The sequence below is a fragment of the Polyodon spathula genome, chromosome 1 (assembly GCF_017654505.1).
Source record: "Polyodon spathula isolate WHYD16114869_AA chromosome 1, ASM1765450v1, whole genome shotgun sequence".
Classification (NCBI taxonomy): domain Eukaryota; kingdom Metazoa; phylum Chordata; class Actinopteri; order Acipenseriformes; family Polyodontidae; genus Polyodon; species Polyodon spathula.
Window position 1 is genome coordinate 75,694,748 of NC_054534.1, and position 123,993 is coordinate 75,818,740.

General features: G+C 36.7%; 4 protein-coding genes and 1 pseudogene across 4 annotated transcripts; 4 read left to right on the plus strand and 1 right to left on the minus strand.

The window, feature by feature from the left end:
* The first annotated feature begins 14,151 nt into the window (after window positions 1-14,151).
* On the plus strand, window positions 14,152-28,006 carry LOC121322445 (dual adapter for phosphotyrosine and 3-phosphotyrosine and 3-phosphoinositide-like). Its single transcript, XM_041262433.1, has 9 exons — window positions 14,152-14,373; window positions 17,848-17,970; window positions 19,376-19,509; window positions 21,585-21,715; window positions 22,195-22,242; window positions 22,754-22,816; window positions 23,166-23,251; window positions 26,060-26,147; window positions 26,929-28,006. Exons 1-9 carry the CDS (start codon window positions 14,291-14,293, stop codon window positions 26,950-26,952), a joined length of 780 nt encoding a protein of 259 aa, XP_041118367.1. The 5' UTR covers window positions 14,152-14,290; the 3' UTR covers window positions 26,953-28,006.
* A 2,435-nt stretch (window positions 28,007-30,441) lies between these two features.
* Window positions 30,442-32,572, minus strand: LOC121324300 (annotated as a pseudogene).
* A 6,743-nt stretch (window positions 32,573-39,315) lies between these two features.
* LOC121322448 (H/ACA ribonucleoprotein complex subunit 1-like) lies at window positions 39,316-45,603 on the plus strand. The gene is made up of 7 exons (XM_041262448.1): window positions 39,316-39,412; window positions 40,740-40,946; window positions 41,252-41,406; window positions 43,031-43,090; window positions 43,386-43,530; window positions 44,073-44,168; window positions 44,491-45,603. The coding sequence occupies exons 2-7, from the start codon at window positions 40,760-40,762 to the stop codon at window positions 44,499-44,501; spliced, it is 654 nt and encodes a 217-aa protein (XP_041118382.1). The 5' UTR covers window positions 39,316-39,412; window positions 40,740-40,759; the 3' UTR covers window positions 44,502-45,603.
* An 8,227-nt stretch (window positions 45,604-53,830) lies between these two features.
* Window positions 53,831-63,271, plus strand: lrit3a (info leucine-rich repeat, immunoglobulin-like and transmembrane domains 3a). The gene is made up of 4 exons (XM_041262463.1): window positions 53,831-53,947; window positions 54,250-54,722; window positions 57,065-57,370; window positions 60,234-63,271. The coding sequence occupies exons 1-4, from the start codon at window positions 53,832-53,834 to the stop codon at window positions 61,265-61,267; spliced, it is 1,929 nt and encodes a 642-aa protein (XP_041118397.1). The 5' UTR covers window position 53,831; the 3' UTR covers window positions 61,268-63,271.
* An 878-nt stretch (window positions 63,272-64,149) lies between these two features.
* On the plus strand, window positions 64,150-114,562 carry LOC121322456 (pro-epidermal growth factor-like). The gene is made up of 25 exons (XM_041262476.1): window positions 64,150-64,386; window positions 73,750-73,881; window positions 76,736-76,935; window positions 77,247-77,428; window positions 81,231-81,458; window positions 81,937-82,130; window positions 83,035-83,154; window positions 84,092-84,214; window positions 89,222-89,344; window positions 89,578-89,703; window positions 90,972-91,108; window positions 93,085-93,233; window positions 95,112-95,216; window positions 96,816-97,039; window positions 97,158-97,325; window positions 97,909-98,058; window positions 98,432-98,599; window positions 99,556-99,672; window positions 100,443-100,568; window positions 103,185-103,307; window positions 103,492-103,654; window positions 105,864-106,028; window positions 109,124-109,226; window positions 111,757-111,859; window positions 112,318-114,562. Exons 1-25 carry the CDS (start codon window positions 64,266-64,268, stop codon window positions 112,518-112,520), a joined length of 3,753 nt encoding a protein of 1,250 aa, XP_041118410.1. The 5' UTR covers window positions 64,150-64,265; the 3' UTR covers window positions 112,521-114,562.
* The last annotated feature ends 9,431 nt before the right edge of the window (window positions 114,563-123,993 follow it).

Here is a 123,993-nt window from a genome sequence, read left to right on the forward strand (position 1 = left end):
TGTTCAAATCTTATTTATTAAAATGTGCAAGCAGCGCATTCATACCCCAGTGTTGTCTGTGTCTGTCTATCTTCAGGGTCTGTGACATCACACTATACAGCCAACCTGTCACAACATCCTAAGAACTTTTACACTTATAACTAACATCTGTTTCAAAGCTCTTTTCAAAATGTCAGAGCCAGAGCACTTTTTTATTTTTATAAATCGCCCTTCCTGTAGTGATTTAGAGAACAGATCTCAAAACCCAGTGCACTAGAGCAGCCATTTTGAAAATAGCTTTGAAATGGACGTCAAAAGTCAAAAGTGTAGGATGTTACTTACTCTTTTGAGACATGGTTTTTGTTTTGGCTGTCGCTCCTAAATTGTGTTTGTCACTTGTTTATATTGGTTGTCTTCATTTGAATGTGTTGTTTTTTTTGTATGTGTCACAAGATGAGTGGTGTATGTGGTGAAATCACAGACCATGAAGCAATGCTCAGGAAACAGGTACGGTCTGAAACTGCGAGGCGGTGCAGTATATTTAACAACGAAAAATAACACAAACAAAACACAGACTTTTAAACACAAAAAACAAACGGCACATGGGCCAAAGTAAAACAGAATAAAACACAAGTAATCTTTAAACAGAACAAGTGCCTTACAAAGTCTCATAGTTTGCAGCAATTGTTTGTGTTTCTCATACTCATGTTATTGTTTTACATTCATCCTCTTAGCTCTCTTCCCAGACAAAGGATCTCTCTTGACTTTTATAATTTGGGGCTGGAGCCCAATTAATCAATTATTAACAATTACAAAATTAAGGTTCCAGCCACATTCTCACATGTATTTTGGCATTTAACCCCCTCCCAGCCGATCCAAAACACACAAATGCAAAATCATATTAATAATAAAAGGAACAAACACATATATACATAAAAACTGTAATAGACCATAACAGCACAGAAATAATATATAAATTAATAAGGGGTGGGCACCCTGTCACAGTATGATAAACTACCTTCTTGAGCAGGATTCCCTTGAAAAGAGACTGGGATTTACCTGGTTAAATAAAGGTCAAATAAATAAATCAGACTTTGGTAATAGTTGTGGACCGTAACAGGCTCAGTTCCAGGTTTTTATAAAACTCCCCGCCCCCTGCCAAAACCACTCTGATAGATTTTGATAGATGAGCATAATCATTTGCAAGCGCACATTGGTGTGATTTTCCATGCTAGGCAAACCTCCCTCTAGAGTTGCTTAACAGGTTATTATATTTCTGCTTCTATTCCCTCTGCAGCACTGTCTGTATATAACACTTACGCTTCCCTTATTACCTGTAATATTTATGACTGATGAATATGGAATAAATAGTGCACATACAATGACAATGACACCCATAATCCACGTGATCTGTTATTTTGCAAATGTTCAGCAGGTTATGATGGATTTCATTTATTTATTTATTTTTTTCTGGTCACTTTTTAAAATCTCCTTCAGTAAATTGGATGTGAAACCAAATGAAGCAATTTACATTATTCAGCACTTCACTCGTAACCGTGCACACTCATAAGAACATTAGAACATAAGAAAGTTTACAAACGAGAGGAGGCCATTCGGCCCATCTTGCTCGTTTGGTTGTTAGTAGCTTTTTGATCCTAGAATCTCATCAAGCAGCTTCTTGAAGGATCCCAGGGTGTCAGCTTCAACAACATTACTGGGGAGTTGATTCCAGACCCTCACAATTCTCTGTGTAAAAAAGTGCTGCTGAATGCCCCTTTGTCTAATCTCCATTTGTGACCCCTGGTCCTTGTTTCTTTTTTCAGGCTGAAAAAGTCCCTTGGGTCGACACTGTCAATACCTTTTAGAATTTTGAATGCTTGAATTAGGTCGCCACGTAGTCTTCTTTGTTCAAGACTGAACAGATTCAATTCTTTTAGCCTGTCTGCATATGACATGCCTTTTAAGCCCGGAATAATTCTGGTCGCTCTTCTTTGCACTCTTTCTAGAGCAGCAATATCTTTTTTATAGCGAGGTGACCAGAACTGCACACAATATTTAAGGGATACTCAGTACACCAGTGCTTCAGCAGGGGGCGGTAGGGTGCGAGTTGCTCCTCCAATTAAAACCAGGGATCAGACTACTTCATCTGCCATTGCTAGTACTGCGGTTAATAGCAGATAGGAGTTTATAACATAGGCTTGCCTCCCCTGAGGAAGAAACTCTCCTGGCTCCGCCAATTAAAACCTGTGTGCAGATCACGTCATCTGCCATTGCTAGTCCTGTGGTTTATAGCAGATAGGAGGTTATAAAGGAGGCATGTCTTCTCTGAGGAGAAATACCTCTCTGGACTTCTCTCAGCGGCCAGAATTGCTGTTAATATAGGAATGTTGACTAGGGTTTGAGTTAAAATTATATATTTTTCTTAAATTTTAGATAATCATTTTATTTGGTTTCATTGAGCATTATTATATTATAATGCTACACAACAACAATGCTGCACATCATTTTGAGATGTCGAGGAGGCACTGCCTCCCTTGCCTTCTCTAACGAGCCTCCACTGATACATGTATGACACATTTACTTAATTTGTGAAAACAATCAGAATTCTACATTTTTGGTAAAAATATACATTTTCATACCCTATACTGGCTGTATTGATGAAATATTATATGATAAGAAAAATAAATAAATATTACAACTCGTGAGAAACAACTAAGGTTAATTTAAGGACGAGTATCTTTATGAGATTATTAAAAAGGTTAGAGTTGGAATGAACAGTTTTGATGAACGAGGGTTACAAACTATGGCTCTTCCTGAAAAAGAGGACAGGATGTCAAAAAAACCCTGGGGCATTATCTTTTTATCTAAAAAAAACAAAAAAAAAACATCATCAATAATATACAAATGACTTCAAAATAAGGACTTGAGTGTTTGTTCCAACATCCTGCCCTGATTTTCAGGAAGACAGGGGAAACAAAGTGACCAGTGAATCCTACAAGACTGACAGATGGTATGTAGTATCAGTGATGTACAGCAACAGACCTAAATCGGGCCTAGAAAGATTGTCTAGCTGCTACATTCCAGAAAGGCTGCCAGGCGCTCTTGGATTTTCTGCCTTCTCTCTCTTCTGCCCTTGGTTGTATTTTACTGCATCCTGTTTCAAATCTGTGTAGTGAACTGCAGCATTTCTTTGATTTTTAAGGTTTTTTTCTATTATTGAAGCTTGGCAAGGCAAGGCTTAAATTACACCCACAAACAGGATAAATTTAGTTTGCTATTTAAAATGTGGGCATGTCTGTGCACTTATGAAGAGATAAATTACTTTTGGTTGATGCATTAAAACAGTAGGTGTTAAATTATGGCAGCCATTAGTCAAACGTGACAGTGATTGTTTATGCAGTCCAGTCCAAAGCATGCACAATACTATGAGGTACACATAACTGTAAAACAGCTGCATTTGTTATCCCCTCCATAAGGGCTGGAGAGGCGTACACAATAAACTGATAGTTGAACAAATGTATTTTTAATCCCAGTCACAATTTTTGTCCTGGGACATTAATTAACTGGTACCAGATAATAGACAAAGAGAAGGAGACATGATACCTTTTATTGGACTAACTAAAAATGATTAACCACAAGCTTTCAAGACCTCAAAGGTCTCTTCTTTAGGTGAAAGTAGACTGAAGAAGAGACCTTTGAGGTCTTGAAAGCCTAGGATTAATTATTGTTTAGTTAGTCCAATAAAAGGTATCACATAGTTATCTTTGTTTGTCATTTCATTTTGAAATTATTACAATAATTAAATATCACTTGGAGCACGGTCAAGACGTATATTAAGAAGTGGAAGGTGTATGACATCACCAAAACCCTGCCTAGATCAGGCCGTCCCTCAAAACTAGATGACCGAGCAAGAAGGAGACTGATCAGAGAGGCTACCAAGAGGCCAATAGCAACTTCGCAAGAGCTACAGACTTTTGTGGCCAAGACTGGTCAAAATGTGCATGTGACAACAACATCTCAAGCACTCCACAAATCTGGCCTGTATTTTACTCAAGAAAGCCTACCTTGAATCCCGTTTCAAGTATGCAAAAAAAAAAAACCCTCAGGAGATTCTATAGCCATGTGGCGAAAAGTTCTGTGGTCTGACGAAACTAAAATGGAACTTTTGCTTTTCACTAAATGCAAAGCTTTATGTTTGACGCAAACCCAACACAGCACATCACCCAAAGAACACCATCCCTACTGTGAAGCATGGTGGTGGCAGCATCATGTTATGGGTTTGTTTCTCATTGGCAGGGACTGGGGCACTTGTCAGAATAGAAGGGAAAATGAATGGAGCAAAGTACAGAGAAGTCCTTGAGGAAAACCTGCTGCCCTCTGCAAGAAAGCTGAAACTGGGACAGAAGTTCATCTTTCAGCATGACAATGACCCAAAGCACACAGCCAAAGCTACAATGGAGTGGCTAAGGAACAAAAAAGAAAATGTCCTTGAGTGGCCCAGTCAGAGCCCCAACCTAAATCCAATAGAACGTTTGTGGCATTACTTGAAGATTGCTGTCCATCAGTGCTCCCCAAGGAACTTGACAGAGCTTGAACAGTTTTGTAGAAGAATGGTCAAATATTGCCAAATCTAGGTATGCTAAGTTGGTAGAGACCTATCCCAACAGACTCACAGCTGTATTTGCTGCCAAAGGTGCTTCCACCAAGTATTAACTCAGGGGGGTGGAAACTTATCCAATTATGATCTTTCAGTTTTGTATTTTTAATATATAGTCTTTTGTGTGTGTGTGTGTGTGTGTGTATCTATCTATCTATCTATCTATCTATCTATCTATCTATCTATCTATATATATATATATATATATATATATATATATATATATATATACACACAAAATGCAAATTAATAAATAGCTGATACATACTTTAACATAAAATAATACCCAATATAACTTTAATCTTTACATATTTTCAGTATTGCTGTTACTGCTCACTACAAAATGCTATTGGCCTTGTGAGATACTCACAACCCCGCATAACACAGTGACAGTGCGGGTAGCTTCACAGGCATCTGAAAACTGCAAACTTGGTGTGAATCTGAGCATGTGTCAGATTGTAAATTGACTGGAAAATGTGGGAGGAAAATCACTGAATCGGATTAATTCAAACAAAGCCTTCCAGGCCAGGGAGTTATACTGCCACTGAATAGGATGCACTACTGTACAACAGGATGCCATGGTAAATTACATTTACAGAAGCACCCATAAAATCACTGTTTTACAGTGTTTTACTTTTTGTCTGACGTGTGACATGCCAGGGCTGTTTGTGCCTTTAAAAAAGCAACAGAAGATATAGTGAGCTGTCACCAATACTTTGGGAAATGTGAAGCATCCCTGCTTCTTGCCTGCTGGCTCCAGAGTTTCTATTTCACATGTGTGAGGAATATTAACCCATGATCTCCACTGAAGTGTGCAGGAAGCACTAAGCAGTAAGAGATTCTGACAGGGAAAAAAAAAAAGAAAAAGTTCTGGTTTCTATAGGAAATAGTTTTTTTTTTTTAGTTTTTTTTTTTAGTAGACACCTTTATCCAAGGCAACTTACAAGTGTCACAGGGCAGTACAGGGTTACAATTCAAGCTTAATATATAATACAGTATAATTTACAGTAAGTTTTACAAGATGTCACTATACACATAGGAAAACTGAATACAAGGCTAATTGAACTACTTACCTCTGGAGTTGGCAATGTGTAAAAAATGTACTTTGTGGCAGGAATGAGTGTGGAGCTGTGTGTTGAAACAAAGCAAATTCCTCTGAACTTGGTACACTGTAATACTTTATTACACTAAAATGAAATAGGTCAGGTATATACCATACCAAGGTATATGTTTTTTTTTTCTTTGTTTTTTTTTTTTACCTATATGGATATATCTTTTTTTTAAGTTATTATTTTATTGTCCTGAGGAGTTCAAAGTATGGTTGACAGATCCACGGGTGCAAATGAAATGCAAAATCCAATATCTCTTAACTTACATTTTGAAAAGGAAAACCCTTGCAATGAGTGTTTCTTGGAAATTTCAAATATATTGGCACATGAGAAAAAAGAGAAAATATAACAGATAAATAAAATAAATAATACAAGTAATATTTCCATTCTTGATTTTGATCAGTCTCATTCATGTTGTCATTATTTTAAAATGAATCCAATTAGATATGTTGCCATTCTATATGCATTTATATATGTAATGTTTTCACAATAACACAACAATGTTAACAGTGATGTGCTGGTGTAGTTCTATAGTTGTACTGGTTTAGTTAGTTCCATACTGGCTTGGTTTTGACTGACACTGCTCTGCGTTGTTTTGTGGTTAATGATGGATACTAATTCAATGTTGTCTTTGATACAGTCTGAGCTTTCTTGGACAGGTCATCACTGTAAGTGAGAATTTGTTCACAACTATTCATTATTTATTTATGTATTTTTACCTGGTTAAATAAAGAAATTCACTCACTGGTCGATTTACTACTACAGTGCACACTGTACTGTACATAATAAACAGCTCCCCTTAGTGGCATAGTCACAGAAAAAATCCAACTTTTTATGGAGCTAATAACGTTAATCAGTATCTTGTAATGCATGTTTTACTTATCAGTACTAACTATTCTGCAGTAGAAGGGGGTCGCTGTAATGTGAAGTTTGAGAACCGCTGCTATAGTGTCTGGTTTAAAAAGCTCTCCTATTACAGGACATGTTTTTTTCAGGTGAGACTCGAGTTCATTAAGCCAGGGGTTCCCAAACTTTTTTTTACCTGAGGCCCACCTGTTCAGATGCATTAGGCACTGTGGCCCACTATTAGCACTCCCTGGGAAAATGGCAAATTAAAAACATTTTACATGTTTAAACCTGTAACATTATAAATAAACCTAATCTAAACTAGCCTTTATTCATTTGAATTAATATTGTGGAAGATGGAAATCACATAGAATATGCACTGAGTGAAAATTTTAAAAAATGAAACACTTATTACTAATTTTAGTAAATTAAATTAATTGCAAAAACTAAACATGTTTTTTTTTTTTTTAATCAAACCTTTAAATTATTAGGCACATTTGTAAAAGTTAACATTTTTGAAATGCAGTTATTTTTCTTGGTCATCAAACAAGAAAATGCGTATCGCTTATTCATAAATACCTGAACAGGAATCACTTTTGAGTAAAACCAGTACAACTTGCACATGAATATAACTATTAAATCCTAATTTCTGAACACTGTGTAACTACAACGTCCAGCCGTTACCTCTCTCACTGAACTCTCATGCACAAAAAAAGACGAACTCGCACAATACAGAAGGAAACGAGAGCCTTGCATAAGTTACTTTTTCGTCACTACTCTGTAACCAAATACAATTGCAAAATCACATTAAGTTGGCTTGCAACATACCCCCTTCCAAAATCAATCAATCAATAAATAAATCCATCTGCAGCGAAATTTGAATAAATCAAAAAAAGTTTTTTTTTTTTTTTTTAATTATAATTATTTTCCAATAAAACATATTATAGCGTTATTTTAAGACGACTATGAACGAGCCAGTAATCAATAAAATAACAGTATATCCAAACATTTTAATAAATCAATCACTGGCATATAACACGATTTATCAGTTTGATTAATAACTTGTAGTTAATATTGAAACATACATCAAGTACTCAATATTAAATGTTAATAGCTAATTAGTGACAAAAACGTATTCATCACATGCATCAATTGCATTTTTAAATGAATATCATTCAAATACAAAAGTTAGCATGAAAACGTTTCTACCATCACCTGATAAGTGAGCCCACTGTACAAATGCATTCAAACTCCTGTAGCTGCTTTTTTTGTTCTTTATACTTTTCAAAACATATTCTTTGGTAGCAGATTCGACATCACTGTTTACATCTGACAACAGTGACATGACCTTAACACGGCCCTATTGTCCGAGCTCTCGCGTTACATCCGGTCTACAGGTAGGCAATCTGTCCAAGAGTATATAGCTGCAGAATGAAGTTTGGGAACCCCTGTTTTAAGTAATGCATGTCTGCCTAAAACATTTTGAAAAGAACATTTGGAAATACAACTATTTGGAGAAACTTCAAGGGATTGACTCCACCCCCAGCCCCCAGTAAATCGAGCCCTGATAGTTGCTTCTTTTGCTGAAGGAAAACATGCTTTTTATCATTGTGTAGTGTTTCGTCTATTAAACTAATAGCTGTGATCAAATAAAATAGCTAACACATGTATGCAACAGATAACCTCAGTCTTAACTATAAATACTTCATTGTCTCTGTTCTTTTCTTAAACTTTCATAAAATATACTTCTTCTATAATACATTTAACACAGAAATAAAAATAAGGGGTCACCAAATTAAAGATATGTATCCTGCCTTTAAAGCAGCTTATTTCAATGTTTTTTTAAAGAAGAAAGGTACAGGTAAGTGTAATTGTAAGAAATTAAATTGGCACCAGGAGACCTGAAACTATTGTATTCCATTTCTAAAAACAACATCAAATGTATGCTTAAAGAAATAAAAGAAAATGTTATGAAACCTTGGTGTACTTCTTGACAGCAGTCTCTCCTTTGACGCCCACATCTCCTCCATGGTCAAATCTTCCTTTTACCATCTTCTAAACGTCTCCAAAGTCCGTCCCCACCTTTACATTGATACTTTGTCATGCATTTGTCTCCTCTCGACTTGACTACTACAACCCTCTGTATGGTGGTCTCCTGGCACGCACCATAAACTGACTGCAGCTAGTCCAGAATACCACTACTAGGTCACCCCCTATCTTTCCCAACTGCACTGGCTACCTGCAAAGTTCAGGATTATTTTCAAAACTCCTGCTCACCTACAATGCCCTTCATCACACAGGTCCCGAGTACCTCAACCTGTTGACCCGCTATGTCCCTACTCGCAGTAGGAGGTCCTCCGACTCTGGCCTGCTTGTTATCCCCAAGCATAAGTGCACCACACTTGGACAACGCTCATTTAATTTCATGGCTCCGACTCTTTAAAACTCTCTCCCAGCTTTGGTGCGTGATGCCGCCACCGTCGCTTGCTTTAAATCAACTCTCAAGACCCATCTGTCCTCTTTTGCTTTCCATGCTCTTTAAGCCTAATATCTGTAATTTGCTGTTGTACTGCTGCTCCTATTTCATTTATTATGCACTTTCCACTGTATTTAATGTATTATTATGCATTCTTTTACTATATGTCATGTATTATGCATTTCTCTGTATTTAAATTATTATCAATTTTCTTGTTGTTACTGCATCTTGTACAGTGCTTTGTGATGGTGGTCCACTATGAAAGGCGCTATATAAAATAAAGATTGATTGATGGATGATTTATTGTAAAATATGCAAATAAATGTGAAAATAAATAATTTTGCATTATTCATTAATATACGTTTCTTGGAGGGTACCTGTGGTGAACTGAACTAAAGTAAATATAGACTTATTTTAATAGAAAATATGTTTCCAAATACTTGTCATATTTTACATCCCCTCCTATTGTTGTAATGCTAATGGTCTATTTTGTTGCACAGTGTCCAACACAAGCTTCAGTGTACTGCGCTGTAATCATCCCACGGTGACATGTCAGTGTTGATATCTACAATAGTATGGACATCCTCATCATCACCCTTCGAGTCAGTCATCACCCCTCCTCGAGTCAATCCTCACCCCTCCTCGAGTCAATCCTCATCCCTCCTTGAGTCAATCCTCACCCCTCCTCGAGTCAATCCTGATCCCTCCTCGAGTCAATCCTCACCCCTCCTCGAGTCAATCCTCACCCTCCTTGAGTCAATCCTCACCCCTCCTCGAGTCAATCCTCACCCCTCCTCGAGTCAATCCTCACCCCTCCTCGAGTCAATCCTCACCCCTCCTCGAGTCAATCCTCACCCCTCCTCGAGTCAATCCTCACCCCTCCTCGAGTCAATCCTCACCCCTCCTCGAGTCAATCCTCACCCCTCCTCGAGTCAATCCTCACCCCTCCTCGAGTCAATCCTCACCCCTCCTCGAGTCAATCCTCACCCCTCCTCGAGTCAATCCTCACCCCTCCTTGAGTCAATCCTCACCCCTCCTCGAGTCAATCCTCACCCCTCCTCGAGTCAATCCTCACCCCTCCTCGAGTCAATCCTCACCCCTCCTCGAGTCAATCCTCACCCCTCCTCGAGTCAATCCTCACCCCTCCTCGAGTCAATCCTCACCCCTCCTCGAGTCAATCCTCACCCCTCCTCGAGTCAATCCTCATCCCTCCTTGAGTCAATCCTCACCCTCCTCGAGTCAATCCTCACCCCTCCTCGAGTCAATCCTCACCCCTCCTCGAGTCAATCCTCACCCCTCCTCGAGTCAATCCTCACCCCTCCTCGAGTCAATCCTCATCCCTCCTTGAGTCAATCCTCACCCCTCCTCGAGTCAATCCTCACCCCTCCTCGAGTCAATCCTCACCCCTCCTCGAGTCAATCCTCACCCCTCCTTGAGTCAATCCTCACCCCTCCTCGAGTCAATCCTCACCCCTCCTCGAGTCAATCCTCACCCCTCCTCGACTCAATCCTCACCCCTCATCAAGTCACTTGTCAGATATCAGTCCTCCTAGAGATATATTTTTCATTACGTATTGGTATAGAACCTCTGACAGACACATCTGTGACATTAGTCAGTGTTATATACATAACCAACCTGTTGGCTGTTCAATTCTTATAACTGCTGCGACTACATTTTCAACCGCCATTTTTAATGACCGGGTCCATTCTTGCTTTGTGGTCACGTTCACGGGTTCTTGGTCAAAGGCTGCTTAACCCGGTTTTATTGTGGTCAAAATGAGAAAATGCACTCCAGCTGTACACATTGGTTAACAAGTAGTCATTTGTCAAATGAACCCATCCACCATTCATTAATTACACTATGTAACACAATTTTTGTTCCTGGGTAGTAAGTGTTATTTCCTAATTGCTTATGCCTCAAAAGTATAGAAAATGGCTATTATTGCCAACAAACTTTGCTTTTGTGACCAGGACAGTGATATTTTGAAATGTACCTATTTCCAATGAGAAAACAATATTTTCGTTCACATAAAGTCACAAAAAAACAACATATGAATCCAAATTAACATGTATTTATACTAAAGTAATAGAAAAATGACTACAAAACATTTAGAAGTGAGTAGTTTTTCGAGATTTACGATTGTACTGTAAATCACTTTCATGAATCAGCCTCCAAATGTAGTCTCCCATCATGTTCTAGTTATACTGTCCTTGGTAGCAGCGTTCAAAGTCCAGTATATCCTGGTGGAAGCACTCGCCTTGCTCCTCTGAGTACGCTCCCATGTTCTCCTTGAATTTATCAAGATGAGCATCAAGGATATGGACTTTGAGGGACATCCTACAGCCCATTGTGCCGTAGTTCTTCACCAGAGTCTCAGCCAGCTCCACATAGTTTTGGGCCTTGTGATTGCCCAGGAAGCCCCGAACCACTGCGACAAAGCTGTTCCAAGCCGTTTTCTCCTTACTAGTGAGCTTCTTGGGGAATCTGTGGTCTGACGAAGACACCGGCTTTGACCTTTGCCTCAGACAGCTTAGGGAAGAAGTCTTGAAGGTACTTGAAGGTTGCCGACTCCTTATCTAGAGCTCTGACAAATTGTTTCATAAGGCCCAATTTGATGTGCAGTGGTGGCATCAGCACCTTCCGGGGGTCCACCAGTGGCTCCCACTTGACGTTGTTCCTCCCCACAGAGAACTCGGTCCGCTGTGGCCAGTCCCGCCTGTGGTAGTGTGCCTTGGTGTCTCTGCTGTCCCAAAGGCAAAGATAGCAGGGAAACTTGGTAAAACCGCCTTGGAGACCCATCAGGAATGCCACCATTGCAGCCTCTTGATGCCATCTCAGAAAAATGCAGATATGTATCCACTTAGGCAGCTGGAACTAAACTGAACTGGTGGGCTTAAGGCCTCTGTATTTATACTACTATTTATATTACTGGAAAGTTCTAGAAAGTTCTAGAAGTTACTCCAAGTTTACTCAGCACTGAATCTATCTGGAATGTTCTGGAAAATAAGTACATTTCAAAATATCACTGTCCTGGTCACAAAAGCAAAGTTTGTGGGGAATAATAGCCATTTTCTATACTTTTGAGGCATAAGCAATTAGAAAATAACACTTACTACCCAGGAACCAAAAAAAAATAATAATAATAATTGTTACACGGTGTTATTCAATGTAATTTCTTGTGACAAAATAAGAAACAGAGACATCTACTGGTCAGAATTTAATATTACAGGTAATAAAACTCATCATTTTTCAACTTTAATAGTGTTTCATATAATGACTGTGAACATGAAAAACCATGTTTGTTCCAGCACTGTAATAAATATATGTTACAAGGATAGAATCAGTGTTCCAGGACAGTATTTATAAATCAACCAATACTTTATTTATATAGCGCTTTCCATCAAAAAGTATATTCACGTGTCTAAAAATGAAAGAAAAACAGTTTAGAAAAGTTAATATAAAAAACAGAAGAAAATCAAAATATAATACATTTGTATAGAGATTTAAAGCTAATATCTGTGGTCAAATTGACCATTTATTTTTTTAGAGATTTTGTTGCTTCTAGTTGCTGCTGAGAACAAGAACCTCTTTCTTATCAGAGTCTTACTGTAAAAAAAAAAAAAAAAAGTGGAGCGTCTGCCTCTTCACATCAGTAAAGCACTCAGCTAAAGCTGATACAGCCAGGGATGCAGAGCTGTGTGTCATCGGCAGAGCAGTGAAAGTATTACGGTCTGTCTGTCACACACTGCGATGTGAATAGGATAACTGCTTTGATTTTGTACCAGTTTTCACCAAGCTTTTATTTTATTATGCAGTCATAGCCTCCTGTGTATGTGTTGGGTTGTATTTGAGTATAATCTTTCCCTTACCATCATCTTTCTACACAGTTATGAGGACCACTCTCTATATCCCTGCATTGGTTTTCATAATGGCTGCAGATACCTATTACATGCTTCTAGTTGATAATTTTGGATGTCTCCTTAGCAACAGAAATATTATGTACATCAAAGAACTTCTGTGATTACATTTAGTTGTTTTATATATTTATCTATTCTGTTCATTCAAATGTTTGAACTGTATAATTTTGGCAGGATTTTTTTTTTTAAATGTAAAAACAAACAAACAAACAAAACAACCCTCCAACAGTAGGCCTACTACTACCAGCGTTACTAGAGCTGACATTCTACAGAGGTCAAACTTAGGTTTCAAGCTATAACTGGCAGTATTAATATGACTGCTTGGTATTTACTATTCAACCTCCAAATTTATGCTGCACGGCAAACCAACAGAGAAAATTAAGTCTTTTGTACTTTACATGCATGAGCATCAGCACTGATGATGCAAAAAAAAAAAAAACAACCAACCGAGGACACGGCCTCGGTGTCCTCATTGCTAGTCACGTGAGGTAAATCCGAGGCGCGATTATTGCTGGTGGAAAACTTGACCCAATACCCCGCTTGTAACGATTGACATATAGTAGGAACGTGCAATTTTTGACAGGCTGTAAGGAGACTATTACTAATTTACCATGCATATTTGTTCTTTGCATTGCCCTCTTACTACTTCAATAAAAATTGTTGGGCTCTTAATACCGCAGTAAAGTTTATTATTATTATTATTATTATTATTATTATTATTATTATTATTATAATAATAATAATAATAATAATAATAATAATAATAATAATAATAATAATAATGCTTTCCGAAGAATATATTTTAAACTGCACATTAAGTCACAATTAGTAATAAAACAATGACCATTTTTTAAATGTAATTTGTAAACAGAATTAATACATAATTATTCAATTAAACGTTCACGGGTTTTTGGATTGCCACGTCTCAAATGCACGAACAACTATTATTTGCGATGTAATAGTAGGAGTTTGGGAAGGGTGTTTTAAAAATAAATAAATAACGTGGAAGGCAGAATGCAAAAAAAGATCATTAAGACCAAGCGTAAGAGGAGAAAAAAAAAGAAACAACTACATTTCCCATAATGCTTGGCAGCTACTTTTTTTTTTTTTTTTTTTAAATACTAGCACTTTCAGAGGCGTTATTTAAACCAACTTCCTCATTTTTAATCTTAGGATAGACAACGGCACAGTTAACGTCCCCAGTTACAACGAATTCTCGGGGAGTTAATGATCAAGCTTTAATTGGGCAGGTGCAACTCTTCTGGTGCAGGTGAAGGCACAGCCGAACTGTGCTGTGAGTAGAACGATGAACGAATCTGATACAGCAGGTTCTGTGCGCAGTGACACTTCAAGTCAAGACGATCCAGAGGATGAACTGGAATTACTGGGGTAGGGACTAACAATTTAAAAATCGATACCTTCCATACATATTTAGACTATTCAATAATAGAGACGTCTGTGTAGATTTCCATAGAACAATTTGGACATTTCTATAGATTTAAACAGAATAACACACCACTATTGATTTTTGAACAGAACATTGCTTATATAAAGAAATCTTTATTTTCTAAAAAAATAAAAGATTATATATATATATATATATATATATATATATATATATATATATATATATATATATATATATGTGTGTGTGTGTGTGTGTGTGTGTGTGTGTGTGTGTGTGTGTTTTTATTGACAGTAAAGTATAATATATGAAACAATGTTCAATATGCCTTCTGCACTACTGCTGATAATAGAAAAATCCATATCTATATATAATATATATATATATAATTTGTCTACTGCCCGTAACTTTATTGAATTAATTTTTTAAATGGTAACATTTCTTTACTCGTGCAGCTAGGAAGTGTTTTTTTTTTTTTTTTAATTTTCACGAAGCTGCGGTTGCAATATACTGAAGTACTACAGTACGAGAGGAAATGTTGCCAGTGTTGTAATGGCGCTGTGCCAGTTTCAGCGACTCGGCCAAGTTAATTCACGTTGTTTTAGTAAAATATTATCGAAGGATAACTCGCAGATGAAACGTTTAATTGGTTACAGCTGCAGATCAATTAAATACATCAGTGGTAGACCGCTCTGGGTAAATATTTCTGCTTTCTGTATTGGGGCCAGGACACAAGGAGGAACATAACTAGCTTCATGCTTTAGAACTAGTGAACAGACATGTTAACTTAAAAAAAGGAACAGACAATCAAAATCCCCTTTTCTGTGGTTGTTTCCTATGTTTGTCGTTTGTTAATGTAGCCAAATGACACCTGCGCATGGGGTTAAACTGCCGCGTAACGGAGGGGAACGGGGTTCCCTCTCTTCAGGCTTCCGTTCCTGGTCTTCTAATAATAGAAAACACAATTTACAGCTAAAATACAAGAAAAAAAACAGCCTGTTAACTCAATTTCTGTGGTAGTTTCTATTTTATGTATTATTTCTGCTGACCTGTTCTTTCCAGGAAAAACTAGCAGCCAGCAGTGGTTGTTCTGCCAGAGTGTATACAGTGCCTATAGAAAGTCATCACCCCCTTTCAAAATGTTCACCTTTTGTTGCCTTATAGCCTGGAATTAAAATGCATTAAAATAGTTTTTTTTTCATTCATCTACACATTCTACCCCACAACTTCCAAATGAAAAAAATATTCTAGAAATTTGTCAAGAGGATTATTAAGAAGTGGAAGGTGTATGGCACCAAGACCCTGCCTAGATCAGGCCGTCCCTCCAAACTGGATGACTGATCAGAGAGACTACCAAGAGGCCAATGGCAACTTTGCAAGAGATACAGGCTTTTATGGCCAAGACTGGTCAAAGTGTGCATGTGACAACAATATTCAGACACTCCACAAATCTGGCCTGTATGGTAGGGTGGCAAGAAGGAAGCCATTACTCAAGAAAGCCAACCTTGAATCCTGTTTGAAGTATGTAAAAAAACACTGTAGCCATATGGCAAAAAGTTTTGTGGTCTGACGAAACTAAAATGGAACTTTGTGGCCTAAGTACAAAGCGTTCTGTTTGGTGCAAATCCAACACAATGCATCACCCAAAGAACAGCATCCCTACTGTGAAGCATGGTGGTGGCAGCATCATGTTATGGGGATGTTTCTCATCGGCAGAGACTGGGGCACTTGACAGGATAGGGAAAATGAATGGAGCAAAGTACAGAGAAGTCCTTGAGGAAAACCTGCTCCCCTCTGCAAGAAAGCTGAAACTGGGACGGAAGTTCACCTTTCAGCATGGCAACGACCCAAAGCACACAGCCGAAGCTACACTGGAGTGGCTAAGGAACAAAAAGGCAAATGTCCTTGAGTGGCCCAGCCAGAGCCGAAATCCAAATCGAAAATTTGTGGCATGACTTGAAGATTGCTGTCCATCAACGCTCCCCAAGGAACTTAACAGTTTTGTAAAGAAGAATGGTCAAATTTAGGTGTGCAAAGTTGGTAGAGACCTATCCCAACAGATTCACAGCTGTAATTGCTGCTAAAGGTGTTTCCACAAAGTATTAACTCAGGGGGGTGGAGACTTATCCAATTATGATCTTTCAGTTTTGTATTTAATATATAATTTTTTTCCCCTCAACAGTGTGGAGTATGGTGTGTAGATAAGTGGAAAAAATTGCCATTTAAATGCATGAAACTCTGAGGCACTGACACAACAAAATGTGAAAAAAGTTCAAGGGGGTGTAGTCTTTCTATAGGCACTGTAAATGTAATTTCAACCACATAAAGTAGCTGGACAGATTAAGCCACACACACCCACAGTATAGAACTCTTGCCACTTGTTTTGTAAAACACATTTAGAGTAAGCCCACTATATGTAACATTGGGAGTCCCTGAAAGTTTAGTACAGCAGCACATACTATTAACATTGCTTGTTGCTGTAGTTCTATCAGGGTTAATTGTGTTGTCCAGTAGAGTTCCTGTGCACAAATGTTCTGTTTATAGCCAGTAAGAGCTTAAGCTCTATAAGACACAATATTTTACATGTTTTATTTAATGTAAACAAAACTATAGGAAACTTTGCACTGGAGCAAAAGCTTAGTTTTTAGAGTTTTGTTGTTTTGTTTTTTTTAAGGCCAAAGACACAAACTGTTCCTGGAAAGGGAACCTTCCTTGACTATAGCTGGATTGGAATGCATATAAGAAAGATTCCAAAGTGAGATCGAGTAAGAAAAATATTCATCAGAAAAAAACAAAACACCAACAATAATGAAATGTTATATATCACAACCCTTGTTGTAAAAGAGATCCCTTTGAAGAGAAAGGTGGTTGGTTTTATACTATCATAGTTATATTTACAATTAGGCAGAGTGGCAGGGGGAAATGGTGATGATAAAAAAGAAAATGTTTTGCAAGGGAAAATTACATTAAGGTGTAACAACCTCCCAACTCACCAATGCCCAGCTAACTATACTTTGTGCCTTCCCATGGTGTAAGTGATTTTACTATGCTCAAAGAAGTCAATGCAGTCTTATAGGTAATGTTTCTCACCAAAAATAGTTTACTATACAGAAAGCAGAAGTCTCCACAGCATTACAGTACACTGAACCCAAAGTACTGGAATGACCCTCAACGGCACTGAGAATCACAAAGGGACTGTACCAATGCAGTTTCTTTTTATACAGGCAGTAGAAAAAGCATTCATTAACGTATAGCCTATTACATACCGCTAACACCCCAGACTATCCCAATAATAGCTATTTAATTAACATACTAGTATCTACATAATGGCTCACCAGGACTAAAATGTGATTGGAAATTTATCAAGTATACATATGAATTTTACCTACACTTAGCTCAGGTTGAACTGATCTGTGATACTGGATAGATGTCCTTCATCTTTACCCTCTTATTCCCAGGTGGTTCCACCATGACCTCTCCCGACACGCCACGGAAGCCCTTCTCCTCTCCAATGGTAAGGACGGGAGCTACCTTCTCCGGAAGAGCCATGAAGGTCCCAGCTCCTATGCTCTTTCTGTCAGGTAAAGTACCCAGCGTCCTCTTTGTTTTATTAATGAACACATGCTCTTTCTGTGAGTAGCAGAAGTGATAATTTCCTTCACACAGTGATAGGAAGGACAGCTAAAGCTAATGGAAAGGTTGAATGTTTTTGCATTACCTAGTGAAAACATAACATTTTGATTAACCTTTTTTAAAAATTGAAAGACTGTTGTATTCCCTTTTAAATATTGTTGTAGGTTGTAGTAATGCTTTACTGTTGAATAACCAACTAAATTAGCCCAATTAATAACATGCCGCTCTTTCAACAGAATTGAAACCCATACTTAAAGGGTATATAAGAACCTTTTTATTTTATTGTGTTGCATGTTCCCATGTGTTGCTACAAATGTTTACATAAGGTGTGTGTGTATTGTTTTAAAATGTTTTTTTTTTTTTTTACATTTTGACCACTTTTTTTAATTGCATTCCCTGCCTCAAGGTGGCTTTACATGCACCTGCATGGACCTCTCAGAACTACATTTTCCATCATCCTCCTGGTCACATATGTGACATATGGATTTACCAGTGAACTGGAGGATGATGGGAAATATAGTTCTGAGAGGTACATGTGAAGCCATCTTGAGGCAGGGAATGGAATTTAAAAGTTTAAAAAAGTGGTCAAAATGTAAAAAATAAAATTAAAATTAAAACAATACACACACCTTATGTAAACAGTAGCAACACATGGGAACATGTAACACAAAAAAAGAAAAAGGTCCTTATGTACCTTTTAAAGAAACTGTGATATTTTGTGTTCTGCCTGATAAGGAAAATGCAAGTGCTAGTGACAATATGTGTCAGTGATATAAACGGCTGCCTTATAAAGCACTTTGAATACAAAATCCATTTTTAATCTGGTAACACAGATTAATAATATCCTTTAGATGGGAGGTGAACATACCTGTGAAAAATTGGGATATACTCAAGACACCCTAAAGCATGCTTGCCAACATTTGGAAACTGTTCAGCGGGACGCTTGTCCCCTGGGGGTGGGGGGGTCTTACACATCATACACATGGGACGGGTAATAGACAAAAAACAATCATTATCATATAATCGACGTATCCCCCTAACTCAACATGACACGACCATCATGACTGTAAAAATAGACATAACGAAGTGTTCTTATCTTTGTATAAGTTAGTGATCAACTGATGTGTCAGCCACACCAAGAGCACAGCGTGTGTTTTTCACTAACTCTACTGTGCAGAATATTTTTTTTTTTTCTGGGTAAATATCGCGACTTTCTTCCTATGCATCAGGACTAGGAAATGTAGACTGTCCCGACCATATAGGGACTGTTGGCATATATGCCCTAACGTGTAATTTATAGTCTTAGTGGGAGATGTTTACTTACATACCATGCTTTGTTTTTTTCTTTTACAGAGCAAAAGATTCTGTCAAACACTTTCAGGTCACACGGTCTGGCACCACTTACACCTTTGGGTTTAATGAGTTCCAATCGATTAAGGAGTTTGTCAGCCACTTTGCTAACCAGCCCCTTTTAGGGAGTGAAACTGGTGAGTACAACCCCCTCCCTGTGTGCCTCTATTAACAGGACTTGTATTTGTATGTAGACATATAGTGCAGAAAGTTACCTGATGAGTGCAGAAACACATGATGAGTTTAGATATATATATATATATATATATATATACTCATATATATATATATATTGTGTGTGTGTGTGTGTGGTTATATATATAATGGATGGATGGATGTATATATAATGTATGTATGTATATTCCAGTCATTTTTATGAGGTACTTTAACAACATGGACCTAAATAGATTCATGTTTTATATAAATGTATAACTATGTTTATGGGTTGATTTTTAACATTTTACATCATAAAATAGCAATGCTAGAATACAAATAAAGGAAATGAAAGGGAGACTGGAGCTGTATAGAAAGTAAGTAACAATCAAGAGATAGAGAGGGAGAAAAAAAGAAGTTGAAAATGGACATAAACAGAACAGAAGTGGAGAGCTGGCTGTGAAATCAGCAAGGGTGGCCAGTGTAGAATGTTTCAGTGGATCCAAAAAGTGTATTTTTGTACTTTCCGTAGCCTGAGATGTTGGATAAGATCCCTAATTCATTGAACATACAAGCCGTCTTATAACCAGGCTAAATGTGCTTGTAGACGCAGGCATGTCAATGTTTACTAGATGGGTGGGCTCAATGGGCAATTGTACATTTTGAGAGCAGCCAGGATCTGGGAACAGTAAGAGTCAGGGGCCTGCTTCAGTTTGTAACTGGTTTAGATCTTGGCTAGTCTGACCTTGATTAAGTGGATGCTGTGCAAAAGTATCAGTTTTATTGGGAAGAAAATTGTATAAAAATTCACTATATGTACAACAAACTCAACATTACAATGGCATTGTGGGTGGTTTCTTGTATTTCTTCATTTCTCATTTGTTTACTGATTTTGTAATGCCTGAGTGATATCAGTAAGTATTTCTTCATCCATTGTACATTGCATGTGAGATCTGCTTTTCATTGTCTAGTTTCTAATCATAGCAAAAGCAGGAAGTCATGCACTGATGTAATACAATTTGTCCAGTGAAATCTTGTGATTTACTGGTCTGCACAAAATTTGCCTCTGCTGTAAATTTGCTTCATGTAAAAAACAAAAACAAAACAGTTAATGTAATCAGCCACTGCTGAAAAGAATGCGTATTTATGGGTGATTATAAGTTACCCATGAATACCACTAAAAAATATTAATACCCAACAAAATAAAATGGAGAGGGATTACTGATATATTGGCAACCCGCAAAAAACCTTAAACAGTAATTTACCATAATTAGTTTTACTAAAATTGTGATACGTCACTTATTTAGGATGTTTTTGGGGCTGCAAATATCAATTTAGTTTCTTAGTACTGATCTTGTCCCTTACTGTGATTAGGCAAAAGGAACATCTGTTATTTTACTAAATGTCTTGAAAATAATTGAGACTTTTAGATTAAAAAAACACTTTTGTTTTTACAGTTTTGTATGTGCATATACCTGTTTACACACTAGTTTCTTATTTTTTTTATAGTTTTTCATTTTTTTAAATAGTGCTTAATATGTGGTAAGTTAGAACCATTTTATGTTTAATTGTTCATTTAAATGCAGCGTTTCAGCTGTGCAGATGTTTGATGTGATGTGCTTGAATAAAACTTTTGAGTTGTATACAATAGTTTGTCTTTCATTTTAATATTGATGTTGTTTAAAATGTACTGGTGGTTGCAGGTATGAGTATAACCGTGGTGGTTCTAGTGTTGAAGTAGTCCATAAATGTACAGTGTGTGTGTCTTGGGAGGGTGTCTATGTTTTGTACGGCCTTTATGCTGGAGATCACAATGATATTAAGTCAGAAAAACTGGGTCTTTACTGCTGAGATTCCTGCACTGGTTTACATGGGTTTTTACAGCTACTTTTTATCGTGAGAAAGCGGTTGACTCATCTCCTATAGTGGCACTGCCAAAAGGATGTCCTTTTGCTGTTTCTTGATGTATTCAAGTGACATCATCACAGTTGTGACTAGAGTCGATTTTCAAGTGCATGTAAACCAAGCCAGTGAGTGTGCCTCTCCTGTTCTGTTGCAGGAACTATTATTGTATTGAAATGTCCCTATCCCAGAGAAGTGGAGGAGCCATCTATTTATGAGTCTGTGCGCGTCCACACAGCCATGCAAAGTGGGCGCACAGAGAATGACCTAGTTGCCAATGCTGCCTCGGTAAGTTTCCCTTTTGCAGCTCTGTGGTAGGAGTAATTGTGAGCAGGCTTGTGGTCTGAATTTTTAAACTTCTTGTAAGGAAATGTTATCGGAAAGTGATTCATTTAAATGGTGGGTGTTGTAGAAGGTTATTAGTAGGCATTGAAGTACGAGACTGATGCCACAGTGTAATGTATCTCTCTTACGGGGTCATTGGGCCGCCGGTCCTTTGTTGACATCAAAGTGAGGTCAGATGTCTCGCCTTATAGAGTGTCTCCTTTCAGGCAAAAAGGCAAATCCTGGACTCGCATATCCTTTTATTCCCTTTAAGAAATGTTCTAAAGCTGAAGTATCCCGTGACATCACTTACTGAATAACACAGTGACAACTTTTGCACTTCTCGCCTATCTCTATATGACAACACAGCCATCCCTGGAAATGTTTTATATTTCTGGGTCACTTGCATCCTAAATTATCTTCTCTTTTTTGTGGGGAGCAAGCTGGGGACAAAGGAGGGCCATCTTATGAAGCAAGGAGCAATAATTAAGGTAAATGTGAAATCAAGGTGAAGGATTTCCAACAGGGGTGACATAGAGCTATGTTTCCTCCTATGTTGAGTAACATCAATGAATCAATAAATGAACGTTTTTTTTATGACTTTTGCTGGTTAATATAAGCAAGTCTTGTAATGGCAAATGTGTAATGACATGAATATTTACCTTCATAAGGTTCACTTTGTATTAAACCAACACATTTGAACCTATAAAGAACCTTTGTGATGACCAATGGCATGACCCTAATTTGTCATTGCACTAATTATACTTTGCTCATAACTTTAAACACTGAATCACTGTCAATGAATACTTACAACATAGAAGACAGCAAGATATCTTCAAGTTTCTCGATTTCTGTGAACATGATATTCTAATGCAAAAATATGTACCAATATTCATGGCAATAGGGAATAAGCATACCCCCAGTGTTCTTAAAATAATCCTTGATATGCTTTTAAAACTTTCCAGTACTTTGTTTTAATTATTATTTTTTATTTTGTTGCAGAACTGGAAAACTAGATGGTTTACGTTGAATAGAAATGAACTAAAATATTTCAAAGATAAAATGGTAGGTATTTTTTAATGCAATACTCTTACTCTCCACCAGATGCATAGTTTTTTTTTTTTTGGGGGTGGGTAGGGCAGATAAAAGGTTTTCCAGACTTGGTTCTGTGGGCTCTTTAGAGGTCACAGAGATACTTTAATGTTTAAACTGTTTCAAAAAGTCACCAGGATGTGATTAATGAAACAGAAAATGAAAGAAAATGAATTGTTTTTCCACAACCATACCTATTGCTTATTTAGACCAGTGAATTAAGTTATGCATTTGTTTTCTTAATTTGTAAAAGTTTAATAAGGTGTAGTTTAGATTAGCCTGTGATAAAGAAGAGTTTAATGTTTGTTTTCTTTCTTTGAAGTGTGTAGAGCCAATTCGTACTTTAGATTTAAAGGAATGTACAGGCGTGCAGTTTGATTACACCCAAGAAAAAGTCAATTGTTTTTGGTAAGTAGTCATTGTTTAAGCTTCATAAATATTAATATTTAAAAATATATGGCTTGGAGTCCATTATCAGACAATAATAGTAAGTCATGTATCACCGTGCAAAAGTGAGGGAAATAACATAACAAAGGCATTCACTTCTGACTTTATACATTTTGAAATATCATTTAAAATGGGAAATGACCTTAAAACAGTGGCAGATAATATTTTCATGAGTTTAAATTTCTTGGTTTGTACTGTAAAAAAACAAATTAATGTTGGAAACTATATTTTGAAAAGACGTATTTCATTATTATATTAGATGTATTATTTTGTATTTTAACATTGTTTTACTGATCAAGATAATATTGATGTAATGAGTATTTATTGATGATACGTTACACCACCTCATTTCCAACATGGACTGTACCAGTAATGCATATCACATATGATTCAGTACTGTCTGCAGCATTGTGACAGGGTACTGCCTGCCCCTGTGTGTACTTTATGCTTTGTGTTATTTTGTATTTGTAGTATTATTATTTAAAGGTACTGTCTTTGTTTGAACATTGTTTTGTTGTTAATTATTTTACAGCATGGGTACAGTTAAAATCCCTCATCCAGCTAAAACATGTGCATAATGTGATCATCTCCAAATGAATTAAAGAGTTATCAATTTGGAGGTAGTCAAGTATATATAGGCTTGCTACTTTTCGATATTAATCGGTAAAGTTTGTTATGTTGAATTCCCAAAAAAATACAAGCTCAGCTGAAATAAATGCATATACGATAAACATTGGTAAAAGATAACAAAAAATAATCAATTAGAAGTTATCTGTAGTTTGTGTAGTTTTTAAACTTGCTGTCTGTCCTGTATTCCTTCCGCTCTGAATGTCTGGGGGTCGCTGTCAGTCATCTCAGTGGTCTGTTAGTATCGTTTCACCCTGTTCTGACAGATCTTGTTGACTAAAGCAGTGTTAGAATGCTCTCATTTGCCAGCTACAATGCCTGTCTTTCAAAGTGCCTACTTTAAAATGAGTTAAGGTGTATGTAAGCTTTTGCTTTAGGTATATGGTGACAGTTACTGGTTTGATTTGGAAATGGGGCGCAAGAGAAAAACACTTAATGAATATTGTGCACGATACCCTCGCCAGCGGCTGAAGTCTCCACGGCAGGCAGAAGCGGGCTCGTCTGCCTTGCCTTCTAGTGACTCTGAGTCCCTCTGTGCTAAAGCATGAGAAGGGGTGCTCATAATGAATAACAAGTGCAAGTTACTTCTGCTCAACTATCTAATGTTTTGTTCTGTGCATATTATATTTACTTGTAAATTTATGATATAAAGGTCTGTGTAATACACTTTTATATGCTGAGTTCACTACGGTTTATCTGAGATTTTTTAAATGTATAGCACAGCTGTGAGCAAACGTTATTTCAATTAGAATTTTGGTAACCATGGTTTTGTTGCATGTTGAATATGCAACATGCATAATGAGATGTTTTTTTAATGGCATAAAAAGTCTTGTTTTTTTTTTTAAGCATAAATGTCGATTTCACCCATTCTGTGCTTGAATTGGGGAAAAAAAAAAAAAAAAAAAAACGGTAAATCCTTTCTAAAGTAAGTGTTGGTAGTAATCGTTGATTTGGCAAAAAAATAAGTAAATTGAATAGTAGGAAGCCTACATATATGAGTGGATCAGCCGGTCATCAAGGTTTGTGTGTTCAGTGTAGAGAACGGGAGAGAGAAGTGAGTGAAACAGAAACGAAAGATAAAGCAATTGCTGCTCGTGCTGGATTTGGACCAGCACGATACTTGTTTGTTCACTGTTTTGCTTTATTGTCTGTTTGTTTTGGTGATCAGCCTGAAAGTCCAGCATTTTCCATGCAATACAGCCAGATTTTCAATTTTGTGTACAGTTGCTATACTTAGGTATTTCAAGGTTAAAGCATAGGTCAAAATAAGGACCACCTATGCTTCCATTCTGACCTCTAAATCCCTGGAATTTTTAATAAAGGCATTACCGTCGGTTTTGCTTTGTATACTTTGCTACACTGTTTTCCGTATGTAAAAGCAGCTATTGTTGTAACAGTCTCCAACTGACAGGCTTATTCTGATTTAGAATTATTTCAGTCTGGCAGAAATATTTTAACTAAAATGGGGGAAGACAAAGATTTATTACACTATAAATGTCAAGACCAACAGTTTCCAATATGTTATGATCTCATAGATTTGTGTGCAACCGTACAATTGCAGACCACCTGACAGACCTTATGAACACAAATATTTAAACTTTTCAGATTTTAAATTTAAACCTGACAATTTTCAACTTGTTGTGTGTTTGTTATTTAAATGCAAATATTTCACTATCTTTTTTCATCACTGTGCAGTTTGTCTTGCTGCAAACAGTAAACTCTCCATATTGATTTAATTTATACACACACCGTGCACACACTGAATGTAATCTGGGGTGCAGTGTTGCTTGTACATGTTGCAGCTGTGTTATTAGTTACAAGCTGTGGCTAAATTTAGTTTAAAAAGCTTCATTTCCCCTTGCTGGTATGACAACAGTGTCTCCTGGGAAATAAGCAAACAAGGTTTACTGCACCAGTATGTACTCCTAAAGCACAGCTTTTACAATTCATGAGTTAGTTTTGGATAAACAGCAAACATCTACATTGTTGAAAATATAGTAATACAAACTACATGTTCTAAAAAACATTTTGAGTCTACAAATGTGTTCTTTTAAAATAACAGCTTAAACATGTATTATAATATAGAGGAGGGTTAAAAATTGAATAAAATAACATTGTGCTTTTTTTTTTTTTTTTTTTTAGTTTAGTATTTCCAGAGAGAACATTTTATCTGTGTGGAAAGACAGGCGTGGAAACTGATGAGTGGATCAAGATTTTGCGATGGAAATTGGTCAGCACTTTCATACTTTCTTCTGTGGCTTTGTTAGGGATATTTCTTTCTAATCTGACAATAATAAATTAAAGTGGCACTTCCAGTCCAGGTCTTTCTTCTGAATCCAGCTATGTCCTTTATCATAAAATTGAACGAATTAACCTCCTGACCAGGTCCTAAAGCACTTAAGCATAGTGTGTGTGTGTATATGTGTATATATGTGTGTGTGTATATATATATATATATATATATATATATATATATATATATATATATATATATATATATATATATATATTTTTTTTTTATTAAACTTAGGAATCTGAGTAGACTCAAGGGGTGTGAACCACACTTGGACAAAATGTTTACTGTGCGGCCATTTGGATGGCTTTGATAAATCAGTACAAAATTGGCTTTTATTTATTTATTTTTTATTGGAGGGTAAATCCAAGGTGATCTACAGGACCAGGTTTTTTAAAATGAGTAATTGGGATGAAAATAATCTTCTTTTTTTATATAAATATATATATAAATGCATTGGCTTATATATATATATATATATAGGGTATATATATATATATACCAGGTATTTTATAATGAGTAATTGGGATGAAAATAATCTATCTTTTTTTTATTTATATATATATATATATATATATTATATATATATATATATATATAATATATTTCTTGGTTTTAAAGCGAGGATTGGTTAAGAGTGTAAGAAAGGGAAATGGAAAGAGAACTGTCTGGTGTGAATGTTCCTTTTTCTAAAGTGTTGTTGTTTTTTTTTTTTCAGGCACAAATTAAGAAAAGCAGATAACATACCAAAATAATTTATTCTGACTCTGCCAAGACAAACAGTGCACTGCAGACTTTTTACTAACAGTGTGAATATGACAAGTCTGTTCGACTTGTGAAGATGATAAAAGGGACTTTTGCAGTTTCTTTCCTGTTCTGTTTCTTTGAATTTTTAAGATTAAGAGTTAACGAAGCCAAATAATGAAGAAGATCTAATGACAACTGGGTTTGTTATTTATACTATTATTTGAACTTGGAGTAAAATCACTGCGAGAATTAGTTTTCTACAGACACTTTGTAAGGTTAAAACGTGGAACAAAAGTATACAACACCATCTGTTAAAACTAAACAAATGAACTGAAAGGCATGTTTTTTTAACAAATATATTTTTAGGTCAGAGGTAATGCTTTACAACACTTACCATGTGAACATCTCTCTCCATTACCATTGCAACAAACTAACAAGTCCTTTATTGTTTTGAACTTTGACCCAATTAAAGTTTTGCCAACATACACCAAAAATATCACACCAGCTAAGATATACTTGGGTTCTCTGCATGCAGCACAGAGGTTTCTATTCAGTCAGAGGGGGTCCTATAACTTGTAATACATGATGTGAATGTGATTTGTCATTTGGCAGGATAAATTGAGTAGATGAACAACAGAAACACATGTGACTGGCATCAATAACTTTAAATACTTGATCCTAAAGTTTACAGTAATATTAAAAAAAAAAAAAAAAGATATAAAAAAAAAAAACTACCAGACTTCTCATCAAAATGTTTGTATAACTTTATTACCCAGTTTCTTTTTAGTACTACTGAATATACACTCTAATGCACAATGATAAACAGCACACCAATAAGGGACTTGTGAGAATGCTGTCATGCAAATAGGTGGTAATATGTTCTTTACAGCTTTGGTTATTACCCCCTTAAGTTCAGTTTATTGATCAAAAGGGAGTATACATATTTTGGTCCTATCTTCACTGGTGCAGAACTTCTCAAATACAGTACAATTTGAACTGATATAGAGATATATTAACCTTTTGTCACCAATTATTGTTAACAGGTGAGGGTCCATGATTACTATAAATATAGGTAGCAGAGGCACAAGTTTGTCATTCCTGAATGTAAGGGAGCAGAAAATGGCAAAATACGCTCAGTTAAGCAAAGAAAAAAGATAAGTCTGTAATTACTTTAAGAAATGAAGGTCAATCTTTAAGACAAATTGCAAGAACTTTGCAAGTGTTTGTAACTGCTGTGGCCAAGACCATCAAACGATTTGAAGAAACTGGCACTCATGAAGACCGAACAAGGTCAGGCAGGCCAAGGGTGACCTCAGAATCAGAGAACAAGTTCATTCGAGTCACAAGTCTGTGAAACCAGCGATTAACTGCCCCTGAAATACAAGCTCAGCTGCATGCTACTAAAAGTACAGATGTTTCAACATCAACTGTTCAGAGGAGATTGCGTGAAGGAAGAATTGCTGCAAAGAAACCATTATTAAGAGTGCAGAATAAGAGGAAGAGACTTGCCTGGGCCAAAAAACACAGAAACTGGACGTTTGAGGAGTAGAAGTTGGTCTTATGGATCGATGAGTCAAAATTTGAAATATTTGGGTCCAATCGCCGAGTATTTGTAAGACGCAGAGAGAGTGAGTGCATGAGTTCTGCTTGTGTGGTTCCCACTGTCAAGCATGGAGGAGGCAGTGTCATGGTATGGGGTTGCATTGCTGCTGACAGAGTTGGTGATCTTTACCAAGTCCATGGCAAGCTCAACCAGCATGGCTATCATAGCATTCTTCAGAGGCATGCCATTCCATCAGGATTATGGCTAGTTGGGCAGTCCTTCATTCTTCAGCAAGATAATGACCCGAAACACACCTCAAAGTTGTGCAAGAACTATCTGGCGAAGAAGGAAAGTGAAGGACAACTCACTCTATTGATCTGGCCTATCCATTCTCCAGACCTCAATCCCATAGAACTTGTATTGGACGAACTGGACAGAAGAGTCAAAGCAAAGCTACCCACGAGTGCCCTACATCTCTGGGAATTGCTGCAGAAGAGCTGGGAAGACGTGTCGGGTGATTTCCTGCTGAAACTTGGTAACCGAATGCCTCGTGTTTATGAGGCTGTTATTAAGGCAAAGGGTGGCTAATTTGAAGAATCCAAGATTTAGAGACAATTTTCAATTTTCTTGAACATTGCTTTGATACTCCTTATGTTTTGTTTTGTGTATTGTAACATGTGTTTTCATTTTCAAGTATTTACAGAAACGTATACGACGTAAAACAGTGTCAATTATGAAAAAAACCCAGTTTCCAGCAAGTGTACGCAAACTTTTGACTGGTACTCATATGGGTATATATATTATATATATATATATATATATATATATATATATATATATATATATATATATATATAATAATAAGCTAAAATAGAACATCAACTAATATAAAAGCTCCAGCGAGAGGCCACGTGCTTATTTTATTTTTTTTTATAACGTCTGATGGAAATAGTGCAGCAGGTCTGGTACCTTAGGGACAAGATCTCAATTTAGGTTCTTATTTCCTGTGGTTTTTGCCACGTACTGTATGCACAAGCTTTAAGGTTGAAGTGGTTTATTGCACTCAGGAGCAGAAGAATCTATCTGCAATACTGAGGGTCCAATTGTACGTCTGTTTCTTCTTTTCTTTCCTGCATCGTACAGTGTAATATACAATATGGTATACTGTTGAGCAGAGTTTGACACCATTTACTGTGTTTCCTCATTCCCCTGCTTTGAGTCCAGAGACAACCCAGAGTGCTAAAGAGATGAGGGGCTTCTAAAAATGTGATCTTGTGTTTTTCCCTGAAGGACGCTTACTTCACTATCACTGTTATAAGTTAAAACACAGTAGAATAAACACAACTGTGACTCAAAATCTATGATTTATTGCAGTTTTTGCACAACCCAAAAAGGTCTGTATGAACATATACAGGTATACAGACTCAACAGAAATAAGCTTAGATGGCAAGTACACCACAATATTTGATTAAACGACTTTTACACTGTTTATGATATGTATCCTAGCTTGCACCCAAAAACAACATTTTAATGTTGTTATGTTGAATGAAACTACTTATCTAAAGTAGGTTTACCACTACATTTTCAATTCAAATTGATCTGCTAAAAAAAATAAGGTCACAATATATGTTACTTTCTTTTTGCAACGGCACTGGGAGCACACTTAACAAGGTAACAATGGCATATATAATCAGCATAAAAATGTGTAGTAACATTGTACAACAAATTATATATAGATAGACAGATAGATAGATAGATAGATAGATAGATACACACACTGTAACAGGTTTCCAAACCTTATTCTGAGTAACTTACATTTGAAAAATCAGGCTGAATTGTGTCAGATGTGTAGGATGGAAATAAGACTCCCACAGTAGTTCGATCCACTCCTGGTTTTACTATGAGTGTAGAAGACACACCTGATCTTGTAACCTTTACACTGTGGTTAATCATGTTCATATTAAAACTTGGAATGGGTGAAATGGCTATTCAATGGGAATCTTATTTCCATCCCTGGACGTTCAGGTATAATCCAGTATAAACCTTGGAATTACGTTCATAGTTTTCCTGACCCGGTTTGAGGCAAACTATCATTACTGCAGATTAATACTGCTAGAAAAAATATACAAAATGGAATACCATGGTGAATACATGATGCATTATAAAGATTCACTGAATCCATTCTTAAACTTCCACGACTTGGCGCAGCTCCTCAAATAACAAAACAAGATCTTTCTCCAAGTTTATAATCAATCCTGTCAAAAAAAGAAAAGAAAAAAAGGGGGGGGGGGGTGTCAAACTTGCATTATTAATAGGCTGAAAAACTCAACAAGAGGTGAAAAAACAACATATATGCTGGCTTTACACTTTATAAAGTATGTAGTGAATTGACATACCTGTGTTTGCACTGCTGCTTGCTATAAAGCTGATGACCAAGGGCAATCAATTGAACTGCACAATCTAAGGGGGAAGGAAAATTAAAGTAGAAATTTGAATATTAAAGCAGACTGTCCACGATATGGTATGTAGTCAAGCTTGGTGATGTCATTACCTGGTATGTGTTGTAGTAGCAGATGATACTCTTGTTTTTAGAGAGACCAAGCTTACTGCCTTGGTCTGTTGCCAGTGCAAAGGTGGAGAAGAAGCCAGGTCTCAGCGCATACTCAGGAGCATTGTCGTTAGCAACTAGGGAAATAACAATACATGTGTCAGTGTCTGAATAAATTGTTTCAACGCAGAACACAAAGGAAATTGGAAAATGTAATAATGTTTCCAAACATGCACACAGACAAAAGTTCACTAAAAATAACTAACCTAATTGAGATTAAACAAGGTCATTTTTATTCACACAACATACAGTACCTTAGCTACAGACAGCTGCAAAACGTACCTATTAAAAGAAGACGTCATTGTTAAAGTACCTTTAATTACTGGAACACCATCTCTGTCAGAAACTACAATGGCATGAAGACCTTCAACACTATACACATACCGGGAAGGAAAAAAGTTTAATTTGGATCACTTGATAAAAATTGATACTTGATAATCATGGATAACTGTAAAATACAGTAAATACTTTTTTTTTTTTAAGGGCAGTTGCCCTGGGTAAGGGCATCTGCTAAGAAATAAATAATAAATAATTCTGACAACAAATCTGTTGATGTGGGTCACAGATAACTGTTAATAGTATATTAACTGCTGAATTCGCAGACCCCAGTCAGCAACACTAATAGTAACTATAGACTGTAGGTCTCAATATGGACCCATTAATCATGGGAATCCTGCCGTACGTCCAAATAATTACATAAAAAATATACTGCTGTTTTCAGTTCTAAGTTGTACGTGGCCTATATATTACTACTAAACAAGAGTCATATTATGTATTTAATCCTAGCATTATGCATTGTAAATAGATAGCAAAGCCGACCTACCTTGGCAACTGCTTATAAAGATACCTTTTTAGGTCCTGTCAATAAAAAGAAAAATGAAGAAAAAAAAAAAAAGATTTTCTGGGCTGGTTTAACAGACTCCGAATTGAACCAGTTTAATGTCAACTTTGGAAAGGTAGTCGACTATGCTTTTTCATTGGTGGAACGGATTTTACCACAGGCTCAAAGGGACTTTTTAATGAAATGATAACTGAAGTGCACCGAGATGCCCTGATATGAACACCGCGAACTATAAATATGGACTGTAATATTACTTATACTGTATTAGTTGATAGGGTGTTAATTTGTGGCTTAACTCAGTAACAGTCACTAAGTTTTATCAAAACAAAGAACTGTTGTATAGTACTGTATCTTTGATGTGTGGCTGTTGTACTTTACTAGCTGTAGTTATAATGCCACGCAAATTGACATGGATCCATTTTAAAACTAGTTGGTAATTTTACTGTTACTTATTTTATACTGTATACATTTCCTTCGGTCAGATTAGACCGACAGTTTTAAAAAGAGGTTGGTTGTGGTATGCAATTCTAGGTTATAGTAATGAAATTACTGAGGACACACTAGACCCTAACCTGCACGTGGATGCATTTAGTAAAAACAATAGTTACATCTGCCATAGCCATATTGTCCGACGCTTTAATCAAACTCCAATCTTATACCTACAAAAATAAATACCAGTCATATATATGTGTGTGTGTGTGTGTGTGTGTGTGTGTGTGAGAGGCCGATTAAAGTAAAGGATGAAACATTTAATCACACACGATTTAGTATAATGACTTAAAAACACGTTTCTTGAACAAACTGGGGAACTCCATTCACAACAGTAACACACTGAATTAATTACATTTGAAAATAAGTTTGTCATTGTGAATTAATGAATTAATGTAAACATGTCTACCCACCTCAATCTATTTATATATATATATATAATATATATATATATATATATATATATATATATATATATATATATATTATATATTTGTTTTTATTTTGCAAATAAAACCAACTGCCTGTTCCTCTCAGAGCTCGACTACAATATCATGTGACACTTACACACAATAGGAAGTACTTATTACTGACCTTGTTTTAATGAGAACTTCCCCTGCCCGGTCAAATGGAGAGGGTATGGGCAAATTTGCCATAGAACATATTTGTGGGACGTGCCCGAGTTTTAATATTATCGCGATAACAAACATATTTTATATACCAAGATACTCAACCGCTGATTCTCTCTGGCGAACTCTGCGCACAAAGGGTTATGGGATGCAATGAAAGCTCGGGAGAAATACTTCCCATGCCAAATTTTGCAGATTTTTGTTGTTTTAAAAAAAAAAAAAAAAAAAAAAAGCATCAGATTGTTGAAGTAAATGTCACGTTGCCCATGGTGTCTCAAAGAAAATAGCAACATTGACAAATTATGACAGTATGTAGTTATTTTTTTTTAAAAATGCTATTTTCTGAACAGTAGCATGTATTGCTGCGCGTGCGCAGAAATGCACAGTAACAGCACAACCAGTAATGAATGTACTTTTGGTTAAGCATTGAGAAGAGTAAAGCTAAAAAATTTTCTTTTGAAGCTTTAATCAAATCTATTATACTGAAAAGCTTCAAACAAACTTCCATGCTATTTTAGCTTTTTTTTTTTTTTTTTTTTTTTTTTTTGCAAACAATTAAGAAGTTCAATGGAAATAGAGTATTTCATGACAAGAATAATGTATTGTAACGTTGAGTGTAAATAGGAGCCAGGCGACCTCAGCAAGATGTCGTTCGCTAAACAGCAGACTTTATTCAGCAAGTGCCCCTTTATACAGCAAAACGCAGCGAAAACATATAACCTTTACACATAACAAGGCACGTTACTGGACCCCACAAATCGAACGAGAAATAAATAACACGACTGGGCAATATTCAAGATATACTGGGGTCACGACTCGCTCACATGCATAGACAATGAATAACTCAAGACAGACAAAACATGCAACAGCCCCACAAAAAACGATACAGCACAAAACACTTAGTACATCGCTACAGTATTAAGTGAAGATGCTACCCTTGTTTTAATATTTTATCTGCATCTGTATGGCAGTGTAGTATAACAATAAAACTGTACATTAACAAATACATACTTATTGTACATTAGGACAGTCAATTTAAAACTTTCTACCTCAACTATTTGACTTGTCAAACTAGACGTCGTCCTACCCCCACCTAGCAATATCTGTACATGTACTTAACGTGTTAGCACAGTAGTGGAGGCAGGCGTACATCCGTCCCTACCTAATACAGAACTTCCAGTTTATAGTACCGTAATCTGGTGATAAATAGCGGTACTGTAATATGTCTAATTCTATTTTTATAAATATTGATAAAAGCAGATTTATTATTAAAATTAATTTAGCAGACACTTATCCAAAGCGGCTTACAGAAACTAGGACGTGAACGATGCATCAACAACCGCTGCTGCAGTGTCACATACAATAGGACTTCAGTTAATAGCTATGAAACTAAGACAATAGGATCTGTTTCAATTCCGATAATGCGGATGGCTTGCCTACACACATAACGTACTTGTCTGCTTTACTGGAAATAAAAACAGAGCCTGTGGTGTACTCGCAGAGGAAATAAATGTTTTTGTATGTTTTAACTAACTAAGCCAATCCAGAGGATACTAGACCTCTCGCTCACTGGAAATTCTCAGTACACAGTAAATATACTACATATAGACAATCACTTATCCAATTGTAACGAACCTTGAATTTATTTGAACAAGCTGAGTGCATCATAATATGGAGGAATGTGGAAATGGGTTGTATGTGCATTATGCATTATTTACTACAATTTGAGTGCATCAATCCAGGGATGAAGACATCTGTCCATTTTGCATTTTTACATGCACATTTAAAAAAAAAAAAAAGGAATATCAAAATAATGAATAATCTTTATCTAAAGGCTGGGAAAAAATATACAAATTGTAACCAGTATAACCATGTACACAAACAGAAAACTTAATTACTTAAAATAAAAAAAATAAAAAAAAACAACATTTGTACATACACCCAAAATACAATCTCTCCCCAGACCTTCCATCTCTATGCAAAAGCTGCAGTAAGAAAATGTCCCTTTGACATAGGAAGAGCTGGATCACATAGTAGATGTGTAGGAATGCATCCTCCTGGTTCTTTAGACTCCCCAGCATTCACTGCTAAACTCAGCCATCTGATGTTGGTGGTTCTCTCCTCAAAGTTGCCCAGGTCAAAGGATATGCAGGTAGGAGTATTCAAGGAACAAGAAAAATGCCTCACCGTCACATCCTGGAATAAGGGAAAGGGGAGAAAAGCAGACGTTACAGTTCAGAGTTCGCATTAAAAAAAAAAAAAAAAAAAAAAAAAAGTTCCCAGATACTAACCTTGGATTTAGGCATGACAACTTCCTGCCAAGATGTCTCTTAACCAAAACAAACAGCAGCACTGCCCAAGACACTAGCAACACTCACAGCGCCAATTAAGTTCTGCAACAAATTACAAAAAACAAGAACGACCGCGTTTATATGCGTACCCAGAACCACCATGACTGGCGTATGTACGAATTTTATATAATAAAGTTTATAAGAGACAATTGAATGTCGTTTTAGGCAGGATTATATAAAACATCTACACAACTGAAGCATTGTACATAAAACTGACATTTGAACAAATGTGTTGATAGACAGGGGGTAAAAATTGGAGATTCTAAATTTAAAATAAAAAAAGGGGTCAACTATATACTATTTTTCAGGAATAAACTAAACACTTTAACTGCTACTTGGCATCCTTGGTTTTGTAGCCAATTCACTGGGGTAAAGTAAGGCTTGCACAACATATTCTTTACTCCTGGGATATTTTTCTACTTTAACTTGTTACAGTGTAAAAGTCTTGCTGTAAAATAAAGGCACACAAGGGCCACATCTCCTGCCCCTACTGCTATGCTGTCTCTGCCTGAATTCTGAGCAATACAATAGCTTGCATTACTTTAAAACAAACGAATATTTAACTGAGCGAACAGCCAAGCATGAAAAGCCTGTGCAGTGTTTAAAAAGGAGAGGCATTTCTTTGTGAAGTACCTACATCTGTATCTCCTGATTGACTTCCCAAATCGGAAGCAGTATCTGCAGCTTTAGGTAAATAACGCTACAGGTATGTGTGCACATCTTAATTTAATTTAGTATAAAAAAAAAAAAAAAAAAAAAAAAAAAAAAAACCCACAAGCACCGCAGCCGGCCCCCCCACACCCCCTCCCTCCCTTTTTGTCATTTTACTTTATTTTACAAAATGACAAACATGTTGTTTAGTCAATTATGACAGATGCAGATATGGACTTCAAATACATGCCAAGAAATGTTCATTTAAGTATTTAGATTTGTTCCGGCACTAAATTAAACACATAAAGTAGTTCATCCACTGCAGAAAACAGCTGTTGCAGGATGAGACCTATTAAAGAAACTGTTGAAGTCTTCCCAATAGGATATCAAGCTCTGTCCAGTGTGGTGGGTATCAGGTAGGGAGGCCTAGCCTGTAACTGAGAACAAAATGACACTTACCCAGCAAGACTAGATCAGAGTTCCATAAGCTGTTCATTTCCATGGGCCAGTGGAGACTGCAAGGTCTGGGTCTTCCACCCAGAGACCCCAAATCACCTCTTTCTGGGAGGGGCATATGAGAAATTATAGAAGCAGAGTTAGGATTATACATCCTGTAAAGAAAACAAATTTTAGCACTTATATTAAGCATTAGTCTACATTTAGCATACCTGTCAAAAGCCTCTTATCCAACCCCAAATCAGCATCATCACACTAGCAACACTCACACAGCAGGCTAATCAGCTTCTTCAATATAAGAGCACAAATGCAGCAACTTATTCAAGATGTGGTCTGAAAGTAGGAGAAACATGTAGCCTGATTTAAAGACAAAAGGTGACAAGGAGTCAAAGTTCCAGGCACAACTAAAGTTTGTCTAATATATTAAAGATAAAACTTTTCACCAGCTATGAACTTCACAAGGGGGTTAAAATCAGGATACAGTTTAGTCTCCAGGAAGTTTAATATGTATTAATTAAAATCTATTACCTGTCATTCAAACCAGAACCAGTACTGTTGCACTGTTCAACCAACCAACATAAATTCACACAGAAGGCCAATCACTGGATCTGAACCACTCCAAGAGTCCTCTGAATTCTGGTTGCTAGGGTCTCAGGCCCACCTGACCTGGTACTTGTCTACAGAACTGTCCTGCAGGCAAAGAGCAAAAGGCTCACTTGCTTGTCTTTACAGACGTTTAAAGTGTCCTTGTTTGCAGTTAAGAATGTATCTTAGTACAAGTTCACATTTAAGACTGCATACCCTTGCATATTAACATTGCATTAGTTGTCTAACATACAATCGTAAATGGGACATACAGTTCGAATATCAGAAGTGCGTATAATTCGAAAATACTTCCATGTAACCGTGGAGTTTAAAAAAAAAAAAAAAAAACTATTTTGCCTTCAATTGTAACGACAGCTTCCTAGGCCTAAAACAATTAAACTTTCTGTCGCTGCTCGACAAATGAAGATGGTTAAAAAAAAAAAGATACACCTTGTCCCCGATTATATTCAGAGAAACAGTGTACAATTACAGAGAATGTTGATGGTATGAAGACACCAATTTCTAGTACAATTGAAACATTTCTAAATATTTATTAATCGAGTCAAAGGCTGCGGTTCCCCCAGGAAAGACTACATTTCTACTGATCAATTACGAAATGTTTCCCGCTCGCAGCACGCAATAGCTTCTCATTAGACTGAAGCAAATGGGGGGAACTCCACGCAGGGAATAGAATACCATACCAAATGCATTCCTTTTTTAAATTTAAAGACTAAACACAATCATCCTACCACTGCCTACACCGTTTAAGTAACAAGAAATTAAAAAAAAAAAAAATAATAATAATAAAACACACAAAAACACTGTTCAGCGGCTCTGATGAATCCCGCACAATGTTCCGGGTCGCTGTATCACCAAACAACCACAGAAGATAGTTAGTTGTTTTGTAAATGCGACGATTTCCAAGATACTGGGTTTTTGGTCGCTGTGGCCGATTAAATCGGCATAGAGGACAGCGCCGCAAGCCCGCGGAGTCTCCTTACAGCACCACAACGGCTCCGCACACGGTACATCAAACTACACGAAAAAGAGTAATGACCGCTCGCCAATCTCGCAAGAGGTCGAAACCAGCTCTAGTCAGTAAACTGACGGGAGAATCAGGCAAGAGCACTCTTAATAACCCTAGAAAGCGTGATTTTACCGTGCATGTTAATACATTTGAAGGTCGAAACCAACAAATCAGACAAGAAAGCACGAAGCAATCTGTTATCTCTCCAACTAACGTGAGAGAGAAAATGGCGATGTGCTGCTGTGAGGACGTCCCTCTTCAACAGGAGGTTTGAGGGACATCTTCCCTCACAGCAGGGCCCTCATAGGGCAGCCTTTTTAACATATGTTCAGTGATTGACGGTCAGAGAGGCTCTTTCCCATTTGGTAATGGTTGTCATTCAATTGAAAGGGAACGAGTTGTTTCGTAAATGCGACGATATATAATCTCCCCGGAGGCGCGCATTAGCCCAACACATTATCTCTACCGCACAACTGCCATGATAACCCTCGCCACGATGTCTGACGTGCACTACCATGTGTTTTTTATATGGTTCCGTAGCGCCACCTGGCGACTAATCCAAAGACATGAAGAAGCAGCTACGACACCAGTTCAAACTGTTGTAAAGTGCTACAAAAACAATGCAACCGGGTAAAGAAGACATACATAACGAATACGTTGAATAGGTATATAATATTATGCAGCAAATGCATATGTGAATAATAAGGGCTTCTAATTTTCGGGTTTTATTTTCCATTTTTCTCTTTATCCCTTTACACCTTAATTAATAGTTGTTGAGCCTTAACTGAACACTAGATTGTTTAAATTAGCGATGCACTATTAGACACTAACACAGTGAAATTAATAAACTGAACTCGGTGATTATTTAGAGCTAGAACGAAATGCAGTTTCAAATAGATTGAGGTGAGATCAATGCACGTCGTTTGTTAACTTATCTCAAGAGGGTAAAAAGAAACAACTTCCTTTGGTAATTTGTGTTTGACTAAGAAAGCAAATCGGCTCGAAATATGTTTAAAGGGACATCACGTGATCAAAAATAAAACCCGAAAACTAGTAGAAGCCCTTCATATAATAAACAAAAAACGTATTTCAGGTTTTTTTAGACATATTAACGTTGCCATTTTACGACACTGAGAATGATTTAGGGTACAAGTGCTTAGTTTATGGCAGGGGAGGTAACTAGCCCACCACGTGTGCTCGGTTAGTACAGCGTGGTCCCAGAGCAGAACATCCGGCTGCAGAGAAAGAGAGACAGGCAGGTCCCTGATAAATAAGGTAATGTAAAATAAACGTGTATACCGTATTGTTGATTAGGTTGTGTGTGTTATAATAAATAAAACCGCATTACTTTAAATTAATTGTTTAATTTAGCCATTATATAATATTGCGCTTTATTTTCATACCGTGTGTAATTCCAGAGGAGCGATGAAACGAGGATATCATTAGCTCTGCTGACTTAAGTTTTGCAAATGTTGGAATATTTCCTAGATATCGATTACAAATATTAGCAGGGTTACAAAATGTAATTAAGTCCTGTATAACACACACACACTAATATACACACACACACACACACACATATATATATATATATATATATATATATATATATATATATATATATATATATATATATATATAGATGTGTGTGTGTGTGTGTGTGTGTGTGTATATATATATATATATATATATATATATATATATATATATATATATATGTGTGTGTTTATATGTGTGTGTGTGTGTGTGTATTACTGTTTGTTGTAAGTTTGCTAACAAAGTGTAACTAAGGTGACTACAGTACCACGAGGATATTAAAATAAAATGCTGTATCTTGAATTATATCCTTTTAAAGTGTGCAAAGTGTGGATTTGTATGTGAAACCGAATGCTAATAAGACGTGCAGTTCGGAATTAGGTACCTGCAATCTTGTATGTGTGTGTGTGTGTATATGTATTTATTTTAGCTCAAAGATGTGTGTGTGTGTGTAAAACTAACTAACACTTAAAATCAATGCAATACCTATTGTATTATAAAGCAAAACAGACATGTTTGTCAATACTTGTCATGTGATGTATTGCTTAGTATTAAAGTCAACTGTTTATTTTGTCACAGTTTTTGCTCAGCCCATACTAATAATTTTTTTTAAAGACTTTGACTTCTGTTAAATCCTGAGTGATAGTACGTTTGAACTATAATTATTTATCAGCAGTAACAAGTAAACATTTTATTTTAATAGCCAATGCAATTTGCACAGAAAGTATTAAAAAAAAAAAAGAAAAGAAAATCTGTTTCTAAGGAAGAGCAGTGTCTTCACATTGAGGCAAACATGAGACTGACAGACATGTTCAGAATACCACTGTCAGAATCAGTATATACTTTGTGTTAGAATAATTAGCTGTAATGATGCTAGAAGTACCCTCCTGGTATTTATACTTCAGTTCAACAGACATTCTGTAGAAGCTGAACTGTGATGTCAAGTCTGCCATATTACCGTATTTAAGTTTTAATACAGTTTGTCATGATAAAGTTCAAACTCGACACCTCTATGGATTTATGCGTGCTTCATTCTATATTAAGGATGGTTGTCTCTTTCTTCCAGTTTCTGCGTTTTAGGACAGGATGTCTTTCCGAGGAGGCGGTGGAAGGGGAGGTGGCTTCAGCAGAGGTGGATTTGGAGGCCGAGGTGGATTTGGAGGCCGAGGTGGATTTGGAGGCAGAGGAGGCGGCTATGGAGGACGGGGGGGTGGTGGTGGTGGGGGCCGTGGAGGCTTCAGACAGGACTATGGGCCTCCAGAGTATGTAGTGGGTAAGGAAGGAATTGCTTTTAATACCAGCTGTGGGGAACTAACTTGTTTGTCACATCAGCATGCTTTCTTTGAGACTTGGGCTGAAGGTTAAATGTCTTATCCAGTGTCACTGGCTCAGGGATTTGAGGTTTGTTTGCCCTTTCCTTGCTTTGTGTGACTTGAGTCTCTCTTTTCACTCTAATGATGTACAGGGATGGGTTCATTACTCTAATATGTGGTGTTGAAAAATCTACAGGGAAAACATATTTGTAGCAGGCCTTCAAAAAACATTTATTTATTTATTTATTTATTTATATCGCCCCAGGATTAGGCGAGTTCATGCACCCCTGTGAAGATGACATTGTGTGCAAGTGCACTGCAGAAGAGAACAAAGTTCCTTACTTCAATGCTCCAGTTTATTTGGAAAATAAGGAACAGATCGGAAAGGTGGACGAAATATTTGGACAGCTCCGGGGTTTTGTATCCTTTTTTAAAAAAAAAAAAAAAAAAAAAAAAGTTTTTTTACGTCTAAAGCAATACAATGAATAGTAAGGAAAGTGGAAGTACTTGCTGTATACAACCATTAGATAGTTATGGATAGCCCGATTAATGACTAATCTTTTACTATTGTACCTATATGACCTTGTTTTAAGATTTAAGTGCTAATCTGGGTCTGTGAAACCAGACGAATGTCTTTCGTAGATATGCTGTAGGTCATTCAACTATAACTGGTCCTCAAAGTGGTGCCTGCGGGCAAATTTGTATCCGCGAAGCCAGGCCATCGTGACCACGACAGCTGTTCTTAAATTATACGTCGTGAACACATTTCTGGCTAGTCGTAGCGTGGGAAAATAAAGAAAGCTTTAAACACGTTTTCCAGCAAAAGCGCCACAGCAGCCTGTTGACAGTGCTGCTCGCTTATGCTGTGCTTGTACGTACAAAACATTTTTTTTTTCCTGAATGGCTTCTGCGATACGATCAACCAATGGATTATCTGCATTGTCTCTGCAGTAGCCCAATCATAAGGTAGCTGGGTGGGACATAAACTGTGTCTGTTTTAGGTGCAGGTGCTGACAGTAAGTTTAACCAATAGGAGAGTCAAATATCTGCCAAGTTTTACGCAGCTGTCCAATCATAAGCAAGCAGAGGCTGTTCATGGTATTCTGCATGAAAATTGAAGGTGAGTGAGTAGCCAAAGGGAAAATGAAAGATCTGACAGTTGTCCAATCATTAGAAAGCACTGAATTTCACTGACAGTTATTGAGAAAAATAATACATTTATTTAGAGTTCAATTTTCTATCTCTGTTTTTTTATTTCACCAGACAAGGGAAACACCGTAGTAGATTTAATTACAAATCCAGTTTCTCTGAATAATTGTACTGGAGATGAGCGATCTTTAAAACAGTAGTGTTGAGAAATATGCTGAATTGAAACAAAGCGAGAGACTATCTATCCTCTTCTTTTAGTTTATTCATGGTTATCTGTGTAAACATGCTATTTAAAAGAATAGTAAGCCTTATCAGAGTGAGGCAAGAATAATCCTACAAACTGTTAAATATTGTGTGTGTGTGTGTATATATATATATATATATATATATATATATATATATATATATATATATATATATATATATATATATATATATATATGTCTTGTGAGAAGGCAGTGTGTAAGATAAGAATCTATGCAATAGCCAGCGTGCCCGATAAAACGGCCAAGTAAGTTCAATTTATGCCCGTGCCAAAATTACTTTGAGACCCACTGAATTATAACTATGCTGTAGGTTGTTAAGCCATACAAATAAAACAATAAAGATGTGCAGAGTCAAATCAATGTTTTGTCTGTCAATTTTATAAATTTCTTTGACAAACATTTGACTAAGAGTCTTTATTAATGACTTCAGTTGAAATATTTTTCAAGTAATTTTACAAGTTTCTTTTAGTATTTCTTCATTTTATAGATATGCACTGGAGTTGGCGCATGCTTATATAAAATGTATGTAACATTTTTTACTTTTAAACCACAACTGTGAAATTAACCCAGATGTTACACTGTGATATGTTTGCATTTAAAATAGCTGATTTCCTTAACTCAGAATGCAGTACTTTTCGGTCAAACTCTCAGAAAATATGAAGGCATCTTCATTCAACAAATTACAGAAGGTCAGTTAGAGGTTAATTTATTTATTTCAAAGAGAAGAGCTTGCATGAGGATACATTGCTGGATCAGGATCACTTCTATGTGTCTTCTTGATTTACTGTTTGTTTATTACACCTGTTAAGAGCAGATGCAGCATGGTCTCGATCTTATTATTTTTCAAATATCACCATTTTGTTTATATACATTTTGTAAGTTTACAGGAAATTCTTGCAGTATGTAACTTGTGTGTCATTTTTTCTGTACTGCCATGCTGGTTTGGGTGTGTGTCTTGTTATTAACACAGATATTTCTTTGCAGTTCTATATAGACCCAGCGAAGTTGCTTCCCCTGCAGCGGTTCCTGCCTAGACCGCCGGGTGAGAAGGGTCCTCCGAGAGGCAGGGGGAGGGGTGGCAGAGGAGGCCGAGGAGACTGGGGTGGAGGAGGACGAGGGGGTCGTGGAGGTAAGAGGACTGTCAACCCTACAGAAACAAGCAGCTGTAGTACAGCAGGTCCATTGTTTAAACAAATAATTTGCAACAGAGGTGGCTTCATGTACTTCTAAAGAGAAAACCCTGATTGGAAACTAGGCCAGTCTCTATTGTGTAGGTAAAGTAAATTCAATTTACACACCAACGAACTTGTGAACGTGCCAAACTTTAGAGCATGTTTTTCACGTTTACCCAAGGACACTGAGAATGTCCAACATACAGAGTACTAAAACATTCGGTGCATCCCTAGTTGTAATCAAAATAAAAACCTGTATTGTAAAAGGCAGTCAAAATGACATCTCTGGTGGGTCTAGGTAAATGTGATTATAACTTTATTTTTGCGTTCCTGCCTTTAAAAAGCCGTCCGGGTATTTAATACATGTATTTAGGAAAAGTCAAGAACGAACAACAGTGTATCTTTCACACACGCAGAGTAATTTTCCATTTTTAAAAAAGAACGGTCAAAATGGCTGCCGTGGTGGTTCTAGCGTTCATGTAATTTGGTGTTTTCTCAGGTGGTTTCCGCGGTGGCCGAGGCGGCGGTGGTGGAGGAGGCTTTAGAGGAGGCTTTAGAGGAGGAAGAGGTGGAGGTGGCAGCCGAGGTTTCAGAGGTGAGTGTAAAACAAGTGATATGGCCACACTGGTACCTTTTGGTGCATCATCCACCATTGAAAATGCAAATATTTTCACACAACCAGATTAAGACAAAGAAAATATGTTAATCTGGTGCTGCTGATTGAGTAATGACTTTATAGAACTGGTCTGCATAGAAAGCCGCGACTGTAGTTGGGAGTACTATTCTTGCACTAAGCAACTGCAATCCAATTGTGAGTTTTGATCACACATGAGCTTGTAAATACTATTTAGTAAATATGTTTGTTTACTGAATCGTGTATTAATTGGTATCAAAATGTGCATTTTCTTAACTCCTAGGTGGAAGATGATGAGAACAGGAAGTGAGACCTGCACTGACATGGTTCCAGTTTCTGCAGCAACTGTTTGGCATCAAAGAGGCTGCAGCTAATCTGTTGTTTTGTTCATATTTAAGAGAAAGTGCTTTTATGATAGAGACCGTGACGAGTACTTGCACTGTTTTAAACTGCTTGTTACTTTCACATTTTGTATGAACATTCCAATCAGGGATGCCTGTGTAATTAAATTAATTAATTCAGATTTTTTGGTTGTAGCCTACTTTTTAAAAATGTATTTTTAATTAAAACCTTTCTTCATATCACAGTGTGTGAGATGTTGGCACGTACTATTTCACTTCCCATTTTAGTCAGGCATTGTATATAACTGTTTTTTCAAGATACTTTCTGAAGTAACTATTGCCTGGAATTATATTGGCAAAATGTACTGTTTGTACTGTGCTGGAATTTAATACAATAAACCCACCCATTTAAGTTATTTCTTGAAGTAGTAATTTTAACCCCATAGGTACTTATGACACACTTCCTTTTTCTGGATAACTGCTTATACAACTGTTGTGGAACTTGGTATATTAATATTTAGCATAAGTAATTGAGAGTATCCCATCATATTCATATATCCATCCATCTGTAGGTTACATTTTTGTTTGTCATGGAACTTGGTATTAACATTTTAGTTTGTTATTGAGAATACAAAATTCTTGATCTAGGGGAGTGTCTGTCTGGTGGTACATCCGTCCATCTATATGTCACACTTAAATTTGTTGCATGTATCTGCGTAACCACTAATTCAACTCATTAAACTTTAAGCGTCCTTGTAAAGTGAAGTTTGTCAACCTGCTGTCGCTACACTTAATGAAGTTTAGAAATTAGGTTTGGGAAGAAAGGCCTGTCCCCTACACACATTACGTCATCCAATTCTGGCCTATCAGAAATCGACTGGGAACTAACCCTTATGTTGTGTTTGATGTATTCGTATCCCTTCACCTCCCCAACTACACCCTGTAACTACCACATGGTAGTATTAGGGGAGTCTGTTGCCACTTCCAGCAGGTCTGGTTTAAGGCGCATGTTCATTTTTTATGTTACATAATCGTCAATAAAATATAAATTGATAGTTGTATGTTCTGGGGGTATTGTCCTGATCTACTGAATTACAGCTAATATTTTATAAACCATTGAAATGTTCTGGAAAATATCACTCTTCACTTTAACCTGTGAACTCAGATGGACGACATTGGGCTCACGTGAATTTTTCAATTCTAGATAAAGACCCAAATCTTGAGGTAATGACTTCATACTTGGTACAATTGTTTTCTTGACAGTTTTTTTGCAAAGCTGGCACAGTGTCAAAGCATTGGGTTTCAGAAACCATAGAAGCTGGTGACTTCAAATTTACAGATGTATTTAAACACCTCATGCTAAATGTGTTTATTACCACAAAATGTGTGTTCTAAATGCATTGAGACAGTACACTTTAAGTTATTGTCTTAATGCTTAGTAAACAGCAGTATCATTTGATTTTCTCACTAAAGTTTTATAATCGATGTTGTCCAGTAATGTACCCTTTTCACTGCTGAATTGCTTTGACCTGTGGCCATATCAGTGATACAGACCAATGCTTTGACAGGGTGTTTATAGTTGGTATACTGCTGCATTCTATGATTCTCTCAATAAAGTTCAATTACAGGTGGTGTCCAGTAAACATTAACTGTTCAGTGCCACACTTCTTTTTAACATTTATATTTAAAAACAATGTTAATTATTTTTTTTACACGTTTCCAATGTCTACAAACCATTCAATCTGATATGACATTTCACTTAGAATATGCTGACGGGATGCTTTGTTTTTGTTCACAAAAACTCCCACTTCTAGTTTAGCTTAGGCTATGAGATTTTGGGTATCTACCTCTACAGCCAAACCTTGTAACTAAAAGTATAACTAAACATGAAACAGGCTTTTATTGTACAGGTAAACAACAACCTGTTTTAAGGGACCACCAGATGAGTGACAAAAAGGAATCATGTTTTAATATAACCTAAAACATAAGTGTGAGATCCAGCTGGCTATAGCAGTCATCCTTTATAACCTTAAGTAAAACCAGTATTTTAGTACAGTTTATAGAAAAATTATGTTGTGTTATGACTAATATAAAGAAATTAACAAGGATATGCCATTCTACCTCTTGAAAAAAAATGCTAATACTATACAATCAATTCAGTAGTATAATAAAATCAGCTGCATACGCAAAGTTATTTATTTATCTATTAATTTATTTGCCACCTATCGAACAGCATGCAATGTGGTATCTACAAAGTATTACATAAGGACTTACCTAAGTTAAGCCCCCATCCTAGGTCTCTTCCCAATTGGGAACAATGTTGAGAGGTGTGGCTCCACACTCTTAAGAATATCAGTTTGTTTTTATATTTTTCCTCTCATATTTTACTGTTGAGTGAGCAATTGAAAGTTATATTTTGTCTATATTCTTCCATGTTTGTCTTCCACAGATATATGGCGCTTTAAATATCTTCTTTGGGATGGCAAGTATTGGACTGGTGATGTGGTTACAATTGACTGCTACTTTACTATATGCAGACCCAACAGTACATATACACAGTTGTAGTCAAAAGTTTACATATCCCAATGGAAACGTATGCTTAACAATGTATTTAATATTTCTGCTGGTTTTATAGTCTTTAAAACACAGTACAGTTGTAAAAATATTTTAACACACATACAGTTTCACAAATGTTCAATTTGTATGCCAAAGATCAGTCTTGGGTCCGTTTCTGCTCTCATAAGTCTGTCAAAGCCACCACGGGTGTGAGTGTGTGGCAGAGTGTAGCGGTGATGCAGTGCTTAGAAACAACAGTGTACTTGTAAATAACAAAGCTTTATTAAGGGTTTTTAAATAATAACACTGACTCTACACAATGATGTATATAGCCAGTAAAACTGTAGGGTTCAGTCCCGCAATGACAATAATAATAACACACAGTTTAAAACACCTACACGATCACCAGTCCAACAGTGAGTGCTCTGGGTGCAAGTGGTTTTGTTAATATGTGAAACAGTGCTAACAGTGGTGCAGTGCATCTGGGTTTGATGCTGGCTGAATAGCGACAGCTCCCGGATATTTAGCCATCTACAATGACAAATAACAGTTAATGAGGCAGACAGTACACCACTAAACGCTCACGGTTTCGTTGGTCATTTTGTAACCATAACAAAGGAACATATCGCTTGGCCACGCATCCTGATATACCTTCAGTCACTCCCCCTTTGCTAGCGAGTGCAATCACATCTCCTCCAATTCATGACTGACACATCACCTACTGCAGTAAGGTGCTGGCTTCTAGTGTGGTTTCGCTCCATTTTTGGATGGCTGACTTCCGACTAACCCTGGAATGAACTGTCAAACCATCCAGTCAGGGGCACACTGTTCCTATTATACCATGCCCTCACAGGTCGGGAGGGAGATTGTTGACTCAGATTCATTTGCTACTGTCACGGTGATTTAAAAACTTAAATCTTGTTAGCCAGGCTCCCATCTTTACATTCTCATTCCCATCGTCAGTGGGAAGATTTAAAAGAAATTAAGCTCATTCTAACTAAGAGCCATCCACTATGAATGGTGGTCCACTATGAAAGATGCTATAAAATAAAGATTGATTGATTGATCGATCTCTGCCGCATACACCTTTCATTCAAAAAAGGTGCTCCCACCTTGTACATGGGAAAACAGGTTTTAGGGTCACTCGTGACAGTCTGCTCTGGAAAGTTAATATACTTTACTATGCTTGCCATGTTTCCACTGTGCTTTACAAGCTTTTAATATTATTTTACCAAGCTATGCTTTACCATGTTTTGTTTTGCCACAGGGCAATGAGTTTTCATCATACAATTCATTGAACATTAAAGGTTGTGTAAAAAGAACAATTGGTACAGTCAAACACCTTGGCTATTTAAGAAAATACAATCCCTGTTCTTTAAAATAAGTTTTAGCCTATGCATTTTAACCTAAAAACACTTCAAATTATGTTAGAACTTTTGATCAATTTTTAAAATCAATTTAACCACATTTCTAGTGCCCAATTCAAAGTCCCCTCACCACTGCAACCCATTTAAACCACTGTCAAGTAATTGCCTCATCTCATCTGCCAAACTTTAGCAATGGAAGTTAGGAAGCAACACAATCCTGGAGGCAAGGGCCCAGCCAGGGAATTCTCCGCCTGGACTTGTCACTAAAGTGAGGGCCTCCAGACAAGATGGCAACCAACTGCCCTCATACAGTGCTTTTACAGGATAAGTCACTAGGTACTCATGCGTAATTCTTGTTTATTTGTTTTTGCACATTACCTGTAAGGGTTCGACAATATATAACCTGTGTTGATAGTAATGTTTCTTGTGGCTTGGTCACCATATTCAGCAGTCTGTCTCTGGGCATCATTTGGACGCCCACTGCAGATTCCAGCCCCCACGTCCATAATTGCTCCCCTGTTTGCCAAGTCTTCCACCTTCTATAACCCTTGTATATATGTGATTGCCAGTAAGTTCTTTTACACCTTTGAAATATCTTGTTAAGATTTCCTATATCATTTTTTAAAGGAGAAATCAGATGTTGCCGGAAGGTGGCCAGGGACTGAGCAGTCCCGATATCCATGTGTAGGTCATTCCACTACTGAGGGGCAAGGGTGGAGAAGGAGCAGGATCTGGAAGCAGGGGAGCGGAGCGGGGGCTATAGCTAATCTGCCGGTGTTGGAGGAGTGGAGGGGACGAGAGAGGTTGTAGGGAGGAATAATAGTCTGACGATAGGAAGTAGTAGAAAGTTCAAGGCAGCGATATGCGTGTACAAGAGTTTTGAATTGGATACAAGTGGCAATAGGGAGCCAGTGGAGGGAGCAGGGCAGTGGTGTAGCGTGGGAGAAATGAGGAAGGGAAAAGACAAGGTAGGTATGAGCTGGAGAGGATGGATAGCAGAGGCAGGGAGGCCGGCCAGGAGGGAGTTACATTAGTCAAGGTGGGACAGTACCAGGGCCTGGACTTGGAGCTGCGTGGAGTAGTTGGTGAGGGAGGGGCAAATTCTGCATATGTTGCTGAGGAAGAAATGACAGGAGCATGCCAGAGTAGAGATGTGCCTGGAGAAGGAGGGAGTGGTAGAGGATGACACTGAGGTTCTTGGTGGATAAGGAGGGAGAGAGCAAGAGAGAGGGAAGGAAGAGGGGGGAAAGAAAAGCAGGTCTAATTTGGAGAACTTGAGTTTTAGATGATGCCGAGAGAAAGGTAGAGATACGGGAGGAGATGTCAGAGTCACAGAGGGGAAAGGAGAGGAAGATCTGGGCATCATCAGTGTATAAATGATATGAAAAGCCATGGGAAATGAGGGTACCCAGGAAGCGGGTGTGGAGAGAAAACAGGAGGGGTCCCAGGACTGAGCCTTGGGGGACACCTGTCGAAAGAAAGCAAGAGGCAAAGGGTGAGCCATGCCAGGACAACCGGTACGTGCGATCGGAGAGGTAGGAGGAGAACCAGGCAAGGGCATTGCTGGAGAGTGGTCGACTGTGTCAAAGGCTACAGAGAGGTCAAGGAGAAATAGGACAGAGGAGAGGGAGGCGACACGGGCAGGGAGTACAGAGTTGGCGATGGAGAGAAGAGCAGTTTCAGTGGAATGTGCCAGGCAAAAACAGGATTGGAGCGGGTTGAGCAGAGAATGTATTGCCAGGAAAGCAAAGAGCTGCTGATGTACTGGATTTTTTTTTAAGATGGGGTGATGCAGGCCTGTTTGAAGGCAGAAGGGAAACAGCCAGAGAGGTGTTGAGAAGAAAGGAAATGAAGGGAGTAGAGCAGGGGTAGCAGGCTGGAAAATATTGTTTTTCTTCCATTTGTTTTCAGCAGAGTGCAGTTCAGTTTGACAGGTAAAAAGAGGGCAAAGGAAGTCGAGGCAGGAGGTAAGGGAAGTGAAGATGGTGGAGGTAGTCGAGTCTCCAGAGTTGGGAAAAGGAATCAATAGAGGGGAGGTGTGAGAGAGCAGCAGAGAAAAAGACAGGGGAGAGAGAACAGAGGTTCCATTGGAAGGGGGGGGGGGGTGGAGAGACAGAAGGTGAAGGACTGAAGAAGGAGAAGAAATACAGAAGAGTGGTTAGGGTTGGTGAGGTGGGTGGTGAAGTCTCCCAATAAAACAACAGGGGTGTGGGGAGCAGGTAGGGAGGATATTTCTGATAATTTCCTGTCCAAAATATTAAAACTCTCTTTAAAATATTGCAAAACGACTGCTTTAAAGGTGCTACGTGGGCTTGTTCACTCATCTTGCACCTCTAGAGGTCAAGGTTCAATTCTGCTAACAAGGTTAAGGTCATAAAAATGAAAATACATTGTCACTTCCAATATCAAACCTTTGTGCTTAATTTTAAGCTTAGCTGTATTTCTAGATATTTTCACCTGGCTGTAATTGTATCCTTGTGTTTTTTTTTAATGAATGTCTAAGAATTTAGGCACTCAGAAGTGATTGAATTTATTTATTAGTTCAGGTTTATGAATTGGCAGAGCCAAGTTAGGGTGCACCTAGGGTTTATTTTTTTTTTACTTTATAAGGCTGACCTTTATGATGCAAGTACACATCTTACCTCAACCAAACCAGAATGATATAACTAGCTACATATACACTTAGCAGCAGGTAAGATACTGAATTTGTTGTTAATGTACTTTCTGAAACAAATGCTTTGAAGAGGGGAAAACTTGCAAACTTCAGACACTGAAATATAAATATGCTATTGTTTGAGTGTGGCTATTAGTTTTTTTTAACATTTGTAAATGATAAAATGTTCTTTTTATTTCAGATGTTGAAGAGTAATCCTTGCGGTCTGCTGTCAAATTCGTTGGAAGATCACTATCAATAATCTGATGCCATCTAATGAGTATCTGTCAACTACCATTAACACAATAAGAATACAACAAATAAAAAATATACATTTCTAAATACACTAGCCCTGGCTTCATCTGAAGTTTTTTTACCCTTTTTACTGCACTCCTTACTGTTTGACTTTTCATAAGGTTTTATTATCTTTGAAACATATGAACATTTTACCTTCATGTTGGTATGATGGTAATACAGCCTCCACTGCTATCTTTGCTGGACAGATTACATGTTTGACATTAAGCCTCTCCTCAGCAAAGCAGGCCTTGGCCCTTCCTGTCCTTTCCTTTGTTCCAACCTTACCTGTCCTCAATTAGACACAGACCAAAATGAAGGTTTAAATAATGTAATACCTTCATGCTTCAAAGTTAAGAAAATACATCCTAAATTAAAAGTTAAAATACACAATATTATATGGTGGGAATGCTTCACACTGCCTCCTCAAGACCCTCCTGTTTAGAATGCACTTGTAGAGCTCTTGCTCTATCCCTTCTACTATGCACTGGACTTGCCCGACCGGAGCACTATGTTACTGGATGCTCCGCTGATGCCCTGTCCTTGCAGTAATAACATGTCATTGTAGATATAACGTATTGTAATCCTAACTTGATGCATCCTATTTCATATTGTATTTTGATAGTATTATCTGCACTTACTGTAATCGATACTGTATTTAAATATGAATCTTGCACTGTAACCTTGTATTGCCCTGTAACACCTTGGATAAAGAGACAAAAAAATAATAAAAATAATAATATAAAGCATTGCCTCATTTTCTTTTTCACTTCAGGAAGTGTGTATTGATGTTTTAATGAATAGTTTTGGCACATTTCACTATTCTGTTTAGCCTTTGATATTGTGATCCTTTAGGGATTCTGTAGTTACAGCGGCTTGTATGGGGTCACTTAGCTGTGTCTACAGCAGCCCAAGCCAGCTGGCTGCTTCTACCAACCAGGGTTATTTTAAAAACACACATGCAATCTGCCATTGTGGGTGAATGTACTATTAATGCACTATGGAGATGTGGGTTTCAGTTCTTGTGAAATTCATTCAGTAGTGATCTAAAGTTAGCTCTCAGTGGCCACTGCAATAGAATGCATCACAAAACAAGGACTGCACATCCACTCACAAATGAACAGGTCCCACTTGTGCTCTTCATTTTCAGTGGATATGTAAAGGAGGGTAGTGATGGTGGTGGGGGGTGGGGGGGTACACAAATGTGTACAGTATATAAAAAATGTATGCAGATGAGTTCCATACAAATAACACAACTATAAATCACCATTTGGAAATAACTTTACCTTAAATATGTCTCAAGTGTGCCATCTGCTGGGATTTCCACAACCTACATCCACTAAGTAGTGTGTGACAGGTGATAACCCCTTTTGCAAACAATCTTTATTTATGTGATTTATTTTGTGTTACTAACTTCCACATTCTACAGTATAACTGTATATTCCCACCAACTACATCAATAACTGTATTATATTTATTTACGTTTGTTTATTTTGGTATAAATCATGGGGGTACACTCACCAGGAATGGACAGGCCAACTTTGTTAAATGTGTGTACATTACATGAACCCAGGAAAGGTACATTTTGATCCTTGTTTTAATTGGAGATCCAGTTAATGAATGACTCAATTTGGTTGAAAAAGTTCTGCACCAGGCCTGTATGTTCAGTCCTGTAGAGGCTGGGGATTAAGAAGGAGCACCAGAGGGTTGCTGCTAAAAGCATCAAAAAGTGTCAGCATTTATTATTTATTTGTTTCCTTTATTTTTGTCAAATAAAAGTGCTTAGTAGCATCACTGTTTCAACGGCTGTCTAATTTCCTGTCTTTTAACCTGATCATTTTTGTCTAACCCTCACTGGGTGGATTCAATCAAAATCTACAGCAACGCTGATGCTATTTTATCAAACATCCAGACTTAGGTGGACGTGTCTCAAACACACCACTGTCTAAACAAACTCACAAAAAACCCCATAACCCTTGCTTTGACACACACTATAGTATTCGGGTTTCCATACATATTGCATTCCCCAACATTATTAACCAAGAATAGGTACGACCCACCACATTTTAATGCAGTAAACATAATGGAATATTCAGCTTTGAAAGTAACAGTTCAATCATATTTTGATAAAGTAAGAATTGGTGAAAGTGTACATGCTAAAAGTACTTTCCACTACAGCTTTTCTCATGTTATTATAGTAGACCTAGTTTTTCATGGTTCCTTGAATGACACACGTGTCCTAGCTAGGCCTGCTTACAATGTGGCATAGGGATAATTCTGAAGGTTACATGACCTGCAGAGCTCTGCTAATCTCCTCTAATCTTCTATTACCACCCTGATGTTGGAAACAGACAACAAATGGACTCCTGAGGAATAGGATTTCTTTCTTCAGTCCTGTTTTGCAGTGTTTGACATGTATCTGCTTATTTATATTGATATACTGCTGTGCTGTTTTACAATTGTGAACCCATTTTGCCCTTCTCAGTGTACATGTATATACCATGGAAGGAGTGATGGGACAGGAACCAGGTATGCTGTTTTCTTAATTTTGTTCAACAGTTTATTTATTTATTTATTTATAAAGTATGAAATAGTGTTTGAATGTAGGTACTTTTATTTCATGTGCATTATCTTTTTGATGGTTATGCTGAAATTGTATGGTAGATCAGCAACATGCAAGCTTCTGTTATTCATATTCAGAATTATAACCTAATCATTGGTCTTCTTTGCATTCTTATGTTATACACATTATTAATAACCTTATCATTGTTTCCAGGGGAATACAGCATAATAATGAAAGGCATTTTCGTGTTTATTTTTCTTTGTGGTAGATCTGTGCTGTGCAACGATCCAGATATGTCTGGCATCCCACTCAACATTCCAGTGGACACCGTTAAACTCCGCGTGGAAAAAACTGTGGTAAGAAATATTCCCACGGAAGCATTTTACTACCTCGTGGACCTCAAATATTTGTGGGTGACTTACAATTCTATATCTACAATCGATAGCAGCAGCTTTTACAACCTGAAAGTGCTTCACGAACTACGCCTTGATGGAAACTTACTTTCATCTTTTCCGTGGGAGTCGCTGCAAGAAATGCCTAATCTGCGATCTCTGGATCTGCACAACAACAGACTTACGACAGTCCCAGCGGATGCGGGTCGGTACCTTCAAAACATCAAATATTTAGATATTTCCAGCAATAAATTAACCACACTGCCATCGGATTTAATAGATATTTGGCCACCGTTTTCGACAAGTGCGAACATAGGCACGGATTCACGTCCTGAACGAGTAATATTAGGTAGGTAAAATTCACATTTTAAAGGCATTTCTGGTACACCTACCACATTTTGATGACATACCACTTTTCTAACACTACACTGGAACGCCATTTAAAATATAGATTTTTCTCAAACACATTATATGTATTCATGTTTTATTTGTACAATTTGCGACTTTCAGACTACCCCCGCTTGATCGGTGCTGTTAGCATCTAATAAAGCGGGTAAATGTTTTCTTTGGTGGTTTGGTTATTTTTTATCATAAGAACAGAAGAACATAAGAAAGTTTACAAACGAGAGGAGGCCATTTGGCCCATCTTGCTCGTTTGGTTGTTAGTAGCTTATTGATCCCAAAATCTCATCAAGCAGCTTCTTGAAGGATCCCAGGGTGTCAGCTTCAACAACATTACTGGGGAGTTGATTCCAGACCCTCACAATTCTCTGTGTAAAAAAGTGTCTCCTATTTTCTGTTCTGAATGCCCCTTTTTCTAAACTCCATTTGTGACCCCTGGTCCTTGTTTCTTTTTTCAGGCTGAAAAAGTCCCTTGGGTCGACACTGTCAATACCTTTTAGAATTTTGAATGCTTGAATTAGGTCGCCACGTAGTCTTCTTTGTTCAAGACTGAACAGATTCAATTCTTTTAGCCTGTCTGCATATGACATGCCTTTTAAGCCCGGAATAATTCTGGTCGCTCTTCTTCTTCGCTCTTCTTCATGCATGTTTTCTATTCCTTTCGATTAAGAGGGCATCACCAGGATCGAACTTCAATCACCAATGCCCTGTATAATATATCACGTCCTCCCCGTCCTCTTTTGTCTGGAGCGCTGCATCCAATAACATTACGAATCATACAAATGCGCATTTATTTTTTATTCGTCACCAATTTAAGAACTATATCAGTACAATTGGAATTGCTTTTAAATTTAGTTTTAAAGACTACAATTTGATTACTTAAAAAAATTTGGTGGGGAGCTGCAAAAAAAAAAAAAAAAAAAAAAAAATAAAGTCTTCTCGCTGCGCTTCATTAAAATCCCCAGCGAAGTCAGACTCGGAAAAAACATGGACACACATTCCAGACCACCAGCACCTCCTTCCCCTCCACCAAATCATAGCTTATACACCTTTCCCCCTTAACAGTGTTATGCGGAGGGCCATATTTTAAAAAGGTCTAATTAAGCAAATTATCAGTTCAATTAAGGGTCTAGTTAAGTAATTGAGAGCTCGGTTGGAACGAAAACCAGCAACCCCAAAGGGGTCCCCAGGACCGAGTTTGAGAAGCCCTGTACTAGGGGGTTAAGTTCTTTTTGTATCTACATGGCACTGTGGTCCAGTGGTTAAAGTCCAGGGCTTGTAACCAGAAATTCACCAGTTCAAATCCTACCTCTGCTACTGACACATTCACTATGGGACCCTGAGGACTCCTTGTGCTCCATCCTGCAGATGAGATGTTAAATCAATGTCCCACTGTAAGTGACTGAATATAATGCACAGTTCACAGGGTATATCTCTGTAAAGTGCTTTGTGATGGTGTTCCACTATGGAAGGTGCTATATGAAAATAACATCCCCTATGATCAAGAGTGAACATATTAATGGTTACTCTCTGGTGTACAAGATGTAAATAGAGATACCCATTGACAATGTTGCGTGTGACATGAACATCTCTCTTTAATCCTTTCTCAGGACCCCTGAGAGCCACCACATCAAAATTGATTTAAAGCACTTTTGCAATTGGCTGGATTCAGACTGCTGTTCACAAAATTTTAGGTGTTGCTTATTTTTGTGTAGCATAAATAACAATTTCATTTCTTTATTAAAGTTCAGTTACATAGAAAATGGTATTGTATGAACATGTCAAAAATCAGTATTATTCCAAGACGTGATAACCAAAATTTTAGATAGTTGCCCTTTTATGTATCAAACTTTTTTTTTTTTGGTGCAGAAAACCAATATAAGCCTTAATAAACATAGTCAACATAATGTACATATGGAATATGAGCACAACATTACAATGTCAGTATAATTCTGGACACATACAAGTACTTCTACCAATTGGAAGTTTATTTAAATTTAACTAAACTTCAAGGAATCGGTAATTACATATAATTTATTTCACACAAAATAAAACTACCTAATATTGCTAGATCCTAATAAAAAAATGCAGTAAGAAAATTCATTGTTGTTATGGAATAACACCCACTAGTGTTTCTTAGTAATGGTCCACTTATCGGAAGATTTCTTCTCTTGTAAGACTGCCTGGGATTTAAGACTGTATGTCAATTTAAAATTAGGGAGGACCGATATTAGAAACAAAAAATTCATGTAAGCGCAACAAACATTCACAACTGCTGTTTGCCTCTAGGTTTGCAAGACAACCCATGGTTTTGTGACTGTAGAATGTCAAAGCTGATAGAGCTCTCCAAGACATTTGAGATGGCTATTGTGCTTGTGGATACGCTTCTGACGTGCAGTGGTCCTGAGAACCTGGCAGGAGTTCTCTTCCAGAGAGCTGAACTGGAACAGTGCCTAAAACCTTCAGTGATGACCTCAGCGACAAAGATTACCTCACCGCTGGGGAGTAATGTTCTGCTTCGCTGTGATGCTACAGGGTATCCCACACCCATTCTGATCTGGACCAAATCTGATGGTTCTCCAGTGAACAACACAGGTAATATTTAGAGGTGTGCAGACTATTTGTTTCTTTATACATGTCACAAATACACTCATTATTTTGGTCTGAGCTTGTTTTGTTGTTTTCATCTGTGATCCTGTAGATACATAATCCATAATTATTAAGCACTAAAACATATCAATTATAATTCATATTTTTGGCAATTTAGCATAGCATGATGGTACTATCTTTTAAAACCAGCTAAGAACAGCCGCACCATAATTAAATAACTATTATTATGTTTGTCCGCAGATGAAAACTTAAAAATACTAAAATAAACTTGAATAGTCAAAACATCACTGAATTTAGTAACTTTCTTTTAGAATTTCTAAGTGCAGACAAACATGTAGCACCTCCTCAGGAGCCAAGACAGGAGAATGTGCCACCATAAATGGCATAGGATCAAAAAATCAATAGCCTGGCTATGCCAAGAGACGATTCCTCAGAATTTAAGTAATTTTAACACATCCAGTTAAGCTTCTTGTAAATTCAAAGTTTCTCACGGGTTCATTTTATAGGGAAGTGATACATAAATGGGAGGCAGTCAGAAGAGAAAAGGCACACAGACAAGAAAAACAAAATAATCATAAAGCTGTTTATTTGGAACAGTCATTTAAAAGTAGGAAGGTCAATCCAGGTAGGACAGTAAAGTTTTTATAACATTGGTACTAATAGAATCATCAACTTCAGCAGTTTTGTACTGTACTGGATAGTACCAATACAGTAACATGTGTAAATAACAAATACAAACGAAAACAACAAAACTCATACTAGCAAGTCAAAATGTATCAAACCAACGAAACCACAAATTTGCAAATTGATAACTTTGCCAATATTTAACCATATATACCTATCTCCTCACAGCACACACAAAGCAATACCTCAAAAAAACAAGTGAATCACCCGCCAGCAAGATAGCAAGTGTATTTAATTACCGAGTTCGTTATAATTATATATTTATTGTAATTACATTCCAAGCCGAGCGCTTCACAGAATATTATTAAAAACACGTCCCACTAAAAACAATGCATCATAGTCTAAAATCAGGGGCGTTTCTCAGAACGACAGGCTGTTGGGCATTACACCGTATACATGTGCCATTTTACAAGCAGAAGGCCACAGTAAATTAAACTTGCTGAGTTTTGAACAGTACATTTCAGTAGTCGCTTCCCTTTGGGATTTACTCACAACAGCCAGTTATGGCTATAAAAAAATAATCAAATTCTAAAAATATATAAAAATTGGTTTATTCACGCCCTCTCATAATTCCGAGAATACTTCGCTCGCTACTCATAAATCTCACAAAGGCAGGTTTAATATCGTACATTCCCAAAAATATAATAACGAACGTCAGATTACTTGTCAAAAAATTCTAAACACTAGTGTCGGCGACATGACACATACACAGAACACTGACGCTGTGTCCCGACAACCTCTCTTTTACTCAACATTCTGTTCCACCTACTGCATAGGAACACAGCCTTTAAAAAAGATCCAGGTGAGTCGAATTAATATTTGATTGATGGAAGGGCAATCCGGGAGGGCCGTCCTAAAACAAAAACATCAATTACAGAGAAATAAACAAGCCCAGTGGCGACCCGACACAATTACTTAATTATAGCGCGGCTGATCTTAGCTGGTTTTAGAAAATACAGCCGTGACTCAAATGTCTCGTGGTATCTTGTATAAATCGAATCGTGTTGTTTGAATACTTTTTGTGTTTAAAAAGAGGATGTACTAAGCACAGCAAAGAACAGTGCTCAGCCTCAGAGACACGTTTAAAAAAGTTACAACATGAAACAATAAAACCAAATAACAAAGCAAAAAGGGCCAACTTTCAATACTACAATAAAACACATTTTAAATATATTGCATGTGTGGCCTATTAAAGTCATCAGTTAAATTAGGCGATCATGAATTTGCCTATTGGGAATTTTCCATGATTTTCAGTTAGGGTGGTTTGATTTGATATGCACAATAAATCTAAACAACACTACTGTCAATCACTTGAAAGACCTGACTACTGCCTTACTTTCATCTTATAGAAATGAATGGGGAAGAAATCTAGGGTATATTACTTAGAACAGAGCTGGAAGTGTTAGGATTTAAACGTGTTATTATTTTCCAAATGCTGAGTAGGAGGCTTAGTCTTTTTAATCATTCAATATTTAAATTATTTCTACTTCAAAACTGTGTCATTGGTATGCAAACATGCAAAACAACTCAATAACCTTTAGAATGGAATCATTACAAAAATTAGATTAAATGTTTAGAAATTTAAGTGCAAACTTGTGTAATCCTTAGAATGCTGCCGGCAAGTAGCTGGTTCCTTCTTCAAAGAGAAACTACCACGAACTTTAAAAACCAACTGTAAGTGCATGTACACTTTATAAATGCACTGCCAAATGTCTGTGTTGTGTTCTTATGAGGAGCAATCTGAAAACGGTCACATGGTTTTTATGGTAGGTATGATAGGTGGAGGGCCTCACATAAGTGTGAACTCTGAACTGGGCTCTGTTTTTTCCAGCCAACAATGCAGTTAGTTGTAGTCAAAACTATTAGGTATAATACAGTAGGTTAGAAGAAAATGTATTTTCATTTGAGCACAATTCTCAATCACAAATTTCTTACCCATTTAATACTGTGTCACTACCTGTAACTACAAGTGCAGAGATTTCCTTTGAACCCATTTAAAACTACAAAGCCGCACCTACCTTAGTGTTACCTGTTAAACATTTCAGCTGGGGGGCTTGGAGGACATCTACAATAACAGTAATAAGGTTAATTAAAACTGAAAAAATATATATTCTGATCACTGATACTGTTTCAATATTAAACCTCCCTTGTTTCCCTTTTTCAGTAGTTCAGGAGTCTCCAGGAGAAGGAATCAGGTGGTCTATTGTAAGCTTGAATGGGATTTTATACCAGGATGCTGGTGAATACCAATGTAAAGCTAAAAACCTTGCTGGGATGTCCGAAGCTTCCATCACTCTGACTGTGGTTGGAGTCATCACCACAACAGCGTCTCCTCTGAGGTTTTCAAAGCGACTGAGAGCAGAACAGACTGTCACCACTCCGATGAAAATAGAACCGATTACTAAAGGGTTAACAACACTGTCTCCTACAACTCTAGCTACCACCACACTAAGCAGCGTTCTGAAGAAAAAGCCTGTACAAACTAGCCAAACTAAGCCAGTTGCTGGGGGGACAAGGCCCACAAAGTCACAACCGGTTGTCAACAACCAAAAGCCACAACAGGAAGATAGAAACACAACAACCGCAGCTGTAGTCCAAAATATCACCATCAAAAACCTGCAAGTTGTGGATCAAACTGAGCAGAGTGCAGTGGTGACTTGGGTGGTGCCTAATGCCCCTAGAGGTGTTGCTCTGAATGTGATGTACTCAGCATACGGTGTAAGAGATAAGCAAATGATTAACACAGACACAGGGAAAAGCAAAATCTCCATTGATGGATTAATTCCAAGCACTAAATACACAGCGTGTGTGAGCCTAAAAGGAAGTCAACCTAAGAAAGACCAATGTATTGTTTTCTCCACATTAGACGTTGTGACGGAAGACCCCCAGGCACACATTCTGATTGTTGCTGGCGGCATCGCCTGTGCCATTGCGCTGCCTCTGGTCATTGTACTGCTTTATAAAGTTTTGAAACTGTACTGTAAAAAGAGTGCTTCTGAGGGTGATGATCTTTCCAAAGAGACATATGTCAAATTTGAGACATTGTCACTGAAGCAGAAAGACATAGGCTCTAATGGAGACGTGTGGGCTCGCAGAAACACTTCCGAATCAGAGAGAATGCTCCTTTGTTCCAGGTCCAGCATTGACTCCCAGATGACCTTTAAAAGTGACAATTACCAATCAGAATACTTATACTAGTTTCTGTTGTGCGACACTCAACAAAGGAAGAAGTGGGGTGAATTTAATCATGCTATAACACATATCAGATCATTGTGAAAGAGTTATGTCACACTATGGACAAAGCCTACAGGCTGGAAATGTGTTGTTATGAACTAATCCAGATGTCTGATGTACACTTGCTGTTCAGAATCTGTGAATCTGTGTGCATTTTTTTACCCAAGATGATTAGAATAGGATTTGAACATTGGATTTGTGTGTGATAGAGCCTTCATTCATTTCAGTCAAACTTGAACAGAAGTGAAAATTGTGACAGTACAGTAGACAAGAGTATTGCAAATGCCCGCACAAAGGAAGGCATTGTGTCCAACTAGTGGTTCATCTTGATATTTTATAGAAGATTCATTTGTAAGCAAGCTAACACTTGATTGATTTCAATGATAACTTGTGGTGTTTGGCCTAGAGATGTTAAGCAACATAAAAAGGTCTCTTAACCACGTATTGCCTTTATTGAGTAGCGCAGTGTTTTCAATGTGGTTTTTTTAACCAATGGTTTATAAACCATGTATCCAAAACAGGACTAAACCTCTGTTTATCTGGAGGGCTGTGCCCTGACATTTTTTTCAAGTAATAATTCTCCACACTTGCATACACCAACCTATGGGGGAGATATAGGCCTGCATTTTCCACTATGGGAACTTGCAGGCAAATTGTCCACTCCCTAGCAAATGTATGAAGTGGGTAATTGGTGGAAAGTGTTTCAAATAAGATGTCATTATTTTCAACCTGTATTCGTGAATATTACCTTTCAGATTATTTTATTGGGTTTAATGCAGTTTTGGTCTCTGTACTGTTTTGTTTTTTAACTGGAATAACCTATTGGTTCCCTGTTTTTTTGTCATTCTGAAATCTTATCTTCAGATAGGTAGTCAATGTGCATGACAGAAGTTAGAAGACTGTATTGAAAAGGTTGTACAAAGCAGTACACAATTTATTGAACTTATTGCCAATATTGTGAACTGATTCTCTGGTATCCTTCACACAGAAGACTGCATGTTTCATATAATAGCTAGAAGTGCAGGTTAATACAAAACTTGAATTGTAATAGAAATATAACAGAATATCCCGTTTGTGTGTTTCGTGTTTTTCTGAAGATTGTATTTACAGTATTGTTGTTCTGATTAGTTATTATCATTTTCTGTTTATTTAACTGATTAGAAACATTGACATCCAAACATATTGTAAGAAATAGTACAGACTTAATATTTATTTATAGTTTAATTACAAAAGAGGCAGTTTTCATCAGGCACATTGTGTATCAAATGTTCCTGTTTTTTTCCCCATTTGAAATGTTGAATTAAAACCCAAGTTGCAAACCATTGCCATCCCCAGCTGTAAATAAGTACCTAATACATTTAATTCCACTTCCTGAAGAAAGACATTCACATCTGTCTATAAACCTTTCTTCCTTCATTTGTGTCTACTTTGACAAATGGGATTAACAGCTGGAATTGTGTTATTTTATATTTTTTGTCCAGATAAGAAACTGTTTTAAGCAGCACCTAGGACTTCACAAAGGACACCCTATGAACTCGATGGTTGTCATTAATTAGAGACCATCCTAAACCTTCTTCAAGGTGGAATTCAGTTAAATATAGAATGAAGTAACCTGAAAGCTCGTTTGTTATCATTGGAGTATTGTGAAAGTAATGCTTCAAGAAAAGCATGGTTTGTTTTGCATATGGTAACAGCTTTATGAGTAATATCCTTATCGACAGTATGTGATTGTGTGAAAAAAGGAAGCTGTTTCACACAGTTACTTTTTGGCAGAGAGCACCACAAGTCATAATTAATGTTTCTCAATCAAAAACACACCCAGCAACCCTGTCAATAATTGGAAATAGTGAGCGATTCCCAGGGATGAACCAGCCTCCAGCTGGTGTGCCTCCTGCCAATGTTAACAGCTGTTCAGTTTTCATTACAACATTTGTACAGTTTGTTTTATGCATATGTATGGAAAGAAAAATAAAGAACCTTTTATTTCTTGAAAATGCATTTGTGGAATTGTTTCTTAAGGTGCTGCAATAAATATATTGCCACAAATGTACTATCGATTTCTGCACTGTTTACTACAAATAAGGATAGCTGTATTTGAAACAGAACTTATTAGTACAGCAGCTGTTGCAAAAGATACAGTATAAATACATCTTTCCGGTCAGTACATAATTTACAAATTCATATACATTTGTGCCATTCTCTCACTTATTGCCAGACGGTTTTGGTTGCTAGGTTTTAGATATTATTGCGTCTTCATTATCATGCAGTTTAATGCCACATTCTTTCCATAGTTGAAACTCTACTACAATGTATTTACTTGCATGAAAACACAGAAAAACGCTAAACCAATTAGGGATTGTGTACAATAAATGAAACTCCAGTCTTACAACCCAGTGCTCACATTTTATACGGATTAGTTAGCTAGCACATTGCATGTGGAATCCTGCACAGCTCACATTTGTAAACTCAACCCCAGCAATATAAAGAAAGGGGTGGGACAAAGTAGAGCTGAGAAACAGCAGGGTGTCCAGATCATCTGAAAAGAAGCTACTGACTAAGGAGGCACATGTCCATTCAAACTTAAAGAAGAGATTAAAGCAGAAAACGAGTATCATGACTACGATTCCTTCCCGCCGCATATTCAGCATTCTAATTGCTCCAGTGAACTTCATGTCAGAAAAGCCCTCAGGATCTGCATTCTGCAATGTGTAAAATCTGTCACCAGGGTGTCAGGCATTTCATACTTTGCTTAGAAAAGAAGTGTTCCACAGAAAGTTGCTTGCTGCAGTGCCCTGCAATGCAAAACACCTTCTCTTCTCCCCACCCCTGAAGTTGAGTGAAGATGCCAATGCCTAAGCCAGGCTCAGATGAAATCTATGGGGATTTCTCATGCTTTGCTTTTTCTGGATATGCTTGAGTATCAGTGAAGTGTGCCTTCCTGGGCAACACAAAGCTCAGGATTATGTTACTTGTTATTTTTGTGACAGTGGTGGTCAAAGTTGCTTTGGCAAACCCCTCTCTGGCTCTGGAATCAACATGCTTGGATGGATACCAGTTGACTACTGACAATTCCACTTGTATAGGTAGGGTTTTTTTGCATGGATCTAAAGGGTGTCTTTTTTATGAGTACCAGTATTTGTTTGCAACAGCTTCTTAATTGTTTTAAGCACTAATTGTTTAGGGAACTGGAGAAGATGGAATTGTTTCCTGCTGTGTACTAAAGCAGGATCTAGTTACATATACGTAGTAGCTTTTCTCCGTACTAAGATACCTGGGCATTACAGTGTTAAAAGGTAAGGCAAGGTAACTATTTCTGCTGGAACCTCTCATATTTGATGTTTATTAAAAGTGCTTGCTTTTACCAATAACAGTCTTGACATAAGGGCTAACATTTAAAAAAACAGTTTTAATCCTGGTTAAAAAAACGACTTTGTAATTTCATTTAATGCAGACTTTTTCTAGTAGCATTGTGCTTGATACAAGATTTTTTAATCATTCTGTGGGGGAAAAAAAAAAACACATCTAGTGCCTGCATTTGAACAGTTTTATCTAGCAAAATATAATATGAGTTCTCTACTTTTACAAGCAAATCAACTAATGTACCACGGAATTCACTGTAGAATTTATTGGTCTTTCTAAAACCGCACAATTAGCTCGAGAACCAGCATCCCAAGCTCTTGAAACATCTCTGACCAGTCCCAAAAACAATACTGCTGGTGGCCCTGGTTAGACTTTTACCAGTAACCTACCGGTACCCCCCACATAGTCTTGTTTTTATTATTTGCTAATTACATTATATTCATCTGCTTTCAGACCTGCAGTGTACCTGCGGCTGCTCCATAATAGCACTGTAGTTGTAAAAATATTTATTAGGTAGGTCAACTACTGTCTGCTAAAACCAGACCACACTCCTTCCCTCATCTCCTCCCTTCCTTCTTCCCTCCTCTACTGTGGAAGTCCTTTTTGTAATAATTAAGGTATGATGATATAAGGTTGTGATTGTTGTAGTTGGGTGTATATGTATAGTGTACTTGAGGGGTGTCAGTGTAGTAATATATTTCTAAGTGGGTATTCGCATTCAAAGCACAATAGTATTATTACAAATGTCTATCATTTTCCTTAAAAAAATACACAATTTTGTTGTTTCACTCATTTCATATTAGAATAAAAAACAAACAATCTAACAACCAATAATCAAAATACATTAAGGTCCCTAATGGGATTATAACGTGCCCTTTTTGGATATTAAGTAGCTAAAACATGTGTAAGTTTAATATATATATCTATATAATGGAAGTTGTCTTACGTAATGTTTTTCACATCGTTAAATAATTTTTTTGGTGAACCCAGATTACAAAAACTGGACTATGTGGAAAATAAATACAATACAATACACACTGCCAAACAGTTCAAGCTGACAGTTGGCAAGTAAAATATTCAATAGCTTCATTGCATTTATACATCCATACTAAATGAAAAGAACCCTTTTGTTTCTTTCCGAGCTTTGTACATTTTAATTCAAGCTCATTTTCATGGAAACAGTAATGCAGTGTATCCAGGGCTCACGAGCACAGAATGTGTGAATTCGAAGTCACTGTCAGCCACCAGGTTCTTCTGTGCTTCTAGCAGTAAACTGTGAGCCGTACCCCCAGACTCCCACACCTCAGACTAGTCTTCCCCTGGATTCTATTCATCTTTTTTGTTTTGCTGAGTAACCTAAAAGCTGTAAATCTGAGGCAGAACTTAATGCTGCCAAACTCTCAGCTGTCAGAGGGATCTGATTCAGTGTAGTTGTTTACAGGGTATTAAAATGTTGTGTCTGTAGCTGCAAAATGCTACAGGTATTTATCTCGTAAACTGTGTTGGATCAAGTTACTTATGCCAGCAAGGAAGACATACTGTACCACTACAGTACATGTTCTATACTGTTATGGAGACTGTTGCCTTTTACATAGGATGAATGTGCAGCCATTACAAAATACATATTATAACCTTATCATTCCCTTTGGTGTATCACATATGATACTTTGCCACCATCTGGAGCATATTGAGTTTATAATCCAGCTTTAAAAGTCAACAATTTAATATGCAAAATATCATGTGTTTCATTTTGTATTTGATAAGAGGAATGGGTACACACAGTAGTAGCTATAACAGTTATGGGCTAAGGGCTAACATTTCAAAGTGAAGGGGGGGGGATCACCCTTAATTTTACTCATGGTTAAAATTTAAAAATTTAAAAGTTAAAATTACTGACTTTATGTCCTCATCTATCTGAATGGTGGACAGCTATTGGCACAGGTGGGAGAGAGAGAGAGAGAGAGAGAGAGAGAGAGAGAGAGAGAGAGAGAGAGAGAGAGAGAGAGAGAGAGAGAGAGAGAGAGAGAGAGAGAGAGAGAGAGAGAGAGAGAGAGAGTATAGTCCAGAAGATATTCCAAAAGACTACATTTCCCACAATGCCATGAGAGGGAGCCAGGCTAGGATTTACCTGGCTCCAAATGATAATGGATTTCACCTGCTTGCAATTAGAAGACAGGTATTTAACCAGTGACACAGGCACAGTTCCTCGCTTAGTCCCCCACTGTGCTTCCCTTGCAACCCCAGATGTCGCAACTCATTTGGCAGACTTCGTTTGGTCTCCCCCTGCCCGTTGCTGTGCTTCCTCTGGCGGTTCAGAGGTCGCTACACTGGTTCCCAGTCTCAGACCTCTGCCTGCTGCACCACCCACCAGGTCACCAGTCAGCACCAGTCGCCTCTGTCACCGGGGTGGGGTCCCTCAGCACCGGGGGGACCGACCCACCATCAAGCTCGCCTGTGGAGGAGGGCTAAGATCAAGGAGACAGGACTTGAGGGCGGGTGGTCTTTTAAGGGTGGAGGGTTAGTGGCCTTGGAATAGCTGGTGTGTAGAATACACACAGGGAGGATATGGGGGAAGAGGGATAGAGAAAATGTAGTCCAGGAGGGGTTCCAAAAGACTACATTTCTCAAAATGCCACGAGAGGGAGCCAGGATGGGATTCACCTGGATCCAAATGATAATGGAGATCACCTGCCTGCAATTAGAGGGCAGGTATTTAGCCAGTGAAAATGTTTGTTCTAGGTAGTCTCCAGTTTCTCGTGGAGTGCAGCTGTCACAGTGGTGAAAAACCTGTCTGGGTTCACAAAGGTAGTGTGGAAACATTTTGGATTTGTGTGTGTGTTCTGTTCTACTGGTAAACAATGTAGCACATTTTTATAGTTAGGGATTTACCCGAAAAGTTTACTAAGTACTCTGAGTGGGAGTTAAGTGTTTGTTTTGTTTTAATTTATTATTGTAAATATTAAAATTGGCATGCAAGTGCTTTAAAGCATTTTAAATCTTGTGTCTGGGTCTATTTATATATATATATATATATATATATATATATATATATATATATATATATATATATATAATATATACACACACACACACACACACACTGAGTGTACAAAACATTAGGAACACCTTCCTAATACTGAGTTGCACCCCCTTTTGCTCTCAGAACAGCCTCAGTTCGTTGGGGCATGGACTCTACAAGGTGTCGAAAGTGTTCCACAGGGATGCTGGCCCATGTTGACTCCAATGCTTCCCACAGTTGTGTCAAGTTGGCTGGTAGTGGATCTCTACTCTGAATAGCTTGTTCCATCTCATCCCACAGATGCTTAATTGGACTGAAATCTGTTGACTGAGAGGCCACTACAGTAAGCTGAATTCACTGTCATGTTTGTGGAACCATTCCTGGACAGTCCTAGCTTTGTGGCATGGGGCATTATCTTGCTGAAAAATCCATTAGCAGATGAATACACTGCTGCCATGAAGGGATGCACCTGATTGGCAATGATGTTCAGATATCCTGTGGCATTCAAACGTTGCTCCACTTTTATCAAGGGTCCCAATGTGTGCCATGAAAACACACCCCACACCATCACACCACCACCACCAGTCTGCAATGTTGACATGCATCCCATCAGCGTGAAACACACTCAAACTGACGCGCCTGGCACCTACTGCCATACCCCGTTCAAAGGCACTGAAATCCTTTGTCTTGCCAATTTACCCTCTGAATGGCACACATATACAATCCATGTCTCAATTGTGTCAAGGCTTAAAAATCCTTCTTTAACCTGTCTCCCCTTCATCGACACTGATTTAACAGGTTACATCAATAAGGGATCATAGCTTTCACCTGGATTCACCTCGTCAGTCTATTTCATGGAAAGAGCAGGTGTTCCTAATGTTTTGTACACTCAGTATATATATATATATATATATATATATATATATATATATATATATATACACACACACACACACACACACACACACACACACACACACACACACACACACACACACATAGTGCCTATACTATAGAAAGTCTACACCCCCTTGAACTTTTTTTTCACATTTTGTTGCGTCAGTGCTTCAGAGTTTCATTCATTTAAATGTGGATTTTTTTCCACTTATCTACACACCATACTCACACTGTTAAGGGGAAAAAAGTTTTTATTGAGAAAAAAAATGATATATTAAAAATACAAAATGGAAAGATCATAATTGGAGAAGTCTCCACCCCCCTGAGTTAATACTTGGTGGAAGCACCTTTGGCAGCAATTGCAGCTGTGAATCTGTTGGGATATGTCTCTACCAACTTTGCACACCTAGATTTGGCAATATTTGACCATTCTTCTTTACAGAACTGTTCAAGCTCTGTCAAGTTCCTTGGGGAGCGTTGATGGACAGCAATCTTCAAGTCATGCCACAAATTTTTGATTGGATTTAGGTAGGGGCTCTGACTGGGCCATTCAAGGACATTTACCTTTTTGTTCCTTTGCCACTCCTGTGTAGCTTTGGCTGTGTGCTTTGGGTCATTGTCATGCTGAAAGGTGAACTTCCGTCCCAGTTTTCTCTTTCTTGCAGAGGGCAGCAGGTTTTCCTCAAGGACTTCTCTGTACTTTGCTCCATTCATTTTCCCTTCTATCCTGACATGTGCCCCAGTCCCTGCCAATGAGAAACATCCCCATAACATGATGCTGCAACCACTATGCTTCACAGCAGATATGGTGTTCCTTGGGCGATGCTCTGTGTTGGGTTTGCGCCAAACATAACGCTTTGCATTTAGGCCAGAAAATTCTATTTTAGTTTCGTCAGACCACAAAATGTTTTGCCACATGGCTATAGAATCTCCTGAATGTATTTTTGCATACTTCAAATGGGATTCAAGGTGGGCTTTCTTGAGTAATGGCTTCCTTCTTGCCACCCTACCATACAGGCCAGATTTGTGGAGTGCTTAGGATATTCTTGTTACTTGCACACTTTGACCAGTCTTGGCCATAAAAGTCTGTAGCTTTTGCAAAGTTGTCATTGGCCTCTTGGTAGCCTCTTTGATCAGTCTCCTTCTTGCTTGGTCATCCAGTTTAGAGGGACGGCTTGATCTAGACAGGATCTTGATGGTGCCATACACCTTCCACTTCTTAATAATCGTCTTGACATGCTCCAAAGGATATTCAAGGCCTTTGTTATTTTTATAACCATCACCTGATCTATGCCTTTCAACAACTTTGTCCTGGAGTTCTTTTGAAGGCGTCTTGGTGCTCCTGGTTGAGTCTTTGCTTTGAAATGCAGTACCCAGAAGAGAGAACCTACAGGAACTGCTGAATTTATCCTGAAATCATGTGAATCACTACAATTAAACACAGGCGGAGGCCACTTAACTTGGTGTGTGATTTTAAAGGTGTTTGGTTACACCTAAGCTAATTTAGGATTGCTATTACAAGGTGGGGTGGACACTTGAAGTATGATAATGCAGAAGTTGATAATTTTGAAAGGGTGTGTAATCTTTCTATAGGCACTGTGTGTATATATATATATATATATATATATATATATATATATATATATATATATATATATATATATATATATAAAATCTCTTTGTTTACTTCACACTAAGCCTTGGAATGGCTCAACACATTTTGTTATTTGTCTTCTGGTAGCAGTAAAACTGATTAGTAATTTTCATGGGTTAATGCTTTAATTTTTTATTATACCTGTACTCAAAAGCTGGTATTTATTCTGTGAAACTAAAAACCTATTTGTTTCCTTTGGCTTTAGTCTGATTGCCAAAATACCCTGCAGAGGTTTTCACCTGATGTACAAGGCCCTCTGATGTTGCTTGCTAATTAAAGTTTTGTCTTTACTTTAGTTAATTATCCCCCCTTTGGAGTTCCTCCTTATCACAGTGATGTGTGTAGCATCAAGTTATTTCAACATTTTACACAGTGGGAGCATGACAAGGAGATGCCTTTCCCTTGTGATGAGAAAGTGAGGTTCCATAGCAGGCATTTCTCAAGAGTACTGACATCCCTATCTATGCTGTTTTGTGACAAGAGCTTTTGATATAATTGACTCTTTCTTATAAATTGCAAGTTGTACTGATATACCAAAAAAAAAAAAAAAAAAAAAAAAACACCTATGCAGGCTTTTACATACAAAAAATAAGAACAAGCAAGATTTAATAATAATAAAAAAAATTATAGTAACTTGTTTTAGATAAAACAATACATTTCCCCTTCCAACTAGCTATTTAAGAGAACAGTATCATAAATAACAAAGTGTATTTAATTAATCCAAATAGAAAAAAAAAAAAACAAACAAAAAAAACAACATTCTTCACAGAACTCGTGAGTTAAGGTTTTGTGAATAGGGCCTAAAAAAGGGTTAATGTTTATGTGCAAAAGTTATCCGTTTTGTGTCCTATCACAGGGATATGATTGCTCAGTTACACAACCGCATTTAGGAGCCCAATGACTGGTACTGTATTAACTGCTAGCTGTCCTGCACACAAGCCTTAGCAGTAGGGCTACAAGCGAGCACCTAAGCTGTCTGATTCTTACCTACGTTGACGTGATTAAGAATTGAACAATTTCAGGATTAAATGTGGGTTAAGAGCTTGCTCAGATTAGCACAGTGGAGTGAGGGGAGGCATGCTGTCAGTTTATTTGGGACAGTGGGGGAATTCCCCTGTTTACTTTTGATAAAACTGTTGGGAGAAATACTAACTTCACTGTGCCACATTCCTCTTCCTCCTGCTCATTGTTAAAAGCCTCTTCCACACTTTCCAAAGGCCAGGAAATCCACTGTAGCCCTACCCTCGTTACAGAGTTTTTGAAACAGTTCAGTGTTTGCATACAAATCATAAATGCAGAATTTGCCTGACTACCGTATCAGCCAGGGTTATGGACTGAAGAGAAACCTTCAAGATCTCATCGCTGTCCGACCAAGTAGTAAAAGGCCCCTCTTTCTTCACTTGGTTGTTTCTTTTCTCAGGCTCTTAAATAGATTGGGATCTATGCCTAATGATATGCTGTCTGTATTGATTCATGGTCTTTTTTATTTTTTTAAGAAAGCTGTATCCGCTGAGCTGACATAAAGGGGCTTTTGAGGTCATACTGAGATTTCTTATTCTTGCATTCTGAACTGTTTGTCAGGTTCTTTCAGACAGCCTTTGTTGGCATGGCTAATTTCACACACAGGAAGGTTCTCATTAGTAGAAGCTGTTGCTAGGATATCTGAATGCAGCTTTGAGCACCCTTCTGATTTCAGTTACTGACACCATATAAATAGAGCCTGGCCACTGTTATTCACTAATAGTGACTTACTGTATTTAATGGTGATGTAACAAAGACTTACTTAGATGTTTAAACATAACATTAAAGCAGACTAGATTTACAGTATGTTGTTTAAAAAAAATGTTTGTCATGTATAGATGTAATAAAAGAAAGTTAAATTGTGGAATGAAAGTCTAGAACATCACCAATGAATGTTGTGTTTACTGGTATAATGTATCCATTACTGCAGAACTCTCAGGTCCTTGACATAATGAGCCAAAGGCATTTACTCTAAAATACAATTTCTGTTTAAATAAAATAAAATTGTTAGTCTTACAAAACATGTAACAATTATTTAACATTATACCATACATATATATATATATATATATATATATATATATATATATATATATATATATATATATATATATATATATATATATATATATATGAAATCCTAAAATGTATACAGTATGTACATTATCACTGAGTTACAGCTGGCCTGTGCAACATGCTTTATACCAAAAAGGTAGAAAGCCTGTTGTTCATAGAACTAATTATTTTCTTCAGCCCATCTCAGATTTAAAAAGTAAACTACTTTGTTTCATGTTGTCCTCTGTTGAACCAAAGCAAAGAGTAAAAAAAACAGTGAAACGATTCCTGTGCTCATCATCTTGGGCAGCAGGTTGTCTTTGCAGATAGACACAACAATTCACAGCAGAGAGGCAACAAACAAGTCCAGTGATTCATTCAGTCTTTGGCTTTTATTACAGAGGCAGATTTTTGATATTGTTTGCTGTTCATGTCTGGAATGTGCTGTATTATTGGCAGACGGTCTGTCTAAATGATAACCAGCTGTTATGTCACTGAGGTAAATGAAGCATAACCATATTGATTCACAACAAATTCCCCTTGTGTGTCTCACAGTTTATTGTGGTGGATTTACAAACAGGACCACTTCATCTTCGTGAACAAAGGGCAACATAATTCATTCAAAAGGTTTCAATTTAATTAAGTGGAGTTTTGTCAAGTGTCAGCAAAGTAACAGTAAGGTGTAAACAATGGGCTATCTTCCAGGTGGATGTTCAACATTTGAATTACAGTAACATATGTAATTTACAGTAGTTATTTGGTTCTTTTGTTTAGAGTTTTCGCCTTTCAGAAAATAGGACTTCATTTAACGCTGCACTAAACATTTTGAAAAGTGCTTCTAAGTCAAAGCGTCCGTAAAACAAATTCAGGTTTATTTCAGGTTTGTTATTTATTTATTTAACTAGCATAGAACCCTTGAGATATACATCTCATTTACAAGGGGGTCCTGGCAAGAACGATGGCAAGAAATGACATAAAATAAAATCAATAGCAAAATAAAATAAACAAATCATTGAAACAGGACATCGGTTTTACCTCAGAATTTGTTACTGAGTGAAGTGATGATTAGGCATTCATACTACTAATCTAGGTGACATTGTTGAGTTGATGTCTTGTCACCTGCCTTTCAGCATTAAACACTGATAATGTATGTGCTCTTGTGTGAACGGTGATCGTGCCTGGCTACTGTTAATGAGCTTTAATGTGTGCTTTCATTTCATTTCCAGTGTGTCTGCAGCTTGCTCTTTCTCTTAGGATTCTGCAGGCGTTTTGTCGTGTCTCAATGACAAATACACCACTTGCATTGTTTGACTTGGGTGCAACGTTTGCATGTAGAGCCAGTGATCTTTTTAACAGCTCCAATGTTAACCACAGAATCCAATAATTGCTATGGAATCCAGTAGTACTGTAGTCACGTTACTTTGATATATTACTTTGCAGACATTGATGAATGCCATGAAGGAGGATTGGGGACTTGTGGACAAATCTGTCACAACACTCCAGGCTCCTACATCTGTTCCTGCTTACCTGGTTACACACTGGATGATAACACATGGTCGTGCTATGTTGATGGTATGGCCAATACATTTTTATACTTACGCTCCTAGTAATACAGTATACATTGAATGTAATTTTATTAGAAAGACAAATAAATGGTTATTCAGAACAAAGGACCACTTCACCAAATTAGATAATTTTGCACACTACCACGCTTATGTGTTGCTTGGCTATGCTTTACCTTGCCTTTCACCACGCTTTTCTCTGTTTTAATTATGCTTTACTACACTTTTACACTTTATGTTAGGGCTTCTGATCAAGAATTCAATTGATACCTGTTAAGCCATTCGTGTATCTCAATCACAATTGAGAAATATGTTAACAGTAAAATTGATTTAATTTACAGGTTTTTTTTGGGCATGTTTATAAGCACTGAAATACCACACAGCCCCAAATATTTTTCTTATTTAGAAAAAAAGTTCTTATTTCAAGGCTTTTATTTCTTTTTTTGAACAATTATTTTTATTCGTTTTTCCCAATTTTCTCCCAATTTTTGGAATGTCCAATTATTATTCAACCTGGCTCACCACTAACTCGGGAGAGACGAGGACGAGCACAAGCGTCCTCCGAAATGAGTGCCATCATCCATTTGCTTTTTTTAAAAATTGCAAGCCCGTCGTACAGCCATCTCAAAACTTACAGTGTCAGAGGACCAGGCAGTTCTCAATTGTGTACAGGTCGGTCTGCAGGCACTTTGCCAGCAACAGGACTCCCCAGCTGACCTAACCCCTGCCCTGCCCGTGCAACGCTTGGTCAATTGTGTGCCGCCTCCTGGGAACTCCAGTCCATGGCTGGCAGTGGCATAGCTTGGATTTGAAATGGCGATCTCCAAGGTATAGGGCTTGCCCTCTGGGCGGAGTGCCTTTACCTGATAATTATTTTATATTTGGGAAATAGTTCCTAATTTTTTATATTATTTGAAAAAACAATTCTTACATTTGTTCTTAATAAAAAGAAAAAAAAATCGAGATCTTGAAATTGGAAACTTTTTCTGAAGCGGTAAATCATTTTGGTGGACAATCTTTTTAGATTCACATCTTTTAGATTTTATTTATTTATTTATGTTTTTTTTTTTTTGTTTAAATAATTGCCCAATGGTGTCTACTGATTTCCTAGAGCTGTTCATCAGGTCTAGATGGTTGCCATAGAATTATGTAAAGTAGACTAGCTCAGTAAGTGCCAGAATCATTGATTTGAAGCTATGCAATCTTTAATGTTTTAATATAACGTTTTATAGTAAAAAACTATCAGCTAAATAGGTTGTCGTGGAGATATAAGGTGGGTTTTAGGTAAAAAAAAAAAAAAAAAAAAAAAAAACCTTTCTATAACACCATAAATGAAGCTGTTTCCTGGCCAGTAGGTCACTCCGTGTTATAACTGATCCTGGACAAGTTCCAAGCAGCCAGTGCAGTGGAAGAGCCAATTAGTGTAATTGTTTTTAGTCATTGTAGTCACACAGAAATGTTGACTTAAAAATGTTGACAACATATAAAATCCAGAAAACACGTAAACCATGGGAAAAATAAAACAGTTATTTCCAAAATATAACACAACTGTCACATTCCTCAGACAAATGTACCTTATTGCAGTTCAACATTCTATTGTTATTTATGTAAACCAAGTCTACGTTTTCTAAATATTCTACCATTAGGCTGCTCAGTGCAAGCACTGGGGAAAGAGCTGATAAACTCTTGACAATAGCTTTCAGATTATAGGCACTTACGGGTAAAGTTAACAACAAAAATTATACAGCAAGTGCTAGAAATGGTCAAAATTTCAGAAGGGGGCAGTCCAATGGCCATGCCCCCTTCTCACACCACAGTTCTGATTGAGAACTCTCAGCTGTCAGCCTCACGCACAACAACACAACACATGCTCACCGTTAAAATATCTTGTTTTTAACCCAGGATTTGCATATCACAGGAGAGCAGAAATGAGTAAACCCTGTAACCCTTATATGAGAAGTGGGTAAATGCTATATTGCCCAAATTAAAAGTGGGAGTTTGGTATAAATTACTTAAAATAAATTATTCCAAAACTTTATAACCAATGTTTTACATGTCTATGTTTTTATATCTTGAATATTTATTGGAGCAGGAAACTACCAATATCAGTGTCAATAAAAATACATACACATATGTAATGGCAGTCTAATGTTGGAAAGCAGTCTAGTTGCGTAATTGGTTATTAACATGTTACAGAACCTTAATAGATTTGGGAGGGGGGGGGGGGGGGGGGGGATTATTGAGAATTAATGATAAAAATATGTACTGCCATTGGAATTGATAAGAGTATCTGAAACCACAGGGTATCAATATCTATTGGCTCCAGTGCTTAATAGTGTTTTTTTATTTTTTTATTTAGAGATCTAGTATTCAATAACTTTTCCACACACCGTCCTTATGAGTGAATATCTTTTACCTATATTTTACTGCATTTTGGAATTTACCATGCATTCCAATAACAGAATGAGCGGGCAAATTGTAAAGTACCTGCATAGCTTTACCTAGGGAAAGCAATTCTCCAAATTCAGCTTTTTAATTTAGGTATCAACAAACATACTTTATGGAAACTTTATATACACAAAATAATATGAGGGTTGTGTTTATTTCACTGACAAGGATGTTTCTAAACAACACACACAGAACTGGGGCTCAACATTGACAGAATAATTACTATTTACTGTATTTGTAAAGAAATCCATGATAACAACATTTATACCTGGACATGTTGTAATTGGTTACTATTCCTCAGCATGGTCTAGTAATGTGACCATGTGGCCAGCATTGAAAGAGTGTGTTGCATTGAATGCGGTGTGTAAGGGAAAGAGAGTCTGACGTAATTCCCATTGCTCTTTGTTGCCTTTAAGCCCCTGTGCCCTACCTCATCTTCAGCCATGGAAATGCCATCTTCAGGATTGACAGAGAAGGAACCAATCACAAGAGACTTGTGACAAACACAGGGATCTCTGTCCTGTTGGACTTCCACTATAATGAAGAAAGAATATACTGGGTAGACTCTGACAAGGATCTTATACAAAGGGTTTTCATGAATGGCACCAAAAGGGAGGTAATGTGGTTTATTCAATCTTCTTGGTGTGGCTATGGCTGTGGTTTTCAACCCTGGGCCTTAAGTATCATACAATGTTCCAGGTTTTTGTTTCAGCCAGGAACTGAATGTATTACAATTACAATGATCTATACAGTCCCAATTGATGAAGGGTATGGCATAAGCATAGAAATGAACAGAAACATAAAATATTTTTTTTTTCATATATTAAAATCATCCAGAAAAAAATATATACAAATAAACAAAAACAAAATTGCATTGTAATTCAGGTTATCCATTGTTACAATGAGATTTCTCATTTGTGTGTACAGAAAGTATGTTCAGTTGGAAAAGGTATTTCTGGATTTACTCTGGACTGGATTCAGAAAAACATTATCTGGACCAATCATCAGAAGGGGAGCATTGAAGTTGCAGACCTGGATGGGAGGAATTCTAGGGTTCTTTTAGAAAATATATCCCAACCCAGTAGCATCACTGTTGATCCCAACCAAAGGTATGGATTTTTTTTCACTGCTGAATGTTTTTATTATCACTTCAGCACATTACAGGGGAAGGGCTCCATCACCTGCAACATGAAAGCAACTATTATGTTAAAACTTCCACAAAAAAAATGTATCCCCTGTTAAAATGTAACCATCATGCCAGCTGTATTTCCCAAGCAAGTTTTTTTTTTTTTATGTAATAGTCTTTAACAACACAATGTATGTTAATAGCACTATGCTGTGAGCAAGTTCCTTTAAGAAGTAATATTTGACTCTGTGTCATGATACCAAAATGAAAAGCTTCTGGTAATGTATAATACTTTTGTTGCAACACTTAAACATCATACACCAGTTCGACTGTGTTCTGAGCCCAGTTATTGAGCTAGAATATAAACCAAAGATCTGCAGACAGTTTCCCTTGCAACACCAAGGTGGTCCCAATCTTTGAAAAGTTAGAGAATCACTACACCAGTTCTTTAGCCTTCTGCACCACCTGTCCCACACCCTGAAAGAGTTGTATTGTCATGCTACTGATGACCTGTTACTAATCTTCATAAATGGGGACTGTTTAAGAAGGCAACGTCAACTGTTTTGGGCCACAGTCTATATAATAAATAATTTCAGTCAGTTCTTTATTAGTAACCATCATTCTTTCTGTTTAGTTTGTCTGTTACTGTAGAACTAGACGCCAGACAACAACATTCTTTCAAACATGACTGGCACTTAGGTGTAATCTAGCTGGCTGGCACATTAGCTCCCTCCTGTCGCTTTTCCAAGAGCTGGATGAATACCAAGTCTGGAAATCCAATTTGGACGAAGTCACATAGAGGACAGTTATGAATCATAATAGAAATGTAAACTAAGATGAATGCACTCACACTCACTCACTCACTTGCCAAATGCTACTCAGATTTTCAGTTTACAAGCTGTTAGTCTCTTAACCTAACCACTTCTGTTACAATCAATGCAGAACTGATAGTTTGGAGAAAGGATTAGGATTATGGCTATCAAGCGATTTAAAAACTAATGGCACTTAATCTCGAGATTACAAATTTTAATCTTAATCTTGGGTGTAATCACATATTTAATTGATACAATTACTGCATCCATCTCATTCAAGTTTGTTTTATTACTGATGCTATTATTATTATTATTATTATTATTATTATTATTATTATTATTATTATTATTATTATTATTATTATTTTAAAGTTCTTCTTCTTATTACCTATTAGGCCTTGCATGGACCTTCTTATCTTCAAGATCTTCTGATCCTACATGTCCCTAGTCATTCCCTGAGATCAGAACATGCTAATCTGACAGTCCCTAAAATTCTTTTGAACTCTATCGGAGCCAGGGCATTTATTTACAATGCTTGCATCCTTTGAACTTGCTCTTGATTCATATCAGGAATGCTAACAAAATCCTGTTTGAAAACATATTTGTTTGGGTCTGTTTACTTGCAGCTGGATTGTACATTAATGTTGCAAAGTGGGTAAATGTGTGCAGATGAAAGCAATGCAGCAGTGCAGAAGAAACAGACAGACAACGAGATTCAGGTGCAATGCTGTTTACTGATCTTGTTTTCTAAAGTCTGACAGAAAAACAAACACTAAACAATATTGATGGAAAGTAATACAGTGTTGTGTATTACTTTGTTTCTAATACCCGGGTCCCGTTCTTTATACACCCACACCCACACGTAACACAAAACACATACATAAGTCCTTTAGTGAGTAAATAAGTAATTGTGGTGCAAATACAGTTCTTCGTGAAACAAGGGAAGTAATGTTGTCTGGTTTGGTGCAGACCTTTGGATCGTGTTAGATGTCTAAACAACAAACAAACAGGATTTTAACAAGACAGTACAAGCAAACAAAACTCATGCTTTTTCACCATTCTCCTTTTTAGGCTTTCTCTAACCAATTACAAAAGGAACAGATCACTTCACACGGGTCACTGAGTTTGTGTACCATAGCTACACCTCCTTTCTAGATGGCTGACTTCCACTTAACCCTGGGAATAAACTATTGTGCCATTTAGTTCAACGTACTCTGTTCCCTTTACACAGCGACCTCAGAGGTCGGGAGAGAAACCTAACAATCTGTGTCACAATTAGACACAGACATTTTATGCTTCTTTTGTAAAGAGCCCTGGAATGCTTGCATGAAGAGCATTATATAAGTGAAATTGTATTGTATTATTATTATTATTATTATTATTATTATTATTATTATTATTATTATTATTATTATTATCAAAAAAACAACCCAGCATAAAAAACCAAAAACCTGTTGCCCTATTTCTGTATTAATACTTTTGCCACTTCTTTATAGTTTAATATTTATTTACACAGAATTACACAGTAAAACTCCAGCATCTGCTGTTAAATTTTTTGAACCAACTGCTAAGTCACAGTGGAGTCTGTTTATTACTCACCTTAATGGATTTCAAACTATATACTGTATATTTTCTCATCAGTTTCCTTTAAAAGGGCATTCTTTACTGATGTTTTTCATTGCTGTTAAAAAAAAAAAGTATTCTCTTTTATTAATAACTTAAAATTGTCTAAATAAAACAAAGCATTCATTGAGTAACGGTTATATTCTCCTTAACTGTAAAAACTATTAATATTCATTGCTCCATAATGCAGTTATAGGACTAACTTTCAATGCAAACAGCAACTGCACTCAATACATTCCATGTGCTCGAGTTAATTATTAAAAGGTGCCACAGGGAATGAATTACTGTATGCTAAGAGGGTCAAAACAGAGGTGTGCGATTAATGCGCATTAAAAAAAAAGAATCTCCAAAGAAAGTAACACGTTAATCCCAGAAGTTTACTGCACTTAATTGACAGCCCTAATTAGGATACATAAACTACTGTGCTTTTAAAACTAGAAACTGCTGCACGACTGCCCAGAGCCGATCTCCCATTACTGTGTTAGAGGTATAAATCATCTGTCATTCTTATGTGAAATAACATAGACATTGAACACTCATTATATTTTTACATTTATTTAGGGGTGGGGTGAGGAGTCTTGTAGGATTTCTAGGAAAAAAAAAGACATGATTGAATGTGCCTTTTGAGCATTGCTGCTTTATATACCCATCTCTCAGAACTGTGCAAAGTGCTAAAGACAGCTCTTCTTCAATTTTATACTGTGCAGTGCTTGACAGTGGTATTTATTTTGTTACTTGTGAAAGAAAATTAATTTGGTTTGCCAGACTTTAATTCACCGTTAGTGACAGTGCCTGAGCCAGTACCCTGTTTGTCAAGTCAGTGAACTTTTACTTTATGCAATAGCCTGAAATGATTAAAGGGTCATCATCAACTGTAAAAACAACAGGTGACTTCTCTGTTATAATTTCTCTCCTGTTTCCCTGACAACAAGTAACACATCCTTTCAAAACACTTCCAACACTGTTAATCGTCATGGAAAAAGCTCTGCTGTAAAAGCCATCTATAGATAACAGCTTATCTACCATTACTTGTCTTTCCCTAACTGATTGTATCGCTGTTTAGTTTAAATATGTATTTCTCATAGTACGACAGCCCTCCATTTCCCCACAGCTCTATGTGCTGGACAGTGTCCCTTTATGAAGACATACCTGACCAAAATAAAAGGCTTTGGCTTGTTTCAATACTTTGCAGTATACACTTACCTGTAAATGTCATATTTCAATTTTACTGTACTGCTGACACCAATTGTTGAGCTAGGATTCAAACCAAGGGTTTGCAGGCAGTTCTTCCCATTTCAGCATAATGGGTTGTTTAATATATCTTTTCTTTGGAATGTGCTTCCTTTCTAGGTTTATATTTTGGATTTCAGATGGACTGACACCAAGCATCAATCGAGCAAACGTTGATGGTGGAAAGGGCATCACGGTTTTGAGCACTACTGAGAAAGTAAAAACACTGGCTCTGGATTTTAACGACAGAAGGCTGTTTTGGGTCCAATATGGCGCGGATGATATGAGTGCCATTGGATCTTGTGACTACAGTGGTGATGCTGTTCATATTATGAAACAATTAACACAGTAAGTCATATGATATACAGAAGGTTTTTCATCAAAGTTGCCATTATTTTATTTTTTAGATAGGTAATTTACACCATAAGACAAATACACAACTTTAATATTTTCTCATTATTTTCTAATATTTGTACTGTATGGTAATAGATGTGTTGGACATTTTTTTCTGATAAAATTTAAATGGTTGGTGGATGTTGGTTAATATTTATTTTGTGATTCTTTTAAAATATAAACAAAATATGTTAGTTTCCCCCATCTTTATTAAATCCAAAATATTTGTAACTAAAGTAAATCTAGATGATTCATCTGTATTTATTTATTTCCATTTTTTCTATGCCTTTTTTCATTTACAATAAAAATGCCTTGAATGTCCCTCGGAGCTATGATATGCTGGTACTGGAACATTAGAATTACTGAAATGTTAGTAATTCGATTGCAATTGTATTCACACATAAGCTCCTGTTGTGATTTTTTTTTTATTTAGGTCCCAGCCTTTTGGGATGTCTTTATTTGCTGAATATATATACTATTCCGAGTTGAAAACTGGTACCATTAGAAGAGCCAACAAATACACGGGCAAGGATGTAGTCACCATCAACCCCAAGCCTTCATTTCTTCCTCCTGCTGATGTGAAAGTCGTGCACCCTCTCAAACAGCCTGCACCCTCTCAAACAGCTGGTTGGTCTTCAGGCTTTGCTGTTTTATATCTGAATAGATTTTCTCAGTGTGTGATAACTCCAAGACAAACATCCAATTTTGAAATGGTTAGCTTTGTCTTGACCCTGATTGAACAACAGCTCACGTAAAAGCATGAACATCTTAGGTTTAAACCATACTCCAGGCAGTCACCTGAAAATTGTTGCTAGAAAAGTTTATCTAACTACACCTACACCGTCTGTAGTTTATAAATATGAGGTAGATGCAATCAAAAATATGCATGAAAGCCTGTCACAGTAAGAAACCTGTTCTAAAGCTTCTAGAGGTCTAGTACCTAATAGTAGAATTTAAGGGATCCTTGTATAGCAACATGAGTCTTCTCATTTAGGTAGGGTATGATTGGAAATGCAATTGATTACTACTAAAGAACAGGAAAATAACACAGCTCATTAATGAAATTGGAACTGTTTTATTTATTTATTGAATCATACTGCATATGCTATTAACAGGTCCTTACCCCATGAACATAGCACCATAATTGTGTGATTTGTTCGAAAAAATAATTCCAACAGATAGGCTGTGTTGAACTGAATGTTGGACTTGTGAATCTTCCACACATGATGAAAAGTTCACATGGCCTGTTGCTTTACTTTTACTAACTGGCTTTATTGTTCAGTTAAGAATATAAGAAGATTAGCACAACATTGTAATCAGATGATGTTTCTGGATGCTTTGCTTTCTGCTGCTGCTTTATCCAAGCCATGACCTAGGGCTTAAGGAAGTCCAATTAACCAAGAACACAAGCAAGATAAAATACCCATTTTAATGAAATAATGGGGATGATTTTTTTTTGGCAGCACATGTTATCAATGCTTTATGCTGTGATCATCCTTCTCATATAGATAAATTACTTTCTGATATACAGAGCAGGGGTGTAATGCTACGAAAGAAGACTGCTTAAGTGTTTGCACCAGAGATGCAGAGAAAGACCAATGTGAATGTAGAAGCGGCTATGTCCTCAGCAAAGATGGGAGATCTTGTGAAGGTATGATAACCTGGTTTTTATTATTATTTATCTTTAAAAAAAACCTATTTGGAGATTGCTTATTGCAGCCACATTTCTTTGGACATGGCTTCTTACCTATGATACCAAGTCATACGAATAACAATGGAAAAGCCTTCAGAAGCTTTAACAGCTTTTTTTCATATGTACAAATCTATCTATCTATCTATTTGGATGTCATGACAACAGCAATCACTTATTTTTATTTAAATTTATTAATACGATTGTGAAGTCATTAACCACATATTATAGTTGATGATGTAATGATCTACTATTCCCTTCTATTTAAACCTTCAGGCATCACACAAGTGTCACAAACACAGTGCAAAGTTAATATGTCAGGAGTATCTTTAAGTTGTCCTTGCCAATGCTACAGCCTTCACCTTGTACAGCACAATCCTACCCACTGGTCCTCTCCCAGAACAGTGGGTTAGCTGAGTTTAAATATCCCTAATTGTTTAGAAACTGGTAGCCATTTTGACTCTAAACCAACCCAAGTGTATGGTGTGATCTAAGATGTCTGCTGGTTATGGAAGCCTCAAAAGGACATAACATACAAGCTCTCCACCCAGGGGCATACACCCCCCTGTTACAAGGAACAAGAAAAAGAGTAAAGAACAAATACAGTAAAATAAAATTAGAAACTATTGGCTGTGTTGATTCACAGAATTGGAGTCAAAATTATTACAAACATATCTGTGTTGTGCAAAACCAGTAGAGACAGATTTATATTTCTGTACTGCCAGCTTTGAGGTAGAAACATGCAAAATATAAATAAAGTAAGATAGCATGGTTACGGTATAATTAGTATTTCTCTCTGAAAAATAAAATTCAACACATTGACCATATTAAAGCTACGAAATATATGAGGAGAATGGCTTTGACAATACTAGTCTTCGTACCATTATCTTTTTTTCAGATGTGAACGAATGTGCTTTCTGGAACCATGGCTGTACTTTAGGCTGTGAAAACATTCCAGGCTCCTATTTCTGTACCTGTCCTGGAGGTTTCGCTCTTCTTTCTGACATGAAAACCTGTCACGGTAAGAAGCCTAATAAATATCTGTAAAATCAGAACATAGGAACATAAGAAGAGTTATGAATGAGAGGATATCTTTCCTTTGTCCTGATTCTGTCTTTACTTAGTAATTTCCAACTGTGTCCTCTGGTCCTGGTTCGCTCAAAGTACTGGAAAGGGTTAACTTTGTCAACTCCTTTTATAATGTTAAACACTTCAACCAAGTCCTCCCTAACCCTTATTTGTTCAATGCTAAATAGATACAGTTCCCTCAAGCAAACTTCCATAAAGGGCAAATAGAATGAGTTTTCACTTTCTCCAATACAGTTGTGTTTCACTGTCTATTTTTTTATTACTGCATTTTTAACTGCTGTTAGTCCATAAGGCATTTCACTATTGTATCCTTTTTGTCAACGTTTAGTGACGTTAACAGTTTACAACAGGATAATACCACTTCACACACTGGTGGTGAAATGCAATATTTTCTGCAGCCTATGAACATGGGTTGCTCGCTTAAGCCATCTGCTACATGTTATCAACGTTTCTGCTGAGAGCAGATTTATTTTGGGAATTTCACAAAGCTTAACTATGTACTCATGCTTTTCATTTTATTTATTTTTTTATTATCCAGCATTGAAAAACAATTTAAGTTGATGAATTCTATCTGAAGAGTTCTATGATACACCTCACTTACCTCATTAACGTGTTTTATAGATTTTAATTATTTTGCATTGTCCTTTTGTCATTCTAAATCTGCCATGGCACAACTGGTAGCTCTCCATTTGAGCTCACTGTGTGATAATATTTGTTAAATTACAGAAATAAAAAACTTGAAAAGTCTGTCAACAAAGCAGCTCTAGATTAAAGGAGGAAGTTGGTAGTTACCAAAGTGCAAAAGCAGGAAGATAGGATAAGGTGTGTCAAGGCGGTACCCCAGGCTAATCAGGGAGTATGGATGAGATGGGAGAATGTGGGACAGCATAAAATTGGATGGCGGACTAGTGGACAATGTAACAGAAGAGGATCAGCTTCCTAATGCGGTCTACATGTGATGTTCTTCCATCACCGCAGAACATGAATGTATGGGTAGGAGAAAACCCTGCATGCCCTTTGTGTTCATCACTGACTACACTGAAGCACATTCTTATGGGATGTAAGGTGGATCTGAGCCAGGGTCGCTTCACTTGGGGTCATGACCAGGTACTATGACGCTTGGCATTAGCACTGGAAGAACAGCATATTAAGATCAACATCTCGCTGCCAATATCAACAACAGCTGGGATACAGAGAACAACATTCCAGGAGAGCAACCAACAGTAAAGCTTATTAGAACTAAGATTCACCTGGTACAACGGTAGGCTGCTTGAGATTGCCGAAGGCAGGCAGATGTTGGCCAGGACCTTATTTCTGCACCCAAGATTGCTACAACTGACCTTCGACCTGATATTGTTCTGTGGTCAGTCTCTGTATAACTTGTAGTGCCGGTGGAGCTAACCATGCCATGGAAGGATTCTGTGGATGAGGCATATGAGAGAAAGAAATTCTGGTATGTTGAGTTAGCTGCTGAGGTGGAACAGCGGTGGTGGAGAGTCTGGGTTTATCCAGAAGAGGTGGGTTGTTGGGGATTCGTCGTGCACTCCGTGACCTGGCTTCTCAGAGATACTGGATTCAGTGGACTGGAGTTTCTGTGTATAGTGAAGGCTGTATAGAAGGAGGCAGAAAGAATTAGCCACTGGCCCTGGTTGAGGAGAAAAGAGGCAGAGGACCTCAAAAGAGAGGTGATGGAGGAAGTTAACATCAATGAAAAGGAATCGATGGCTAACATATGTAAACTGATCTGGGTTGTGTGGAGGATGGAAGAGGATGGTTGGTGTTGGATCTGTCGAGCCTTCCTGCGGTGTCTTGGGCTAGTCAACGAAACATCCAAGACGGGGGGTTCCCGCCTGATGACCCATGTGAGTTGCCCCATGCAGCCCATTTCAGAAGGTTGCCATGCTGAGGTGCAAGGGAAGCCGCACTGTGGTTGATCCTTGAAGCCAGCATAGCCTCTATTGTATGTGCTGATGTACCAGGGAGGCCACATAAAGGCTGATCCCTGAAGCCAACACCAGACCAATTGGAAATCCACGTTACCTGGCAGAGGAAAAGTGCTGAAGGCTCATATAGTACAGTGAGGATATGTCTTGGTTGATCCCCACCACTACTATCTCACTTTATCTTGGCGAAAGCCGAGTCCAATATTAACATGAAGTAAATAACAGCTACTCTCATTTGATAGAAAATCACGAAAAAATGCTTCAATATTTATTTGTATTGTGCAGTATTTAACCTAATATGTATTGTATATAAAAACATTGCGCTGCAACATAAGTATTTTAATGTGGTATGTCAACATATGATAAGCTTCCTATGTCACATCAACATCAAACTCTCTTGAGATTGACCTCCTGTATCAGCTGTAAACTGGTAAGAAAGCAGGACCCTACAGTAGATACGGTATCAGCTGGATATAGATACAGTGCTGCCTCATTCATACAGTATTCATACAGTGGAAGCCATTACTTTTGAATCACCTTCTGATCCCTAATCTTACCACAAGGCTTCTTTTTAACAATTTGACACTATTCTGTATAAAAACAAACTGCTGCAAAAGTTATGATAATAAATTAAAACATCTTATACTCTATAGCCGTATGGGTTGGTAAAACATAGGGAAGCATCTGCCAATAATGTGTACGGCATGCTAAAACTAGAAATTAACAAGTACAAAGAGTACAAAACGGAAGAAAATTGCATTTATTGATTTATTCCTTTTTTTATCCATCTTACCATTTTTTCAATCTCTTAACCTAAGGAACCATTGAGGTGAGGACCACCCTGGTTACTCCACCTGGCCTTGTCAGGGGCCTGACCAATAATGTTTGATTAAGCATAACAAGCCAGTTTTCCTCGCTAAGATCCATGGGAGTGTGGGTGGCATGAACACAATTCAAACCGTACTTACGTGACTCACCCTGCGCTTGACATGGTAGTGTTTTCACTTGGTGAGCCACTATAATAGGTATAGTAGGTGTTTCAATTTTGTTGCTGTCTCTAAGCCCTACTGTTACCTGACTGCTATGGCAAGCTAAATTATCATTGAACGATATCTCAGATTGAATTACAGATATCTTTAAATAGTGTTTTGCTTGCATGGTATGCCAAACTGTCATTTAGAGATATCTCGTAATAATTTCCTGTTCATTTAGAATCATTTTAAGATATCTTGAAATAACTTCCTGTTCATTTAGAGATATCTCTACATCATTTACAGATATCTCAACATAACTACCTGTTCATTTAGAGATATCTCAACATAACTTCCTGTTCATTTAGAGATATCTCAACATCATTTAAAGATATCTCAACATAACTTCCTGTTCATTTAGAGATGTCGCTAAATCATTTAAAGCTACCTGAGGAAGTCAGGAAGTCATTTCAAGACATCTCTAAATTACTTCCTGTGAAAATACTTTGTTTTGAATGGACTTCCTGTCCATTTAGAGATATCCTGAAATGAACAGCAAGTTATTTAGAGATACCCCGAAATGAACAGGAAGTTATTCATGATCTCTCTAAATGATTTAGAGATATCTGAAAAGGATTTAAAGATATCTGAAAAAACATTCTGAGATCTTAAAATGATTTAAATATATCTGAAAATGCATTTTAGATATCTAATTTAAAGCTCCATTTAAAGATATCTTCAGATATTTTGAGATATCTGGAAACGATTTAGAAATATCTTTATACAAATTTATTTGAGATATCTCTAAATGATAATTTGGCCTGCCATAGACTTCACATGTTAGTCAGTGCATGGGTGGGAGTGACTAGTTTTCTTGGTAAGAAAATCCGAGTCAGAGTTTCCTCAGTTCCCTTCTCCCTTCTGGATGTAAGCAAAATATGGTGCATCCCTTTAATGCATTAATGGATTTGTATGTTGAGAACCCAATAGCTACAGTAGGATTAAAAGCATGTGTCATGAATAAGAAGCAACAAATTCAGTCAGCAGCTTTGCACTACTGAGCAGCTCAGTGAAATGTCAAGGTCTAATAGATAATACTTATACAAATTTACTCAGGTTAGCCAGGAAGATAAAATGATGTAATGAGAGATCAACCAGCCACCGGAATAAGAACTGGGATTCTGGTTTCAGTAACTTGTTTTATTTACAAGCTGCAATTTCATAACTTGTGAATGATTAACCACCAATCACTTTGTTTCTGGTTATGACTCATTAAAACCAAATTTTTCAAAATGATTTTAAATGTTATGAAATCACTGATTTTACAAAACTTTCTTTGATAGGGCTCTTTTTTGTTTTTGTGCGTTTTTTTTTTAAATAATGTACAATAAAGTATAGTTCAAGGGTTATTTGATAACCAGTTATCAAAGAATGATTAAATATGGTACATTGATGATGCATAATATCATTTAGTGAAACATCACTGTAATATCACTGGCCACAAATTTATAATTTAATGTGGTGTTTTTTTTTTTTTTTTTTTACAATTACCAGTGCAACTATCTAGTGCAACTATCTAGTGCAATGTTATTCTGATGATATAAAGCATGTCTGGGTTGTTTAGTATGTAAGGATGTCACGATACAATAAATATCATTATAAGATATGTATTGTGATATGTAGATTGCAATGCGATATGTATCACAATACATGTGATGAGGCTGATGGACTGCTTGTATTAATGATCATTTGATGATGAATCATTACACCCTTATTTGTATGTTTCTAGTTTTGTTGGCTAAACAGTTTATTTTTTTGTTGAACAAGAACGTGCAAGTTGTATTTTAGTTCAAAGAGCTTGAGGAATATAGCATACTGTGTCTGTCATTTGTACATGATAGTCAGCCTGCTTGACTGTGCTGAATAACTTTCAATACATATTTACAGAAATACATGTAATGTTAATTCTAAGGAAATGTGTATTAAGACAAAAAAAGTTAATCCTTTTTGGTTTTTCACTCTTAGAGCTTGTCCCATGCTTGAAGAACTACACTGAATGCAGCCATAGTTGTGTCCAGACAGCTAAAGGACCCATGTGTGTGTGTCCAGAAGGATCGGTGTTAAGACCAGATGGAAGATCATGCACAGGTAAAATCATCTAACAAACACTCACATACATGTTAAGAGAACTGTCTGAGCAAAATGAAAGGACAATACAAGGCTTATTTACTATGTAACATTTCACATTCTGCAAAAATATATGCACAGTGAATTGATCCTCAGTCATTGTACAAGGTCTGATTATCAATCTTGATTTACCCACGGATTCTCCTCATTAATATACTAATTATGTTAATGGAAGAATATATTTTGTCCTTAAGGTTGCACTGCACCAGATAATGGAGGCTGTAGCCAGGCCTGTGTGGCTTTCAGTCCAGTGAAATGGGAATGCAAGTGCTTGCCAGGCTATCGAATGAAACCAGATGAGAAGCATTGCAGTGCAACAGGTAGGCTTTTAGTAGCAGTAATGCATGGACAAGTTTGATGCAATGAATGGGTGTGCATGGCACCAATTCCTGAAATTTGAGAAGTTTTTTGCTATCTTCTTTTGCTGAAACTAGATTGTGACTTAATGTCCTGCCTGTGCAAGAGTGAAAGCATGTAATCTTTCTTTACCTACAGTTAGCTAAATAAAGCCACCAAGTGACTCTAAATATCAGGTCTACCAAAGCTAAGCAGCAAGAGAAATGCCCAGGGTCCAGTTGTATCCGGTGTAACCTGAATGAATAATGAGTTACAATGACACATGCTCTATTGCTATTAGAAAATAATTTATTTCTTTATTTTCTCTTTAAAAATAACTTTAAAACCCATATTTACCTTGAACTTATGATATTTTGCCAGGTAACTTTCCACTGTGGAAAATAGTCCCTAACATAATTAGAATGTAAAAACAACATATACGTAGAGAAAACATTGTTATTATTATTATTATTTGGCTAATATTTATTTATTGGGGTCTTACTCTTTCTTAGTATAATTTATTTGGACATGTACAATTGTTGAATAGTCCGTGTAGTATTGAGTCAGGCTCGAAACTTGTTGTTGGAGGCGGGGCTTCACTCAAGCAGGCAGGGAGTGGATTGGCTGGTGCTGAAAGAACTGAAACAGGGTTGGCAGTTTGACTGGCTGATTTTGAAGGAAAGTTTTGTTTGGATCCAGCTGATGATATAATTGTGGACCAATCATGTTTTTCTTGTTGATTTGCTGTCTTGTAGCTGCAAATTGAGCCTTTCTTACAGTGTCCTGTCACAGACATGATTTCACTTGTCTCTAGACTAGCATCAGAATGTATGTTTAAGAAGCTTTTCGTGTTATCCGATTAGATTAGAATGTTAAGGGAAAAAAAGCATTATTCATGGGCATATTCATTTAAAATTTAATTCTCATTTAAACACTACAAAGTTTCAGCGGGCATCTACGCAAAATAGAAGCCCCCTAGATCTGGAAGCTGATTGGCTGTTCGCACTCGATTGTTTTCTAATTTTCAGTAGAGGTATTTTACTTTTTTTTTTCATTATTTTAGAAGAATGCATTTATTTTGTGATGAATTGTTTTGCAAAGTTTGTTTTTTTTTTTGTCTGTAAACCCAAGGACATTTAAGTGAAAAAACAAATCAGCTAAATAAAAAATGATGTTATTTTTATGGATGTATCTATAAATCTTCATTTTTAATTTACAGTAATTAAGTGCAGTTTTACATTGGTTTTACCAGGTCCCAGACCTTATTTGCTTTTTGCAAATATCCAAGATATTCGCCGCATCAATTTTGATGGCACAGCTTACCACAGTCTACTAGATAAGCAGATGGGGAGAGTCTTAGCTTTGGACTATGACCCTGTTCAAAGTAAGGTAAAGTATTTTATACTCATTGGATTGGAAAGTGCAGTCAGGACAAATTACTTTAAATAGTCTTGTTTAAAAAAAGAAAAGTTGATACAAAAGGCTCAGTTGTTCAGTTGCTCAGTTAAAATCAGTAAATAATATGAGCATCAAAAGAATCTATTAGGACTGTTTTGTTTATATACTGCTATTTGGAAACATTTTAAAGACTTTTCCCATTTCTGTATTTGAATGCAGGCCATGTCTGACAAACAAAGCTGAACGATGTGTCTGCTACTGTACTTGATCATATTTTCAAAGCACTCCAGTATTTTATTAACTGATATTTGTTGTTCAAAGGAGACTATTCTATCTTAATCATATGCACTGGTGAGACCACACTCAGAATATTGTATTCAATTCTGGTCACCACATTACTAAAAGGACATTATGGTCTTGGAGAGAGTCCAACAAGAGCAACCCCAGATAAGCCATGAGGATTGTGGGGATCTGAATTCATTTAAAATAAAACAGAGTCTTTAAATATTAAAAATAGTTGACAAATTTAAACCTATCCAATACATTAACTGCAGAAACCAAGACCAGAGGGCAGTTAAGAATTGGTTGGAGACAGACTTAGGACAGAGGCTAGGAAACATCAATGTATATTAATTGTGCCGGTGCTTACCCCATTGGTGATTCATTGATAATAAGAGGTAAATAAAAATACTGTTTTTTTTAAAGTATTATTATATTAGTTTAGTAGGTTTGTTTTTTCTTTTTTTTCAATCTCAGAAATAATAATAATATATAATCACACAAACAAACATAAAGAAACATGTTTGAGCCTTCGAAAATGTTTAAAAGTTCAGTTGATGCATTTTATGTATGTTCAGTTCCATGAACTAGACTTTTAAGGCTGACCCGCTGATGCAGTGCTTGAATGCTCAAGCTCCTTTGATTACACTATGTAACACAATTTTTGTTCCTGGGTAGTAAGTGTTATTTCCTAATTGTTTATGCCTCAAAAGTATAGAAAATGGCTATTATTCCCCACAAACTTTGCTTTTGTGACCAGGACAGTGATATTTCAAAATATCACTATTTCCAATGGGAAAACGGGCAAATGTGTGTCTTTTCGTTCACATAAAGTCAGAAAAAAACAACATATGAATCCAAATTAACATGTATTTATACTAAAGTAATACAAAAATGACTACAAAAGATTTAGAAGTGAGTAGTTTTTCGAGATTTACGATTATACTGAAAATACAGTTGAAATATCACTGTCCTGGTCACAAAAGCAAAGTTTGTGGGGAATAATAGCCATTTTCTATACTTTTGAGGCATAAGCAATTAGGAAATAACACTTACTACCCAGGAACAAAAAAAAATATTTGTTACACGGTGGTATATACAGAGGGAATACAGGCCAAGGGTTAGCATTAGCCTGTGCATCCTATTTTCAACACTAAGTGGATTAGATAGCTATATAGCAGTGCACCTATGAACAGTATTACATGTAACCCTTTAATATAAGTAACCCTTTTAGTTTGAACATAGCCAATCACAGTGATGTAACATCAAAATACAAATGGATGCACGCTATGAAGTCTGAAACCTGAGAATTATCTAATTAGATTTGCGTCAGACTGAGTTACTTCGTCTGGCATATTGCACAATGATAATTCTTAGAACCCAGGATAGCCCAATTGGAGCAAGACCATAAAACAACAAAGTCATAATACTAGTAGCACCTATCTTGCCATTTCTAAAAAACTATCATCTCCACGCTATACTCATAACAAACACTTGTTTCTAAACTATGTCACTACATGCACACTGATGCATAGCTATGGTTTCCAGTCATAAGTGACAATTGGCCTGACTGAAATGCAGTCTTTCCACCTGCTCCTACATTGTCCCTGTATTTAACAGAACATGTGTTAACCCTTAATGATGATCAAGAGCCTCTTCAGTGAAGCTTAGTTGGTTTTGTATTCCAGGTTTATTTTGCGCACACAGGTCTGAAGTGGCTGGAAAGAGCTAACCTGGACGGGAGTGAACGCGAGGTTCTCCTACGTGAAGACCTGAATTATCCTGAAGGGCTAGCCGTGGACTGGATTAATCGTAAACTGTACTGGACTGACCGAGGGTAAGTCTTCCTGGGTAGAGATGTGGAAGATTCAGTCAGTTGGAGAAACAATTTGCTTGTAATAACTTTTCATGCAAGTCATGCAAATACATTATTATTTTTGGTTTTACCAAATATATTATCAGAATGGCTACATTATGTGAAGTACAGAAAAATTATTATTATTATTATTATTATTATTATTATTATTATTATTATTATTATTATTATTATTATTATTATTCCATGTTCAGAAATATCTGCTTGGAATAACAGAGTGAGGGCTGACCTTTTATAAGTGCAATAATGCAGTCCAGGATGTTCAAATTTGGTCAAACATCCACAAGCTGTTTAATGGCATTTGGCATTGAAGCATGTGTATGGATATAGGACCATATTTAAATATCATGATGTGCTATTTCTTAAATATATAAATATACAACTAAACTACAGGACTGCATGTCTGATGCAGTTTTAGTAACAGTTCCCACTTGACTGTAAATTATAAGTACAGAGCAGGTAAAATAAGTTTATTTATACTGCAGTTAAACTCAAGCACTGTATAATTATGTTGTAACTGAAATCTAGGTGATTCAGATAACATTATAAATAATATATATATAGTACAGGCATCTGCTGTCCACCTGTAAATTGTGTCATAAATCTATTTCAGACAAACATTTATATTAAACCTCTTTATTAAATGAATCACCATGGATAACTACAGATTAAATGTTTAGACTAAGGATAATTTGTCAGGATTGGAGTGCGAGAATTATATTAACATCATGCTGTGCTCAAGAACTGCAATCTTATTCCTGTCTTGCCTCAGTCTAACGCAGGCATTTACAACATTATTTCATATTGTAATATGGAAGAAATAACAAGTGGTCAGGTGTTGTCATAGCACACTTTATAAACCCAGTTATAGGCATTATCATTCAAATTAAGGACCATAATAAGCAGACAGGGCAACTCAGGTGCCATTTTCTATTGCACCTCATTTCTAGTCTCTGTTATGTGTCACATATACAAACCGAAAAAGGGCCAAGAGTTTTGAAGCCTGGAGCAATAAAAATAAATACCTTGTATCTGACAGAGCACATGTTTGGAACTAAATCTACTTTGATGTCCAATTAAATAGCATGGCATGCATAATAATCGTTTTCGACGGTGGAAGTTGAATGTCTGGCAATTAATACACATACCAAATTATTGCGTGTTAAAAAACATGTTACAAAACAAGCGTAATGGTTGTCCTTGTGAATGACATACCTCAAGACCTTTAGACTGTTGGAGGTAGCAGTGTGGTAGAGCCTAAAAAACGGTATTGCTAAAACCAGATTATGACATCACTATTGTAATGGAACTCCTCCTAGTGGCTGGTGGCTAATAATACTCACATCAGCATGTAGCTGCCTCTTGCAGAGCTGGTTCTTTAGTTGAATGGGAAGATGTTCATATTTGAACTGTGGGGTTACTGGAGCGGGTTGTTCAGCCCTTGCCTTTCCATTCATTTCAGTGATCTGAGATTTCATTACACTGTGTTATGTCCAATAAAGCATGGAACACGTTTGAATTAAGCATGCAACATATTTGAGTAAGAATACAAAAAGATCATAGTACCTTCAAAATAGTAGGTGGCCTCTTCAATTGTCAACTTTAGAAAACAATCGTGTATGCATATTTAAAAAAACAAAAACAAAAAAAAACAAGAAACTAAAATATATATTTGGAATTCAATAATTCTGTACAGGAGTCTTGAAGACCATCTGTATTTTTTTCCCCCAAATTTCCATACTCTCTATATATGGGCCTAGAGTTAATGGTATTAGTGATGTTATAGAATGTATATTATAAACATGTTTGTTGCTAATTGTTGCTAAATGCTTTATTCAGGCTGTCCAGAATTGAAAGAAGTGACCTAAATGGTGTTCACAGAGAAGTGATCATCAGTGAGGGTGTTAACAAGCCAAGAGGAATAGCTGTGCACCCACGGGCAAAGTAAGACCTTGTACCTTTCTCATTAGATTTCAACTTTTTAGATTTGGAGATGTGCTGAGGGGCGAATGTAATATTTATTTGGGTTAAATGAACACATCATCAAAAAAGAGTCGGGACTAGAACATATAGAAGGGGCATTCACTTAGAATCGTGACATAGACTTGGACCTCTTTGCATACAGTGATAGCTACTGAGTCCTGGCATGATTTCATTTTTTTATGAAGATGGAAAAGATTATCTGAGGTGAAGATAGAAACAAATTCAAGTGCCAAACCTGCAACGTTTTTATTACACTTCACAATTTACTGCAAATGTGCAAATTCATGACATGCCACCAATAATATCTAGTGAAATGGTGGCCAGATCAACCAATCAAACCAAGGACACTAGCTGATGCTGCCCTTCTGTGAAGACAGTCTTAGCAGATCAGGAGACAGGAACCACTTTACATTTATTTGAGTAAAGTTTGAATCTCTCTCCATGCTTACTTTAAACTGATATACTAATTAAAGGCCCTACCCTTTTCATTTTTTTTTGACTCATTATAACACTTGGTCTAGAACTGTTGCATTAAAATAAGAAGTAGAATACAGTCAGCAGAGAAAAAGAAAAAAACAAACACATTAGAAGGCTTAAACTTTGATCTTTTACTTGGTTCAATTGCTCAAAGCATGCAACTTGTTAAATTTGTTATTATTAGTGCCACCTTCTGGATGGATGTAAGATTGCATCCCTGCAGACACCCTCTTGGTGCCAGGCCAGGCAGTGTTAAGAGTGTTTAGAGCAGGAAAGTACTGACTCAGTGCAAGACGACCAAATAGAAAGAAAAATACCGTAAAATTTAATTTACAGCATCTTGTTACAGTAATGACCAGAAAATGGCAAACTTCATAATATTTGTTCAGGTGGGTGGGTAGTAAGTCTGGATTTAAAATATTAAAATAGGCGGATATTCTAAATAGTATTACAAGTTCCACAAAGAGGATAGCAGCAAAAAGCCCAGGTCCCAGGTAAAAATCAATACGTTCATGTAATAGAAATAGGGTAACACAATTGTTCAGTTCAGTGCTTCTTGTTTATTCTCTTCCTAAGGTTGAAAACAAATAAAAGTTGTCATTAATTTGAACTCTGTTATATCATATTTGAAGAATTGCAGTGTTCCATGGAGCTACATAAACATGTCTCCTTGTTGTCTTGAACTAGGTTACACCACATAATAATGTGTCCTCTTTTTAAATGAATACCACATTATGTCAGTTATCCATGTTCAAATACTCAATTGTAAATTCTGAGGTAAAACGTTAAGCAAGTACATATTGAGGCTAATGCCTTCCGCAGATATGTATCCTATGGTGCTAATAGAAAATACTCACATAAAGACTTGATAGGGCAGTTGAGGGCTTTGTGCTGTGAGAGAAGTATTTTTCAGTGCAAATCCATTGGCAGACTATCTGCCAGAAGCATTATTGATATGATTTATAAAATAAAAGCAACCTGTGGCTGACTTTGTTGCCTAAAAACGCCATATAGTAAGATTGTTTTATATTAAAATGTTCTGTGGTGCAGTGCATAATTCACCTTGATTTCATTTTATTGAAGGAAGCTGTTCTGGACGGACTGGGGTGAAAAGCCTTCTATAGAAAGCTCTTCCTTGGAAGGCGGTGTCCGATTGGTTATTGCCAACACCAACCTTGCTTCACCGAGCGGAATCACCATTGACTACCTGGCAGACAAGCTGTACTGGTGTGATGCCAAGCGATCAGTCATCGAAGTGGCAGATCTGGATGGCTCCAACAGACGGATCCTGACACAGAACGAAGTAGGTGAGGCTTTTAGCATTGTTCTTGTCAGCTATTTACTGGTTCAGTGTTTGATAAAAAAAAAAAGAATAATTCCAAAGTGCCTTAGATAGAAACAGCTTTCTCACCCCCTTCTTTAAAGGTCGCCCTTTTGATGTAGCCGTGTTTGAAGATCACGTTTGGTTCACTGATTGGGGGAAGCCATCCGTCATGAGGGTTGACAAGTGGACAGGGCAAAACCGTGTGCGTCTTCGAGGAAGTATGCTAAGACCTTCCTCCTTGGTTGTTGTTCACCCATTAGCCAAACCAGGTATGGCCATAGCTCATTTCATAACGTCAGGTCTTGTTCATTGAAATGTAAGTATTGGTAAACAAGGTGCTCAGTCCAATATAGATAACATATAAATCAGACCTTTAGCATTATAGTTAAGGATTTCTCACAGATCAGAACATCTTCGAACGTTTTCTACCATCTTTCATCGTGGTTAATTATATTTCACAAAGAGAATTAATGTACTGTATAATATTGTATTGTACTAGATACAGGTGACTGGGTTTCAAAATAAAAACACTACATTTGAAGCACAATCTCTTAACTGTCAGTTGTGAAAGTGTCAATTAAAATGTGTTCTGTATGTGGTGTTTTACTGCTAGCCAAACAAAGAAACAAACAGACACCTGTTAAGAACAGTACCAGTATCATGGGGTAGATAAAAAGGGTCTATCAGATACATAAAAAGATTGCAAATGTAGATGTATTGCTTTAGAAATTCCAAAAGTCATCACATGATACAAGTTAAGGAGGCTGTAAGGACAACAGAACAGTCCTAAAGAGCTTCTTGACAGTTACATACAGTATGAGGTTGTTGTTCATTTCCTGCTTTTCACACCAGGTGCTGATCCCTGCCTGTATGAAAATGGTGGCTGTAGCCAGATTTGTGAGAACAGGTTTGGAGTTGCTCGCTGCTTGTGTCACGAGGGCTTTGTAAAGCATGCTGATGGTGGAGTCTGCCACCCTGTCAGCATTGCCTTGACAACTCCAGGTGGGTAGAAGCATGTCTTCTGGGTGGTTCTGGTGTTCTAAAACTTTGCAATGTAACTGTAACACAGTAGATAGAATAAAGTTTGTCATTGATAGTATTGACACTAAATGACATTTGCTCTGTGCAAAAAGCCCTGAAGAAACCACATCTACAGCATTTCCAAACCGTGTTGTGTGAGTTGAAATTTCACTGGAATTGAAGTTTAGCTTTTAACAGGTTGTTTGCTATTTTTTTTATATTAAATGGGGTTTATACTATATAATATATAATTATAAGACAAATGTATGGTTTATGTGAATCCGTTTTTATACAAAAAAGCCCTGAACAGTCCTGACATAAGTGCTATATTGTTGTTTCACACATTTCTTGGCAGTGTCTCGTGCGACCCTTTCTCACAGTCAGCTCTTGATGTCAAACACAACATTAAGAGATGAAAGCATTCCACTGGCTCATCCCAGCCCATCAGCTGACACTAAAGAGGCTGCTGTACAAAAAGAGGAGCAGCCAAAAAGCATCCCGGTGGCAGAGATAATGGTATCAGGTACATTCTTATAATATTTGTAAGTTAGGTTAAACAGTCTGTTTAAACAGCTGCAACATATCTCCTTTTGAATGAATCTGCACAAGCTGATCTGCCAAGATGTTATTGGCAGGGAGTATAGACTCAGACAAAGAAAGCTGCCAGTTAAATATGCCAATGTTTTAATAAACAAATAAGCAAAAATAACACAGAAAAAAACACTTCACAAAACATACTTAACAAAATAAACGTCACAAGGGCCAAAACAAAAGGGTTTACAAAAACTCACGAAAGTAAACAAGACGGGACAGCACATCATGGAACACAAACACGCACCTCCATCATTAACCCTACTGGTCGGAAGCTAACACCCACGAACACATATTTCATACACCTTCCCACGTGTTTTGGCATGGAGAAATGTAACCATCTCCCTGCCAACCCAACATTCCCCATACCAACACACACTGGTAGGGCTTCCACCCTGCCACATTAGCACAGGACCGTATACTAAACCATTGTAACTGTATAAAACTGTCCAGAAAATCATAGTTGTAGGAAGTAACAGTTAATGAATTGTTCTAGGTAGTGTCTTACGGGTTTTACAGTTAGGGTTACAATGTACTGTATACTTGTCTTTATTCCTCTCTTACCTTTGCATATGCTTCAAAATTGGACTCATTATGTTAGACCTATGTTGGCCATGGTTTCTTTTCTCTTTTTTTTCTGGAATATAAATATGCTGTAGAATCTGGCTGGAGGCATTTTTGTGTTTTATTGTCTCAACTATGTACATTTCTGGTATATTTATTGATTATTCAAATTAGATTTGCTTGTGCAGTCTTTACATCATATTATTATCACATGAAAATATATGATAATGTATTCTATTTACCGTTCTGTCTCTGGTCTTTAGTGTCAGCATCTTCCCTTATTTGTAAGACGTGATTTACATGTGTGCATTTTTCCCCTTACAGATCAAGATGATTGCTCAGCTCTTGAATGTGATGTTAATGCTCAGTGTTTCCCAGCAGAAGGGGGCGCTGTTTGTCAATGTTTGGAAGGATTTACCGGCGATGGCAAAGCATGCAATGGTAGAACTCCTAGGATACTTACTGAGATCTAGAAGTCCCTGCACATATTTACTGTACTTGTGTTTTTCACAAATGTATTATCTTACTGAATTTAAAGATATACAAGTTAAAAATGAATTACAAACAGTTTAACAGTAACCTATGAAGTCAACCTTTTTTGTCTCTTGGAAAACATCATTGTGAAAACAAGACCTTATCATGGTCACATTGTATACATATATATAAATAGATAAATAATACAAAGTATGACATAGTATAATAAATGAAGGATGCATCAACATTATCAGTATGAACAGGTTGTGCTTCTATACAAGCAGTCTTTATAACACTTCTGGTTGTTAATGTATTTGAATTACCAACATCTTTTTAAAAATAATTCAAACATAAATATAAACTTCACACACTGCTTCTTTGGGCGTGCAAGGCATGAGAACGACACAGACACAAATATTCAAGTTTTATAAACATATTCCTTTTGAGAATTTAGGACCAATTTCTCATACACGACTGTCTGATAGTAGCCAGTGTAGCAGCTGCAGGCTTACAGTCATTACAGTTCCATGCCTGCTGCTGAATTCAGCAGTGCATATGAGCAAAACTAGTGTCAGCATGTGAACCGCAGAGATATTACTGTTCTCCCCAGTGAGTCATAGCCGCAAACTTTCTTTCCAAATAGAAAAGAAACGGTGCATAAAACTGTACTTCCTTGTGATTTAAATAGCTCACATTTATCATGTTAGCAACCCCTCTTTTCTCTGTTTGCTTTACAGACATTAATGAATGTGCCGTTGGCATTGCCCTTTGCAGCATGCAGCTCGCAGACTGCATTAACACAGAAGGTAGCTATGTCTGCAGGTGCCACGCCGGCTACAGAGGAAATGGCTTGTATTGCTCAGGTAAGGAATCCCACATACGCCCCAAAACATGGTTTTGCCAGCTGTAATCCGCAAACTAATCTTTTAAATATAATATTACAATAATAGTGTGTGGCTTGTTTATCTTATTGTATAGGCCACACCCTTCAACACAGCTTTTAGGTCACTTTGCTCACTACCTGCTTAGATTATTGATTTTAATATTATTATCAATGTAGTCTTGTTTATTTATTCCACTGAAAAGTTCTGTAAAATAAGTAAATAGCACCACTGCTACCGGCATGTTTCGATCCTTTCTCACCTTATATACACTCTACTGCTCCGGGATTTGTCCATGAAGGATAATATAATTTTATTGGGCAAGTGAGAATTGCTTTAATTAGTAAAGGTGACTGGAAAAAAAAGAAAAAAAGGAAAGATGAGAGAAGAAAATACAAACTAAAAAATACCTGCTAACTAGGGAGATGTTTGCTGTTATGTAAAAAAAAAAAAGAAAAAAGATTTAAGATAAGTAGATAATCATATTTATTATTTAATTTTTTGGTCGATGACTGGAAATGTAATTCCAACCTAATAGCTGCATTCAATGTTTAGATTATTGTGCATCTTGATTGATGCATTTCAGGTGTGACAATACTCAGCATGCGTTGTCTCTGAAGGGTTAGGATAATGTTGTTTATGTGGTTATTGGGGATAATTTATTGTTTACTTTACTTTATATATATATATATATATATATATATATATATATATATATTATATATATATATATATATATATATATATATATACAGTGCCTATAGAAAGTCTACACCCCCTTTCAATTTGTAGAAAATTCATTAAAAATAAAAACTGAAATAGCTTGGTTGGATAAGTGTCTACCCCCCTTGTAATAGCACTCCTAAATTAGCTCAGGTGTAACCAATTGCCTTCAAAATCACACACCAAGTTAAGTGGCCTCCACCTGTGTTAAATTGTAGTGATTCACATGATTTCAGGATAAATTCAACAATTCCTGTAGGGTTTCAAAGCAGAGACTCAACCATGAGCATCAAGAGATTTTCAAAAGAACTCTGAGACAAAGTTGTTGAAAGGCACAGATCAGGGGATGGGTATAAAAAAATATCAAAGGCCTTGACTTCCTTTGGAGCATGGTCAAGACAATTATTAGGAAGTGGAAGGTGTATGGCACCACCAAGACCCTGCCTAGATCAGACCGTCCCTCCAAACTGGATGACCGAGTAAGAAGGAGACTGCTCAGAGAGGCTACCAAGAGGCCAATGGCAACTTTACAAGAGCTACAGGCTTTTTTGGCCAAGACTGGTCAAAGTGTGCATGTGACAAGAATATCCCAAGCACTCCACAAATCTGGCCTGTATGGTAGGGTGGCAAGAAGGAAGCCATTACTCAAGAAAGCCCTCCTTGAATCCTGTTTGAAGTGTGCAAAAAAACAATCAGGAGATTCTATAGCCATGTGGCAAAATGTTTTGTGGTCTGATGAATCTAAAATAGAATTTTTTGGCCTAAATGCAAAGCGTTATGTTTGGCGCAAACCCAGCAGAGTGCATTACCCAAAGAACACCATCCCTACTGTGAAGCATGGTGGTGGCAGCATCATGTTATGGGGATGTTTCTCATCGTTAGGAACTGGTGCACTTGTCAGGCTAGAAGGGAAAATGAATGGAGCAAAGTACAGAGAAGTCCTTGAGGAAAACCTGCTGCCCTCTGCAAGAAAGCTGAAACTGGGACTGAAGTTCACTTTTCAGCATGACAATGACCCAAAGCACACAGCCAGAGCTACACTGGAGTGGCTAAGGAACAAAAAGGTAAAAGTGCTTGAGTGGCCCAGTCAGAGCCCCTACCTAAATCCAGTCGAAAATTTGTGGAATGACTTGAAGATTACTGTCCATCAACGCTCTTCAAGGAACCTGACAGAGCTTGAACGGTTTTTTAAAGAAGAATGGTCAAATATTGAAAAATCTAGGTGTGCAAAGTTGGTAGAGACCTATCCCAACAGACTCACAGCTGTAATTGCTGCCAAAGGTGCTTCCACCAAGTATTAACTCAGGGGGGTGGAGACTTACCCACTTATGATCTTTCAGTTTTGTATTTTTAATATATAATTTTTTTTCTCAAATAAAAACTTTTTTCCCCTTAACAGTGTGGAGTATGGTATGTAGATAAGTGGAAAACAAATCCTCATTTAAATGCATGAAACTCTGAGGCACTGACACAACAAAATGTGAAAAAAGTTCAAGGGGGTGTAAACTTTCTATAGGCACTGTGTGTGTGTGTGTGTGTGTGTGTGTGTGTGTGTGTATCTATATATATATCTATATATCTATCTATCTATCTATATATATATATATATATATATATATATATATATATATATATATATATATATATATATATATATATATATATATATATATATATCATATATATATATATATATATATATATATATATATATATATATATATATATATATATAATTATAAAATTACATTTGAATTTTACCAAAAGTTATGTTTTTTTACTGTTCATTTGTAATGAAATAATGTATGGGAGTTGTTAATTAGAAAGACAATGGTTGTTTATGATGTGAGTGAAGCTTGCTATTTGTTTTGGCAGATATCGACGAGTGTAAGTTTGAAACCCACAGCTGTGACAAACATGCTGATTGTGTCAATGCAGAGGGAAACTACATGTGCACATGTAGGACTGGATATTCTGGATCAGGCTTCATCTGTGAAGGTGAGTTGTACTACACTGTCCAGGAATAATAATAATAATAATAATATCATTACTGCTACTTTCTTTTATTAACTGGAGTATTTGGATCTATTTATTTGTTACCATATTCACACCGGACATATAGTGCTATATTGATGCAAGTTCCAATCCAAATGTTTCTGTTCTTCTGTTCCTGGTATTGCAGAAGTGGTTGTTCCTACCACTACTGTGAGAACCAGCAGTTCCTCTGAAACTACAACCCACTGGCACAATGATCACCTGGAGGACTGTCCGTCTTCATACGAGGAATACTGTCTCCACGGAGCAGTGTGCTTCCACATTCCAGAGATCGGATCCTATGCATGCAAGTAAGTGTCTGGTGGTGCTACTGTACCCATGTGTTGTTTTGTTTATTTAATTGTTAATTATTTAACCCCGTTGAAACCGCACCTTATCTAATATTGCATAGGATTTGTAATGTTGAACCTGGGTAGTGTTATGTGCATAACTCAAGTACATGGAACACAAAAGGAACTCATAGGAAACGTTCTTCATCGGGGGGAGGGATTGTCCATAATTGAATTGCGACAGCATCGAAACTGTTTAAATTTTGCTTAAAAATGTTATAATCACATTTATATTATATTGGGAAAGAACAAAGAGAGATCACAAAGCAATACAAGTGTAACCATTTATTTATAATAAAAGCTCTTTATCAATCAGTTACTGGTTATAGTCTGTGCATCAAATGTACAAAACTTGCATAGACAAGAAGGTAGATTCTAATACACTACAAATAAACATTTACTAAGTAAAATGTACACCAGGTAAAACAAACTATTAATATTAAATAGGTGAGAAACAGCCTATAGGTCTCTGAAATATAGTACTAAATGCACAGATCCCATGATACTTAATTTTTCTACAATGTTCATACTATTTCATACAACACTGATTTTGATAAGGATGCTTGGCTTTCAAATGATTGTTTCCACATGTTATATCACCTTAAAACATGCAATGGATGTTTTGTTTCTTTTTCCAAACTAGTCACAGGTTTTACAATTAAAAAAAAAAATGTATTTATCTTTTCAAAAGCCATCATTATTCCACAAATAGTACACAAGGCTTTGCAGGTAATCCATGATTTCTAAATAGAGGCCATTACCTGCACTCTGGGCTTCCCTTGACAAGTTGCAATTTTTGCATTAGGATATACTGTACCTGACGCAACAAACCTATAAGAGACAGCTAATCACCCTAATGACAGTAAACTGTTGCCGTTGGGGCTTTTTTAGCGAGAATGTACTGATAAGATCAGTCCGTCCATCTGCCTCAGGTCTTTTAAAACCTTGCTATTGTGTTATCTGAAACCTAATTAAGGTAATTACTTTGTGTTGGTATAAAGTAATGATTTGATTCTACCTGTGAGGTCATGAGAAGAAACATAAGGCATACAACCATCAAACAGAGAAACAAATAAATACCCAATTTTACAGTTCTTGCTCCATTTTGTTATAATTCACAGGCTGAAACATTTCAGTTGTTCAAGGTTCACTGTATTCAAAATGCATAATTAGGCTGTTTCCAGCTTTAACCTTGAATACTCCTTAAATGCCCAAGGCCTGCACGTAAATTAGCTTTCTTTGTCTTGTAGCCTTGATTTCTGCTAGAGGGAAAACTGTAATCCTGGTTTGCTTATTCTGGGAGCCAAAGCCAGAGAATAAAAAAATCAAGTAGGTGATGTAGCAGTTCAGCAATTGTTTTGTTTGCTGTTTTAGAAGGCTGCTTATGCCATACCACCGGAGAGCCTAAAGCAAACAACAGAGGAGTATTATCACTGCTTTCCAAGATAAAACCAAACACAACACAGAATGTCAATTTCAAAATGAACCGAGCAGACAGTGAATTGTATGGAGAGTGTTTCCTTAATCGAATTCAAATCCATTCATGCGCGGAACTGACATTTACATTATTCTGAAAATGTTTGTGTATGACTCTTACACTTCGGTGATGAATTTCAACACACCTTGTTTATTAAAATACGCAAGGCATTGTCATCTTAGAAACATGACAGTTCTGACATTTATGATGTTATTGCTTGTGAGTTTAACATAAAACTCTAAAGCAGATAAAGGTACCAAAAAGCAACTCATATGTCACAAGCTTTTCAAAATGAGCAACCTTTCTTCTATGGGTGAATCATCTTAGTACTTACTAACTTAGGTTGCCCAATTGATTCTTGAGATACACTGCTACCCTGTTATCCTCCATAATTCTGAGCACAGAATTACAGCAGGCTGAATGTGCTTTTTTTTTTTTTTTTTTTTAGCATTTTGAACACTTGGGGGCAATGAGATACCATTAATTCTTTGGTTTGTTTTTTTATTCTTTATTTTGAATAATTTTTACCCTTCAGATTATTTTAACTTTTTTTTTTCCTTTCATATTAGCTGATGTATTGCTCTTGATTGTGCACCTCCAGGAGTATTGTTTTCCCCTCATAGTTAATGCTCAGCCAGTGTCATACAAGCGGTGAGTGTATAATTAATAGAAATGCATGTTGTGTATTGACAGCTGTGCGACAGGCTACATGGGGGAACGGTGCCAGTACAGTGACTTGGAGTGGTGGGAGTTACAACGCAAGGAAGGAGAGAAGAGGCGCAATCTTACTATTGCAGTCTGCATGATCATACTGACCACACTCCTGTCTATAGGAGCCTGTGTAACGTACTTATACAGGTGAGGCTAACCGCTGCAGCTGTAGAAAATAAAGCAGTATACTAACATACAGCCAAACTTTCAAATAGGTGCTTCTATTGATGTACTATTTATGTATGTATCACTTTGAGAGAATGTTAGAATTAAGGTTTATGAATTGCAATAGAGTGTTATGTATCTGGATGCTTCCTCCATACTAAATGCAGTATTAAACTTATTTGCATAATTAAATATTACTGGAACTTTTTTATGAAGTGTTACCAAAGCTGCATCAGTATCTCTTCATAAATGATACATGTCTACTGAAAGAAGTAGTAGATCAGGGGTGTCCAATCCTGGTTCTGGAGGGCTGGTGTCCCTCCTGGTTTTTGTTCTAACTGTACCCTAAATGACTTAATTGGACCAATTAAGTACTTATTAGAAGCTTAATCGGTCCAATTAATTAATTTAGGGTACAGTTAGAACAAAAGCCAGGAGGTCACCAGACCTCCAGGAACAAGACTGGACACACCTGTAGCAGATCATTTTAGGTGTATCTACATACAAGTATTTGTGGGTAATACAATTCCAACAGCTAGATGTGACATTCTGAAAAAACATTTACAAGATCTATTCTGTACATACGCTAAAACTACACCAGATAGTTAACACACATTTAATAAAGGAATGGGAGGGGGGAGGGGGAGATTACATTAAATTTAAATAATTATTTTCTTTGCAACAAAGTGTACATTAGAAAAACATCTTCCCAACTGTTTGTGTAACTGGTTGTCTTTTATGGTGTCGGTTGGATGTTAGTACCGTGAGGTCAACAAACACACAGTCTGTACATTCTTAATGGGGCAAGTAATAAACTAAAGAAACCACATTCTGAATTGCTCTATAAGTACTACAGAGATAATATTTTGCAGGTTTACATTTGACCAAGCTTATAGTGGGGTTCAAAATAAAAGCATACCAGATTTGTGACCGACTGACTAATATTCTTTCTTTTTGTCTGTGAACACATTTGTAAATATCTACCAAGTGAGAGTACAGAGAGTAGAAACGAATGCAGTCTGTGTATTCAAAATTCTCCACAGACTTTTGCTTTCATAAAAATGTTGAATTTAATCAGCCTTGTTTTTTTTTTTTTTGTCTAAAGCAAACTCTTATTCTCTCTCTAGACACTTCTGTTTTCCATTTCTCTTTGTATATTTCCAGTCTGTAGCTCTGTGAATATTGAAGCGTGTCCCTATAGATTGTCAGAGGAAGAGTAATCTTCTCATTATTCAGTTCTTATAACAAGCAGTGTAATAGGAGTGTGCCCTTTCCCCCTCTAGCAACACAGATGAGCACAATAGCTCCCTAAGGGCCACTACCACAGCAATGGCGGTTCCCAGTTATACATGAATCCAATACATTCAGGCTCTCAATTTCTGTAAAGTGAACATTTTCTATTGCTTGATGTGTGATAGACAGGGATTAAATTTGTGGCTTATATTGATGCAAATCGGTGAGGCTCCATGGAATCCCATTGGCTTATACAAAAACATGTTTATTAACAATGATATAGCTGACAAGATCAATATTTGTGGGTGTCCTTTAAATATAGCCTAAAAAGCTGTCCCGGTCTGTGCAAATGTCTATTTTTAACAGCATACTTTGTTGGTTAAGAATTATATGTGCCAGTCCCACAAATTGTCTTCTAAAAAAAAACCAGAAACTGTGCAACTGTGTTGTAACAAAAGATTAAATAAACTGGAAATCCATAGTGTATGAGATCATAAGTGTTATTATATGCTTAGCTGTACATCTGCACGTGTTTATGAAATGCCATGCTATATAGGTTGCTAACAGTGAGAACTAAGATTAGGAGTGCAACAGCTTTACTAACAGATCATCCAAAAAAAAAAAAAAAATGTACAAATGAATGGTTTGAGACCTTTTAAGCTCAATTTACTTCTGCTGTTTAAGTACATGATTCCCTTTACAACCGTTTTTTTTATCCTGTCACACTACGTTGAATTTGCTCTTTTGACTTACAAAGCAGCTGAGATCAATTCAGCCTTGTTGATTCCTAGTGGAAGTGTACACTTTCAATTACATGCTTGATTTGGTTTGTACTACAGCAATTACAGATATAACTAGGTCATTTCGGCACCTAAAAATGGAGCCACTGGTCTATAACCTTATTTAACCGAGGCATGGTTACCAATATTTCTCCTGTAAATTGCCTTTCTCACTAGACTGGTAGAACAAGGTAGTGGATCTTGAGATTTATATGTCATAAAATTGCCTGCTCGATTTACTTTGGCGCGTGTGAAAATACAATTCATTCTTGTTCAGAGTACCTAGAATGTATTCTAGGTTTGCTCAAAAGGATATAGTCATACAAAATCTCATATACACAGCTTTTGTGAAGCAAATTGTATGTGTGTGTTTTTGTTATGACAAACTACATTCAGATATACCTTTATAATAATAAACAGATGTATTATATGTCATGCACAGTTTCTTATGGCTTTGACAGAGTTGTGTCACAACAATTTAAAATGAGGTAGGTGGCACACTTGCTTCAGTGTCAAAACGTCAGGCATTTATATAGGAATACCTGGAACTCACTCCATCTGCCAGCACCACAGCATATGGTGGTGGGACTTTGTGCAGTTACATGTGTCAGCTATCAAAATAGAAAAGAAAATCAAACAAGTGAAAGCAGCAAAAAGAACAATAACAAGAATGAGTCCTGAAGTGGAGCTGGTGCCTGGAATATATATATATATATATATTATGTCATATCCAGTACTGAGTATCTGTGCACATAGACTATGTGAAGTTTAGTGTTTGTGACTAATTAACTAATTAATTAAAGATATGCAGAATTTTCAAATACATCGCTGTTAGAAAAAAACATCTTCATAATCCAAATTAAATCATATACTACAAGAAAAGAGAGAGAAAACATGAGCTTGGAACTTTTAACCCTTAATGAAGGTATTATGTTCCATGCATTTACAAATTGTTAATTAATAGCAGTACAATATTGGCCTCAAATGATGCATTACTTGTGTCCATGTTAATGGAATTCTATTTTGTGATTTCCTACAGTAATCGTTTTGTTGTTTTGATTGCAGGTCTAAGAAGTACCCAATGAAGAGTCAGTATGCTGATGAGATGAGTAAGACCTGCAGCAGTGTCGACAGTGTGACCAAAATTTCCACCAGTAGTGGGCAACAGGTAATTACATAATGAAACAGGCACAGGCACTTTTTTTTTTTCAATGAAAAGGAATCCCAAATGTTGTGTATATACAGTTTTGTATGTGCAGGACTCTAAGTGCTTTGTGTTGAACAGTAGTACAGATCGGTTTTTAAAAATATATATTTTTATATGTAGCTATGGTTCATGTTGCTATAGGGTCACATAGGGTCTTTTTTATTTTACTTTCCATTTAGAAAAGGGTGTGGAAAGACGTGGTCCTGGCATGATGGCGGATGCATGCTTGAAGATTCCTTCTGTTTCTTTCTTTTGTGATGGTGAAAGTGTGTCTCAAAACCTTTCAAGAAATATTAAGAACAAAGCACGAAAAATAAATGTCAACAAACTACTCAGAACATTTGTCACCAAGTTTCACTGAAAAAAGATTAATGATTAAATGTTTGATTGACTGACTGTGAAGCTATTAAGCTATCCAAACAAACAAAAATACATTAAATCCTGGTACAGTACATCACTCAGTGGCAACCATGAAATGCAGATAACTTTATTACCGTTGCCTTATGTACAAGTGTTTCCATGTACCCTTATTGCATCCATATTTTATATATTGTACATGTCCAATTTACTCCTTAACATGAAGACTTTCATTGGGTTAAATAGCTTTTTCTTGCGAGTTAGTCTTCAGTAGCTATGAACTATTGTGTAACGTAGCCTCTACTGTATAATGTAGAGGACATATAAGTGATTGTCTCTTAACCTGTCCACGAAAACACCAGGGGCCCATCCATACATTGGAATCACATTTTAAGGATTCCAAATGTTCGCTCAATTACAGTACGAGCACATTTAAAGGTATGGTTATACCTCTGTTCGACAGGGGTCGTGGGGTTGAGCAATGCAGCGGTGTCATCCTTCTGAATCGCAGCTGCCATTTGCAAATTAGCGAGGATAAACTAGTCATGAGAGAAACCAGGAAAATTTGCATATACATTTGCGATGTAGTTGTTCGCATCACAGATCACATGTTACTTGCAAGTTGACAGAATAGGTCCCCTTATGATTTATGTAGAGGTGCCTATTCTTTTTCATTTCACACCATGTCACGTTAGGGGTTCATTAGAATTCTGCGTGCATTGCCTCACAAAACAACTGTTCAGCAGTATAATTGTCAATTGTACGCTCTGTTAGGTAAAATATACACCAACACAACATTTCCAAGAATTAATCCTGAATTAAGTACAGGTACCTCTGTAAGCAGTACTTAAATTAATCAATTCATCTTTTGAATAGCTATCAAGCAGTAATGCTTACTTGGGGCATTTAATTGAAACAGTTACAGTAATGCCTAAACTTATCACGTGAGTTAAGTACATAGACAACAATTAAAAATAAAAATGAAACACTATCTCGTAATGCTGTTTTGGTTTAGTGTGATAACCCAATAGTTTGTGAGTGGGGTTTTCACAACCAGTGTGTATATGTGTCATCAGGTAACAATAATGTAATCATCAACAAACAACAAAATGTCTGCTTGTCTTAAAAACAAAGGACACACTTATGCTTTAAACAGTTCTCTGTTCTGTAGCTCTTGCAGCATGTACATAAGGAATATATCGTTCATTTAACAGTATGCAATTAAAAAAAAAAAACCAAAGCAGAAGTTTCTTTAAAATACGGTTGTGTTATGACAAACGTTATTGTAACTGTTTTATTTTTTAAACACAATAATTCAATACACTTCCAGGATCAGAGCCAGCAAAAGCTGCCCAGTCATTTTATTATTTTTTAAACACAATAATTCAATACACTTCCAGAATCAGAGCCAGCAAAAGCTGCCCAGTCATTTTATTATACAACTGATCCTGTAGTACTTGGGTACATTCCGTCATAACAAATATCATCCCAAAGGACTTGTTTCCCTCCACTTTCCATTTTGCTGGTAAAACTAGAGACATGCTTTATGCACACAGCATCCAATCTCTCTTAACCCTAACAGAATCATCTGCACATCTTGTTTTCTCATAACAGTATAAGGACAGTATAGAGATCCAAGGATCTGTAGGTAAGATAGTGTAGATTTAAAAATAACCAGGCATGATATTGAATAAGATTGACTCAGAAATCCTTAGCACCCCAAAAAACTATAATTAACCTGTGTTTTGTCTATTTTGGAGACGAAATGAAGTCGGTTGGTTGTCTAGTCTCTGAACAGATTTAATAGTAGGTTACCTCAGTTTCAACAATAATACCTTTCACAGAAAGAACTACCAGAAATTACGGGATTCGTTTTTTTAAGTAATAGTACTTGAACCATTCATAATTTTTCCTCATTGTTTTTTTTATTGTTCATGTACAATATTTCATATTTTTAAAAACAAAACCATATACAGAAATAAGAATAAACTTTTTTCAAACATAACTTTAAGTGGGCTTACTGATGGCATACTGAATGGGTTCTTTGTGCTTTAGTGGACATGACACATTAACATTGGTAGTTCTACACATACGCTCTGTTCTAACATTTTGATCCTGTCTGCGTTTGTTTCAGTTCTATGTTGTCCTGGAACAGGACTCAAGAGGGGACAGCAAAGTTATCCACGTGGTTGGTTGTAACAGCAGACGGGTTTGCCATTCCTGTTCTTCAGAAACAGGTGAGCTGATACACTCAGGCCTATCTACCTTTTTTTAGTTTGTTACTTTTTCATTGGTCCTTGTTAAAAACCCATTTAAATTTCCTATATTTTAAACTGTCAATAAATACGTGACCAGTCACTGAAAAAACAGTTTCATGGTACCAGATTCAATAATATCTCTACACCATGGGTCTCCAACCCTGGGCCTAGAGTTCTTCAATCCAGCAGATTTTATAGGTGTCTTCACATTATCAATGGCAAAAGATCTGGAGCAAATGCTAATCTTGACTAATTGAGCCAATAATTGGTTAAATTAAGTAACTGAGAGCTTGGTTGAAACGAAAACCAAGAGACCCCTGATCTACAGAATCATACTTTAAAACAAAATAGTTGCTCTGAGTTTTAATTACAGCAGCAATGTGAAAGCAATAGTAATTAAATTGTTGTTTTACAAAACCCTCTCTTTTTTTCACAAGGAGAAAGTGTAGTGTCTGAGGAAGCTTGGAATTTGCAGAGGGATGGGAAATGCCTGGTTTTTATACCCCAGGTGCCTTGCAGCCATATGCAGCAGGACACCAACAGGACTGTCCTCCATCTTAGACAGCAGGAGAACTTCATATACCTGGAAGATAGCAAATTGGACGTGAGTGGGGAGAACAGATCACCTCAGCCTGTTTGACCCTGTGTCATTCTCTGAAACCTGCACAACACTGGACCCAGGACAGGGGAAATTCAATTAATTTAAAACATAAGCACCAACAGAGGACAGTGTTTGAGAGCAGACTGGACTGTTTTTATTGGTAAAACTTTGTTTGAAGTTGACTTACATAGCATTAAGTTTTATTTTGTAAGCAGTGGCACATTTTTTAAATGTATTTTTAAAGGAGAAAAACATCTAACTGAGAATCAACTGTCTCTATTCTCATTTACTCATAGTCATCGTTAGCTTTTTTCAGAAAGGAAAATCACACCAAATAAAGTTACCAAAATAGGTGTAAATGACTCAGGCATTTAGTTTAACATCTTGTAATTAGTTATATATTGTGACTTGTTTTTTTTTTCAGAATTGTAAATGGTGTTTTGTCTTTTCAGAAGAAATTTTACTGCAAATGACAATTTGTAGTAAATAACTTTGAAAATCTAACCAGCTGTCTATTAGCATTCAAGTTGTTTGTTTTTAATTTTGAAAAAAATTCCAATTATTTAATGACATGCAAATGTAATTTATGAAAGTAGTAGGGACCCTCCAAGGGGTTGCGTAGGGCTTATGAAGGTGTTATGTCTCCTCTATACTGTAGACTTTAAATATTTTTTTTTATTGTAGTTTGTTGCACTGGTTGCATTGAAATTACAATGTACTAATAATCAAAACATGTGAATGGTTTATTAGAGATGTATTACTATGAATCAGATATCATAGAAAACAATGAGAATTGAACTGCTAACACAATGTAGAGATTTGGGAATGTGCTGTTCAGTACAGGGTGGGATGGGGCAAGCCTATGTTCTATAACATGGTTACCATTCAAAACAATAAGGCAATTGTTTTCAAATAACAGCTGAGACGTTGGGTCTTTGATGGTATGATTTTAAGCTGATTGATACAGTGTGAAACGTTGTCACTGTGAGGTGCTAGTGTGAAAAGTTGTCTAAGGTGGGAATTATCCAAAGGGGTTTCCAATCCTCACAATTTTCACAGTGTGTTTTGAGAAGGACTTTAAGCTGGCGAGTTAAACATTACTTAGCTACATATCTGTGTATATAAAGCAGCTGTAGGGGTCTATTTCATTGATCTAAACAGAGGCAGTGGCCGTTTTTTTCTGTATTAATCTTTTATCCCAAAGATGATTTATCGACCAACTTTTTGTCAGTACTGCATACTATAAAATACAATGAAATTAGTTCAGCAAAGTGTTAAGTTTAGAGTTTTTAAAGTGGCAGTACTAAGATCCAGTACTGTTCAGATTATTAAAATACACCCTATTAATTAATACCTTTTAAAAATAAAATATATATATAATATTAATCTAATATATAGATTAGAAGGGACAAATTAGTTTAGCCTCATTTTAAATACTAATGTGGTGGCAGAGGCTGTGGAATGACATGGCTTGTGATTAAACATTTGAAGAAGCCATATATATGGGGACCGTACAAATACATTGTACACTATCTTAAAACTATTGATCCATTTATTGCAGCTCGTGTATTGTGAATGGCATTGTTCAGCTGTGCCTGTTTTATTTGCCAGCCGTGAAACTTGTTTACAGAGAAGTACCAATTATTAAAAGTGTATCAATTCAAAGAGTATCAATCATAAAAGTGTTTTTTGAAAGTACTACCGGTATATAAAACCCGAAAAACAACATCTTACTAAATTGCGCTGTATGTATTGCATTTTTGCATTCAGTGCTTGAGCTTGAGTAAATATTACATTATAGTGCATACTAAACCAGAACTACACTTTGCTCTTGAAAAACACTGCTATTAATGTCACAGCAATGCAGACATTTACTATAGGATGCAGCAAGCAATTTTAATATAAATACACCTCAGCTATTTATGGGCAAAATAGGAGCTAGCTGGGATTTGCTCTGATAACCAACACTTTGTAAAATCGAGCTTTAACTAGTTGACACTCCACTGTATATCTGGAAAGACATTTGCATACTAATGGTGTTATTGTATTTGTTGTCTTACATTAAATATAACTGTTTAAAATTGGTGTCATATTTTTCCAATTGGCTGACTTCAACACAGGTTTCACTGAAGTGCATGTTGAATAAGCTGTTATGTTCTTTTAGGGAAGCAATTGAGAAGAAAGGAAATGCTTTTTATTTTATTTTGGAAAATCATAAATGATGTAACTGTTTCTTTAACTAGTCCACAGCGTGTTTGTATTAATAAAAAAGTAACATTAAAATGTCTTATCTAATCAAGTTGTGGTTGTGCAGATGCTTGCATTTTAATGTACATAATCCTTTTTTTTTAGATAGGTTTGTGACAGTAAGTTAATTTAAAACAGTGAGTCCTATTCACAAAACGTCAGCTTGGTTTTTATTTAAATGTATTTTGTAAATCATTGATGCTCGAAACATGAGAATAAACCCCAAAGCCTCCATAAAACTGAATTCAGCAATACAACATGGAGGCCTATTATTATTTATGTTAAATATGATTGAAAGTTTTAGAACAGGACCACAATAAAATAATTGTGTCTGTTTTTAACCAAATTTATATAACCTTTCTACATAATGTTTTCCTTTCTTTTTAAGTCAAATCTCTTTCTTAATGTGATATCAAATAGTAACATTACTTTTTGAATACACAGTATTGCTTGTTTAAAATGTTTTGATATACTGTAATAGTTTTGTATACTTGTAGACCCATTTCAGTTAAAAAAAAACAAACAAACAAACAAACAAAAAAAACAAAAACATTTCAGTTAGTGGGAACTGAGTTTTGTTTTTTCGTACATCACACATACAGTCTAAGATTGTTAGATTGTAGGCTTCTTTCTATGTAACGCTGTTTTTGCTTTTGTATGTCACATTATAGATTCACGAAGGAAGATAGCACAACTAGTTCAAATTGACCAGCACTGCTTTCCACAGGTAGACTTTCTAAATGGTGTTGTGTTTATGGATGTGAACCCCAATAATTCCTAGACATTTCAGAATAAGTAATACAATTAAAACACCCTCAAATGTATTATACTGTATTTGGAAGCGTCTGAGCAATTAAACACTCCCCTAAGGGATTAGTGGCACCAGGCATGTAACCCACCCTTATTGTGCCATATTCCATTGCGCCATATTACACGCACATTGTTTTGGATGCTGCTGACTAATTGGCAGATAGCTTTAGAAAAATGGCCATGTAATCTAAGTTGCAACATATAATTGTTAAAGCGTATTTTTGGTGTGAACCTCACAATTGGTTCATCAGGACATCACCTGGAAAGAAGTTGCCTCATCAGTTCTACAGGATGGTGAGAGCATACGCTATTTCAACATATAACCTTTCTTTGTAGTTCAAGCTGTCTTCTTTGACCATAGTTCTAAAATATTTGGAAACACCGATCTAGTCAAACTACAGCATAGTCTCACTGTAAACAAACAACACCAGGGAAAATTGTTTTGAAGCAACAAAAGGTATTTTGTCAAGGAAATAACAACAACAAAGTAAATATACATTTCCATTGATACGAGTGTGCCTCATGTAATCTCATGCTTTGTCAGTCCTGTGCTATGTCAATTTTTATTTAGAAACAGTTGATTCATAGCAAGCCAGGTTATGTTTGTTTTATGAAAGAAACCATCACAGCAGAACCTAGCATTTCACCTAGAAAAATTTATATTGATTTCAAGCAACAGCACACATCTATGTATTGCTCTTCATTAGGGGAGTTAGGCAGTCACAACTTGCCAGTGCAGTTCTCTTAAGAGGCAAAATTACTCTCAATTCAAAGGCAAAGGTAGGACCACTGTCAGTGGCTACAGAATCACTCCTCATTGAAGCCCAAAGTGATGACAGTGGCATCTCTTTTACTGTTTATTGCATTTTTCTTTCCAGGCCTGCTGTATTCCTTTACCTAATACATTTTTCTTTTCTTCTTGAATGCATATATAATAAAAGTCAAGTTGTGCAATGGCATATTTTTCTTTTTGTTCTGCTACTCAAGAAATATTGATTGATGAGACGTAGCCTCAATTCTCTTCCTTGTCGGCATTGCCACCCTGCAGAGCAGGCTCCATGGATCGAGGTGACAGTGCTATGTGAATACCATCAATAGCACCCACCACACTGGGGAAGCCAGTAACCTGGTAGAAGCCCACTTTTATGTGCTATAAACCTATGCTCTGCGTGAGAAATTTAATATAATTCCCTGTGTACTTTAATAGGGCATGCAGTTGTATTATATACATGAGTAGCTACACCTTTTAATGGCAGAGAGCGTATGTGTGAATCCAACTAAACATAGGCTGGGAGAAATCCTAGAGCACTGGACAAATGTGACACTGTTCTGATTTTACTCACTCACTTTAACGTGTACAATACAATTATAGCCATTTAGTAAATACGGTGTGAATGAAGCTCATCTCATTATTCAAAGTAGGGTGCCTCATTTAAATATATTATCATACATTACAAGAAAAATCAGATATTCATTCTGATTACCATAGTGTGGCAAAAAGTAGTGTGCACCATAATATGCCCCCTATTTCACGTGATAATGAATAAAATTGCAATAGTAAATATGGCAGTCATGAACATGCACACTAATTGCAATTATCGCATACCATAAACAATTAGCTCAGGCTATTAAAAATTGCAATGGGCAAAAAAACAAAAAACAAAAAACAAATAGGTTATATTACTGGGTATTAAATGCCACCTCCTTCTTAATACCTAAGTAGCAGAAAACAATCTTATCTCACAGAGCCCCTTTGCTGGTAAAGCAATTTTTCGAATAGATGATATGGATTCCTATCTGTACACCTTCATTACAGAAAGAGCCAGATCAGATACTAGATTTTTTTTTTCCTGGCAGATCATTAAAGTTTTTTTGCTGAGGTTGTAGTCCAGTCACATTTTCAGTTCAGCTGTTTGGAATTAAAACCAGGATAAAGGGATCAGGGGTAATCCACCTGAGGAGAATAGGCCATAGAAGGGGTTGTCGAAGACTACAGTATCTTTTTTCTAATTTCTCTGTCAGACAGGAGCAGTTGGCCTTAAGTAAGGGTTTTCTCTCTCAAACCGCACAGATGAGGGACTCAATCAAGTATTAACTGCCCACTCAAAGGCTTTGCTCTTATCCTTAAGGTCACAGCACTGCCTTTCGAGCTCCAGACCTGGGAGAACATTCTGTTTGGAAAAGCTTACTAGATTTACTGGAAGATAATGCATGTATCTATGTATTAACACATATGGTAGCAAAAAAACACTTTGCATCAGTACAGTAGCTTATTCTCCCATTACACTATTTATTTACTAATCAAGTAAGACACTTTTTACACAGAGGAGCTAATTGTTTTTCTTTCCGGTTTCAAAATAAACAAAGAAACAACGTCGGTAAATATAAAATTGAAGATTTTTATGCATGTTGCTGATTGCTCACTTAATAAAACAAATTAAAAAAATCACTTTTTAAGCACTAAATACATTATTTATTTTTTTTATTTTATTTTATTTGTTTTACCACAAGTTGGAGATTTCAAATGTATATTTTTAAAATTGGCATGCAGTGAAGACTTTGATTGCTTTAAGACTTTTGAGCAAATAGGTGTTTTAAACTGTATTGTTTAGTGAGTGAGTGTTATCAGAACAATATAGATTTTTATTTTATTTTTTATTTTAGTGTGTCCAATTAGAATTTTCCCCCTGATTTTCTCCCAATTTGGAATGCCCAATCACTTTTCTCCTCAACGCAGCAATTCCCCACATGGTTCAGGAGACCCGAAGATTCAGTGGGCGTCCTCCGATTCCACGACCAAGCCAGCTTCCTTTTTCATCCAGCAACCTGAGAGCGGATGTCAGCGAGCTACCAAACTCTGGAGGACAAAGGCCAGCCCTGCAGATGTCCTCACACTTAGTGTAAATATACAAACCCCACTGTAAGATATCTCAATATATATTAAGCATAGTGGTAAACCAGCACTGCTATTATAATTCTAAATACATGTATTATATTGGATATTGGAGAAACTGAATAGATTACAATGACCTTGCTGTTCTTTTTTATTATGTCAAATACTGTTGCACTGTTACTATTTTTTATTTTATTTTTAAACCTACCGTGACATAGTGTTAGTGACCGTATTGCTTCAAATAGTGACCAACAGTGAGTATGAAGATACTGTACCAACAAAAAAACCTCTCAGTGTCATTATGTTTAGAGCAGGCTTGACACAAAATTTTGATAGGGCAAGACACATGAACCACGTTTAAGGCAAGGTTACATAGTGGTACAAGAAGCTTTCAGTGCAGGTTTGAACTACTGATGCCTTTGATTCATTATAAAATGATGACACATTTTGATGCTGCTACTCAAGAAGGTTATATGGAGGGCGGAAAAGGCCAACCAGAAAATAAATGAACCAGCTGCAGTGAGATTGTAGCATGACCGCTTCCCTGGATGGCAGACAATCAAATGCATAAATGCATTTTGTTGAAAGGATATTGTCAGGCATTGGGGATCCAGCACCAGAACGTCACTCTGATACAAGCTGCTCCACTGCTGATAAATATACATTACTTCACTGGCTAAGCAAGTAACAGCAAACCTTTATAGGAAAATATCCAAAAAGTATTTGTTTACAGGTAAATCCATAGGACAGTCATATATGTACTGGTATGCTAACGTTTCATGAATATGTTCCTCAGTGACACAAGCTTGTCTTGTCATCAAAGTTCTGAATGTAAAAGCTGTTCTATCCTCTTACATGGTGTCTAGAACATGGGCCTTGATTTTCTGCACTGGTTAGTAAGGTGGCTTTCAGTAAATGTCCTTTTTCCTTGCCCAACTTTGAGTTTAGTCTGATTAGCATTTGTTCTGTGTTTTTCCTCAGCAAGTCTGACAGGACTGTTTGTGTGCAGATGGATTCTCTGGAATTATACAGTAGGTCAGTTCCTTCAATTAAATATTAAATACAAGGGTTGCCAGAGAAGGGCCTTAAATCTCAGGCTAGCTTCAACAAATGGATAACATAGCTGACTTTGCTGAGAAATGGTGTTTAGTCATTATGACCCAGTACTACCACCTGCAATTTAATAAGCTTTCAAAGTGCATTCTTGCAAACTTTGTGGCAGCCGCAAAATGTTCAGTCCTATTGAAGTTGGGTCTATGTGGAGGCAATAACCAATACATCTGTAATCTTTAATGTCTGGGAGAACAAGGCCATGGTTTGATAGGTTGTTCAATGTCATACAGTCGACATGAATAATACCATTCATACCTGTTTGTTTAAACAGTTGCTACATTACATTGTCATATGATGTGCCAACATTATTATTATAAAGTGGTCACATTCTATAAATAATTTTTCTACATAGGATGAAACTGCAGCAGGTTGTTGACTCATCCGGTACAAAATGCTCTGGGAGCATCCACAAAAAAGAATATTTCAATGATTCCGCTGGGTGGACTGAATAGCAATTTTGCAATCTGATAGTGAAGGGTAGGATTAAGGTTAGTTAGATTAAAGGAGTCAATTTATGATTTAAGGTTGGTAGTAGGTTTATGTGCAGATGGCTTTGAAAGCCTAGGTGTTGAAGTTTGTTCAATTTAACCAAGTGTTGGCAGAAGAATCTGGGCTCTGTTTTGAAGCGAGTGCAAAGGCACTTTTACTGAGACTGGTTGCAAAACGATTACCGTTCTGAGAAGCTGTTGCTTGTTGCATCCTCTTTTCCAGCTATTTGTACTGCTTGCTATGTTATACTCCACTGAAGAATCTCCAAAAATAAAACTGGGACTGGAAAGGGTGGATTCCTTTAATAACAGTTACTGTATATATTGTATGTTTGTTGCTTATTCCACAAACATAATGTTATTTTCTCCTAATTCAACAAGAAGGTCAGATGCTATGTAAGCACCTGTTATGATGTTAGAAATAAGTATAATGGGAAGGTATTAATCCACTTGACACAGCTTCTTTTTGACACCACACAATTAATATAATGTTTGGTGGCTGTTGCCTGTTTTTTTTACCTTCTCTGTCAATTAGTTAGTGAAATGAAGTCTGAGTATCGGCTGTTCAACCTTGCATACAGGCATGCAATCCTTAACGTGCTGTCAAGAACATACTATTAACGTAACAGAAGACTGTGTGCCTCAAGTGGCAGGTCTTAGAAATTCAAGATTTATCACCAGCCTGACAGAAAGAAGCCCGTGTGTTTCAGTGTTTAGGACTCATACTGTTAACAGGGTTCAGGGTGACCAAGACCTCCTCTATGTGGCAGATAATGTTCAGGTTGGAGACTGCAAGCATGAGTCAAGGTTATTGTCACAAGACAAACAGTCAAAGGTATAAATAAAGGTGCAATGCAATAAAATAGTGCAGTTTAATGGCATTCATAAACTGTTGTCGAGCTATTTCATCCGCACAGTCAGTTATCGCTAGTGAATACAGCGCTACCTTTTCACAGTACTAACCATCTCCATTTGGTGCCACTAGACAGATGTTTTACAGTTTGGAAAGGCAGGGGAAAAAACCCCAAAACAATACAATGTTTAGTGAGCTTATGATAGGGGAAAAGTTATATTTACATTTTCATTTTATGTATTGGATTTGTTTTGAAGATTTCAATTTTTAAAATGAATTCATGAATTATTTATGTAATGGATTTGGAATGTAAGGCTTGTTTGAGAACTGTTTCTGAATTAGTTTTGGATATTATTTATTTTGTTTTTATTAACATTTGCATAATTAGTAAAAAAAAAAAAAAAAAAGCATATTTAAAAGCGATAATGTGCATTTGCTCATGTCTATATAACCAGCTGCAAAACAGACCATTTCAACAAAACAGTTTAAAGTCTACACTTTGCTAGAGAGCCTGGCATAAGCAGCAGTATTTATTGTTGTTAAGTGCCAGCTGAATCATCAATACAGTGCAGTGCAGATTGGTGGGTCCATATCATGCGTGTATTATGACATCCACACTGCCTGGCTGACTCATGTTATCCTGTCTTTTATAAAAATGCACTTTAAATGCACTTATAAAGCTTTTTTACCTGATTTATTTAGCACTTTTTTTAAAATTAATTCTACCTTTTACTTGTTTATAAATCATGTACAATATATTAACTAACCATTAACACACATGCAATGTTTGTTCCTTTGTTAGTAAGCTAGTTGTTTACCGGGACCCATATGTTTTACCTGAGGTCAATGTTTCTTCTATTTTTCTCATGTTGTGAGTGCTGCATGTAGCCTTATTTAGAGACAGCCTTAATAAAAATAACCCGGTACAGCATTACCTGGTACATCATTCCACTGCCCTATCTTTCTCTCTTCATTTTTATAAGGGCTTCATCATTTACACAGTATACTAAAAAGAAACTTCTTGTCTGAATGTCTGATTTTATGACCTAATACTCCTGTAAAACAGTAAGGGAAGTAAACTAAACCTTGCTTTATTGCCATAGGGTAGGGCTTGGGTATGCCAAGGTTAGTTTAGTTACCCTCAGGGAAGAATAAGGCTGGGGTATTTCACTACCTGGCCATATCTGTGTTACACGTTTATTTATTTATTTATTTAAAATAAAATGGTCTTAAGCCCTCTTGTTCCTGCTTTGCCTTTGCTCATCGTTCATGAATAACTACAGAAACAGCATGACAGGAAGAGTTAGCTCAGAAAAACCTGCACCACAAATCAATGACCTCTCTTACACCTTGGTCCTTTCAGATAATTGTATTTTATTTTTAAAATCATAGTATTTTATTTTTTTAATCATGTTGAGGGTCATTAACCCTTTGGCAGACTCCTAACTGGGATTAACCTTAAGATTAGCATCTGCCCTGGACAGATGTCTGGAAGATAATTGCCATCAATAATTATTATTTGAAAAAACTCAAAGAAAAGAGAAAAAAAAAAACCATCACATTATCCGAAGCGAAAGTGTATTATTTGAACTGCCTTTAAATTCAGATGATTGGTCATTCTTGAATTTTTTGGATCAAATGACAAAAGAAACATACATGTATCTAATAAATACAGAAAAAAATAAAATAAAAATCAGATCAGTTTGCCAAATAAAGTAAAATATATTCTTAATTGTCTCAATTCAGGGAAGGTTCCACCTGACTATTTTACTCATACAGTAACAATGTGCAGCTCCTTTAATTTGTGTGACCTGCATAAAAAAATGTATAGAGCTAGATGAAACATGTAAATCCAGCCTCTGTGACACACCTTAAAATACGTATTTATTGTGCTTAGAAAACATTTCGTCATAAATCGGCTATTTATTAGTGGCCTGACCACCTTAAAAAACAAACAAACAAAAAAAAACCAAAACATACTTACACCTGACTGCCTTTTCAAAAAACCCTTTTCAAATAAATAAGTGGTAACATTCCACTAGGTGGTGCTATATACACTAAGTTAAAAACACATCAACCGCAAGAAATAAGGCTAGTCCTTTTCTTTTTTTAAAACCTTTATTTAGTGTCAGCGTTCTTTTCACAGTCCTCTCTTGTTTAGAACATTTTTAAAAATAATTTTACTACAAGTACATTGAAGGTACTAGACTACTGAGTCGGCTATGTGTTTTCTGTGCTTGACAGAATATACATTTCATTCAACCTCTCCCACTCTCAGTTAAAAAGCCAGATGGCACAGCATATCTAGCATTCTGGTTGTTTTTATTTTTAATTTTGTGCAAACAGCAATTTCATCCATAGGTATAAAGCACTCAATAGTGCTAAATTTAGGAATACTAAAACAAACTAAATTAATTCAATGACAAGAATTTTTTTTTCAGTGTGTTTACTAGAAAATTCAAAGAACTTCCAAAATTAATCAGTGTACTAATAGTATACAATAATTCTATTGAGTAACTTAATATGCGAGTTTCTTGCCTTTTTGGCTTCATGATCCAAATTCTATACGCAAATATTTCTGGCAATGCATGTAATGTGTATCCTTTTAGTCTCAAAATGGATTATTTTGCAAGAGCCATTCAGCAATTGATGTAATAAAATACATTTTGATTCAAAGTTTATTCTTTTGGAATTCTTTGTCAGAAAGCCTTAAATTATACCACTACCCCTAACTCAGAACAAGGGGCACACCCTTTAGGTGGGGATTAAAGGGTTATTAGAACTAAAATAACAAGACATGATGTTTTACAACACTAATACATCTAATGATACACACAATAGGTTCCAATAAGCTAGATTTAAATAATTTTATATCTACTGCACTGACATGTTTTGTATATTGATCAAAATGCCTCTTTGGGCTGTGTTCAGGTTTGCAATATATTGCATGGAAACCTCCATCAAACAAAACCAGCTGCCGTGTGAGAGACCATGTGCATATGAACTGCTGTACCATGTATGCCAGTATAAACTAAACATCTTGGATTAAAGTAGACTGCAATGTCCCGTTCCTGACATGTCTTCTGTAGCATGCAAGGGCTGCTGCAA

Coding starts and splice junctions, on each gene's coding strand:
- LOC121322445 (XM_041262433.1), top strand. CDS start 14,291: ATGAACGAATCTGATACAGCAGGTTCTGTGCGCAGTGACACTTCAAGT. Junction 17,971..19,375: donor TCCTATGCTCTTTCTGTCAG/GTAAAGTACCCA, acceptor TTTCTTTTACAG/AGCAAAAGATTCTGTCAAAC. Junction 22,243..22,753: donor AGCAAGGAGCAATAATTAAG/GTAAATGTGAAA, acceptor ATTTTGTTGCAG/AACTGGAAAACTAGATGGTT.
- lrit3a (XM_041262463.1), top strand. CDS start 53,832: ATGTATCTGCTTATTTATATTGATATACTGCTGTGCTGTTTTACAATT. Junction 53,948..54,249: donor AGTGATGGGACAGGAACCAG/GTATGCTGTTTT, acceptor TCTTTGTGGTAG/ATCTGTGCTGTGCAACGATC. Junction 54,723..57,064: donor TCCTGAACGAGTAATATTAG/GTAGGTAAAATT, acceptor GTTTGCCTCTAG/GTTTGCAAGACAACCCATGG.
- LOC121322448 (XM_041262448.1), top strand. CDS start 40,760: ATGTCTTTCCGAGGAGGCGGTGGAAGGGGAGGTGGCTTCAGCAGAGGT. Junction 41,407..43,030: donor TTGGACAGCTCCGGGGTTTT/GTATCCTTTTTT, acceptor CTCAGAATGCAG/TACTTTTCGGTCAAACTCTC. Junction 43,091..43,385: donor CATTCAACAAATTACAGAAG/GTCAGTTAGAGG, acceptor ATTTCTTTGCAG/TTCTATATAGACCCAGCGAA.
- LOC121322456 (XM_041262476.1), top strand. CDS start 64,266: ATGTTACTTGTTATTTTTGTGACAGTGGTGGTCAAAGTTGCTTTGGCA. Junction 73,882..76,735: donor ATGGTCGTGCTATGTTGATG/GTATGGCCAATA, acceptor GTTGCCTTTAAG/CCCCTGTGCCCTACCTCATC. Junction 99,673..100,442: donor CGATGGCAAAGCATGCAATG/GTAGAACTCCTA, acceptor TTTGCTTTACAG/ACATTAATGAATGTGCCGTT.